The sequence below is a fragment of the Primulina eburnea genome, chromosome 7 (assembly GCF_022965805.1).
Source record: "Primulina eburnea isolate SZY01 chromosome 7, ASM2296580v1, whole genome shotgun sequence".
NCBI classification, from domain to species: Eukaryota; Viridiplantae; Streptophyta; class Magnoliopsida; order Lamiales; family Gesneriaceae; genus Primulina; species Primulina eburnea.
This window is the reverse complement of record NC_133107.1, coordinates 7580004-7712946: the sequence shown is the minus strand read 5'-3', so window position 1 is coordinate 7712946 and position 132943 is coordinate 7580004. Positions and strand designations below refer to the sequence as shown.

At 32.0% G+C, this 132943-nt stretch overlaps 14 protein-coding genes and 1 pseudogene across 18 annotated transcripts; 10 read left to right on the top strand and 5 right to left on the bottom strand.

Annotated features, from left to right (window-relative positions):
- Nucleotides 1-10169: 10169 nt before the first annotated feature.
- On the top strand, nucleotides 10170-11662 carry LOC140837086 (chlorophyll a-b binding protein, chloroplastic-like). The gene is made up of 5 exons (XM_073203093.1): nucleotides 10170-10408; nucleotides 10505-10693; nucleotides 10783-10820; nucleotides 10897-11411; nucleotides 11502-11662. The coding sequence occupies exons 1-5, from the start codon at nucleotides 10290-10292 to the stop codon at nucleotides 11517-11519; spliced, it is 879 nt and encodes a 292-aa protein (XP_073059194.1). The 5' UTR covers nucleotides 10170-10289; the 3' UTR covers nucleotides 11520-11662.
- A 1785-nt stretch (nucleotides 11663-13447) lies between these two features.
- LOC140836091 (uncharacterized) lies at nucleotides 13448-15307 on the top strand. Its single transcript, XM_073201503.1, has 3 exons — nucleotides 13448-13659; nucleotides 13863-14518; nucleotides 14913-15307. Exons 2-3 carry the CDS (start codon nucleotides 13919-13921, stop codon nucleotides 15114-15116), a joined length of 804 nt encoding a protein of 267 aa, XP_073057604.1. The 5' UTR covers nucleotides 13448-13659; nucleotides 13863-13918; the 3' UTR covers nucleotides 15117-15307.
- A 26315-nt stretch (nucleotides 15308-41622) lies between these two features.
- LOC140837085 (squamosa promoter-binding-like protein 16) lies at nucleotides 41623-43830 on the top strand. 4 transcript variants are annotated; one of them, XM_073203092.1, is made up of 3 exons: nucleotides 41623-41756; nucleotides 42579-42867; nucleotides 42994-43830. In XM_073203092.1, the coding sequence occupies exons 2-3, from the start codon at nucleotides 42653-42655 to the stop codon at nucleotides 43649-43651; spliced, it is 873 nt and encodes a 290-aa protein (XP_073059193.1). In that variant the 5' UTR covers nucleotides 41623-41756; nucleotides 42579-42652; the 3' UTR covers nucleotides 43652-43830. The 4 variants fall into 4 exon arrangements, with proteins under 4 accessions (XP_073059193.1, XP_073059190.1, XP_073059191.1 ...); XM_073203089.1 differs by having other exon boundaries at nucleotides 42576-42867; XM_073203090.1 differs by having other exon boundaries at nucleotides 41623-41759; nucleotides 42583-42867.
- A 7302-nt stretch (nucleotides 43831-51132) lies between these two features.
- On the bottom strand, nucleotides 51133-52306 carry LOC140837084 (non-specific lipid transfer protein GPI-anchored 1). Its single transcript, XM_073203088.1, has 2 exons — nucleotides 51771-52306; nucleotides 51133-51458 (listed from the first exon to the last, which is right to left on the bottom strand). Exons 1-2 carry the CDS (start codon nucleotides 52093-52095, stop codon nucleotides 51250-51252), a joined length of 534 nt encoding a protein of 177 aa, XP_073059189.1. The 5' UTR covers nucleotides 52096-52306; the 3' UTR covers nucleotides 51133-51249.
- An 11866-nt stretch (nucleotides 52307-64172) lies between these two features.
- On the top strand, nucleotides 64173-65430 carry LOC140837083 (transcription factor TCP20-like). 2 transcript variants are annotated; one of them, XM_073203087.1, is made up of 3 exons: nucleotides 64173-64989; nucleotides 65070-65119; nucleotides 65242-65430. In XM_073203087.1, the coding sequence occupies exon 1, from the start codon at nucleotides 64226-64228 to the stop codon at nucleotides 64985-64987; it is 762 nt and encodes a 253-aa protein (XP_073059188.1). In that variant the 5' UTR covers nucleotides 64173-64225; the 3' UTR covers nucleotides 64988-64989; nucleotides 65070-65119; nucleotides 65242-65430. The 2 variants fall into 2 exon arrangements, with proteins under 2 accessions (XP_073059188.1, XP_073059187.1); XM_073203086.1 differs by having other exon boundaries at nucleotides 64174-65119.
- Nucleotides 65431-65665: 235 nt separating this feature from the next.
- Nucleotides 65666-69162, bottom strand: LOC140837082 (peptidyl-prolyl cis-trans isomerase FKBP19, chloroplastic-like). The gene is made up of 9 exons (XM_073203084.1): nucleotides 68942-69162; nucleotides 68695-68832; nucleotides 67856-67941; nucleotides 67717-67767; nucleotides 66856-66936; nucleotides 66720-66764; nucleotides 66561-66616; nucleotides 66053-66128; nucleotides 65666-65976 (listed from the first exon to the last, which is right to left on the bottom strand). The coding sequence occupies exons 1-9, from the start codon at nucleotides 69093-69095 to the stop codon at nucleotides 65881-65883; spliced, it is 783 nt and encodes a 260-aa protein (XP_073059185.1). The 5' UTR covers nucleotides 69096-69162; the 3' UTR covers nucleotides 65666-65880.
- A 3165-nt stretch (nucleotides 69163-72327) lies between these two features.
- LOC140837081 (uncharacterized) lies at nucleotides 72328-75323 on the top strand. Its single transcript, XM_073203083.1, has 6 exons — nucleotides 72328-72788; nucleotides 73254-73506; nucleotides 73607-73643; nucleotides 73902-74007; nucleotides 74431-74541; nucleotides 75155-75323. Exons 1-6 carry the CDS (start codon nucleotides 72621-72623, stop codon nucleotides 75269-75271), a joined length of 792 nt encoding a protein of 263 aa, XP_073059184.1. The 5' UTR covers nucleotides 72328-72620; the 3' UTR covers nucleotides 75272-75323.
- A 1460-nt stretch (nucleotides 75324-76783) lies between these two features.
- Nucleotides 76784-77333, top strand: LOC140836090 (copper transporter 6-like). The gene has a single exon (XM_073201502.1). The coding sequence runs from the start codon at nucleotides 76877-76879 to the stop codon at nucleotides 77327-77329; it is 453 nt and encodes a 150-aa protein (XP_073057603.1). The 5' UTR covers nucleotides 76784-76876; the 3' UTR covers nucleotides 77330-77333.
- A 3790-nt stretch (nucleotides 77334-81123) lies between these two features.
- On the top strand, nucleotides 81124-81772 carry LOC140836089 (copper transporter 6-like). The gene has a single exon (XM_073201501.1). It carries the CDS (start codon nucleotides 81186-81188, stop codon nucleotides 81669-81671), a length of 486 nt encoding a protein of 161 aa, XP_073057602.1. The 5' UTR covers nucleotides 81124-81185; the 3' UTR covers nucleotides 81672-81772.
- A 746-nt stretch (nucleotides 81773-82518) lies between these two features.
- LOC140837080 (RNA polymerase II C-terminal domain phosphatase-like 3) lies at nucleotides 82519-89542 on the bottom strand. The gene is made up of 12 exons (XM_073203082.1): nucleotides 88421-89542; nucleotides 88179-88311; nucleotides 87990-88045; nucleotides 87828-87888; nucleotides 86180-87751; nucleotides 85092-85691; nucleotides 84839-84991; nucleotides 84481-84749; nucleotides 84258-84369; nucleotides 83863-84120; nucleotides 83722-83768; nucleotides 82519-83611 (listed from the first exon to the last, which is right to left on the bottom strand). The coding sequence occupies exons 1-12, from the start codon at nucleotides 89080-89082 to the stop codon at nucleotides 83545-83547; spliced, it is 3990 nt and encodes a 1329-aa protein (XP_073059183.1). The 5' UTR covers nucleotides 89083-89542; the 3' UTR covers nucleotides 82519-83544.
- An 11956-nt stretch (nucleotides 89543-101498) lies between these two features.
- On the top strand, nucleotides 101499-102152 carry LOC140836088 (glutaredoxin-C1-like). The gene has a single exon (XM_073201500.1). The coding sequence runs from the start codon at nucleotides 101583-101585 to the stop codon at nucleotides 101991-101993; it is 411 nt and encodes a 136-aa protein (XP_073057601.1). The 5' UTR covers nucleotides 101499-101582; the 3' UTR covers nucleotides 101994-102152.
- Nucleotides 102153-104157: 2005 nt separating this feature from the next.
- Nucleotides 104158-105288, top strand: LOC140836087 (major pollen allergen Lig v 1-like). The gene is made up of 2 exons (XM_073201499.1): nucleotides 104158-104394; nucleotides 104869-105288. Exons 1-2 carry the CDS (start codon nucleotides 104232-104234, stop codon nucleotides 105198-105200), a joined length of 495 nt encoding a protein of 164 aa, XP_073057600.1. The 5' UTR covers nucleotides 104158-104231; the 3' UTR covers nucleotides 105201-105288.
- A 9175-nt stretch (nucleotides 105289-114463) lies between these two features.
- Nucleotides 114464-120690, top strand: LOC140837078 (uncharacterized; annotated as a pseudogene).
- On the bottom strand, nucleotides 116670-118059 carry LOC140836190 (uncharacterized). The gene has a single exon (XM_073201582.1). It carries the CDS (start codon nucleotides 118029-118031, stop codon nucleotides 116670-116672), a length of 1362 nt encoding a protein of 453 aa, XP_073057683.1. The 5' UTR covers nucleotides 118032-118059.
- LOC140837077 (ABC transporter G family member 11-like) lies at nucleotides 120209-125125 on the bottom strand. The gene is made up of 10 exons (XM_073203081.1): nucleotides 124426-125125; nucleotides 123855-124144; nucleotides 123588-123759; nucleotides 123310-123432; nucleotides 121908-122036; nucleotides 121616-121810; nucleotides 121406-121492; nucleotides 121050-121322; nucleotides 120844-120951; nucleotides 120209-120771 (listed from the first exon to the last, which is right to left on the bottom strand). Exons 1-10 carry the CDS (start codon nucleotides 124822-124824, stop codon nucleotides 120418-120420), a joined length of 2130 nt encoding a protein of 709 aa, XP_073059182.1. The 5' UTR covers nucleotides 124825-125125; the 3' UTR covers nucleotides 120209-120417.
- Nucleotides 125126-132943: the final 7818 nt, after the last annotated feature.

Sequence of the window (132943 nt, the reverse complement as noted above, 5' to 3'; positions counted from 1 at the left end):
GACGGTCTCACGGATCGTATTTTATGAGACGCATCTCTTATCAGAGTAATACATGAAAAAGTATTACTTTTTATTCTAAGAGTATTATTTTTTATTGTGGATATCGGTAAGGTTGACCCGTCTCACAGATAAATATTCGTGAGACCGTCTCACAAGAGACTTACTCATATATTTAATAACATGTCAATTGAATTTTAAAATTAATTTAATTTGATTTTATCATATTTAATAATATGATCCGTGAGACCGTCTCACACAAATTTTAGTCGGAGTTAAATAGCGTTGCCTAACACACCTAGACGGTGAGAGTGGGGGGTAAATTACAGAATTTGGTAGCAAACTCTTAAATGACCCGACCAAGAAAGGTCGCGCGAAGACGTACTAAGGTTTAGGTTACTCATGTTTTTGCGTGGTTTGCTTCCCACAACTCACAAGACTCCAACAAAATTTAGGGGAAAATTAGATTTTTGAGTTTAAAAAATTACGAAATTTCTCCTTTCCAAAAAGTAAATTTCAAGAGAAGATTGTTTGAACAAAATCCATGTAATTGTAGGCATGTTAGGTGCAAGTAATTATTTTGTCATGTAAAAAAGAATTTGTATTGGGAGAGGAGATTGTTAATTTGCTACGATTAAATCTTGAATTTGATATTTCGTAACAAAATTAAAATCTTAATGTGTCAGATAAACTACAAGTCATCGATTATTGTGAAAAAAATAGGGATATACTGTTGATTGTGAGTTAATTATTAACTTTAATATATAATAACCGAACATGACATACTCGATGTATGTGATTCATAGAAAAAATAAAAAGAGAAGTTTCGTTTAGAAAGTTTAAAATGAAATTTATCAGTTTTTATATAAAAAAAATCTATCAGTTTTTGGAAAAAGTAGGATTAAAGAAGATGTACAATTTGGAGTAGAAGTTAAAAAGTTTCACCAATATACCAATTATAATATGGATTTAACTTAGTATATATAATATTTAGTGATATAATTGTACAATTATTTTCATTATAAAATCTATGATACATTCGAATGCCAGTTTTTACCTTATCTGATAGATTTTTCTTATTTACTACCAATTTTAAGTTACCACGACAAAATAGACACAATTTGTGTGAGATGTTCTCATGGGTCGTATTTTGTGAGACATATCTATTATTTGGGTAATCCATGAAAACGTATTATTTTTTATGCTAAGAGTATTATTTTTTATTATGAATATCGGTAGGGTTGATCCGTCTCACAGATAAATATTCGTGAGATCGTCTAACAAGAGGCTTACTCGACAAAATATGTCAATTAAGGATTTGAGCAGCACTCATTTCTGAGATTTTTTAAGGTGTGATATCTGCTCAAGTAACACATTTTGATATTTCCTGTAAAAAATATATATTAAAAAGTTATTAATTTAATTTTTTGAGTAGTTATGTGTTTTAATATGTTTTATTGTCTGATAGAAAGATAAAACTTTCGTAATTTGATGAGTGTATTTTTATAACAATAATAATATCTCAAATTGGTATATAAATTATTATAAATAACTTAGTTGGTACATAATTCAACTAAAAAATCAATTTTATCCTTAAAATAAATTGATATTAGTCCAATTACTCTTACAAAATTCAATTATATCCACAATATTTTATAAATACTCAGGTCCCTAAATTTAATTAAAATAAAAAATTAGTCCTTATTGTAAAATTAGTAGCTAATTATGTACTTTTTTTAAGTTTTAGGACAAAAATATTAGTTTGAAATATTTAAAGTTAAAAAATATTTTGATTTTAAATTATAAGAATTAAAAGAGTACTATTTCTTCCTTTCATATTATATATATAATAATGTTATTTGTATTTTTTAAAAAAAATGATTTTACCTTCGTACATCGCAATTGATAAATAAGAATTTTTAAAATAAAAAAATATATGAAAATAAATAAATAATTGAATTTTATCTTATTGTTATTTTTATTTATTTTTTTGAAAAAAAAAAACAAATAATTCCACCGATAGATATGGCGCGTGTATGTATGAGTTGGTAGAATGAATAGGCGTTGAGTGACACGCGTAGGCTGTGAGAATGGCTAAAAAACAAAAGTTGGTAGCGAACTCTTAAAACAATCAAAGCTCAAACAAACAGGCGTACTCAGTTTTAGGTGCGTACTTTGCTTCCCACTAAGCTACAAATTCTTCCAACTATAAATTGGGTGAAACTTTACTTTTTAACTAATACTAGTATCTCAAATAATATTAAAATTTATGAGAATAAAAATGTTTAAATAATTAAAATTATTAATATAATAAATATATTTAATTATTATATATATTTTATGTTATATGATATCTTGTTCAAATAAAGATAACAATTTTGCAGTTAAATTGAATTATTTATCTATGTATTAGATATATTGACTGAGTTGAATTGTAACTAATGAAAAAAATAGAGAAATATTTTAAAAATCTTATATTATCTGTCTATCAAAATTTTAATAAATATTTAAAAAATAAAAAAATTTATTAGATGAATTTTTGATTAAAAATTTTAGTTGGTTATTGAACAGTTTAAAAATTATTTATAATGAAGTTCAAATTAAATAATAATAATTATAATATTGACATTTGATGTATGGACAATTAATATTTCAAAAACTCACGATTATATCATTCATTAAAAAGTCGAAAAGATTAATATTATATAAATTTTTTATAGTGTATTTAATATTTTAGAGAATATTGATAACTAAATATATCAAAGTAACACAAAATTCAAAATCTAATTAAAATTAAATGAAATGATATGATCAATGTAAATATTTAAGGATGTTGTTTACATTCCAATTTTTTAAAATGTATTTCATATTTCTTTCTTTACTCTTAAATATCTAATGTGTCCTCAAATGATTTTCAAAAGATCAATATAAAAATACACTGTCTTTTACGTATATTTTATAAATTAAATATAAAAAAATATTAAAATCAATTCACAAAAATTCTTATGAGACAATATCGTGAGTCTATTTGTGAGATTGATCTTCTACCCTACTTAATCAAAAAAAAATTTGTTTTACGTTAAAATTATTATTTTTCACTCAAGAGATTTATCGGACTCGTTTAATGAATTTAGATATGTGAGACTATCACACACAATATTTACCCAAAATAATTTAGATAAATTTATTTTTTTATCTTGAGCACTTTTTCGTAAATATATTGAAAAACAATTTAATTAGATTGTTGATTTCTAATATTTTCTAAGCATGGTGACACATTATTCTAAAATAATAATGTTGTTAATAATTGTTTTATTCAAAAATATATTATAGCGAATTTTAAGATATTTTAATTTCTTTCAAATATTTTTTTTATGTTTAACATTTATTTATTTATTTTAAAGAATTACAAAAAAAATTGTAAATGCTTATATAGTTCGTAATTATTATGTTTGTTATTTTAGATTTAAGTTTCTTGAACAAATTTATCTTTAATTTAATTAGTACTTTATCTTTTAATGTAAATTTATTATTTTATTTTAATTTAATATATATATATATATATATGTTTATTTATTACTCGTACACTTTAAATTATAAACAAAAATTAAATATTCTCTCGCGAAACCTAATTTTACACGTACTTGGCTTAAACTATGTGTGGACATAAATTTTTCTTACGTTATTAGACTAACGACATCACGTAATCCCGGTCCTGCCCACTGGCCCGCACTTCAATTAAATAATAAAAACATTTTACAGGTGTAGCCAATTTTGTGTCATCATTTTTCAAAGGTGTGCTACTAACCTTTTTTTTTAAAAAAAAATTATTATAATTGAATCTCGAATTTAATATTTCGATCCGAAATTAATATCAAACATGCTATAAATCATGGCGCAACATCTAAAATTTTGAGATATTTTGCTAAAGGAATGAGTAGTATTGTGAAATTTTGCTAATTTGATGTATATGGGGCAAAAGATCCCAACACCAGCTTTTTTGGAATATCGAATTTGTGATGCTAAAATATACTCATGTATTCTAGACAAAAGGACACTGGTTTAACTATTTTTTTACACTAAAAATTGAATGACAGTGTACCAATTGAGAATGCATGTTACAAATCAAACAATAAAATTATAATCGGAATCAAATTATCGACTCAAAAGTTTGGAAATCGATCAGTTTTCAATATTGAGGGTCAAGATTTCTAGTCTAAGGTTTGGGTTAAACTCGTTAACATTCGACGAAGCATCGAATCGAAAATCTTGGGATTTTATAGGACTGATAAATTTTATCAGTTATGATAAAATATACATCCATCCCATCAAATTGGGCATAATCTCATGAAAAATCCTATGATTTATTGTGAGTATGATCCGTCTCATAGATAAAGATTCGTGATACCATCTCACAAAATACCTACTCAAATTTTCAATGAGTCTGACGATAAAATTTGCCAAAATTAGAACCTACTATTTCAAAATTTCCCCATAAAAGGGGATAAACCAAATTGCGACATTCCACTAAATATTATTTAATCCATTTTGGATAATGTTTGACCTCATTTATTTTTTCAACGTAATCGTACAATTTAGGCATTCTAGTTTTGGGAAGTGTATGGTTAATTCCTTTGCTTGAAAGAATTCTTTGCCAGTCAAAAACGATTGGCATTTTTATAATAAAATTTTATATCTCGATTCACTTCACGGCTGTTTTGTCTCCACGAATAATATATAAATCATATACATAATATATTCTTTTATATTTTCTAATTCATAAAAATAATAAAATAATGTCTCCTCCAACAAAACTTAAAACAATTTGTCGCTGAATTTTGTAACTTAGTTCTCATACCATATAATGAGAGTAATAATTTCTTGTTTATGAATATATATATATATATATATATATATATATATATTTATATAATTTTAGTCATTTTTTCGATGCATGTTATTGTGTTAGACGTGGAGTTGACATAATTTTGACGTGCACGATGTCACGTCAGTGTTACAATGGGAAAAAAATATAATTTTTATAAATTATAAGTTACCTAATTAATAATGAAAATTATAAAGTTATACTAAAATTGTAATGATTCATTGTTTTCTTTTATGTATTTATAAATATACATGTAGTGATTAATTGGTATGCGTAAGTAGTAAGTAGAAAATGGACCCCGCGTATGTCATGCAGGAAGATAGGAAACAAGCAACTCTGTATACGTTGCAAATGAACGTGGAATTTGCATGCTTGCACCACGTCAAATTTTTAAAAAATAAATCGATTATACGTACGGATCTTTATTTATGAAAATGAATTAAAGATGAAAAATTTTCAAGGTATCATGAGGAAAACCCGAAACGAGGACGGAGATCCCTGATTTTTTCGGGTTTAGGTTCAGGTTTGAGGATTTAATATAGTCCGAGACGGGTAGTAATACTTTTTCACGAGTGATATGAATAGAGGATTAGTCTCACAAAATTAACTAATGAGACTGTTTCACAATTTTTTTTTTGTGATTTTAATATTAGATGAGAACAAGAACAATAATAACAATGAAATAAATTTCAGTCAAATGATATTTTAGTTAAATGAAATTAAATATTTTTGTTATAATTTTATCGGATATTGTTTTTCATATAAAAAATTACAACACGACCCCAAAATAAAAAATGAATATAGATCAATTGGGTTAGGGGCCTCTCATAAAAGGCAAAAACTTGTGTGAGAGGGTCTCACGGGTTGTATTTGTGAGATGAATCTTTTATTTGGGTCACCCATGAAAAAATATTCTTTTTTATGCTAAAAGTATTACTTTTTATTGTGAATATATATATGGTCGACCCGTCTCACAGATTATGATGCGTGAGATGGTTTCACATGAGATTCACTCTTCATAAAATTCTTTTTGTAATCTATCTCCCTCTATGATCATGTCTGCTCAAAAAAGTACACAAAAATTTTTGTGAGACAACCTCACAAGTCAAATTTCGTGAGACAAAATATCATATTTGAGTAACCCATGAAAAATATTACTTTTTATATCAAAATTATTATTTATTACTATTGTAAATATGAGTAAAATTGATTCGTCTCACAGATAAATATACGTTATACTGATTCACTATATCACAAAGTGAACAGAATGATTTATTAGAACCCATACCCAAAACCCAAATTTTATGCACAAAGGATGTTGCTTAACGCTTTTTGTAACTTTAATTCCTCGTAAACTGAGTCAATTCGGATGTACATAGGGCATGACTCGCATAAGCATTTCTTGAGTGTTGTCCAAGCAAATATATAGAAAAATAATATTTATACTGATTTTAATCCAACATTTAGTGATAAATAACTGAAGTGCGTTAAACAAAAGTCACCAAAAATAATTATATATTTTGCTAAACAATTTACGACGAAATCAACTCGAATTATTATGTTAATAATAAATTGAATGTTATATTTAGCTCCGATTTTTAAAAAAATCGATTCAAACGTCGAACGAAACAAATATATCGAGTCATATTTTCGCACCAAACTGGTCAATTGTAGCCTATTTCTATTAGGAAAAAAATGTAATAGTCAATTTCTTGTATGCCACATAAACCATTGAAACAGTCCCAAGTGTGAGTTTGCTTTTATATATTAAGTGAAATAGACAGTTGTTTTCGTCATCTGGGACAAATGTTAACTTGCCTTTACGTACATAGTAAGTGACCATAAATTAGCCTTTCTTTTGAATTTATTCAAATACACTATCCAAACATATATATATATACAGTTTTGATATCCTGCACACCTACCATGCACACCTATGTGAGCACTGATGAGGTGCACACACCCATTGAATGTGATGAAATATAGAAAAATTGCGAATCTAATGGGTGAATGACACTTCATCGGTGCTCACATAAGTATACACGGTAGGTGTGCAGAATATCAAAACGTATCAGAAGATGAACGGATTCGATCGGAAAACATCTACGAATCACTACTCCACTCGTACTACTACTATCATATAAAAGTTTAATGCCATTAACAAATCATTATCAAATAATTGTCATTTTAATTATGTTATTCATCTTTCGTCATTTCATCGCTCGAGTTTTGGGGTATGCGTGCATGTATACACACAGATGGGGATAAGGTTTCAGATAAGGAGTAGTTGGAATGCATCTCTCTCCCAGAAAAAAAAAATTTTTATGATTGAATTTGAAGTCTGGAAATATTTTAAAATCCATAGATCTATATATCAGGTAATTAAGGAATGTTCGAGCCTACTAATCTGTAAAAAGTTGGTGGTCTAATATGGAAAAATAATAGTTAGTTGTAGAATGGAGGGGTGATGTGTTACAATTTATAGGTTACCAAGTCCTTGGAGTCATCATTCGATCACGAAGTTTTGTCATTATTAAACAGCCCCAAGCATAGTCATTCACATACATAAATACATACATTTTAAAAAAATACTCAGTCAAAATTTGATCATAATACAATGATTATATATCTTATAAGACGGTCTCACGAATCTTTATCTGTAAGACGAGTAAACCCTACTGATATTCACAATAAAAAATAATATTTTTTGATGGATGACTCAAATAAGAGATTCGTCTCACAAAATACGATCCGTGAGTAAGCAATGGTTGCATGTGGGATCTTCATTAAAGTTTGGGTTGCATGAAAAGAAAGCAAAGTTTTACTTACTGGATGAGGCAAACGAGAACTCAAGTGTAGTTTTCAAACCTTACACGAGTCAAAAATATTTGTATTCTTTATGCAACGAATTCATTAGGATAAGATTAGCAACTTTTTTCTCCTCTTTATCCATCCGACACACACACTCAAATTGTCATATCATAGGCCTACAAATCCGTATTAGTTTGAGAATTTTGGTTTCAAAGCTCTGTTGAGATAGATTTATGTCACTATAACGGAAAATATATATGTTTCTTTCACGATTTTTTTTTTTTACAAAGTTAGAAATCATTAATAGAAAGTTTCAGGGTCATATTTGGTTGAAAATGTATAAAATAATACTTAGTCGAATCTTTTATTTGGGTTATCCATGAAAAAATATTACTTTGTATGCTAATAATATTACTTTTTATTGACAATATCGGTAGGGTTGACCCGTCTCATAGATAAAAATTCGTGAGACTGTTTTACAAAAGACGTAACTTTTTGGGGAGAACGAGTACGAATTTATTATATCTTTCGGAGATGCAAATATTTATCGAAAAAATAAATTTTTTGTTGTTGAGAAATTTTGAATTTTATTCATACAATCACACGTGAAAATATATGAAACGGGCTTTCGAAATTCAAGAATTAAGCCCAAGTCCTCTAAGACTGTGTTCGGTCTTTGTTTTTATAAGGCAGATTGCAAATTCGGGCCTTTGATATTTAAAGGCCAGTGGCACCTCATTTGGATAGATATGGACTATTTCGATTTCTAATTATTTTAGTATCATTTTAAATTTACTTATGTCGTCGTTTTCGTTTTCGTTGTCGTTGTCGTTGTCGTTGTGAAATAATTTCAAATTTTAAAATTGAAATGAATAGATTTTTATTTTTAAATTTTTTTCTTCTCGGAAACAATTCACAAAGGACTCAAAAAATCTCAAGAGTACAACAATATGGTGTTTACATCACATATACTAGTCTAAAGTTTAAGCGATCTTTATCAAATATTCCTTGTTGAATAAATAATCCTATGAGTAGAGGATATAAATGAACGAGTAACCAGAAATTCAATGCATGGGGCAATCCGCACATTGTGCGCGAAAAAACCCAAAATTATTTGATCCATGCCGAAGACGTAGATCCCACATGTCCAAATAATTTAGGACCCTTGGATAGCATTAGAGTACTATACTATTGCTAATGTTGGAGTTAGTGACTCGGAGCATGTTCAATTGTACGAGTATATTCATGGTTATGCGATAATGAGATGATGTTGAAATATTAATTTTTTTACTTTGAAATATTTTTTTATTGAGTATTTAAAAACAAAATAAAATTACATATAACAGGAAAAAAAATCAAAATTACGCAACTTTTTTTATTAGTAATTTTAATAATTTAAAATTAGATTTAAAAAAACAAATTAAAAAAGATTTGCCGGCGGGCTTCACCGCGGGGAAAGAATCATCTCGGGTCCTGCCTGCATTATGGCACGAGGCATTCAAGGGGCGAGAAATTAAAGGGCGTGGAAGCGGAAAGTAGAATTTTTCCGTATGTTCTTATAGACATAGCTAGACACATAGCCAAATCATGTAGACGTGGTTCACGAGTTTATTCGAGTTTTTATCGAATCTAAACAAATTTAATAAATATTAATTATAAATTTAAATAGTCATTAAAAACTAAATTATATATGTAGAAAAACATAATATCTATACTATCTATACTTCTATACTATTATATTAAGTGTGAGGGCCTTAGAATAACTACCTTTAAGTACACCAAAATATTTAATTCCATAATTACTCTTCTTACCATATTTAAAACCTTTTCAAGTCACTCCATATTTTAAATAGAAAAAAATCAAAATAAAACTTCCCTTTTAGATCGAACAACTTTTCTAAATAGAAAATAATTTTGTGTTAATTATTTAATATTATTTAATCAAATTAAAAATAATAATAGCACATACAATGCATGTGCATCTTTTACTAGTTCTCATTAAATTTTGTAATTTTATTTTAATAAATGTTTCTATATATGTCATAAGCAAAAGTATAAAATTTACAGATCAAATATCAAAAATATCATTTTTTTTTATTTGAGAGCTAACTCAAGTGTCTAAGAAAGAACCTCCACAAACTAAAATGACAAAAACTTCTGTGAGACGGTCTCACATATCATATTTTGTGATACATATATCTTATTTAAGTCATCTATTGAAAAATATTAATTTTTATGCTAAGAATATTATTTTTTATTGTGAATATTGGTAGAGTTGACATATCTCATAGATAAAGAAGATACGTGAGACTGTTTCACAAGAAATACTTGAGCTATATTCGTTAGTTCGTCTATTTTAACGTGTTTCATTGAACTAGCTAATGAACGATTTGATTTATTCATGTTACTGCGGACAATGACAACTTACAAAAAACACGTCGACTAAGCATGTGAGCCACAACATTTTCAAGATTCTTGGGTGCTATGGTGAGATAAAAAACTGGCTAAATATCAGATTGTGGCGGCCACATGGCAACCCAACCAGCCAATCAAATCCACTCCCCTATCCTTAAAAAGATAAGCAATAACACTCGGCATGCCTCACATCCTTTATTATTCTTGCATTTGTCTTTCAAGGACAAGAAAGGAACCAGTGGAAATGGCCTCTGCTTTTGCATCATCAGCCATTGCGGCTGTTGCTTTCTCTTCTCCAAGGCTAGTTTTTCTTGCGGGCATTGGTGACTGTGAAGTACTTACCTTTTCTTGCCTCTGTTTTGATATAATCTCACACAAATGAAAGTGTATTTGCAGTTCCCAGAAGAATGGATCGGTTGTGGGAGCAACAAAAGCTGCTTTCTTAGGAGGAAGAAGATTGAGAGTAAGCAAGGTGGGTACTGCTTCATCTGAAGCAAGATCAGTCAATGTCTCGTGTGTGGCCGCTGATCCAAACAGACCACTGTGGTTCCCTGGAAGCACCCCTCCCCCATGGCTTGATGGCAGGTCCAGCTACACTCCAATACTGACATGTTTATATAGTTCTTGTTGTTTGTATCGTTTTCAATATCTGATCTCTGAATCTTGGCTTGCAGCCTTCCCGGAGACTTCGGCTTCGATCCCCTCGGCCTAGGTAACTCGACTGCGCCTAATTTAAGCCTCAATTCTCGGTTTCTTTCATTATGTTACGGGTTTATACTTTGCTGCAGCATCGGACCCGGAGACCTTGAAATGGTTCGTGCAATCGGAGATCGTGCACTGTAGATGGGCCATGCTGGGCGCGGCGGGCATCTTCATCCCCGAGTTCCTAACCAAGTTGGGCATCTTGAACACCCCATCATGGTACTCCGCCGGTGAACTAGACTACTTCACCGACACCACGACACTCTTCATAATCGAGTTGATCCTTATCGGGTGGGCCGAGGGACGGAGATGGGCGGATATACTGAAGCCCGGATGCGTGAACACGGACCCCATCTTCCCCAACAACAAGCTCACGGGAACAGACGTGGGTTACCCGGGTGGGCTGTGGTTTGACCCGCTGGGATGGGGCAGTGGATCCCCTGCAAAGGTGAAGGAATTGAGAACAAAGGAGATCAAGAATGGCAGGTTGGCTATGTTGGCTGTAATGGGAGCCTGGTTCCAGCATATCTACACTGGAACCGGACCAATCGATAACCTCTTCGCTCACCTTGCCGACCCCGGCCACAACACCATTTTTGCTGTAAGTGAAGACGGATCAGAATTCATGAATCATTGCTTTGATTGGAACTTGTACACGAAATTTACGTGTATTTTGTTTGTTGTGTTGCAGGCTTTCACCCCGAAGTAAGAGTTGCCGCCAGGAGAATTGGAGTTGAAGGCGAATTGGCAGTGTGGTTTTCTTTATTGAAATTGTATCGTTAGAGTTGTATTTGGTAAATGTTTCAATGCTGTAAAAAGGAGCTTATGCAGTGTACAAATTATTCGAAGAAATCTCCACTTCCATGTCCATGCAAATATCTATTCTTTCCAAACAACAGCTCAAACAAGACACGAAAATCGAAATGGCCGTCGAGGTCTCTGCGAAGAAACTAGAAAAAAGGATCTAGAAGCGAAAAGATAAAATTGTAAAAACATTATTAATTATTATAGAGATCTAATTCGAGTTAAGAAATGAGAAAGCTACGAAATTCATAGATGAGAGACCAAACTTCTGCAACCGTGAGTAAATAGTCTTTGAATTTGCTTGGGAGTATTCTTTCCGCTCCTGCCTTCCTTCTCTTCAGCATTTTCCACTACTGCAGATTCTTCCATCACTTGTGCCACCCTTTTGCTCATGCCAAATTAAGATATGTTGAAAGCTTGAAGTTGAAACAACAAAAGATCATAAAGAAATGCCTCCGACACGATTTGAAGGATGAATTCAGGAGTGATTCACTCTCATCAAAACAAAATTTGGTGTTTGAAAAGGAACTCAAAAGTATACATACAATATGGTCACTCGACGCCAGAAATTCGAATCCCACTACTATATATCTAAACCGAACATATGATAGATTCCATGACTACAAAAGACGCTATGGCATCAAAATGGCTAAGAAGTTTGCCTTTGTGTTTATTGCGTATGAAATTTGGAAGGATGGCAACAAGATGATTTTTTTATTCAGAAGTCCCATCGGTGAAGGCCTCGTTCTGCAAGATCAAGATTTGTGTGCTTAAATGTCTTTATCTTCACTTCCAGCGACACCGACCAGTTTTCTCGGTGTTATATTTATTCTATTTTATTTATTAAACTCGAGGATACGATACTAGGCAAAAACTTGTGTGAGACGGTCTCACGGGTCGTATTTGTGAGACGGATCTCTTATTTGGGTCACCCATGAAAAAGTATTACTTTTTATGCTGAGGGTATTACTTTTTATTGTTAATATGGGTAGGGTTGACCCGTCTCACGGATTACGACCCGTGAGACGGTCTGAGACTCACTCACGATACTAATCATGCGAGAAGGATATCAATTTTTTATTCCAACTTTATCTTTCTATGATACTAATATTATATTTTTGTTTGATTTTTTTTTTCAACCATTCAAATATCAATTTAGTCTCTCCATAATTTGTCAAATTTCTCTTTAATTTATCGATAATGATAAAAAAAAATATACACACGTATCATATGTGCAAAATAACTAATGTTTTAGAATGACTTGGATATGTACGACGTTTTATTGTTTTCAATTGTCACTTTAGTTTTACGTTGATTTGTTTAGGAATGTTTGGAGTACTTGTATTATAACATTTTTAAACTATTATTCGATAAAAATATTTTTAATAAAAAAACCATATTCAAGTTTATTATATTTGACTCTTTTTGAATTTGAGCTTCTGTATCATCGACATTGATTTTAGTCTTGTATTTTTTTTTTCGGTTTTTTATAATTTATCGTGTAATTATAATTTTTTCACATGGAAGTATTGACAAGTTAAAATTAGAAATGTTTATATGTGTAAGTTGACTGAAAATTTAGTAATACTTCTAAAGTTAAATTCCATATACATTGATTTGATTGATAATAATAATAATAATAATAATAACAACTTAGTATTTAATAAGGATTATTCGTTCAATCAAACGAAATAAAGGGAGCCCACGGGTCATGAAAAATCTGTGAACAACCTTTACAGGTGCGAGCTCTCCATAGTTTCGCACGAATTTAAAATTGAATCATGGATATTATAATATGTATAATCGAGGAGAAGGGCCGAGAAAGCCGACAGTATCTTTACATTAGTCCAAATTCGAGATGATCCACGTCTCCATCGCTACACATGGTCTTTTCACTGTGCTCCACGTGCAGCGTTTCTCTCCGGTGCTTTGCTCTTTATTTGGATCTCCTCCAGCCTTTGGGACTGATCTGCTTTCCATCTTGTATCGCGGTCCGCTTCATTTTCTTGGAATTCGATTTTCTCCTGCTACGTAGTACCATCTGTGTGAGATTTGTGTTCTTCAAATCTTGTTTGTTTTCATCGATGTTTCACAATGTGTTCTGTTTTGGTTATAGAGTTTACAAGATTGTATCTTGAGAGTTTTGATTCTCTTGGCTTCTTTTTTTTTTCTTTCTCTTTCAGTTTGCTTCATTTTTTGCTAGTTTGTAGAATCTGATTCTGATTTACATTTTGTTTCTTGCATATAGGTTAACTACCCGGATTTTTGTTGGAAGAATTCAAAACTACACTTAGGTGGTTGAAAATGTCAGGCGTGTCAATGGGCGTACCGCCGCAATCTGATCACCTTGATCAGACTGCGGACTCGACGAAACCTGCTCAACACCAGCCGCACCCGCCGGCGCTGGGACACGTGATGGGATCTCTTCGAGTAATCGAATTGCAATTAGTAGCTTTCATCATGGTCTTTTCCATTAGTGGGCTAGTGCCGCTCACTGACCTTGTTTTCCCCGCATTGATCTCGGTATACATCCTCGTGATTTCGCGGCTGGCGTTTCCCACGCTCGGCAGTTCCACGAAATCCCCCGAGCTGTTTCGAGAGAGTAAGCTCTTTAGATTGTATGTGATTCTTGGCACCACTGTTGGGCTGTTCTTGCCTTTGGCGTATGTTTTGGGCGGATTCGCGAGAGGGGACGATCACGCCGTGCGGTCCGCGACTCCGCATCTATTCTTGCTGTCGTTTCAGATACTTACCGAGAATGTAATAAGTGGACTGTCCCTGTTTTCGGCCCCCGTGAGAGCCCTGGTGCCGTTGCTTTACACGGCCAGGAGGGTTGTCGTGATAATCGATTGGGTGAATGATGTGTGGATCAACAAAACCTTGCCGGCGAATGCCGAATTTCAGGTGATTGGTTGAAGCTTGACTAGCTCTCACCCACTAATTTGATTTTCGAATCGTTTCTCAAGTCATATTTTAATTAATTTCTCGTAAATTGAAGCACCCGTCACGTTTGTTGATAGGATGATGAACTATAGGTCAAGTCGATCGAACTCAGGATGAACGTGTATTAAAAACATATCTACTTGGAAGTATATATTTACAGGATCTTTGCCAATTCTAACATCAACCTGTGTTTAGGAGTCAATTGAACCTCTGGAATGAATCAAATATTCAGTTCCCAACCGAATGTCCTTAGAAAGAATGGAACGAGGTCATGATTGACCATGATCAAATAGTTAAACCAATTCGACTCTGTAATTGGCTAATGCATTTTCGCCTTGTTTACGTTTGTCTTCAGGATGTTGCTTGGTTTTGGTTTGGGAGGGTGTTGGCAGTGGTTAACTTGGGGTATTTTTCAATGAACTTGCTGTGCTTCCTGATTCCGGTGTTCCTTCCGAGGGCGTTCGACAAGTATTTCAAGGAGAGGGACGAATTACACGCGAAGATGGCCGAAGACAAGCGTTATCCTCAGCAATCAGATAGCAGCAAGAAGGCCGAGTAGAAACAATTCCTTTTGAAGCTTGCACTATGGACTCCTCTTGGTTGGTGTAAATAAAGAGTAATGAATTGTAATTTTCAAATTTTTGATTGACATCTCTTCGCTTATCACTAGTTCTATGTACGTTACTGCGTATAAATTAGCCTTTTCCTTTTTGAGTAATTTTTGAAAAATTTATCCCTGAAAATTCTAATTTTCGATGCTGTTTGTTTTAGATTTTAGATTTTAGATTTTTATACGAGTAATAATTCAAAAAATGTTACTAAAAAATAGAAGAAAACAACAAAAAAAAAAAATGGAGAAGTATACCTGATTTTTTTTTTTTTAAATGGATGTGATTATTTTTCAAAAAAATTAAAATCAACTTTTAGATAGGAAAAAAAAGGAGAAATTTTGGTTACTCAAACGGGCTTGGGTCAGGATCGTTGAAATGACTACCGAACCTGAAAACCCCAAACCCAAACCCAAACCCAAACCGTCTGGTCCAACGATCATCTTTATGTGCAGATTTAAAAAACTTTTTAGGACTTCTTTCGCTTACACACTTGTGAAATATATATATAAATGTATATGTTGATTAATATATATTTATAAAATAAAAAAATTAATGGTCTTATTAATATTTAAAATTAATCGATTTATTAAATTTTATAAAATAATGCATAAAAAAAAATCATGCATTTCTACAATGTAACGTGTAAATTTTTTTTTATTATTATCAAGGTTTTAAAAAATGCAAAAAAGCGCTACATTTCTCTAAGAAGCATCAAGCTTTTCAAACTTTGTTTTTTTTTTATCACTCCATTAATGTTCAAAAATTCATCAATGCCGAAGTCTTGTGATGAACTTAAATGAAAATACGAAAAGACAGCTTCTTTTTTTTTTTTGCACTCCATTGAACATTTGAAGTAGAAATTCCTTCAAGCAAAAGATTTATCGAATTAACCGAGCATGATGTTCAAAAAATATTGGATTTTTCTAATGCTAACAGATTCACGACAATCATGTTGTTTGAGGCATTGTCGGTCACAATTTGTACCACATTTTGAGCTCCAACCGGATCAATACATACAGTAACATATTCAAATATGTATCATATTTTGGTTGTGGGAGCTTCATTTGAAGCTTCTCTTGATGAAATAAATGCAATTCCTAGCTTACAATTCACATAAAAATTGATGTTACTTCTTTTTCCATCACTCATAATAGAGCCACCATTATTTTCCCATTCTTCTTCCTGCTTCTTCAGAGTTTTTTTTGTTTTCTCTACCACTCTTTTTAAAAGTGTTCTTTAAGTCGGTATTGTTAAGGAGAGATATAACCAGAACCATATTGTTATAAAGCCTCAACAAATTTTTTGGAACTATAATTGTCAATTGCATGAAAAAGCATTTCGGCTTCATACACATCTTCCCAAACATTGATGAACTTGGAGCAATCTTTTTTTTTAACAATTGCATCAGTAATATTTTGTTGTCTCATTTTCTTATCTGCACTCATAGAAGCATCATGAACATTAATTGGCTTTGCAAATTGATCAATAGGTCCTAGGCAAAAACTTATGTGAGACGATTTCACGGGTCATATTTTGTGAGACAAATATCTTATTTGGGTCATCAATGAAAAATATTACTTTTTATGTTAAGAGTATTACTTTTTATTGTAAATATCGATAGAGACATAGGGTTGACCCGTCTCATAGATAAAAATTTCGTGAGACCATCTCAAAAGAGATTTATTTTAAGTCATATATCAGTCGATCTTTTTTTTTACGCCCTCACTCAATGATAGAAATTTCATCATCTTCATCTTCACATATTTTCAAAGACATAACCACATCATTTCTTAACTTAGATTCATTCAATAACTTTTCCTGCTTCATACTTATTATCCTTAAGCGTTGAACGACACTTTGATTTTCGCTCTCCAGTTTCCCTCGTACATGCTTTTACAACTTTTCCTAGAATATCTTAAATGTGGATTTCGTTCCTATAAATTACGTCGGTCGTAAATTTACCACACAAGATACACTTGATAGTTTTATGATTTTGAAGATCTACGAACACATTGGTATCTAATCCAATATTCTCGAAGTCCTTTTCAATTCACTATCTATAGAATGAGCATTTGATGCCATTGAAGAATCATTTCGTTCCATTGATCCTTACAAAATTCAAGCTAATAAAATTTTTATTGGAGAAACTACATTTTCTTAAAGACGATTCACTGTTCATTCTGTTTTATAAAAATCGTGGCAATATACCTCATTCATGCTCAAACAAAATTTCACAATAAGAAAATTGAATCCACATATTTATCATTATTTTTTTGTTAAAAATAAATACTCAAAAAAATAACTATACTTATGGTTAAAAAATTGAATCCACATATTTATCATTATTTTTTTGTTAAAAAAATTGAAATAACAAAAATAAAAATATTAGTTTAAGTTGATTATTGGTTACTCTTGATGTCCCTGAAACTCCAAAATATATATGGTTATTCTATTGTTTTTAGGGAATTATTGTTATTGATGATGCTTGATAAACTGCAAGAAACTTCAAATTAGATAAATGACAAGAAGACATATTATTTTACTTATTATTTTTTAGTAATATTTCTATAATAATTTTAGATCAATAATATTATGATTATAATTAATACCGATTATTAGTGTTAAAATCATCATCGTCTTCATTCCTTTGGTTGTATAAATGACTGAATTTGCTTGGACACACGTGATAGAGATTAGAAAACTCGTGAGTTTTGTTTGTCCATCTGTTTCTATTCAAAAAAGCACTATTTATATTTAAATCCGAAAGTTTTTTCAATTCAAATTCGATGTTTTTTTTAAGGTTGAAATGATTTTTTTAAAAAATATCTCAAATGAGAGGAAGTGGCGATCAATCAATCTGAGTGGTCAATTTCACTCTTTCAACTACAAAGAATAATTATATTTTTATTTTTAGTAATTCCTATACAACATATAAATGATTTTTGTTCTATTGAAAATATATTAATTTTTTTGTGTTAACAAACAAAATCGAGTTGTTTCAAGGTTCAACTGTTATCTCTTATGTTTATAATTTTTCAAGCTGAAAATCATGAAATCAAGCTGGACAACGTAATCTTTAAGATATTGCTGGACTGCATAAACAGATAACTATGCTAAAAGTCAGCCAGCATTTCTATCAAGATCAAGCTGCTTCCAAGACTTAGATTGGACTGGGTAAGACCTCAAATCGTAAATTAATCTTTAGCTGGTATGCTTGTACACCAAGTCTGTTTTCGTACATACTAGCCCGAAATTTCAAAAGATCATTTAATTAATCAATACACATTATTCGAAAATTCTAGTTGTCAAATAATGTCTCATAATAAAACAAAGAAACGACAAATTTTTCTTTTTTATATATCAATTTTTTTAGAAGTCGTTCATTGTTATATTTGGATATATCCAATGTGTATTAATTGTGGCATACTACGAATAAAAATGAAACAAAAGACAACTTGTTTTATGTCAGCGATCAGTACAAGTATTAATTTGTTTAAGATATGATAGTTGAAGGAGATCATCTGTATAAAAGCATGACTCTAGATACATTCACAATATGCCTTTATCAAGTATTTCAAACACCATTTACTGATCTATTTTCAAGATGCTCTATATACATGTATATGTTCATATCAAATCATTAAGGATCAACTTGTTATGCTTTATCAACTCTAGTTGTTTAAGTCACCTAGTGAAGAGTTGTATTTGTATATGTCTGAACATATGGTTCAATAGACAATTAGAGTTTTTTTATTGTGTAGAAGATAATAAATTTTCAGTTTAGACTCTGGATAAATTTTCACCGAAATACAATTGTACGTGAAGTATGAATAAAAGACTTTTAGTGGATTTTTTTCTTAAGTAGAATAAGAAGATACAAAGAAGGACGTTGCCTTCGAATTTTTATATATTTTGTATTCTTAATTTTCAGTCACTTACCTTATGTCTATTATATGTATGTGTGTTGTATCCATGTTAAAAAATTGTTTAATGGAATATATATCACATCACTAGTCTAGCAAGACTTTTTTGCATTTGAAAAATCATTTTTAGTTGTCTAGCTGCTCTAGAAACAGGCATTAACAGCTAATAACCGCTAAATTCAGCTCAAGTTAAAAAAAATTTAAAGAATTTATTCACCTTCTAAACTTTATTTTGATTCTAACATATTTAATAAATTTTAAAATGACATGATACCTATTTAAAAAAAAAGTGTCTTTTTTTTTCTTTCTATATATGTAGATACATACATGGCAAAAACTTGTGTGAGACGGTCTCACGGGTCGTATTTGTGAGACGGATCTCTTATTTGGGTTATCCATGAAAAAATATTACTTTTTATGCTAAGAATATTACTTTATATTATGAATATGGGTAGGGTTGACCCATCTCACAGATTAAAATCCGTGAGACGGTCTCACATGAGAGTCACTCTACATACATAGGAGGTTTTCTGTTGGAGTGAGCATCCGTTACCAACCGAACCGAATTAACTTAAACATATTTAATCGAATTTTTTAATGCTAACCAAACAGAATTAATCAATTTAAAAAAAAACATTATACACACAATTTTTTTAAAAAATACGTACAATATTAAATATAAAAATATTAAACAAATATTATAAAGTATATGTAAGGCATAATTACAAAAATCAAATGTAATTATTTAATAATTTGGTTAATGGAATTTTTTTCCTTACGAAAATCATCCCGATAACCGATTTGATCATATTTTTAAAATTAAAACCAATTTTCAAACTAACCTAACCACGAACGATTAATTTATTTTAATTGATAACCGTTTTGATCATATTTTTAAAATTAAAACCAATTTCCAAACTAACCGAACCACGAACGATTAATTTAGTTTAATCGATAGAATGCTCACCCCTAATTTTCTGTACTTGCACCAAGCCTTCAAGAAAGTTGAACTGGAATATATTTAATTAACTAAGTCTGCGATATTCATTTAATTATTTATATTAAAAAAATATATATGTCTATACTTTTTAATGAAAATGACCATTTTGTAACTTCTAATTATAGTAATTGTCGTCGGCACGCTTTTCCCCAATAAATTTAATGTTCGAATATCTGAAAACTGCAGCAATAGTTTTATTTATTTGGTTTTACCCAAATAATTTTTCAGTTACCTTACTTGGAAAACCTACACTTTTATGTGAAAATTTACTGAAGAAAGCCAATTGCCAAATCTAGGGGCCAATTTGAGTACATTTTATTGGGGCGAATTTAATTTTCATTTAATACAATAAATTCTAATAATACCCATCTCGTGTATATTTAAAATCATTATTATTAGTAATAGTACGTCTATTATGAGATTATCTCACGAATCTTTATATGTGAAACAGGTCAATTATAACGATATTCACAATAAAAAAGGAATATTTTTCCATGGATGACCCAAATAAGATATATGTTTCATAAAATACGATACATGAGATCGTCTCACACAAGTTTTTGCTTGTTATCACTTGAATTGATGAATTAAATTTATTTGGCCATGTATAATGAATTCAAACCCATATGCTATAATGATGTAGTATTTATTCGACCATTTCTTGAAATAATATTCAAAGCGATGATGTAACAAAGGAGTCGCGTACATATTTTTTTTTACGTTAGAATAATGTATCGCATCACATAAAAAAAATATCGAGAAATTAAAGGATAATATCCAAAGTTGGGTCGAACTAACTAACCAATGCTGCAATTAGACACCCCTGTCCGTTTTTAGCCACACATTTAGTAATATTTTGTTAAGTTGCTTTCTGAGGTGAATTCAAACATAAATGTGTGTTTCCTGTCCATTTGTTAGCCACATATTTAGTAATATTTTGCTAACTTGCTTTTGAAGAATGGTAAATTCAAACATAATGTGTGTTCATTTTTTGTTAAAAAAAAAATTTCTCTCTACTCTCCCCGAGCCATATCTTTTAATTGATAATAATTAATATAAAATATTAAAAATATGATATTAATATATGATATTTGAGTACCAAATGTTTTATATCAATGCATAATATAAGATTTTGAATATAAAAATAGAATAACTATATTTATATCAAGTTCTCAAAATTCATATATGAATGCCAAATATGTAGTATTTGTTACTCAAATATCATGTATTAGTATTACGTTTTTAATATTTTGTATCGGTTTCTATTCGAAAAATACACTAGTAATTGATATCAATAAGTGATATACATGTGTGGTACTCAAAATCATATATCAATATTAGATCTGAAATATTTGGTACAAAAATATTATATAAGTTATTAATTTTTATTAAAAAAATTAAATCAAGAGATTAGAGAATGCAAATATATATAATATTTCGATGAACATTTGACAACAAATAAAAGTACCTTTTTTTATTAAATAAAATAATGTCTTGATGATGAAGTTTGTTTTTATAATAATTTAAACTTGACTATGCCTCGATGTGGCAGAGTTTTCATAATCTACGGGCCATAAAAGGAAGGCGAGTAAAGTACTATACGTGGTATTTCACTTTGATTCTTCCCCTTTGACTGTCCCATTGTCATATTTTAAGAATTAAATTAAATATAAAAAAGTACGAGATATATAATATAAAGATAAATTAAAGATAAATACGAGAGTAAAATAATATAATGAATGTTTGTTATGATTTTAACAAGAATGATTAAATTTATATGTTGGATTATAATGACAGAATTAACTTTATCATAAAAAATTTATTTTTCGTTGTTATCGAGATCATGCACTTACATATCTCTATCCTTAAATTATGATATATATGCATGTGTGTATATGTTTCATTGTCATAAAAACAATTATAAATAAAGTATTTATCAAATAATCTTATATAATTTAAATTTTTAATTTGATTTGTGCAATACCTTAGTTCGTTTTTCGTTTTTCTTTATATTTATTTTATTTATGTTTTACGTTTTAATATTTTTTATTGTTTCATGAGTTTATAATTTGATTATGGGTATTTGAAAATAAATTATTGGCAAAGGATATCAGACGAAGGTTTATGCGCAAAAGATATCAGACGAAGATTGAAGAAACCGATGGTTTCTGACTTCTCTCATGTGTCTAGATCGGCTAATAGAGTATTTCATAATATTGCTAGTTTTGTTGTTTCTTCTCCCACACCGTTTGTTTGGTTGAATGGGAAATTCTCTTCTTGGTTGGTTCGACTTGTAGTAGACGATTTTCATCAATAAAGTTGCAGGTTTTCCAGTCAAAAATAAATTATTGGCGAAATTTTGAAATATCTCAAGTTTAATACTAACTATTTAGTTTTAAATTTTAATAAGAAAAAATTATTTTTAAAATTTAATAAATTATGTATGTCCTAACACAATATCAATAGCAATTTTTTTTCAAATGAATATCTTTAACTAATTTAAATCCCAATGCTTGAGAAATTGGGGCAATAATGTCATTTCACAGAATTTATTATTTATCATAGAGATATCTCTATATATTAGAGGGATGTCTACTACATAGTGGACCAGGATAATCACGGGCTTATCCAATTTTTATGGGCTATCAAAAAATGAACCAAACATATAATGAATAATAATAACTTATTAATCACTTAGTTATCAAGTGTATCAAACTATGCATAAGCATCCGGACTTTCTTAATTCTCATTCTCGGTCTGTAATAGCCGAGTCCGGTATACGGTACGGTTTAAGTTTTCGTTATTATAGATTTATTGATTTAGTCTAAGTTTAGTTGTGTGATTAGAGTTGTTTTTATGGGCCATAGTTGTGGGGACCCGGACGCTAATCAAGTTCTTAATCATTATTGGGACTAATTAATCAATTATAAAACATGGTCTAATTTTTTTTTTTAAAAAATACAAAGCGGAAACGTAATGTAATTTACTCAAATTACATATTAAACATGAACATACAAATCTTGTGTTATCTACAAGAACTCAACTAGGTTCAACTACATATCAGTGCTGAATCCTATGTTGCTCCGAAGCCCGGATCTCCACGCTATCTAATCTTCTCTCATCCTCTTCTTGACCCTGATCCAGCCCCACCTGTTGTCATGCACACATACAAAACAAGACAACAGCCGGATAACTCCGGTGAGATATAAATATCCCAGTATAAACAATGTACACATGCAATCATATAAAAGCATATACGAAAGCATATATAATTTACTCATAACATGTCTCAAATCAGAAACATAAATCAATATCAAGCATTCAATAATCATGAATGATATAAACAATGTAAATCAACATGTCGTATCAGACTCAACTCAACCGACGCGTCGTCTCAGACTCGACTCAACTGACGCGTCGTCTCAGACTCGACTCAACTTTAACCTAGGGATCCCGATGTCTGGATATAGGTAATTATATCGAATCTCAGTCGATAGGAATGAATCAATCCCTAAACGGTTTCGATATAATTCATATATCAGTGTCTGGGCGAATCAGCCGCAGAATTGACGAATCAGTCAAGAATTTGGCGAATCAGCCAATAACCAGACGAATCAGCCTGTAATTAAGCGAATCAGCTTAAGTTTAGACGAATCAGTCAATAACCAGACGAATCAGCCTGTAATTAAGCGAATCAGCTTAAGTTTTGACGAATCAGTCAATAACCAGACGAATCAGCCTGTGACTAGGCGAATCAGTCTATGACTAAATGACTCAGTGATCAATACATGCATTCCATATCTAAGCAAATCAATCGATGACTAGCGAATCAGCAGTCATTATATGCAGTGGCTATAAATCAATAGACTACAATCATAAGTCTCATCAATTGCAAATATCAATGCAATAAATGAAAGTATGTGATTTAGGGAGACTCGAGTCAAACCTCACTCGAGTTGTGCAATCCCAACTCAACATTAATTTATACCTTTCTTTCTGATACTCTGGCTCTGTCGAAGTCTCGAACCCCAAGCCTGTCAATACTCAGTGTCCAGTTGTAGCCTACGTCGATAGGAACTCAATACCGAAGTCGGATTCAAAATCAGACGGACGGATTTCTCGCAAAAGGCGTAAGGATTTTTCTTTCTTTCTCGGAAGCCTTCTTCTCGATTTCCTCCTCGTTCTGATTCTGATTTCGAGCAATTCTTACATATATATATCAAAATCGCATGCAAGAAACGTGTCTCATTTTCCATGCTACACGTCACACCGTGGGTGCGCTCTATCTTGCACCACGGGTGCGCTCATGCTTCGGCATTCTTATCCATTCTGAAATTACATGACCGCGGGTGCGGTACATGTCAAGACCGCGGGTGCGGTCACCCTTCGATAAAACTGACCAAGTTTCTGTCCATGCACCGCGGGTGCGGTACATGCAAGGGCGCGGGTGCAGTGTTGCTTCGGCAACACATTCTGAAATTCAAAATAAATGGCCACACATTATCTTAAATCGTGTCTCAGTTGGCCCTTTCGTAATCACGTTAAATTATAAGTCAATATTCCTTGATTAACAGTGATTAATTCTCAGACATTACAATAGTATTGTTGGTTATTATTGTCTTGAGGTGTAGTTGTTGTTGGTTGTTCGTTTCAGCGTTTTGGATCGATTGTAGTTGCTTTGGTGTGTTTCTTGGCCGAAGCCATACCGCACCCGCACTCAGTGTAAGGACCGCACCCGCGGTCGTAATTGTTGGAATTTGTGGGTTTTACCGTGGGTTCACCGCACCCGCGGTGTAGACCGCACCCGCGGTAATTGCAGGACCGCACCCGCGGTGCTTGTTGGCAGCGCACCCGCGGTGATGAAAAGTAGAGGTATGGTCGAGATATTTAGTACCTTTTTTGATGGTTGACTTCACTTTTTACCTTTCCCTTTCCTCTCAATCTCGTTTTTCTCTCTTAGAACAAGGGTTTTCTCCATTTTCTTTCATTTCCTACCTTTGATTCTTGGATTTAGTTGGAGTTTCGAGTTGAGATCGAAGTTCTTGGTTGCTCTAGGAAGCTTAGGTAAGCTTTTGGTGTAAATAAAGAGTAATGAATTGTAATTTTCAGATTTTTGATTGACATCTCTTCACTTATCACTAGTTTTATGTACGTTACTGCGTATAAATTAGCCTTTTCCTTTTTGAGTAATTTTTGAAAAATTTATCCCTGAAAATTCTAATTTTCGATGCTGTTTGTTTTAGGTTTTAGATTTTAGATTTTTATACGAGTAATAATTCAAAAAATGTTACTAAAAAATAGAAGAAAACAACAACAACAAAAATGGAGAAGTATACCTGATTTTTTTTTTTTTAATGGATGTGATTATTTTTCAAAAAAATTAAAATCGTCTGGTCCAACGATCATCTTTATGTGCAGATTTAAAAAACTTTTTAGGACTTCTTTCGGTTACACATTTGTGAAATATATATAAATGTATATGTTGATTAATATATATTTATAAAATAAAAAAATTAATGGTCTTATTAATATTTAAAACTAATCAATTTATTAAATTTTATAAAATAATGCATTTAAAAAAAAAAAATCATGCATTTCTACAATGTAACGTGTAAATTTTTTTTATTATTATCAAGGTTTTGAAAAATGCAAAAAAGCGCTACATTTCTCTAAGAAGCATCAAGCTTTTCAAACTTTGTTTTTTTTTTATCACTCCATTAATGTTCAAAAATTCATCAATGCCGAAGTCTTGTGATGAACTTAAATGAAAATACAAAAAGACTTAGCTTTTTTTTTTTTTTTTGCACTCCATTGAACATTTGAAGTAGAAATTCCTTCAAGCAAAAGATTTATCGAATTAACCGAGCATGATGTTCAAAAAGTATTGGATTTTTCTAATGCTAACAGATTCACGATAATCATGTTGTTTGAGACATTGTCGGTCACAATTTGTACCACATTTTGAGCTCCAACCGGATCAATACATACATTAACATATTCAAATATGTATCATATTTTGGTTGTGGGAGCTTCATTTGAAGCTTCTCTTGATGAAATAAATGCAATTCCTAGCTTACAATTCACATAAAAATTGATGTTACTTCTTTTTCCATCACTCATAATGGAGCCACCATTATTTTCCCAACCTTCTTCTTGCTTCTTCAGAGTTTCTTTTGTTTTCTCTACTACTCTTTTTAAAAGTGTTCTTTAAGTCGGTATAGTTAAGGAGAGATATAACCAGAACCATATTGTTATAAAGCCTCAACAAATTTTTTGGAACTATAATTGTCAATTGCATGAAAAAGAATTTCGGCTTCATACACATCTTCCCAAACATTGATGAACTTGGAGCAATCTTTTTTTTTTTTTAGCAATTGCATCAGTAATATTTTGTTGTCTCATTTTCTTATCTGCACTCAATTGGCTTTGCAAATTGATCAATAAGTCCTAGGCAAAAACTTATGTGAGACGATTTCACGAGTCATATTTTGTGAGACAAATATCTTATTTGGGTCATCAATGAAAAATATTATTTTTTATGTTAAGAGTATTATTTTTTATTGTAAATATCGATAGAGACATAGGGTTGACCCGTCTCATAGATAAAAATTTCGTGAGACCATCTCACAAGAGACTTATTTTAAGTCATATATCAGTCGATCTTTTTTTTTACGCCCTCACTCAATGATAGAAATTTCATCATCTTCATCTTCACATATTTTCAAAGACATAACCACATCATTTCTTAACTTAGATTCATTCAATAACTTTTCCTGCTTCATACTTATTATCCTTAAGCGTTGAACGACACTTTGATTTTCGCTCTCCAGTTTCCCTCGTACATGCTTTTACAACTTTTCCTAGAATATCTTAAATGTGGATTTCGTTCCTATAAATTACGTCGCTCGTAACTTTACCACACAAGATACACTTGATAGTTTTATGATTTTGAAGATCTACTAACACATTGGTATCTAATCCAATATTCTCCAAGTCCTTTTCAATTCACTATCTATATAATGAGCATTTGATGCCATTGAAGAATCATTTCGTTCCATTGATCCTTACAAAATTCAAGCTAATAAAATTTTTATTGGAGAAACTACATTTTCTTAAAGACGATTCACTGTTCATTCTGTTTTATAAAAATCGTGGCAATATACCTCATTCATTCTCAAACAAAATTTCACAATAAGAAAATTGAATCCACACATATTTATCATTATTTTTTTGTTAAAAATAAATATTCAAAAAAAAACTATTTAGTAATATTTCTATAATAATTTTAGATCAATAATATTATGATTATAATTAATACCGATTATTAGTGTTAAAATCATCATCGTCTTCATTCCTTTGGTTGTATAAATGACTGAATTTGCTTGGACACACGTGATAGAGATTAGAAAACTCGTGAGTTTTGTTTGTCCATCTGTTTCTATTCAAAAAAGCACTATTTATATTTAAATCCGAAAGTTTTTTCAATTCAAATTCGATGTTTTTTTTAAGGTTGAAATGATTTTTTTAAAAAAAATATCTCAAATGAGAGGAAGTGTTGATCAATCAATCTGAGTGGTCAATTCCGAACAATCAATGAATCATGGAAATAACTCAGCTTCGATTAATTTATGATTCTGCGTAGCCAATTTCACTCTTTCAACTACAAAGAATAACTATATTTTTATTTTTAGTAATTCCTATACAACATACACTACAAAAAAAATTTACAAATAACGACGGAATTTTCTGTCGCTATTCTGTCCCTGAAAGTATTTAGCGACATAATAGCGACGGAATATCGATCGTCAAAGAATTTCGCGTCGCAGACTTGTATAACGACGGAAAGTGAAATTTTGTCGTTATTTACGACGGAATATTTATGTTTGTCGTTAAATAATAACGACGGAAATTTAAATTTGGTCGCAATATTTTAGTGACCGAAAAATATTTCGTCGCTAAATTTGCGACAGAAATTATATATCTGTCACTAAATCAGCGACCGAAATTGTAAAGGCGTCGGTAAAGTTAGCGACAGAGTTAAGTTTCTGTCGTTGATATTTGCTCGATTGAAAATATATTGCCACGATTGAAAATATAAATGATTTTTTTCGATTGAAAATATATTAATTTCGATTGAAAATATATTTATACTGATATATAAATGATTTTGTTCGATTGAAAATATATTAATTTTTTTGTGTTAACAAACAAAATCGAGTTGTTTCAAGGTTCAACTGTTATCTTCGTATGTTTATAATTTTTCAAGCTGAAAATCATGAAATCAAGCTGGACAACGTAATCTTTAAGATATTGCTGGACTGCATAAACAGATAACAATGCTAAAAGTCAGCCAGCATTTCTATCAAGATCAAGCTGCTTCCAAGACTTAAATTGGACTGGGTAAGACCTCAAATCGTAAATTAATCTTTAGCTGGTATGCTTGTACACCAAGTCTGTTTTTGTACATACTAGCCCGAAATTTCAAAAGATCATTTAATTAATCAATACACATTATTCGAAAATTCTAGTTGTCAAATAATGTCTCATAATAAAACAAAGAAACGACAAATTTTTCTTTTTTATATATCAATTTTTTTAGAAGTCGTTCATTGTTATATTTGGATATATCCAATGTGTATTAATTGTGGCATACTACGAATAAAAATGAAACAAAAGACAACTTGTTTTATGTCAGCAATCAGTACAAGTATTAATTTGTTTAAGATATGATCGTTGAAGGAGATCATCTGTATAAAAGCATAGACTCTGGATAAATTTTCACCGAAGTACAATTGTACGTGAAGTTGTATGAATAAAAGACTTTTAGTGGATTTTTTTCTTAAGTAGAATAAGAAGATACAAAGAAGGATGTTGCCTTCGAATTTTTATATATTTTGTATTCTTAATTTTCAGTCACTTACCTTATGTCTATTATATGTATGTGTGTTGTATCCATGTTAAAAAATTGTTTAATGGAATATATATCACATCACTAGTCTAGCAAGACTTTTTTGCATTTGAAAAATCATTTTTAGTTGTCTAGCTGCTCTAGAAACAGGTATTAACAGCTAATAACCGCTAAATTCAGCTCAAGTTAAAAAAAAATTTAAAGAGTTTATTCACCTTCTAAACTTTATTTTTATTCTAACATATTTAATAAATTTTAAAATGACATGATACCTATTTAAAAAAAATTGTCTTTTTTTTTCTTTCTATATATGTAGATACATACATGGCAAAAACTTGTGTGAGACGGTCTCACGGGTCGTATTTGTGAGACGGATCTCTTATTTGGGTTATCCATGAAAAAATATTACTTTTTATGCTAAGAATATTACTTTATATTATGAATATGGGTAGGGTTGACCCGTCTCACAGATTAAAATCCGTGAGACGGTCTCACATGAGAGTCACTCTACATACATAGGAGGTTTTCTGTTGGAGTGAGCATCCGTTACCAACCGAACCGAATTAACTTAAACATATTTAATCGAATTTTTTAATGCTAACCAAACAGAATTAATCAATTTAAAAAAAAACATTATACACACAATTTTTTTAAAAAATACGTACAATATTAAATATAAAAATATTAAACAAATATTATAAAGTATATGTAAGGCATAATTACAAAAATCAAATGTAATTATTTAATAATTTGGTTAATTGAATTTTTTTCCTTACGAAAATCATCCCGATAACCGATTTGATCATATTTTTAAAATTAAAACCAATTTTCAAACTAACCTAACCACGAACGATTAATTTATTTTAATTGATAACCGTTTTGATCATATTTTTAAAATTAAAACCAATTTCCAAACTAACCGGACCACGAACGATTAATTTAGTTTAATCGATAGAATGCTCACCCCTAATTTTCTGTACTTGCACCAAGCCTTCAAGAAAGTTGAACTGGAATATATTTAATTAACTAAGTCTGCGATATTCATTTAATTATTTATATTAAAAAAATATATATGTCTATACTTTTTAATGAAAATGACCATTTTGTAACTTCTAATTATAGTAATTGTCGTCGGTACGCTTTTCCCCAATAAATTTAATGTTCGAATATCTGATAACTGCAGCAATAGTTTTATTTATTTGGTTTTACCCAAATAATTTTTCAGTTACCTTACTTGGAAAACCTACACTTTTATGTGAAAATTTACTGAAGAAAGCCAATTGCCAAATCTAGGGGCCAATTTGAGTACATTTTATTGGGGCGAATTTAATTTTCATTTAATACAATAAATTCTAATAATACCCATCTCGTGTATATTTAAATCATTATTATTACTAATAGTACGTCTATTATGAGATTATCTCACGAATCTTTATCTGTGAAACGTGTCAATTATAACGATATTCACAATAAAAAGGAATATTTTTCCATGGATGACCCAAATAAGATATATGTTTCATAAAATACGATACATGAGATCGTCTCACACAAGTTTTTGCTTGTTATCACTTGAATTGATGAATTAAATTTATTTGTCCATGTATAATGAATTCAAACCCATATGCTATAATGATGTAGTATTTATTCGACCATTTCTTGAAATAATATTCAAAGCGATGATGTAACAAAGGAGTCGCGTACATATTTTTTTTTACGTTAGAATAATGTATTGCATCACATAAAAAAAATATCGAGAAATTAAAGGATAATATCCAAAGTTGGGTCGAACTAACTAACCAATGCTGCAATTAGACACCCCTGTCCGTTTTTAGCCACACATTTAGTAATATTTTGTTAAGTTGCTTTCTGAGGTGAATTCAAACATAAATGTGTGTTTCCTGTCCATTTGTTAGCCACATATTTAGTAATATTTTGCTAACTTGCTTTTGAAGAATGGTAAATTCAAACATAATGCGTGTTCATTTTTTGTTAAAAAAAAAATTTCTCTCTATTCTCCCCGAGCCATATCTTTTAATTGATAATAATTAATATAAAATATTAAAAATATGGTATCTATATATATATATATATATATATATATATATATATATATATATATATATAAAATTAGAGTTTTTTCAAAATAAGAAAGTTCCCGCCAAAATTACTTACTAAAAAAGAAAATAAAACATTTAATGAATATTGACATATGTTTATTGCAATAAATGATCACTTCAATTATTGTTTGCATTGATTATATCAATTTATTTAATTCAATTTTGAATTTAATTAATTTTTATATTAACTCAACAACTCTGTTTAAAACGTAAACTATTTTAAAGTTTTTGCATTGATTATATCAATCAATTTAATTAAAAATTGTATAATTAAATTTAAAATACAAATGATTGTAATATTCAGTATCGCTCATTAGGTAAAGGCAAAAACTTATGTGAGACGGTCTCACGGGTCAAATTTTGTGAGACGGATCTTTATTTGAGTAATCCATGACAAAGTATTGTTTTTTATGCTAAGAGTATTACTTTTAATGGTGAATATGGGTAGGGTAGACCCGTCTCACAGATTGAGATTCGTGAGACGGTCTCACATAAGACCTACTCTTAGATAAATCATTCAAAAATACATTTTGCTATTTTAAGTAATTTCCTGCCCAAATTACTTATTGAAAAGAAATACAATATTTAATTAGTTTATTTATTTTTTCTAAAAATGAAATTTATTGAGTGCTAAAAATTATCACTACAAAAGGTTTTTCGATATATATCTATATCTATATACATATAAAAACAGAGTTGTTGCTAAATTTAGTAAGTTCCCGCCTAAATAAAAAAGAAATAAACGAAAAATATGGTAATATATATTATAATAAATATTTAAATATATTTAATTAATTATTAAAACTGCATATTAATGTATGTGTATAACTGCTTGAAAATTGAATATCTACTAGGAATTAAAAACCAAATTAAATTACATTTCAAATTTCAAATCCAGAAATTAAATTTAATTCTGGGGATTATAAACCAAATTCAAATTGTTATTCAAAATTTAAATATGAATTTTGAAATATATATATATATATATATATATATATATATATATATATATATATATATATATATATATATATATATATATATATATATATATATATATATATAAAATTAGAGTTTTTGCCAAAATAAGAAAGTTCCCGCCAAAATTACTTACTAAAAAAAAAGAAATAAAACATTTAATGAATATTGACATATGTTTATTGTAATAAATGATCACTTCAATTATTGTTTGAATTGATTATATCAATTCATTTAATTCAATTTGAATTTAATTAATTTTTATATGAACTCAAATGTAATTTATGTATTATATATTTTTTAATTTTTTTTACTCAAATTGAAACTAAACTCTGTTTAAAACGTAAACTATTTTAAAGTTTTTGCATTGATTATATCAATCAATTTAATTAAAAATTGTATAATTAAATTTAAAATATAAATTATTGTAATATTCAGTATCGCTCATTAGGTAAATCATTCAAAAATACATTTTGCTATTTTAAGTAATTTCCTGCCCAAATTACTTATTGAAAAGAAATAAAATATTTAATTAGTTTATTTATTTTTTTTCTAAAAATGAAATTTTTTAAGAGCTAAAATTGTCACTACAAAAGGTTTTTCGATATATATCTATATCTATATACACATAAAAACAGAGTTGTTGCTAAATTTAGTAAGTTCCTGCCTAAATAAAAAGGAAATAAACGAACAATATGGTAATATATATTATAATAAATGTTTAAATATATTTAATTCATTATTAAAACTGCATATTAATGTATGTGTATAACTGCTTGAAAATTGAATATCTCCTAGGAGTTACAAACCAAATTAAATTAAATTTCAAATCCAGAAATTAAATTTAATTCTGGGAATTATAAACCAAATTCAAATTGTTATTCAAAATTTAAATATGAATTCTGAAAATTCGAAACATGTTTCAAAAATTGCGCTCAATTGAAATCAATTTATTAATTTAAAATTAATGACACATATATATAAATGTAAGGTTATTATAATTAAAAAAAATCATCTATATTTTAGATGAACTAATTTTTAATTTGATCTTATTTTTTAGATCTAATATGTTTATTTCAATGATAACATAAAAGCATTTTTCTCTTCAATATATTAACTTTAATCTTGGACCAACAATTCTCGAATTATTATAGATGATTAAAAAATAATCGTATCAATTTAATATAAATTGTCATTTTTATTATTTTTTTATTCATACAAAATAATATAAACAAGGAAAAAATTTTAATTAACATATTTAGAATTAAGTCAAAAGACAAATTTTGTTAGATAAATTACTTCAAAGCCAAAATTGATTATGGAGTTATATAGTAGGCTATTGTTAATAATCACTGTTAAATAAATTTATATTAAATACCCATTATTATTATTTTTTATACTTGAATACATTTATCTTGTGAGTTCTCATTATAAATGTTTCTTTTAGAATTAGTTATATTTATTTTAATTATTTTTTTGTTGTAAATATTTAAACAAAAAATATGGATTTGAGAGCCAGACTATCTCAACAATCTAGTTTTCATGTTTCAGTCAAAATGCTGATTGCAACATCAATATATACGTTAAGTGATATTACAAATATAATGATTTCTTTTAATTAAATAAAGTACTTTATCTCCAACATAGATCATTCTCTTAGATTATACAATGACACTAGATTGATCGTGACAAGGCTCGAAAACCATGTTTTGAAAGGAAAAATTCTTACTGGAAATAATGCAGGTCATAAAGTGCTTATTCCAAGAATGTCATTGATGCCTTCTGATCTAAGACTTCCTTTTAAATTTCAACGAAGACAGTTTAATATTTTTTGATTGTATCATATGCAATTATAATTAACAAAAGTCAGGGGCAATCATTGTCACATGTAGGACTTTTTTTTAAGAACCCTGTTTTTAGTCATGATCAGTTGTATGTTGCTGTATTCAGAGTTACGAATCCTAAGAGTATAAAAATTTTGATATGTCATAGTGATAACAACCCAAAAAATTCAACGACAAATGTTGTATTTAAGGAAGTTTTTCAAAATTTGTAATTTGTTTTTGTTTTCTAATTGTATGATCTATAATTCATTTAGTGTATTTGTATTTTAATTTAAATTATTTATTAAATTAAAACCGAATTAAAAGTTTGTATCATGTTTATCATTTCATTTTGTTATAAATATTGTTTTCTATATAGTACATAAATTTATATGTGCATACAATATAATTGATAAACACATTATGTTATTCATTATCTAATACAAGGGTGATATTAATTTTCAGCCGAAATACAAAAATGACTCTTTTATTCAGTGTTTCATTGTTAAGATCTATATACATATGAAAACAAGAAACATTTCATTTTGATAAAAAGTCACATTATAGAAAAAATAAACAAAATAATTATCCGTGCATCGCACGGGTGAAAAACTAGTTAATATATGATATTTGAGTACCAAATGTTTTATATCAATGCATAATATAAGATTCTGAATATAAAAATAGAATAACTATATTTATATCAAGTACTCAAAATTCATATATGAATGCCAAATATGTAGTATTTGTTACTCAAATATCATGTATTAGTATTACATTTTTAATATTTTGTATCGGTTTTTATTCGAAAAATACACCAGTAATTGATATCAATAAGTGATATACATGTGTGGTACTCAAAATCATATATCAGTATTAGATCTGAAATATTTGGTACAAAAATATTATATAAGTTATTAATTTTTATTAAAAAAATTAAATCAAGAGATTAGAGAATGCAAATATATATAATATTTCGATGAACATTTGACAACAAATAAAAGTACCTTTTTTTATTAAATAAAATAATGTCTTGATGATGAAGTTTGTTTTTATAATAATTTAAACTTGACTATGCCTCGATGTGGCAGAGTTTTCATAATCTACGGGCCATAAAAGGAAGGCGAGTAAAGTACTATATGTGGTATTTCACTTTGATTCTTCCCCTTTGACTGTCCCATTGTCATATTTTAAGAATTAAATTAAATATAAAAAAGTACGAGATATATAATATAATGATAAATTAAAGATAAATACGAGGGTAAAATAATATATTGAATGTTTGTTATGATTTTAACAAGAGTGATTAAATTTATATGTTGGATTATAATGACAGAATTAACTTTATCATAAAAAATTTATTTTTCATTGTTATCGAGATCATGCACTTGCATATCTCAATTCTTAAATTATGATATATATGCATGTGTGTATATATTTCATTGTCATAAAAACAATTATAAATAAAGTATTTATCAAATAATCTTATATAATTTAAATTTTTAATTTGATTTGTGCAATACCTTAGTTCGTTTTTCGCTTTTTTTATATTTATTTTATTTATGTTTTACGTTTTAATATTTTTTATTGTTTCATGAGTTTATAATTTGATTATGGGTATTTTAAAATAAATTATTGGCAAAGGATATCAGACGAAGGTTTATGCGCAAAGGATATCAGACGAAGATTGAAGAAACCGATGGTTTCTGACTTCTCTCATGTGTCTAGATCGGCTAATAGAGTATTTCATAATATTGCTAGTTTTGCTGTTTCTTCTCCCACACCGTTTGTTTGGTTGAATGGGGAATTCTCTTCTTGGTTGGTTCGACTTGTAATAGACGATTTTCATCAATAAAGTTGCAGGTTTTCCAGTCAAAAATAAATTATTGGCGAAATTTTGAAATATCACAAGTTTAATACTAACTATTTAGTTTTAAATTTTAATAAGAAAAAATTATTTTTAAAATTTAATAAATTATGTATGTCCTAACACAATATCAATAGCAATTTTTTTTCAAATGAATATCTTTAACTAATTTAAATCCCAATGCTTGAGAAATTGGGGCAATAATGTCATTTCACAGAATTTATTATTTATCATAGAGATATCTCTATATATTAGAGGGATGTCTACTCCATAGTGGACCAGGATAATCACGGGCTTATCCAATTTTTATGGGCTATCAAAAAATGAACCAAACATATAATGAATAATAATAACTTATTAATCACTTAGTTATCAAGTGTATCAAACTATGCCTAAGCATCCGGACTTTCTTAATTCTCATTCTCGGTCTGTAATAGCCGAGTCCGGTATACGGTACGGTTTAAGTTTTCGTTATTATAGATTTATTGATTTAGTCTAAGTTTAGTTGTGTGATTAGAGTTGTTTTTATGGGCCATAGTTATGGGGACCCGGACGCTAATCAAGTTCTTAATCATTATTGGGACTAATTAATCAATTATAAAACAGGGTCTAATTTTTTTTTTTTTTAAAATACAAAGCGGAAACGTAATGTAATTTACTCAAATTACATATTAAACATGAACATACAAATCTTGTGTTATCTACAAGAATTCAACTAGGTTCAACTACATATCAGTGCTGAATCCTATGTTGCTCCGAAGCCCGGATCTCCACGCTATCTAATCTTCTCTCATCCTCTTCTTGACCCTGATCCAGCCCCACCTGTTGTCATGCACACATACAAAACAAGACAACAGCCGGATAACTCCGGTGAAATATAAATATCCCAGTATAAACAATGTACACATGCAATCATATAAAAGCATATACGAAAGCATATATAATTTACTCATAACATGTCTCAAATCAGAAACATAAATCAATATCAAGCATTCAATAATCATGAATGATATAAACAATGTAAATCAACATGTCGTATCAGACTCAACTCAACCGACGCGTCGTCTCAGACTCGACTCAACTGACGCGTCGTCTCAGACTCGACTCAACTCTAACATAGGGATCCTGATGTCTGGATATAGGTAATTATATCGAATCTCAGTCGATAGGAATGAATCAATCCCTAAACGGTTTCGATATAATTCATATATCAGTGTCTGGGCGAATCAGCCGCAGAATTGACGAATCAGTCAAGAATTTGGCGAATCAGCCAATAACCAGACGAATCAGCCTGTAATTAAGCGAATCAGCTTAAGTTTAGACGAATCAGTCAATAACCAGACGAATCAGCCTGTAATTAAGCGAATCAGCTTAAGTTTAGACGAATCAGTCAATAACCAGACGAATCAGCCTGTGACTAGGCGAATCAGTCTATGACTAAACGACTCAGTGATCAATACATGCATTCCATATATAAGCAAATCAATCGATGACTAGCGAATCAGCAGTCATTACATGCAGTGGCTATAAATCAATAGACTACAATCATAAGTCTCATCAATTGCAAATATCAATGCAATAAATGAAAGTATGTGATTTAGGGAGACTCGAGTCAAACCTCACTCGAGTTGTGCAATCCCAACTCAACATTAATTTATACCTTTCTTTCTGATACTCTGGCTCTGTCGAAGTCTCGAACCTCAAGCCTGTCAATACTCAGTGTCCAGCTGTAGCCTACGTCGATAGGAACTCAATACCGAAGTCGGATTCAAAATCAGACGGACGGATTTCTCGCAAAAGGCGTAAGGATTTTTCTTTCTTTCTCGGAAGCCTTCTTCTCGATTTCCTCCTCGTTCTGATTCTGATTTCGAGCAATTCTTACATATATATATCAAAATCGCATGCAAGAAACGTGTCTCATTTTCCATGCTGCACGTCACACCGCGGGTGCGCTCTATCTTGCACCGCGGGTGCGCTCATGCTTCGGCATTCTTATCCATTCTGAAATTACATGACCGCGGGTGCGGTACATGTCAAGACCGCGGGTGCGGTCACCCTTCGATAAAACTGACCAAGTTTCTGTCCATGCACCGCGGGTGCGGTACATGCAAGGCGCGGGTGCAGTGTTGCTTCGGCAACACATTCTGAAATTCAAAATAAATGGCCACACATTATCTTAAATCGTGTCTCAGTTGGCCTTTTCGTAATCACGTTAAATTATAAGTCAATAATCCTTGATTAACAGTGATTAATTCTCAGACATTACAATAGTATTGTTGGTTATTATTGTCTTGAGGTGTAGTTGTTGTTGGTTGTTCGTTTCAGCGTTTCGGATCGATTGTAGTTGCTTTGGTGTGTTTCTTGGCCGAAGCCATACCGCACCCGCACTCAGTGTAAAGACCGCACCCACGGTCGTAATTGTTGGAATTTGTGGGTTTTACCGTGGGTTCACCGCACATGTTAGTACCGCACCCGCGGTGTAGACCGCACCCGCTGTCATCGAGTTTGGATTTTTGGTGGATTGCCGAGAGCTTAGCGCACCCGCGGTGCTTGTTGGCAGCGCACCCGCGGTGATGAACAGTAGAGGTATGGTCGAGATATTTAGTACCTTTTTGGATGGTTGACTTCACTTTTTACCTTTCACTTTCCTCTCAATCTCGTTTTTCTCTCTTAGAACAAGGGTTTTCTCCATTTTCTTTCATTTCCTACCTTTGATTCTTGGATTTAGTTGGAGTTTCGAGTTGAGATCGAAGTTCTTGGTTGCTCTAGGAAGCTTAGGTAAGCTTTTGGTGGATTTATTTCTTGGTTTTGAAGAAGAGATATTGTAGGTTTGTTGTGTTTATGGATTATTTGGCATAAGTTCTTGGATATTGAGTTGATGTTGGTGTTATTTATGGATTATTGTTGTAGGTGGTGTATCAAGAGCATAGATTGAGGTGTTCTTGTGGTTTGTAAGTGGAATTTCATCTCTTGTGCTCACATGATAGTATATGTATTGTGTTTCAAAGATTTTAATGTGTTATTCCCTTCATTGGCTTCATAACTATGTATTGATTCAATTGTATATATATTGGAGACATTGTATGTCTCAATTGTATTTAAAAAGGGAATACAAAGAGTATAGACTTCAAAGTGATTGATTAAATGCCAAGAGAGAGTTTCAAATGTTTTATTGGATTGATAGATACATAGTCAGAGATTGCATGCAATTAGTTGATCAACGACCATAGGCTTATATCCCTCAGAGTTATCGGTTTATATCGATTGAGATACGAGCACCACAGACAGAGTTACTATTGATATCAATCCAACCAGAGTAAAGAGAAATATCATCTTATTGTTATGCTATTGCTATGATATTTATTTCAGAGTTGGTGGTATTTATGTTTTAAAGCAATGTTTTACAGAGTATGCTATGTTCATTGCTATGTAAGAGTTCCACTTGCTGAGTTTTATACTCATTTCAGTTATTTTCATGTGATGCAGATAAGAGTGACCGGCCAGGACGTTGACTGTGGATGTGAGTCATATGCATACGAAGATTGGAAGGAAGTAGTTTGTTTTGCAAGTAATATTTTTGGACATGATCATTAAAATGATGTTTTGTATTTTGATGTATCATTTAGTTGATCATGTTAATACTTTTGATGATATATGGAAATGTATTTTGAAACTCCTTCCATTTGCAAGAAAATTTTAAATTCCGCTGTATTTTTAATTGTCAACGGGTCAGGGTGTCACACGGTCACTTTTAAATTTTTTTGACATTGTCTTAGATTTAGAAAATCATGAAAATACCAAATATTCGAAAATAAATTCTGTGATATATATATATATATATATATATATATATATATATATATATATATATATATATATATATATATATATATATACTGACGTAAAAAATTCAATACATAATATTAACATTTAAAAATAATGGAAAAACCTAAAAAAAACACACAAAATCTTATTCTAAAATTAATTAATTATATTCGAAAACATCATATTTTAAAAAATCAGACATAAAACCCTCATATATATATATATATATATATATATATATATATATATATATATATATATATATATATATATACACTGACGTAAAAAATTCAATACATAATATTAACATTTAAAAATAATGGAAAAACCTAAAAAAAACACACAAAATCTTATTCTAAAATTAATTAATTATATTCGAAAACATCATATTTTAAAAAATCAGACATAAAACCCTCACGAAAGGCACAAATTGCTGCCTCATTTTAAGAAACACTTGGTTTCCCAAAAAAATTGTTTATTCATTGGAGTGATAAATGCAATTTGCCCTCTTGCACGCAACACACGATCCCAAAGTTAGCATTTACTAAAGGTAGGACCTATCGAGTTACTATTCTTTGTCTCCAAACATCCAAACAAATTTGATCGGAAATAAAGATTCCTATACATATAATTAGATATATGAAAAAATCTAGTATACATATAGAAACTGTCTCAAGCTACACATTATTAATCTATAATATGTCTTCTGTAAGACGGTCTCACGAACGGGTTAATCATACCGATATTCACAATAAAAAGTAATATTTTTTCATGGATGACTCAAATAAGACATCTGTCTCACAAAATACGACATGTAAAACTGTCCCACACAAGTTTTTATCATTAATCTATTGATAATTTATCTTATTCCATTTTATGATTACTTGGTCATATTATTTATTTGAAATCAATCAACTTGTTAATCTTGTATCTTAAATCAATTAAAGTTAAATTACAATCCTATCTTTAATAAATAATATCATAACTTTTTTTATTAATTATTAAAAACACTAAATGATAATTTATATTCTTATCTCATATTTAATCGATCAAATCAAACAAACTATGGTTTATCAACAACATGAAATATTATATTAACTATAATTTCTTTTCTTATTATTTTATTAATATCTACATTATTATCTTATATTTAAATTAATATACATATATATATATATATATATATATGTATATATTTGTATGTATAGTATTATTGTGATGCACATGGGTCCTGTTCATGAACACACACATTTATGCTAGACTAAATGTATATGGTGGGGACGAGGATGGAGACCGAAGCGACTATTCTCCAAATCAATAATGGGGGAGGCCCATGTCTCCTCCCGAATCGATTCGATTTATATTTTTTTATTTTTGAATTCCAAATAATTTATTATATTTAGTTTTGAATCCGATATCTTATTTTAAAATTAGAATTTTTAGTGTTTGGTTAGTTATAAGCCATAAAAAAAATTCATTAATATTATGTTTGTTATTTTTATATAATGTTTTACAAATTTATATTATTGTTTTAATATTGTCATCATAGCATTATAGTAATAGTTAGTATATTATTATAACCCTCGTAACTAATTTAGATTGCATTATATATTTAGATTTTTGATTAAAATTAAACCCTAATTAATTTTGACATGTTAGAGAAGCTCTTTTTTTTTTTATAATTATTAAAATAATTATAAATTATTTAAAAATTTAAAATATGGAAAAAATAAGTTAAAATTTAAAAATATAGAAAAATCAGAGTATAATTATATTTTTATATAAGACTTTATCAAATCTTATTGCATGACTTCATTCTTAGTTAAATAGTAATATATACTCCAAAAATTTGTGTGAGCCAGTTTCACATGTCGTGTTTTGTAAGACAAATCTATTATTTGAGCCATCAATAAAAAATTATTAGTTTTTATGTTAAGAGTATTACTTTTTATTGTGAATATCGGTAAGGTTGACCCATTTCATAGATAAATATTCATGATATTCTCAGCTCGGACCTTCCCCTCCCATAGAGTCAGCTACTCTACTCCGATACACTGATATTCTACCTTCCAATTTTGATGTGCATTCTGGCATTTTCGGGCTCGTCTCGCACAAGTTGTCGCATCATCTAGTTCAGTATTTCTGAGGTAGTACAGCTTTTCTCTTCAGTTTTCCCAATGGGTTTTTGTTTTTAATCGCCGTATGCAGCTGTCACCGAGAAAAGAATGATTTCGGACTATCAACCTCTGCACTTTGGGTTTTTTTTTATATATAGTTGTAGAAAATTAAGGTTCGAGTTTTGATCTTGCTTTTTACTGCTGAACAACTTGATTTTTTTCCAAAATGGGAGTTACTGTTTTCCACTGTTACGGTATCCCACATCTGTTGATTCTTTGTTCATATCATGTTTCTGTTTGTTCTTTGATTTTCTTTGTTTAATAAATGGTGGTCTGATAACTTTGTGTGAGATGGGCTGACGATTCTTTTTGGGTGATTTGATACAAGAAAAAAATTATCTTGTTTCTTGGATTATGTTGAATCATGCATATTGTCAGATAATTTTGGCATACATAAAGCAATGTCTTGGTTTATGTAATCTGATCTTTTTACTTAGTCGTTGTATCTCCTGTCGGTGGGTGGGACTTGGGATTTTGGGGGGTTGGGGATGGATGGATAACTTAAACTATTGTGCAGTTAAATGCTGGCCTAACCTACAATTTGAAAACCAAAAGGGAAATAGAAAAAGGGCAATTGGAGTCTAGTAGTGAGATTCATTTTAAAACTTATTCTTGCTTTTGCCGGCTCCGAAATGATTCCTTAAATAAAGAAAAGCCTTCTTCTTTGAGGGAAAAGAGCAAGATTTGAGTCTGGATTGCTTATTGAAAGTTTCGTGTGGTAATTTTTATTTATTTGCAGCTTTCTTACGCGATGTTGTGTTTTTTATTTCGGTGTATTTTGATTTTTAGAAGGAAGATATTGGAGGTCTACGGATTAAAGAAACTAGTCGAACTTTTGACGGACTTGTAGCCTGCCTGAACTCTAGATGGAATCATCAGCCTTGTTCTCGGGGGCGTGGAAAAGGGCAAAGGCTGATAGAAATATTGGTCAGGTCGCTTCTTGCTTGGTCGATGGGTGTGACGCAGATTTAAGGCTATGCAGAGACTATCACCGACGACATAAAGTGTGCGAGATTCACTCAAAGACCCCCAAAGTTACCATAGGGGGTCGAGACCAGCGGTTCTGTCAACAGTGCAGCAGGTCAAGACTGAAGATACTTTCTTGATCAGTTTCTTGTCGCATTTGTTATATTCTTTTCTAATAATTTTATGCAACCCAACTGATTTTTTCAAATGTTTTTGGTTTTGAATTGCTTCGAGTATGCAGGTTCCATTCGCTAGTAGAGTTCGACGAAGGAAAACGAAGTTGCAGGAAGCGTCTTGATGGTCATAACCGCAGGCGAAGGAAGCCTCCGCCTGGCTCCGTCTCAAGAAATTCTGGATTCATATCCTCAAGCCAACAAGGTACAAGATTTTACTCATTAGGTAGCCCACAAGTTCTGGCAAATGCTGCTGTTTTTAAACCAGAGAGTAGTGCAGTGACATATAAGAATCAGCAGCCCAGCTATAAAGCAGTGAATCAACTTCAGTTCATTCAAGGCAGTGACCCTGCTGCTATTGTCCAAGAAACTTCCATCTGCCAACCGTTTCTTGATCCGAAATCTGCGTCTGAGAGTAGTAAAAGCTTTTCTAATCAGGCTCGCTCTCTTCTGTCATCGCCACCCACTGTAACTCGGGAGTTTGGTTTGAACCAAGCGTTTCAAACCGAACCAATACTCCCCCAGACACAGTCTGTCGTTCAGAATTGGCTTTACATTAATGATTTAAGCCCGTTCACGCTCGCCGAAGATGTCAAGCCAGTGGTTTCTGCTACCGTTTCCCATGGTGGTGGCAATGTCTCCAGTACGTTAAACTTCCCGGAAATGTTTCAGCACAGATCACCAACAAACGCATCGAACCAAACTCTCGCATTCTTGTGGGAGTAGATTCAACAGTTTTTGTACTGTTATTACCTTTATTTTGTGTGCCAATGAATAAAAACGACGGTCTTTGAAAATTTCCCAATGCCTGCCTATCCTATTTTAATCGAACCAAACTCTCGCATTCTTGCTTATTCAATCGCTTGATATTTGGCCCAGTAACTTAGGAATAGATGTTTTAATTAGAGTTGTTCATTATGAAAATCAAAACTTAAAATTAGTCATTCAAACTTAATGGTTTGATTCAGTTTGAAATTTTATAACTCCGATAAAATACGATTAAATTTGAGTTTTGAACCGAAATCGACCAAGCCGTAGTTGCGCACCCCTATTTTTACCGCATCATCAATTCCCGATACAGAACCCTCTTTCGGCTAGCCGGTTCCGGTTGACCTGAGCCAGGTCGACTCAAGTTTCTTGGCCAGAGACGGCACGGAATTATGTTGAATAATTAAAGCTTTTAAATTATTAAACTTTAAATTAATATAGTTGAGAGATTAAGGGTATCATTATTCTTGTTTTAAAATAAAAGTGTATCATTAATTGAGAAATAAATAAGTTGCATGTGGAAGTAAATAGCCAATTTAAATAATTTATATAATAATATAGCATTAAATTTTTTTTTTATATAGGGACAGAACTAATAACTGCTCAAGGAACACTTGCCAAATCATGTTCTTATGTAGTATGAAATCAAAAACTCTTTTAAATGTTTGGAGTACCAAACAATAAATTTTTTATTTATGTATGATATAATCGATTGTAGGATAATCGTTGAGCTAATTTAGTTCGATTCTTGAAATATTAAATGTCGATGAATTCAATCGAGTTTGATTTTTAAATCAAACATAATACATTTAAAATAATCCTCTGTAGAAACTTAATAAACATTTTGATAAAACATTTAAAAGATATGCGAGTTAAATGAGTAAAAATATTTTTGACTGAAATATTTTATCAAACATTTTGTATACAATATTAGGTATTTAAAATACACACAAAATGTTTCAACAATACATTTTAAAACAGTAGCAATAATAAGTAAATGTGATAAATATTAGATACACATTTATTTATGGATGTTCGGAGATTACTTATTCTCTTTTGGAAAAAATCCACCAAGAAGACTTTGATTTATACAATTTTTTGTACAAACTCATTTCAACTTAGAACTTATTTCTTGCTTAATTGAAACTCATAGCACATCCTCGATTGTGAGCCTCGCATAACTATCCACATAATATTTATCGTCTTTTATGTCAAGATTACAAACAAAATCTGTAATGTTTTGTGTAAATACTCACTAATCTAAACTTTGAAATTCGACTCATTTATATCTGCAAGTGATCGTGAGTGAGGATTTTTACAGTGTATGTATATATCAAATGTATGCTCACAGTTGGACTTGCTCTCATTTTGCTAAATTTTTTATTAGGTTTCTCATTATTTGAATCAACTTCAAAGGTGTCATTTGATCTTCAAGATGCCTTGAAATAATACTTGTCCCAAATCGAATTTTTTGTTTAGTTGAGATGGATAATGAGTATTTTGTATAAACATGTTACTTTATCATGCACCTTTGATTTCCGATTATATAATTTACAAACCCATTAGCTTTACTCTCTTTAGTATAGATCGAAACATAAAATTCTTTTTTAATAATTTGACTCGGCCAAAAATTGTAGCATGAGAAACTGAAAATTATTTTCTCATAAAATATTATTCCCTATTTATGTCTCTCCGACAATTCATAAATTATGAACAGAGCAGGATTAAACAAAGACCTAAATGAAGTGATAAGACATAAAAATTGCCTTGTGAAAATAAATAATCCTAAAAATTAAATTCTCTTCAAGAATTAGAAACAGTATCCAATCAATGGATAGTCCTCGTCGAAAGCTTTCCGAATATGTATTTACATTAATTTTTAGACAAGCGGAACGACCACAATCGATTAATGAAGCTTCAAAATTGAAGAAGAAAGAAAATGCAGCTTTCAGACGATGAAGTTGGAGAGAGATTCACGAATCTTCCTTTTTTTTTAAACTTAATTACTAAATGGGCTGGGCTTGGAGTGTAACATGGGCTAGGCTTTAGGGAAAATGAGTTGGAGTCTCACAAATATATATATATATATATATATATATATATATATATATATATATATATATATATATAAGCAGAGTTTTTGTCAAAAATAGTAATTTTCCGCCAAAATATCATTTCTATAAAAGGAAAGATTTATCATCAATATTGAAATATGTGCACTGCAATAAATGATCACTTCAATTATTGTTTACATTGATTATATCATTTCATTTAATTCAATTTTGAATTTAATTAATTTTTATATTAATTCAAATGTAATTTATGTATTAAATATTTTTTATTTTTTTACTCAAATTAAAACTACACTATATTGAAAAAATAAACTATATTAAAAGTTTTTCCATTAATTATATCAATCAGTTTAAGTAAAAACTATATAAATAAATTTAAAATAAAAATGGTTGCAATGTTCAGTATCACTCATGAAATAAATCATCCAAAATAAATTTTTCTACTTTAAATAATTTATTTCTCAAAATACTTACTAAAAAAGAAATATTATATTTAATTAGTTTATTTAAATTTTCTAAAAATAAAATTGGTTGAGTGTTAAAAATTATCATTACAACAAAGTATTCCAATGGACATTAATGTATTATTTAATAATCATAAATTTTTTTTATCCCAAATACATATTATTTCGAAATTACCTTAATTTTAAAGAATTATTGCATTGTAGTTTTCTTCCAAAATCATATGTATATTGTATATCTTGATTTGTCTTCTTAAAAATTCAAATAAGATAGCATAAGAAAATTAAAAGAGATAGATTCAAAAGAATTTCAAATAGACATTAAATAACTTTCGATATTATCCTCAATAATCAGAAATGTTTGACACTCAATACATGCAATTCGGGATTTCCATAATTTGAAAGAGTTAATGTATGTTGTAATTCTGTCAAAAGCATCCAATGTATATTTTTTGTCCCTTGAGATGTCTTATTTGAATTTTAAATTATAAATAATGTAATATCGCATATTATATTAGAAACCAATTTTATTAAAATTTATCTTATTAAATTTATTTATTCCAAAATTAAATTCTGAAATGGCTCTTCTTTTCATCATCATATATGAGTTGAATCCTTTCAAGATGTAATGTTCGTTTAAATTTAGATTTGTTCGTTGTTAAGAAATACATACATATGAAAACAACGAGACATTAAGTTTGAAATCTATCTTTCATGATCAAGAAATAAAAAATAATATTCTTCTATTTATACAAAATTTTAATTATTATTTGTTATTAATGTGTTTTTTTTTTATATTACAAAGTTTATGGATACATGATAGTATAATGTCCCGTAATGGAAATGATTAGACCAATTCTAAAGAAAGCACACATATTATTAGAAGACACCTTTTAAAATTTGTTGACATTATTTTGAAATACACATAGTAAATGTTAATAAAATAAATTTTCTGATTTATACATAATCTACTTATGATCAAACGTTTCATTTTTCTTTCGGAGTAATAGGTTGTTGTGTATATTAAGAAAAGATTTTGTAAATTAAATCACAACCCATTTGGATAAAGATATTGAAGAAATTTTTTTTGTTATCATTCAAATGTGTCAAACACGTATCATGTCACAAAATTGTTTGTGAATGTGGATTTAGACGAAATTACTGAATTTTTTAAAAAGTATTTTTTTTATTAATTTTATTGAATGTGATTTAAAAATATTTTCTCATCACATATTAAAAAATAATAATATATAACTTCTCGAAAAGTAAATAATTAAATATATATTAAGGTTGATGGACGACATCAATACACTAAACGCGATAAACATCATGTTATTGTCTTAGGCTAACACGATCTAAAATTTTGATATATGATAGTGATTATTATCCAAAAAAATTAATCGACATGCATTGTATATAAGAAACCTTTTAAAATTAGTGAAAAAATAGTTTTATTTTTATTTTTTATAATTGTATTATTTTTTAAAATTTAAATATCTATTCATTTTTCACTAATTTTTAATAATATCATCTCGTGCATCGCACGGGTTAAATACTAGTCATTAAAATATTTGAGTTGCAATAAGAAATCAAAACGTAATATTTGAGTTATACAATTTAAAATATTTGAATTACATAGTTACCACCAACTATAGTTTTTGGTAAAACGACAAACGATTAAACTTACGATTGGTATCAAATCAATATCAGAGGTTCGATTCTAATTATTATTTTGTGACGTCGATTTTCATTGAGTGCAAAAAATGTAATTATTGTGAGAGAGATTGTTTTCTTATAAATTCAAACGAGGACACAACATACCAATATGTTTTTATAATATTCTCATCTTTGATAAAATAGTAAAAGATTATAAGACATTTTTCTAACATAACCAACACATTTCAAATTAGTTATTAAAATCTTTTCTAATTCAAACTTTCAATCCAATGACATGAGGGATGATCATGATGTAATTTGGACAGGTTTTTAATTTATAAAACATGAACTAAAGTTTGAAATGTTTCGGGCATGGCAATTTTTCGATTTATAGCAACAAGTGAGAACAATATATTAGAAGCCAAAGAAAAATTACTAATTTTCTATAAATTATATTTAAATAGAATAATAACCAATGAGTTTCTTTAAAATAAAAAATTCCTAATTATACTTAAGAATGATATTGGATAAAATAATAATCAATATTTAAGATCGAATAAAAAAATACTACTGATTGAGTATGATATAATTTATTTATTTAAATCTGCAAATTAAATTACGCTTAGTTTATATGTAATTAATTATGAAGCCAAGTCCATCACGCACTTGAAAATCCTATAAATAGGTAAAGATTTTCACATTAAACGTAAGTTCTCATTTTATTTTTAAACAATCTTGTTTTCTCAAGAAAACTTAGTTGAGTGGTGCTAACTTTAGCATTGAAGAGTTTTGATCATGCAATTCTCGATACCTATGACGTTTCTTCGTAATTTCGATGAAAAACCATGAAACTTACTTTTCGGAATTGTTAATGATGCCAATGTTCTGAAAAGAGTGAAAAAACGCGGTTTAAGTTTGAAGTATGAGAAAAAAAATTGCTATATTTTTTTAATGTTTTTTTTTAAACAAACTTTAACTTTTAAAATTTAGTCAAAAACTTGTGAGAGAAGGTCTTACGGGTTGTATTTTGTGAGACAAATCTCTTATTTGGGACATCCATGAAAAAATATTACTTTGTATACTAAGAGTATTACTTTTATTCTGAATATCGGTAGGATTGTCCTGTCTCACAGATAAAGATTCGTAAGACCGTCTCACAAGAGACTTACTCTAGAATTTATTTAACACAATAAATATTTAATAATATAAATTTGTTTATTAAAAATTTCTAAAGACATCGAAATAAAATTGATCTCGAATAATTTCTTTCTTTGAGACTAAGAAACGACCTTGACCTAGCAATGATCGACCAAATTTTTACTATACACAATTTGTGATTTTGAAACTTAAATATTTGATAAATTAAAAATTTATGCATTTATTTTAAATTTTTGGATATTCTATGTCATTTAATATATTAATCAAATTAACACGATAAAAATTATAACAAAACTGAAAAATAAATTTCGTACTACCCGCTTAATTTTGTAAAGCTTAAAGCTTAATCGTGACATTTCGTCACACTTCATACTTTTTATAACCTTGATAATAACTGACTACTCGAATTTATCACCCGAATTAAATATCACCCTGATTCTCTCATTTAAGAAAACAAATGAGCCACTTTCAAAATAATCATTTGTTATTTGAATGTTCGAGTTGATGGAATAAATAAATATTAAACAATGATCTAGATCGAGTTCGATTTCTCATATCATACTTTTTTGGACAAATTTGTCACAGAACTTATTCAATGTGATTCATCCAATTAACGTGATTTATATAGACTATCAAGTTAGTTCACCTAATACGCACAAAAAAATAACAACTGCGGATTCCCACTTCATAAAAAAAAAAAATCAATTGTTTCTGCATACGAATCTGTTCAATCTTATTCTGATTTCTAAAACATAAATCAATAAACATTAATAAATTAACTCACACAAAGAAATCATAAACTTAGAATAAATTAACATAAAAAATATAATTTTTACACTTCATATATCGAATGGTTCAAGAACCTACTTTGTCATGCAAAATATAAACAATAGAATCCCCATGGCTATGCAAAATATCAATAGTGCAACAAAGATACAGAATATATGTTTTGTTCACTAGTCTAGATTTGAAAGAGAAAGAATAATAATTATTCGCATTCGCATATAAACAAACAAAATATTTGAACTTTAATTCTCAATTATGCTGTGCAACATGTGAGATTTTGTCGTCCATGATTTACGATCGAATTATTTCTGTTACATCTGAAATATTTTCTTCTTGTGATATGAACTTTTTGAACATCAAGTTTTATGAAAATAAAATAAAATAAAATTATTTAATGATATTAAATAAATAAAAAACATTCACGATTCAAAACAGAGTCGTTTTACGCTCGGGTCGACCACCCTTAATAATAAAAATTAAACAAAAAGATATTGTAACAGAGTCCCACTTGTCTGTGTGTTATTTTATATATAAAAAAACTTATCTAAAACGAGTTAGACCATCTTCAACCCACTGTACTACATTCTGCACTATATTCTACCCTACAATAGTGTAACACTAAATTCATCTCCAACCTATCTACACAACATTCTACACTAAAAAAGAATATTCTCAGAATATTCTTATAATATTAATTTTAATTCAATAATAGCTATTTATAATTTCATTACACAATTATACATAATAAATATAATTATGTTATTTCATTATTTATTAAAAAATCGATTAAAAAAATAGAATTATACCATCTATTTAATTTTTAAAAAAAATTTTAAAAAAATTTAAATTATTATTTATGTTTCGAGAATAAATTATTTTAAAAATTTAAAAATAAAAATATTAATTATATAATTAATATATAATAGAATATTAAATATTTATAATTATTAAAAAACCAAAAAAAATTAAAAAAAAATAAAAATAGATGCATGTAGAGTTGCTTTTAGAGCAACTCTAGTCCAGCACCATTTTTGGTGCTGGATTGGAGTGAAAATCCTTGCTCCACAATGGAGCAACTCCATTGTGGAGCAAGGATTGGAGTTGCTCATAAAAAATTGTATTCCCTTTAAAGCACATTTCTAATCTTGTTAAAATGATGATTTATTTCACAAATTTGAAACACCACATTAAATTAATGAGTTTAAAACCTGGAAATAAATCAACCAACCTGCGGTATCTACGCATTCTTAGAACATGCACAGATACAAAACTAGCTAGAGTTACGTATTAAATTTTGACAAAAAGATCAGCAATCTAGAAATGGAACCAAATCGATATTTTAAGAGTGCGTACGACATTTGACTTACAACAGATCTCGTGAGCAAGAAAAAACAGATGGATAAAATATTGATGGAGCTCAAAATCAAGCATGGAAAAAGAGAATGGAGAAGATAGGCAGAATGGAAACCAGCAGCTGCACCAGAACCGGCTGAGGCTTGCGCCAAATTCCACTAGAATTCCCACCACCTGTCGTGGGCGCCGAAGGAGTCGCCGTGCTTGGGGTCGTCGTTGCGATGGAAGAGTTGGTGAAGATAGCAGCGTCAGGGGATTTCGGATCCAAGTTCAGAAGCTCTGCATGTCCACGCAGGAATTACATAATAAAGTGAAACCCGAGTTTCTTCGGGAAAGATTACCAAAAATCTTGTTCACATTTAAGCTTTTTGCTTCTAGACTCGGGAGATGCATGTTTTTTTTGTCATGCCCCTAGTGAACGTACACTCGGAAAATTATATATATAATGATAATAAAAAAAATGAATATATTGAAATATGAACAACGTTTACCTATTAAAAGAACCAAGATTCAAAATAAATGAACTTAAACGATAAATTTGGCTATTTCCCCAGTTTGTTTGTGTATGTAAGAAAAAAAATGAAAGCTTACTGGGGCATTCGCTGATACTCGCATTGGTGAGCTTACAGGAAGACGACAACAGAAGCAAGCGAGCCTCCTGGATTCCCATGCTCTTCAAGGCGGAGTTGGACCCGTTATGAATCTGCTCAATCAAGAAACACAGGCAAGCGGGGTCGCGGTCCTTGATCTCCGTCACGGAGTCGCAGCAGACCTTGCTCGGCGTGTCCGCCTTGGCCGTGACGAAAGGCAAGCAGTCGGTAACCTTCTGAAACTCCGACGCGCACTTCGTGGCGAGCGTGTTGTCGGCGGCGTAAGCAGAACCCACAACTATAGCCAGCAGCAGCACCGCAAGCATCTTCAATGTTCCAGCTCTGGCAGACAACTCCGTCGTACTTTTTTCTGAAAGTCTCTTCGTTTTTCGATGACGTAGAACTCGAGAAGGAGATCGATACGAATAAATGTAAGACAAAGTCCTTTACTGCGTGGATAGAAAGATACAGAGTGGTGGTTGTGGCGAGCGAGTTAAGGCATTTAATGGAGAGGGCGGTGGCTGCAAGCGGGGCTGGCTGGTTGTTTATTTATTACGGATGTGATATTAAAAGGCTCTGGGTTTGACCACGCGTCTCCCAAGTTTGGCCACGTGGCACTGTCTTAATATTAGGTATACTCGCATTTCCAATACCAAAATACATAGGTTTGTTTTTTCAGGTGGAATAAGATTATGATTGAAAGAAATAAATTTTATAAAAACAATTCTTGTAAAGAAATATGATTAAATGCTGAAACATGTCAATCTATAATGTCATGAATAACATATTTTAACTATTTATATCATTAAAATAAAAATAATATATATAAACTTACAAGATGACTTTGATGATTCTTTCTAAATGGGAGAATGAATTATGATTGATTATAATTTTAAATTTTTTTAAATTCTGATTCTATTGTAGCTTAAAACAAAAGCTTATCACTTTAATTTTTCTAATTATAGTTTAAACCAAAGTTTGTCTCTTTAGTTTTTGCTTTATCAAATTAATGAAATTTACTATTCAATCACATATTATTAGGAATACTTTATCTTTTATTAAAATGGAAAAAAGTTGGAATTTACTTTAATTAATGATACTAGTACTATTCTTGCTGTGCAATGCATCTATTTTATTAAATTTTATATTAAATATAATTTTTATTTTTATACAATAAATTATATATAATGATATCAGAGTAGTGTTTCCATGTTTATATATGTGGAGCATTTTTTTTAAATTGCAACATATTTGTAAAAAAAATTGATATCGTGGAGAAATGTATTCTGGGGAAAAATATAGTATTTTTTTGACGAAAAATTAACTTGTTTTGAAGACAAAAAGCAAATATAATACTTAATATTATAATATTTAATCATCTCACATAATGATTAAAAGTTCGAAGATAATATCTTTGTATCTTTCTTTCATTCAAGAAATGAATTTATTAAAGAACTTTAGATGTTATAACAACTTGAAAAAAATCACTTCAGTTAGAACTCGTTCGCTATCTACGTTGAAACTCCTAATATATTCTACAACACTAGCACACACAAAAACATTGTCGATCTTGGTAGCTTAATTAAGTACTTAATCTTACAAAGAATTAGCAATGTATAAGCAAGTAATCCATTTCGAATAGTGTTGGGAATCCGTTCCCTTGGCTGATATGTTTTGGGAATAAAATATTACCTAACACCCGATCAAGATATATATATTTTCTCACGTTAAAATTCGTCATAATTATTATTTATAATATAATATTCATTATAAATAATTTTTTATACCAAAATCCCAATTTTGGAAATTTATAATAATTTTATATACAATGCTCTTACTCGTTTCATTAATAAATTATAATTGAAAACGAATAAAATTGTGATAAAATTGATATTCAGTAAGATAACTAATGAATAAAATTATTACCACTTGGAATCAAATGATTAAATCTAGTCATCCTTCTAAAAAAATATTAAATATTAAATAAAATGTTTTTTAAATTATTTAATGTGTGAATTTTGAAAAGATTATATCTTAAATTAATTTATTTGACCTTTCAAATTTCGTTCCCCATCGACCTAATTAATTGTCTTCTGTGTTTCCATGCTGCTACCGACTTTGATTTGTGTGCAGTTGTTCACATGCCCTCGATTAATGTACACGAGTCCTGCCCAACTTTCAGGCAGGCAGGCTTTCTTGTTTAATTTGCTATGATTTAATTAATAAAAATAAAAAAACAAATCTAAAAATAAACGTGTACATGCAGCAGCCAAAATATTTCTCCTTTTTTCCCCACGATATCAGTTTGAGATTTCCATAAAATTTAGATTAGAAGTTCCGAAAATTCGTTCACATTAATTTCTAAATTTTTTATCTGGATCAAGATTTTTTTTCAAATTGACTCTAGAATTTCGAACAAGGTTAAAGGAGGACGGTAGGCGAGACGTTGCAGAAACTTTTTGTTTGGTACCTTGTGTCTTTCTCGAAATTCTGAAACGACAACGATTCTTTTAGTCGAGGCAAGGATAAATCCTTTATCCGCAAGACAATATTGCCCGTATACAAGTGCTTTACGTTAACGGCAATCGTCCCTAAGATACAACGACTAGTATCAAAAGAGGTAGCACAACGATCTCTTGATTATCAACGAACAACTTGTGCAGAATGCTTTCAAGTGATTGAAACGAAAATTTGCAGCAATATGCAATGCCAAAGTCGAAAAGATATGCGCAAGAGAATGCAGGTAAGGGATATTTATAGAGCACCAAGGCTTGTCTCGAATGGACACGACCTTTCGTACAAAGGTGCAACCTTGGTAAACTAGATGTGTTGTTTCGGTGAAAGAATGCAACCACTGGAGTAGGGACACACTCTATGGATGAATGAATACCCACTCATGTATGCAACGTTTTGAATTTGGACGTGTATGGTGTTTCGCGCATCCAGAATCAGAGGCGCGCGCGCACCCGCGCGACATTACGTGCGGCCGCGTGCATGGTTCTGTTCTGCGTACACTGAAGGCCAGTGTGGCGCGCGCGTACGCGCGACTTCATGCGCAGTCATGCGATGGCTTCTGTCCGTGCACTCGAATGCGCGCATCGGCGCAAGAACACGCGCTGGGGCGCGCCAACTACTGCACTCGGACGAAAATTCGAACACCATTACCAACCAATTTTATTGTTTCAAATAATTTTGGTCCAAAAAAAAATTAAGATTGGTCAAAGCCGAGCGGGCGCGCGCGTGTGTTTTTAATTCACCGAGACCTAGCTTAGTAGCGTCTCACCCCTTCTAAAAGCTTTGGTACCCCTTGGGGCCCAAACCCTTAGTCCACACTAGAACTTACAAGGAGGAAAACCTTTCTCTAAGCTACCAATGTGGGACAACCACATTTCCATTCACATTTCCATTTTATTCACATTTTCTCTAACAAAACTTTCTCAGGAGGAGACCATAAATTCGAACAAAAGGAAGAATATTTTTGAGCAAGAAGAAGAATATTTTCGAGCAACACCCCTTTGCCCTACACGTTATTAAGAAAAAATTATACGTGAGTTTATTGTTTTCGACATAAGTATATGTTTTAAGTCGATTGAATATGCCTTCTTTGTGAATTTACAAAAGTATAGTTTCAGGTATTGTCATGATTCGGAATATTATTTTGATAGGAATTCCGAAATTTATGATATGATATGACCTCTAAGCAGTTGGATTATAACCATTTTATGGTCTTGTCTCTTATTAGATTAAAAATTAAGTACTAATAGGCGATCAAACACGCAGGTGTCGAACACTCTATGCGGAGTCCAAGATTTATATCGTGGATCCTCTATATATATATATATATATATATTTGTGAAATTATTATGTTAGATGTCATTTCTCCTCGTAATACAATATCACCAAGGATTTCTTGACGTATCGATATCTTTTTTTCCAAAAAAATAGATAAAAAGTAGGAATGATGTGACTAATATCCTTCGATGAGCCAACATACTATGGGTCTTGTAAAGAAGTTAGTTTGGTTGTCATTTGATTAATGTTAGAAACGTATGGGGGGAAACTAAAATGACGTACTTTTAAAGGCCAAAAGTTCCAATCAATATTTTAAACTAAATATAGATAAAAAATATATTTGAACATAATAGATAAAAATACAACAAGATCCCTTTATATCGTAATTGTCCAAATTTCAACAAAACTCCTAAAAGAATAAGGAACATACCAAGAACTTGTAACACTTTGTATTCGCAATGTTTTGATTATATTGAACAACATGAATCGGTTGAAAATGTAGGTGTATTTTCGAGTGTCTGATAGTGTAACCTTATTCCACTATGAGGTAAGAGTCTATTTATATATTTTCAAAAGTCGTAAGGGTTTTTTTTTTTTTTGCTATTAATTGTGTATCTTGGATGTGAATGAATCTGATTCGTTGGATCTAAATCTCATGGTGTAGATTACATCTCATTTGGTGAGTCACAACCATTGGATCACATCTTTTTTTATCATAATCAACCTAATATGTCAATTTGAATTGGACGTTCTAGATCGTATCTTTTCAAGATGATTACAACCTTTGGACGTCTGCTTAGATCTAGTGGATCTCAACCATGAGTCTTAATCTAATGGTCCAAAATTAATCTCCTTGATCAAGATCAATTCAGCCCATCTGAGCATCATCCGATGGTTCTGGTCGCACCAATTCTTGAATCATCTCACCCTTCCATCCTTACCCTTCAGTTCATGACCCATCAGCTCGTAACTACTGCTGTGTCACTCGCACAATCACTCGCAACATCACACAATCACTTCCATGTATACTTTGACTATATCACAACCATGTCATCAAACTACCATTTTCGAGTCGTATAAGGAAATACTTTTCACCACCAATGCATCCTTTGCGTTCGCGCAGACTCAGGTCCGGACTGCACCTCCATCGCCGTCTGTTGACATTGGCATGACTTGACTTAAACATAAGTAAACAATTACATTACATAATCGTATACGAAGAAGGTTTCATTCGATTGGTTTTCCAAGATAAGACAAGTTTCTTCTCCTCTCATACACAACATTAATGGACTTTTAATTACTAATTTCAATAATTAATTTCTCATTTACTCGAAATTGGTTTTTGATCATATTTTAAAATATTTTCTCTAAATACTGATTTCAATTTTCAAAGTAAATATCAATTTTTTAACAGTCGATTAAATTTCGAAATTTAATGGGCCTCAAAACCAGTATCAAGCAATTATTTTTAGGATATCACAATAATTTATATTTCACATATAAAATGCCAATTATTATTATATAAATAACATTAAAACACCAGCCTATTTTAAGCCTAGTGGACTAGTGACAAATTTGTCCTTCCAATACTTACATTAGTAGGCAAAATAAAAATGTCATTTTTTTTTCAAGAAAAAAGTATTCAACCCAAATAAAGCTGGACTGGGCCTCAACTATGAGTTAAGTAGTCTTCAAAGCTGCGGATTGCACTTATTTTATCAGAATAAATTATGATTTAAGTCGAAAATTTCAACTGAATTAATCAAATTTTGTAGAAGACTATTATTTTGCTTCTAAATAAAACTATCACTTTCTGATATGATCACCTCGACGTTGACGCATTGATAAATTACATTTGACAAAAACTTGTGTTAGACAGTCTTCCAGGTCGTATTTTGTTAGACAGATCTCTTATTTGGGCCATCCATAAAAAAATATTATTTTTTATGCTAAGAGTATTACTTTTTATTGTGAATATCGGTGGATAGACCCGTCTCACAGATAAAGATTCGTGAGACCGTCTCCCAAGAGACCTACTCATTACATATTCACCATTGATTATGAAATTTTCCAAAAAATGATTTTGGGAGATGAAAATGTGTATTTGATATTAATTTTTGAGAAGTAAGTTTCCCCTTTTTATAGCAAATCATGTAAAATTACTATCTTCCAAAAATATTTCCGTCCTCTAATATTGTTTCCTAAAAATATATCTGTATCTCAACTTTTTTTTCACTATTCTACAGAAATAATCTATTATTATTTTTTAGTTTAATATAATAATTTCAAATCTTTTAGGGATGTATTAATTTGAATATTTTTAAATTATACATGATGATTTAATATATTTTTTTAAATTTTAATTAAATTAAAATTTTGAAAATTGTTCATTCAAATGACGTAATTAATCGCTTTGATTATTGCCAACTGAATCATACTCGCAAGTCAAACATATGTGTATGGGGTAGGCTTGTTTTGTCTCGAGTCTATAGAGAATTTAGTTAGACTCGTTTAGCTCAAATTTAATGGGAAAACAAGACTTAGTTGCCGCTGATTTTCCAAGTGTTGGACTAGATATGAGGTTGATTTTACATTCTTTTTTCACCATACACTGCACACTCTTAATCAAATACTACGCTATTTCCACGTACTCATATAATTTAATTATTTTAAAAGTTCATTATTATAAATGATATTTATCATGTTCTTAAGATGATTTTTAATATTTATCAAGTTCGTATTATACAAAATATAGCAAAAAAACTATTAAAAAATACATTAAATAATATTTACATTTTCAATGTCTAGCCCGTCCTATTTTAAAATCTTGGCTACGCCCCTGATGGTACAGAAATTAATGTATTCGATTTTCATTTATTGCAAGAAGTACAATTATTAGGAGAGAAATTTTTGGGATGCAATAATTGTTCTTGTTTGTTAGATCAATCGAAAATAATGTTTGGCCTGTGGAACAGTTTAAAAGATTTGAAATGCATAATCACCGATAACTATTACCATTAAGCGACAAGCTTTCGTTTCTACAATATAACTGAGATAAAAAAAAAAAAAAAAAGTGTGGACAACGATAATGATTTATGAGGGTTTAGTGTTTTGAGTTCAAATTTGCACCACATCATCGATAAGATAGACAAGTGTGATAACTCGAAGTCGAGCTCAAGCTTAACCCAGAAGTTTTGTTTGTTTTTCGAGCTCTGAGACCCGAAAAAAATTCTCCACATATTCTAAAAATCTATTCTTTTATTTTATTATTTATTGAACTCTCTTTAAACAGTTTGAAAACTACATATAAGTTTAGCTTGAATTGAAAGTTGTATATTTCATTGGTTTTACTTTTCCAAATAATTTCATTTTTAAAAAAATTAAATATGAACACAATGTTGTCGTTACCTAAATTCTTGGAGGCAGAAAGGAAAAGTCAATAAATATAGGTTGGTTGCATGCGGAATTTTCAAATTGATTTTGAGTTTCATGCCTTTTTGGAATATTCTATTTTTTTTTAAAAAATATACATGTATTATATAATAAATAAATAAAATAAAATAATTTTTTTTATTGAATATAAAATAAATAACTTTGAATTAAAGTGATTATTACAATGGTATCATATGTCAACAGCTTTGATTAAAAAGGGGTGTCCCATATGTCTCGAAGCTGGCCAACATAATACACAACGCACCAAAATTCGATCATCAGTCCCACCTACTATTTCTTTATCATTTTTAATTCTAAATATTATAATTTATATCAGAATAAAAGAATATAATTTTTTATGTATTATTAAATGAAATTAATTTTTTTAAATTTTTATTAAAAAAAGTACTTGCAATTAAAACATAGATTGCCACTTCTACTCAAACACCAATGGTTATCATATTAACATTAGTAGTAAATTGGAATTGACTCGTGGCGTGCTACTTTCAAATTTGTGGACGTAAAAGAACCGATCGAACTGAATAATATTTATATTTTTACATTTAGAGTCATATTTTGAAATTTTTCGAGTGCATCAATTAAAATTTGAATTTGAATTCAATTTTTTAGGTTCGAGTTTAGCTACGGAGCTCTTTAAATAAGTATTTGAATACAGTTCGTGACATTGATTGATTTAAATATATAATTTTTGGCAAAAATTTGTGTGAGACGGTCTCAATGGTCGTATTTTGTGAGACAGATCTCTTATTTGAATCATCCATGAAAAATATTACTTTTTATGCTAATTTTTTTTTTTGAATATCGGTAGGATTGATTTGTCTGACAGATAAAAATTCGTCAGACCGTCTGATAAGAGACATACTCATATTTAAAATGTCGACATGGATATATATTTTAAAGTCCCAAATGACTCTCAAATTATAAGAAAAAAAGTTTAGCTCGTGTCTAATTCGAAATATATACATTCAAGCGAATATCGAAATCGATTCGGAAAGTTAAACAAAGGCATGATTCATTTGTATAGGGAAAAATGCCAGAATTCAAGTGGTCGATGTATTACGTGAAAGAATGTTTTAAGTCATATCCTCCTCTATATTGGATTCGATTTTCAAAGATTGATAATTACTATTTTTCAAATAAATTGAAAAGCTAGAAGCCAAAAAGCTACTACTTTCAAAATTTAAAGTTATGTTTTAATATTTTTTCCTCACATTTGTATCGTTTGGTTTTTGAGCTGAGAGAAATTTGTTAGAATTGAATATCAAATTCGAAATTTCATCATAAACTTGAAGTCATGATAGCATCTGAGTTATAAGTCATCAAACATATTTACATTTAAATACATAATTAGATTTTTTTTCAAAGAAAAAAGTTATTTCAAAAAGCTCTTATTGAAAAAAATATCATTTTTTTCACCATGATTGTTTCTACATTTAAATTGGACAAAAACTAGTTTGTAACAAAATGATGTGTCTCGGTGAACCATCAAACTTAAATTACTATTCTCAAAACAAAATGAGTGCAATAGTGAGCATGATAGAATCCAAAAGAATAGAAGATTTATTTCATTCTAAGAGAAACAATTAAAAAAAGAGAGATTTTTGGATAAGAACTAAATAAAATACTAAGACTAAAATTGGCGAACAAGATGAAATAATAAATATAAACTAAAATTAAACAGCCAAGGTGAGTGACCGAAGAATTCGGTTGGGATTAATTCTAGCAAGCGGACTAGGTCAAGTTATAGTAAATGAACTAACAGTCCAAGTATCGATCCCACAGAGACTATTATTTAATTACTAAGATTCAATTATTTTATTTAATCTAGGTAAACAATAACGAGCGATTTGATTATTATTTCAACTAAATAAATTTTAAACTAATTTATGCGAATTTAATGACTAAATCAAATATCAGAGAAGCTTGGAACTTGGGGATTTTCAAATTTAAATAAAATGACCGGAAACACACGACGGTGACAAACCTTGATTAATATCATGCACGTGAATTATTTAACTATAGATTATTTCAATGTCACGATGCAATTCTCTGATTTAATTATAAATCTATTTCTAGAGTTTATAATTCTATTTTCATTTAACAGCTCAATTATTTCTAATTGAATTTAATTAAACAAAAACGCATTTATCAACAATGGAATTACAGTTGTCGCCTAAAATCGCACACTGAAACCGAATACTATTTCTAGTCGGTTTAACCGTGTGTTGATTAATATTTTTGAAGCTAATTTCAATCTATTCTCTTTCGAGTCAAGATCGAACGACAAACATGCAAATAATTGGCCAGATCAAAAGCATGAAATTCACGCAAACATTAATCAATAACATAAAACAAATTTATAAATCAAACAATCCAATAAATAAACAAAAATCAGTCGTTTGTCCCTATCGTGGTCCCGATCACAGAAGAAACTACTCCATAAATTCAAAACTAAAGTCAAATTTAATGTTTGAATTTATGTCTAAAAATACGAAAATAAAAGAGAAGAAAAAGCTCAATGACGGTGCACGGATCTTGCGTGTAAAGTGCGATGTTTTTCCTCTCGTTTCTCCCAGTCGTCGTCGTCTTTTAGAGTCTCAAAGCTTGCGCCTCTTTTTCTCTCCAAGCCGGCCGTCTTCTTTAGAAATTCAACAACCTATTCTTTGGTCTTTCTTCCCTTTTATTCTTCAGCCCAAATCACGAGCAAATCTTTGCCAAATTCTCGATCTGATAACATGTACACGGACCCCGTGCCTGCATCCGGAGAGGGGTCCGTGTAGACTCGGTCAAACTTTCATTCCAGGCTGTTGGACACGGACCCCGTGTAGAGGTCCGTCTAGGGTTCCGTGTAGACTCTGGATTTTGTCTTCTTTTTGCTCCTGAGGCACGGACCCTTACACGGGGTCCGTGTATGGGTCCGGGTAGTCTCGAATTTTCTCTTCTTTGGGGGTTGATGTACACGGACCCAAAGACGGGGTCCGTCTCTGGGTCTGTGTGTGGCCTTCGTGTCTTTTTCCTATTTTTCCGGGTGTTTCTGACGTGGCATTGTGAAGTTTGACTTTTCCTTCATTTCTTTGGCTTTCACCCTCTTTTGGTCAAACCTGCAAATAGCCATAATGAGACAAAATAAACGCGAAACTCGGAATAAAAATGCCAGATAAGCACGAATACGACAAAATAAGATCCCTAAAATGCTATATAATTCGTGCTTATCAATGAGCATAATAAAAAGAGGAATTCAATATTAATTTATGATTCAAAGTAGTTACACTATTCAATTATATCAATTTTCATCGACTAAAAATCATTTATTTATGTAGTTCCAAGTAATTAACCTTATAATTACAAAATATCCAATAATTGTGTTTCTCTAATGTAATTGACTACACTCATCATCAAGTCAACTTTATCAGTAACCAACATTGCACAATAGCGTTTCATATATATTAAAATAGTTTTTTCGATTTGTGAAAACAATTAATCCTGAAATATAACAACCGAGATAATGCAATTGATAAATCCAGTTTCATCGATTTATTTATATTAAATATGCTATGATATCACAACGCGTCTAATCTATCGCTACTCATGTATCAATGGTTCACGACAAATACAGATCATTGAATTCATAGATAGCAATAGAAAATTATACATCAAATTAAATTGTCAGATTATTCGACATACTTTCATAGAATTAAATCACAAATCAACAAATACTTGAATAAATAAAAATATTAAATTAAAACACAAAAACTTCACGACGATAAATTGAAATAGATATATATCCATTGAATCTGAAAATTAGCCAAGCATAACTTGGTTTACAATCTCATATAAAACAAAGAAAAGATGAATACTAGAATTTTTGAGAAATTGAGAGAAAATTCATGCACCTCATGCTTTTTGTATACTTGAAGATTGTGTAATTCCAATGATATTGTAGTCTTTCATGGGTGGGACAAGAGAGAATATAGAATAAAAAAATAAAATACAAAAATAAATACAATCATTTACCATGATAGGATGAAATCTATTTTTATCATCAACTTCGAGCTCTATATACAGTCACAAATATACGACCACGCTTTGTTCTAGGTTTTCTTTTGTTATCGTCATTTTTCAAAATTCCATCTTGTCAATTTCAAATATTATTAAAATAACATTTTTAGCTCAAATTTATTCAAAGATCAAAAACTTTTTCATACAACAAAAAAACACAAAAATATATCAATTAAATATGTCGAAAATTAAAATAATGAAAAAGATAACAAAAAAAAAATACAAAGTACCTATCACAAAATAAATTATTCTATGAAATAATTATGATTCCTTAGTTTGAGTGATGATGAATCCTTGTTCCTTAAAGCTGAAGCTTAAGCCTCTCTTCTTGTTAACTAATTTGACACTCGACCTGCCCGCAGCAAGACAACCAATTAGCAAAATTTTCAAATTTGGTACCATTAGTATTACACAAGATTCGTTTTAAAACAACTTCTTTTATATTTCATCCGGATAATTCTTCATGTATAAAAAAAACTCATTGGATTGAGATGGATCCCAACAAAATCGGTGGTTTCTATCACAATCTAATGACCGTCGATACGTCGAGACAAGTTCTTTGACTTTCTCTATACAAAAAAAAACAACTGAATTGAGACAGTTTCTATCAAGATAAATGATGTTCATCACTATCTAATAATAACAATATATCGAGAAAAATTCTCTCGATATAATATAGAATAACAGTGTATTTTCTTTTTTTTTTTAGTATAGAATTTACCTATTAAAATGCAGTAAAAATCTAAAAATCTCGATCGATGACAACGCAGCTGAACTGATCATAGGAGTCTGACAAAGTGGCCCTTTTGCTCCACAGAAGATACTGCCATCAGGCAATATAATTTTGTCGTCGATTCTAATCCCTCATTTTTCCGTGTTAGAAACACCACAAGATTTCAATAATTGTAATGGGATTTCGGATTAAGACAAATAAACCTTAAAAAATAGCATGCCGCGTAGAAAAAAATCATTGAAAAACTCTGTTCATGGTAAAGATGATATTCCAAGAATTCTGCCACGGTAAATTTCTTTTTGGTTCTTTTTTTAATGGAAGTATAGCTCAAGACTTTCTTTTTTTTTTTTTCCTTTTTTTTTTTACTTACTTACGCGTCCCCTTCATCAATCAAGAGGACCCATTTCTACATTATAGAGATGGAGCACAAATCCTCAAAGGATCAGCTACCTAGTACCTCGAAAGAAAAGCCAGAGGATGATGCAAGAAAGAAGCAACTGGCCCCGAAGAGGACTTCAAACAAAGACAGGCACAAGAAAGTCGAGGGAAGAGGGAGAAGAATAAGGATTCCGGCGCTTTCGGCGGCGAGGATATTTCAGTTAACTCGGGAATTAGGCCATAAAACTGATGGGGAAACTATTCAGTGGCTGTTGCAGCAAGCGGAGCCATCGATTTTTGCGGCGACTGGGACAGGAACTGTTCCGGCTTCTGCTATTGGAGGTGCAGGGTGCTCTGTTTCTGAACAGGGGACCTCTGTTTCCTCTGCTTTGTATTCTAGATTGAGTGAAACCGTGGCAGGGATTGGAATAAGGGGGAATTTGTCTTTGAGTGAAGATTTTTTGGGAAAATCTCTTGGTGTTTGGCCTTATTTAAGTAGTTTTGGATCTGGGATTTTTCAGAATCCGAATGTTTTGAGCTCGAATTCGGGGAATCCAAGTGCTAATTGTGTGAGCAAAGTTGGGTTTCAGGGATTTGAGTTTCCAGGTTCGATCAATTCGATTCATCAGTCTCCAGGGCTAGAGCTAGGCCTCTCTCAGGAGGGGAATATGGGGGGTTTAAATCTTCAAGGGTTTAGTCAGTTTTACCAACAGATGGCTCAGAATGGAGACTACAACCGTTCCAATAATCATCAAGAACGAGATCATTCAAAGGATAATTCCCAGGGATCAACTGAATTATAGTAGTAAGGATATATTTGAAGACATTTATGGTTTGTTATCTCATGTATGTATGATTTTGGTGAGTAATGTAGTTGATCAACAGTTGTTGCAAGCTTAAAAGATCAGACTTAATGGAGCCAAAGATCAAAACAGGTAACAGAGATTTCCCTTATTTTTTCCCTAATTGTTTTAATTCCTATTTCCCTTGATTGCTGTGGTTTTTGAACTTTTTTTCCAAAGATATTGAATCTTATTTCTTTTCTTTTCAATTGTAGTTGGGATAACTTATAGTAAGAGTGCCATGAAGATTGTTTGTGATATTTCTGTGGTGTCCAATTTTGAGGTGTAATATTTATTTTTTGAAGATGTATTAGCTTCTATATAATACACAAAATTAGTAGGTCTTGTTGCTTGGTTGTTTGTTTGTTTGGCCTTTTAAATATATATACAAAACTTGGATGATATCTGAAATAGAAGAGTCACATTTCGATTCGAGTAAAATATGCAATTGTTGCGAATCTAGCTCCTGCGTTTATGTATGTATCACGAGCGAATCCGTCAAAGATTTGTTTGGATGAGTGAGCTCGTTTGAGTATTTATGATTGCAGTACTAAAAGAAAGGGTGGAGGGTTGAAGCTAGTTAAGTGACCATCTTAGGCACTCATTTCACATAGGACACGGCCACTGGGAAGACACTGATATGCAGTCTCTGGACACTGCTTGCTTGTCCATTTTACGAGTTTTACATAAAAACATGATTACACATATATCCATAGAAGCATTGAGTGAGCTATCCATCCATCCAAAAATTATACAATATGTCTTTAGTTTACTTGATTCTGTAACACTTGGTATGCTCAAAGAAGAAAAAGAACAAATTCAAAACCTCTCAAAATCTTTAGCTGATCCAAGGTTCAATTTGATACAATTTTTATGAGCTCGATATCAAACAAGAGAGTCTTATCTATCAATCCTTGATTCCTCAACACAAAATCCAGTGCTCTTTGACCCTATCATGAAAAAGACCAACTTCATGTGAAGGGTAGAAAGAAAATTAAGTATTAACAGTAAAAGGGTATAGAGTACCGAAAACGTTGTTGGCCGGGGACCTTGCTTGTTGAAGTCGTTATCAGGATATCCTAGTTCTGGGGGAACTATGATCCTGCAAAAATGTGGATATATTATAGAAAGAATAAATGTTACTGCATGGCTTCTCTACCTTACACTATAGAAATTACAGTTTACGACTCTCACGCACCGGCCATTGTGAGTCCCATTAATTTTAATAATGTGCATCTAAGATTCTGTGGATTTCCAATTAATCTCCAACGAATCAAACTAAGCATACCATTGGATAATATTGCAGAAGCATAATTTGGATTTTGTTTTTAATTTGAGCTATTGAGGGGTGTCATATCCCTGGCTCGCAGGTCTTTGCAAGCAAGAGTTTACAAATTTGCAAGCAACTACTTCCCATCCATTCTCTCTTAATTGAAATGATTAATTCTAATTCAGAAAAGTCTATGCCATTATTTACACGTCCCCGTTATCTAACTTGGATGGGGTAATATGGGAAAACCGGCAGACATATTACCTTCTGATACCACCAAGAGCCATGCTCGATACAGCTTCCTCAAATGCAGGTATGACCTAGAGATGACAACAAAACAATAGTGACCTAACAGACTCTAAAGAGAGATGCACATCAATGCTAGTGCAAAGCTAACGCGACTACATTAATAGAGTTCCCCACCTCTCGAGTTCCTAATCTGAATTTGTAGAAATCTTTATCATCGCCCTGCATACAAAAACATGGAAAGAAAAGAAAAGCAAAAGATCAATAAGGTGTAGAAGGTACAGTATATAGGTTAAAGAGAAACAAGCATTACCACAAAGGAGCCACCCTTTGTCTTGTTGCGAGCCTCAAATATCCGGCCATAATATCCAATAGTGTAACCGTCCCAATCGACCTGCAGTGCACTTATATAATCAGGTCTCTCACATTTTCTATGTTAAACAAAGTGTGGATTAGAATGTGAACATCAAAGTCTAACAATTAAAAATATCAAGAGAAACAGGGCATGGATTCAAGGAACCAGAAAACTTTGTTTGTAGGGGAACTTGCATTGTATCAAGCAATTACGTGGTTTACTCGAATGTAATAGCATGAATAATGATACTATTTCACAAAATTGAAGCATATTAAAGCAATCACAAGTTACGATAATTGTAGCCTTAACTTTATGTACCGAAGCACATATTGTTTTCTCATTCCATTATATATGCTTTCTACATTAGCACCTAAACAATTCTTCAGTAGGTCATTCCGACATGTCTTCAGTGCCAACTTCTTTACTATAATTACCACACAGGATACCTTCCACACTTTTGTTGTGGTAACGAGCAAGATCAAAACTCACCACAGTAAATACACTAGCTAGCACCATGATATTTTTTTATAAAAAAACTTCTTGATAGCCAACCATTCCACGAAATTTAGAGTTAAAACACAAATCAATCAACTTGATTTTGGATTGAAGACATTTTTCGCTTGTTAAAGAAGGTGTCTATCTAAAAATGTATTTCTCCAGAAAATTATTAGTTCATTTAGAGTTAGTCTCAGAAGATTAACTCACAAAGGTCCGTAGAAACAACTGCATTAGACCAAACTTCTAAGACTTCCATATCTGCTCTGAAACAACTACGCTCAACAAATTATTCGACCCAATGGAGAAGAGTAACTGGTTTACCACTACTATTTCGCCTGACTTTGGACTGAGCCCACTTCCTAATCGCAAGTCCTGCAATTTTTGCATGTTTATATCAAGATCCAAAAAATATGAAATTCTAAAGTGGAGATGTACAAAAATAGGCTATCGGACTTGTGACCTTATACTGAAGACCTGAATTTGTTTCGGTGTAATCTGCATACCGCATCTTTGTCTTGCCATAATCCTTTCCCCGCAATGCTGGCACTGTATGCTCAAACAGCGAGCCTAACAATTAGTCTTTAAAGCTACTAGGCTGCAAATAATTATGAGATAATTATTCGAAGAACCAATACTCTATTCTGTGTTACATGGGAATAAGATATACATCATAATCTCGAACAACATCCTGAAGATGAACCAAGATTATACCATATACAGATCATCCAGCGTATTCTCCACTTTAATTTTAAAATTGATAATACTTTGTGCATTACAGACCAAATCAATAGATATTAAACCAGATTCCCAAGTTGACTTTTGTGGTTTGATTAAAAAGAAAGCACAAGACATGCTAATCTCGATGAGCATATGCTCTCTTTTAGTCTCCCACTATACTCTCACTCGAATTCTCCATTCATCCCACACAATGATCACTTGAATATATAACACAAACAGATGCATCATGCAATGTTTCCCAAGGGGAAAAACAGAGTAAAGAAAAATAGATGCAAACTAAAAGTGAAATGAGGCGAACTCACTGAACAGCATTCTACATATGCATCATGTTAAAATGACTAGTATCCATAGCATAAGTTAAAAAAAGCAGATGAGCCAAAGTAATTTTTCAAAGTAACAAACCAAACTGACCTTGTGAAAAATAATATCAAGCTATTTATTTCTACATGGATTATCATTCACTTTGACACTAGAGATGGTTAATATAATACTTTCCTGCCTCAAGTAATTATAACAGTGCTATTAATAGGAGAAAGAAAAAGGGGTGATATCGGAGATTACTGTCAGCAAATTCAGATGCAAAGGCAGCATCATCAATCCTATGATATCGGCAAACAGACGCCAACAAGAATCCTATCGATGACATCACAACCCGTCTCCGATCTATTACAGTCCAGTGTTCCGAGTTTACATCTCCCTCTTCATTTAATCAAGTACGAATGTTAATAAAAATACCCATCACCACCGGAAATCAAATAATAACCAACCAGATGAACTACAGAAAAGGAGGAGGGCATGAATGCCTGACCTGAAGAGCTTAATGGCTTCGCTGAGCTTCGACAAACGATGGGCACGCGTGAAGATGAAGGAAGTGTTTCCGGAGGCAGTGGCAGCGAGATCACGGCGGAGAATTTCGCCGGAAGATAGTTGGAAAGTGATCCTACGGCGGAAGTCGATGCCATATCGAGAGCGGTGATTAATGAAGCAATAGTCCTCGCGGGAAGATTTGGGCCATATATTTTGTTAACCGCCAATTATAGGTTTTTTTTTTTTAAAATATAAATAATACAAATAAAATATTAAAAAATTTAATTACATTATTTTCTTAAACGTAATTATACAGAACTTGTAATAATATCAACGGACGATGCTAATATCTGAAATAAATGATAAGTATTATAAAAAAAATTTACACAAAAAATTACTTCTTAATATATAATTATAATATTATCAACGAAATTAAACATTACATATTCGTATATCTTTAAATGAAATGGACGATAAAATCAACAAATAATATTAATATATGATCGAAGTAGAAAAGATGGATTTTGCACGTATAAATCATATGAAAAAATATGTTGTGAGAATGAATATGAAGAACAATTATTTTCGAACGATGATAGAAAGAATATCCGCATTTCTAGGAAGAAAACACACAATGACACGGTCTTAGAATCCGTGACAGTGATTCACGGATTTACTTTAACAACGGTGTTTGGTGAAACCGTTGTCAATAGCGACGGTTGTTTTATACCGTCGCAAATAGCGACGAGTTTTACAAACCGGCGCCGATCTCTCTTTTATTTTTTTAAAAATCCGAGCCTCAACTTTCTTTTCCTTTCTTTTTTTAAAAAAAAAAATGAATCCGGGACAGTAAGTCCCCGATGGTACTAGTTTTACAAATTTTACAATTTGCTACATTTTTAAAATGATTTTATTAATTTATAATATTTAAAAAAAACCCCAATTATACCCTTTCAGCTTCGAGGAAGATTTGGGATCAATTATATTAATACAAAATCTAAGTACATAATAACAAATATAATTATTATAAATATCGATTTTTAATATTATTCATTGATAACTTAAAAAAAATTATTTTATTTTTATTTGTGATTTTTTGTGATTTTATTTTTTATGTAAGAATTTCAATATTAGTTACCATCTTTATTTTTTTTATATAATTTTAATCATATCGGAAATCTTTTCTAAAGTACGGTTAAAAGTGGGAAAAAAAATTTCCTCTTTAGTATTCATAAAATGAAGTGGATATTTAATTTATAAAAATCAATTATAAATGCATTTAATATGAAAAAAAATGAATTCCTAGAGTTTTTTAGTAGAAAGAATTTCGAAAAAAATGGTCTAATTCATCTTTAAAATTGGCTTAGGTCTTTGAAAGAGTCAAAATTTTGTTTTTATCGTAGAAGTGTTTTTTCTTTTAATCTTATGTGATACCCAACATTGTCCACATAAAATTAACTATATTCATTCTTTCATAGATGATCCAAATAAGAGACTCGTCTCATAAAAAAGACCCATGGGATCGTTTCACACAAGTTTTTGTCATTGTTTTGAGTGGAATTTTATGGATTTTGATATTCACTTGAGGTTTTTCTTTATGAATTTGAGTATTTTGCTATGTGTGTTGGGGCAATCTGGAAAGAAATTTGTAGATGGAAGCATGATCAGTCCAAGCTTCGGCAACCGATTATGTTTATCGGGTTGGTCTTTATTTTGAAGAATTCCAAAAAGCTAGACTTACTAGCTTGAATCAGTCACAAGATACTCAATTTTTTCTTGACAAAAAATGGGTCAAGCCTCCACCTGGACATGTTAGGCTAGATGTTGATGCGGAGTTTGATGAGGTGAATGATCACTTTAGTATATGCATAATGATTTAGGATAATTCTGGATATCTGATAGTGGAGTAGACTAGGACATAGTTTGGTACATGGGATAAGGGAGGGATTGATAAATAATCCTCATTATCCCATGTTTGGTACATTTTTAAAAAGCTCATGATATTGATAAATAATTTTTTAGAATGATAAAATATCCCTTCTATTAGGTGTGATAATTTTAGTCAAATGATAAAATACACTACAAATGACCTAATTACCCTCAATTTATAAATTATTTTTATAAATCTATGCTAGTAGGTATAAATTAAAATCAAATAAATATTTTATTTATTTTTATATATTATATAATATGATAATTATATAAATGAATTCGAGATAGTTATATAAATAATTTTTATAAATATCTATAAAATTATTAGTATCACTCGATTAACATTAAAAATTGATATTTGACTTGACTCACAAAATCAAGGGCTCAATTATCATATTATATAATATATAAAATTAGGTAAAAATAAATAAATCATGCAAGTACTATCGACACTTGAACAGATAAAAAATATGAACTCAAACAACAACTTTGAAATTATAAAATTTATTATGATAAGGTTAATTTTGTCATTACAATCTAATATATAAATTTAATCACTCTTATTAAAATCATACCAAACATTAAATATAATATCATATCTCTTAACTTATCCTTAACTTATCATTATATTATATATCACATGTTTATCCTATCATGTGTACCAAATTATGCCTAGAGGTATTCTCCATCCAAGTTCTATATTTACTGCCGAACTCAATCCTATTTATCATGACATTCTTTTGACGATCTATGCAAGGTTTGATAAAGTTTTAGTTTTCTCGGATTCCTCCTTTTTCGTCACAGCAGTGAACTCTGCAACGGAGAATCGTGGGCATGATGATATTATTATCGACGAGATATTTCATTTCATCATTACATGTTAGCCGTAGTGCAAATTCGGTGGCTCATTGTATCGCGCATCGTGCAATGTTAATGTTATATCTGGTTTTAAAAAAATAGTATCAAAATCAACAGGGGGCATGTACATAATATGAGAGGACATGGTTGAGACACATGCCCAATTAAGCATCAACCATTTCCAAAATTTGGGCATTAACAATATTTTTAAAAATGGTTATGATTTTGGGGCTAATTTTTCCTTTATTATTATTATTATTATTATTATATAATTTTCTTATGAGAAATTTACATTTTGATGTTATATATTTATCTTTTGTAATTTCGATATATCGTCAAATTTAAGCTTTCGTCTTTTATTTTATTTTTTGATAATTTAAACATTTTTTTATTGAAATTACTAATATTATATTACGCTCATAAAATATCAAATTTGATCAAATTAGTCACATCAGTTCAACACAGCATTAAAAACATATTTCAAAAAGATAAATACATATAACAGAAATATGTGCGATTGACATTGATTTATACGCAATATGTTGATTATTCCACAGTTGAATTAATGGATTTCATAGTGAATTAAATATTCATATAGAGATAAAATTGGAGAATCCTCGGTAAGTATATAGTGAAGCTTGAGCAATCTTCAAACAATGGAGTACGTGATAATGGTCCAACTTCCAACCAACGAAAATGAACGTAATCAAAACTGAGAATCAAACATAACCTACCAAAAACTCGTACGACGCCGCTTCAATAGTTCACCATCTAGGCCCTAAAGCCTACTGTTATCATTCCAAAAAGTAGAAATAGTTAGGTGAAGAGTTTTTCAAGATTTGTTATCTCTAGACTAGATTGGCCTCCATTGGAAGAAAACTTGGGTAAGGATGGCTTCATATCTGCGTCAGAAATGGCAGTCCATTCAGATTACTTCATCCAGTGCTCAGGAACAAGAAGCAGAAGAAGAGCAGGATTGCCGCAGCTCCGAGCAGGATGAGCCCACCAAGATTCGGATCATGCGAACCCTTGTCGAAGCGCAGGATCCCACTGCAAAGGTTCTATCTTTTTTCTCACTTTCAGTCACCGATTTTGTCTTTATTTGATATTTTCTGTCATTTCTACGCTTATTGGAAAGTATCTATATGGGTTGTGAATTTAGTGCTCTTTTGTCCATCTGATCTTGTTGATCTTGGCAATGTTGTGTAAGTTGACCTCCTAGTTGATATGCCGGCCAAGATTTGCACCAGGGGTGAGACCTGAGCGAAGGGGCCAAAGAGAAATCAAATTTTGATGTACATCTGTGTTTGTAATCTCGTTTCCACTTGTCTCCTCTCAGACAAAATTGCTGGATCTAACCCTTTTTATCAACCGGCTAATCTACTCTACTGTTGTGTAGTAAATTTGATGATTGTAGAAATTGTGATTTGAGGTCAACAGCATGTAATCTCGGTGTAAAAAGACTGCTGTTTCAGTGAAGAAGAGGGCTTGTACATCACTAGCTGCTAACTGTTTGATTGCAGGATATCGATGACCTGATGCTCCGAAGATTTCTCCGAGCTCGAGATCTTGATGTTGAAAAGGCGACAGCCATGTTCATCAAGTATCTTAAATGGAAGAAGGATATTGTTCCAAATGGTTGCATATCTCCATCCGAAATTGCAGAAAATCTTGACCATAATAAGCTATTCATGCAAGGATATGATAAGACCGGACGCCCAATCGTGGTCGTCTTTGCTGCTCGACATAAACCCACGAGCGTCGATGAGTTTAAGCGTATGTAACATCACAGGCATTCTTAGTATAGCTATTGTGCTGAAGTAGTAGTGCTATAATGTTTCAGTTTCTCTATGTGCTTGTTGCTTCTGTTTTGCAGGTTTCGTCACCTACACTCTTGATAAAATCTGCTCTAGGTAATTTGATTCAAGTCCTCCTTGTTTTATGCCTCAAAAGATTGTATTTGGCTTTGGACCCTGTATCTTGGATCAGAGGGTTATGTTTGGGAAGGTTGAAACTAATATTTTTAGAAAACTTCCAACGTGTCCAATGTGTTTTGCCCTCACAGGACGGTTCGCCCTTGGTTCTGTTCCCGTCAGGCCTTATAAGTTCTATGTGTCAAAAATTGAACTTGTTGCTTATGCAGCCATTGATTCTTGAATCCTTTTTCTCAGAATGCCGAGTGGGCATGAAAAGTTCACTGCCATTGCAGACTTGGAAGGATGGGGCTATGTTAACAGCGATATTCGAGGATATCTTGCAGCTCTAACGATCTTACAGGTTCGTCTTCTTAGGAAGAGGTTGAAGGTTTCGTGTGTATGTCTCTACTAAGTGGAAATTATTTGATCCCACGTAGCTCGAAATTAAAGAAGAACACTTTGGCCTAAACAAAATTGACCAATTCCATTCGATCCTACTTATTTATGGCTAAAGAAAGCTTCTTTTTCCCTTGCTCTGCTTCATGGTTATCTGAATCCCTCAACTTGTTTCCTTTCTTTATCAAAATTTTGGTGATCTCCTTATAAAAGACTAGAAGAGGGAAGAGAGAAAATGCCAAATAATACAACTTTGTGGATAACATGGTTATTTTTTATTACTATAGTACTCGAGCTAGACGTTGAATGAAACAAATATACCTGGTTTTATCCTTCGCACCAAATGATTAATGTATGTTACATATTTATAGCTTTGATTTGGTGACAGGATTGCTATCCGGAGAGGCTAGGCAAGTTGTTTATAGTTCATGTGCCCTACATCTTCATGACAGCATGGAAGATGGTTTACCCATTTATTGACAAAAACACCAAGAAAAAGGTCACATTTCTCTTCTCTCCCATTTTTTCGAGCTTTGTTTAAGAGCGAATTTTGCATCAAAATAATGCAATTTCTGAACCAAATACAGAACATATATCCAACCCAGAAAGTTCAAATTTATTTCTATAAATGAACATTGAAAGAATATTTTCTTTGCGATTTTATTTACGATGAAATTTTTTATTAATCAAATATCAAATTATAAATTAATATATCATATAATGTTTTTTTTATTTAATCAGTTAAACAATTGATATTGTAGATTTGATTATTTTTTTAGTTTTGTTTAAATAAATTCAAAGGTCGGCACTTCAAAACAATCAGGAACAATGCAATAAAACTACAAGTCAAACCAACTCGGCAATCAAAATCTAGGCCCACAATCAATTATTTTTACTAATATAATTTTATATTTAGAAATACATTTATTTAAATACCTCGTCAACACAAAACAAAAATAATTATTTTATGAAAACAATATTAGAAAATCTTGCTTTGTAAAGGAATAATTATTGATCATACTAGTCTTATACATAAATTTTTTTATTAAAATTAATTAAATTCTGGATCTACGAGCATATGCATTTCTGATTATGTTTGCATGATTTTTCAGATTATATTCGTGGAGGACAAAAATCTACAATCAACCTTACTCCAAGATATCGATGAGACTCAACTTCCAGATGTATTCGGAGGAAATCTCGAACTAATTCCCATACAAGAATGCTGATATATATATATATATATATATATATATATATATATATATATATATATATATATATATATATATATATATATTTTGTTCATCGTCTGGATCAACTTTTTTGTCACCAATAAAGTGACACTCACTCGGTAGATATACAATTTTAATACATATATATTTATATATTTTGTTATCGTCTGTATCAACTTTTTTGTCACCAATGAAGTGATATTCACTCGGTAGATATATAATTTTAATACATTTAATCACATTTAATAGATGAGTATAATCTCATTGATTAGTACAGAGTTGACTCGGTTGGTAGAAACCATAGCAAAATTATATATATATATATATATATATATAATATATATATATATATATATATATATATATATATATATATATATATATATATATATATATATATTTTTTTTTTCCTAACAATGATGTGTGAAAATGAAGTATGAAAGTTGACACTTGACACGAGAACATTTTGATTAATGCCAAAATGCACCCTTTAAAATACGTCGTACGCCATATGCTTATTCAATTGACTTGAAAGAGATGGTTTTATTAATGATATTTAAAGTCGCATTTGTCACAGTATATGATATTTTTTTTTTTTAATTTTGTGATCATTTTTTTATCTGTTAGTTATTCCAATTTTATCAACGTTGCTTATGAAAATAACTTTGTTTAGCAGTTTCCGTAAATTTAACCAAACTAAATCAAGCTGTGGAGCAAATCAAACCTCTACCGATACCATTTATGTAATCACGGTTTGGATTGGTTCTAATATCGAACAAACCGTAAAAATTGGTTTGGTTTAATTTTTGAATAAAAATAAATCAAATCGATTAAATTAATTGAAAAATTATGTAATATATATTGTTATTTTAGTGTTAATTTTTTTAGATATATTTTATTTGATTTTTAGCTGGTATTATGTTTTTATTAAGCTTTGTAACAATCAAAATACATCGATAATTTAATTATCGAATATTTTATTACAAATAAATATATTCACAACTCTAAAAGTTTACTCAAGTTGCAAAATTTTAATTTTTCAACTTGTTTAGTATTTTAATATGTGAATTTTATTTATAATAATTCTAATTCACAGTTATTTAAAATATTTACTCAATTTATATCAAGTGCCAATTACTATTTTTTCTAAATTATAATAATTAAAATGCTATTTTTTATGAAACTTAAAACTTAAAATTAATCATTTAAATTAAAACAAATCGAAATTCATAATTTGACTATAAAAATTTCATGAATTCGAACCTGAACTTTCCGTTAAGATTTCCTCGATCGAGGGGAACACATCCTTTGCCCTGGCAATTTGGGCTCTAACACAAATAGTACATCTGTAAATACGCAATTTGTGCGTATTTTTTTACTTTTTTTTTTTTTTGAGGAGATATTTTTTAATTTTAAGATTGTTAGAATTTTGTATAATGTACTTCAGTACTTCCCGAATCCCAAGAATTTACTGCAATGTACGATCACGCCAATTTAATGATCCCAATTCCCAACAAACTCACAGGCCACCTCCGACCATTTCTCCTGATCTACCATAAAATATAAACCAGCACAACGGAGATTAACGGAGGCGGAAATATGCAAGGGATGCCTGCGCCTTCCAACAGCACGATGCCGATGATGGGTCACCGTCACATGATGATGCACATGACCTTCTTCTGGGGAAGAAACGCCGAGATTCTATTCGACGGGTGGCCGGGCTACGACCGTCTTGGTATGTACATCCTTGCACTTGCTGTGGTCTTCTTGCTGGCCATTTTTGTGGAGTGGCTGTCCCATTGCAACATTATCCGCGAATCCTCTCGCCACAGCGCCGTGGCGGGGATGCTGCAGACTCTCGTGTATTGTGTGAGGATTGGCCTGGCTTATCTTGTTATGCTCGCCGTCATGTCGTTCAACGGCGGCGTTTTTATCGTGGCTATCGCTGGACATGCTTTAGGGTTTTTCTTCTTCGGGAGCATGGCTTTCAAGAAACCGGTGACGGCGAGTAGCGGAAAGGCCACCGATCTTCCTCCGATGAGCTGCTGTTAATCGTCTGATGTTATGTATTAGTTTTTCTAATTATAATGATTCCATTTGCGAAATAATTTTTGAAGATTTATATTTTTAATAATCACAACAAAATGTTCGTAAAATCGTTTTAACATCTCAATTTTATAATCGATATATTTTATTTATGTATAAAAAAATATCCTTTTTTTTTTATCAAAATCATTAATTTACTTTTTAGGCAAAAACTTGTGTGAGACGATCTCACGGATCTTATTTGTGAGACGGATCTCTTATTTGGGTCACCCATGAAAAAGTATCACTTTTTATGCTAAGAGTATTACTTTTTGTTGTGAATATGAGTAGGGTTGACCCGTCTCACAGATTATGATCCGTGAGACGGTCTCACATGAGACTCACTCTACTTTTTAAATATAGATTGGGTCGCGCAAAAGAATTTATATCGGTAATATTTTCATTCATTTGTCACATGATATGTGTGTTAAGTGATGAATCATGGTCACTTATTCATATATCATTTTTGAATGACTGATCATGATTTATCTACCCAACACACATATCATATTCAGAATGTATAAAGACAATATACATCTAGATAGCATGAACAAAACTGGATGTTAGGAAGATTAATAACAAAAAATATTTTCTTCAAAAATATATAGGAACTTTCGATATCATATTTTTTTATTACAACATATGGGGAGAGGGATCAAACCCGAGAAACCGACTAATTCGACAGGTGATAAGATTATTGGGCTACAAGCTGGCTGGGTCTCCTTTCAATATCATATTCAAACATAAATATTTCGTTTTATGTGACTGAATTATAAAGTATGGATGCATGATTTAGTATATTGATACTAACGATTTAAATTAACTTTAAGTTTCATTAAAACACAAAATAGTTATTTAATTATTTGTTTGACATTTTAAGATTTTGTAGGATACATTACAAGCTGGGTTTCTCAGCCGTCGATTTTTTTTTGTATTCAGTCCCTGGGTATTTTTTTAGCACCACATTTTCACATGAAGTGTACCACATTTTGTATGACATACTACTACAGTTTTGTGGATAAGGAGTGAACCCAAAGAAATGTTTTAATTGGAGATTTTTCACCAACTTCCCCTTTAAATATTTTAAAATTTTAAATAAATATATATGACGTGCCAAATAAAATCGGTATCTTAATTAGGAAAATTCAGGCGAACGCCGGACAATGGATCAAGATTCACACCTGTCGTTCCGACGAGCCTACCCGATAGTTAAAAACGTAGGGGATGACCCGACTAAAACTTTTTGATAATAATTAGAACTAATTAATAAAATAATATTTACCATTATTATTCAATGAAAATTACCATTATCATTTTTATTAATTTATTTAATTAGTTATTATATTATTATTATTTAATTTTAAAAAAAAATTACTGAAGACAGCAAAGAATTAATCCGAGAACTTTTGTTGAGGCCGTAGATTCACATTTTGCAAAATGGGAATGATATTTACTTTTTTAAAACAGAACACCCTACAAGTATATACTAATAACTAATTCATACTAAAAATTATGATTTTATTAAAGTTTTTATTTTAAAATATAATAAATTAATATAAAAAAATTAAAAGAAAATTCAATTATTAAACAAGTGAAACAAAAAAAAATATTTAAAAATATATGTAATATTTGGAACTAAAATTATTTACGGACTAGTTTTAAAAACTAACTCGAGGCTAAATTTTCATTTTACATATTTGTAGAATATTTTTTTAAAAAAGATCTCAACTTTTTAACGATTAGTCAACGCTACCCGAGATAAAGCAAACCTAATCAGCACTTAGCTAAAAAATTAAAATGTTTCTCCTATTTTTAATTTTTTTTCTTAGCATGATACTTGGGTTTTTTTTTATTTATTAATGTAGTAGGTTTTTTTTTAAGACAGTTTTATGAATTTTATCTATGAGATGAGACAATCATGCTCATATTTACAATAATTAAGCAATACTTTTGGCATAGAAAGTAATGATTTTTCATGGGTGATCCAAACAGGATATCCGTATCACAAAATTGACTCATAAGACCGTCTCACAAAATTTTTCGTATTTTAAATGTGCTATAAATAAGAGAGATATTTCTATTTTTTAAGGTAATTGAAGTTTGTTTGTTTTCTTACTAAATCATTGTGATTTTAGAAATATATGTTATTTAAAAACTAAATTTTATATTCTATATATATTGAAGAAATGGTTGAATGAAGTGGTGAAGCCTATTAATTGTGTACATATCAATGAAATTGCAACGAACTGGTGAAGAAGTGTGATTTTTAATTGCAGCTTTAATGGCTGATATATATATATATATATATATATATATATATATTATAAATCTTTCAAAAAATCTACCATCATATACAAACATTAGAAATAAAATTTTAAAAAAACATTTAAAAAAAAAATAAAGTGCTACGTAGGCCAACTCTGTCCTGACCTACAACCCAAACGGGTGATTGTTTGACCCGCTTTCGGGCTCCTATTAATACAACTCGCTTATTTTCGAGTTTTATGTAATATGTTAGAGTTAAAATATATAGGACGAATACTAAGGAGGGTGTATTGGTTATAAATTTTTAATGATTTTTATGGAGTTTAAAAGTCTAGAGGTATTCAAACTAGACTTTTATATACTCCATAAAAGTTTAGTGGTATTCAATGTAAACTTTTGTAGAATTTTAAAAAATCATGTGATATTCAAACTTGACTTTTAAAAACTCAAAAAAATCTATAGGTATTCAAAATGTCAATGGTGCGTTTGTACAATTGTATTGGGAAAATTGTTTTTTACTGCCCTTTTGTTTGGATATTTGTGATTTCCATCCTCAATGTTTAGAATATTCAAAATGGATTAGATTTGTCTCGTTACACGAAATAAGTTGGTGGAGTTGACAATATCTCGATCCGCGAAATTCAACACAAATTATGATGATTTGATAGTGTTAACTATGTTATGATGATTTAGTATTAGTTCAATGTCTTTTATATTTTCGGCAATTTTGACAAATTATTTTGCAATTTAAGTCATTTTTTCATATAATTACTTAATCACGAGTGCCATGTAGACAAAAAAGACTAAAATTGAACAAAAAATAGTGAAATTTGATAATAAAGCAGATCAAAATCAGTAAAAGTCAAACATAAATAAACAAATTTGCAATATTTCCAAGTTATATTACCCAAGTTACGGCCTGATTATTCATAATTATTAATGCAAGAGTCGCGTGGGGCGCCAAACAAATATACTTGAAACTGCATGAAGTTTGCGGTTTCAGCCACATCGTATTAGTAATCGTAATCTCATTGCTTAAATTATTTCTTGTTTGATTTGATTGGTGGAATAATATTGCGTAATTATTTCTTGTGTGATTTGATTGGTGGAATAATATATGGTATAATTATTTGAATGAGTCTTAGATATTATCGAAATGCCTAATACATTTTCGAAAAACAAAACTGTAAATAAAAAATAAGTTCACATAAAAACTATCGGTAGTCTTCTTGGGCGTTGATTACATGAAATAGATCGATTTGATTTATATTTACAGTGAAAAATAATATTTTTAACATTAAAAATAAAAATAGTGACTCAAATAAAATATTTGTCTAACAAAATAGATCGATAAAATCGTCTTTACAAAAATTTTTGTGAATATTTAATTAGCTTAGAAAGGTTTAAGATTAAATTATGAAAATAATTTCTTCATTGTATTATCCCGAAATTTATTGGACTAACCGCAAAAAACAAAACAAAATATCTGTCTATATAAGAAATATGAGCCTCGCAAAATAAAGACCAAAATCTCACACTTTCAAGTCACACGGCCGACATGGACGACGGGGACCATATGCACGGCATGTCTCCGCCGAGCGGCGGCGGCGCTTCCAACGACAACATGACGATGATGAATCCCGGTCACATGTTGATGCACATGACCTTCTTCTGGGGAAAGAACGCCGAGATCCTGTTCTCCGGTTGGCCCGGCTACGATCGTCTTGGCATGTACATTCTCACCCTGGTAGTTGTCTTTCTGCTGGCCCTTTTCGTGGAGTGGCTGTCTCATTGCAGCATCCTCCGAGAAACTTCGGGCCACGGCGGGGCTGCGTCGGGGATGGTGCAGACGGTCGTGCACGCGTTGAGGGTTGGTTTGGCTTATCTTGTTATGCTGGCCGTCATGTCTTTCAACGCCGGTGTTTTTATAGTCGCTGTTGCCGGGCACACCCTGGGGTTCTTCTTGTTCGGGAGCACAATGTTTAGGAAACCGCCGCCGGAGAATGGAGCAAAGTTGGCAGCGGACCGTCCTCCCATGTGTTAATTCTCGACGGTGGCCTTTGTACTTTGTATACTTTGTAAGGGGATTTGCTCATACGTTCAAAATTGCACCAAAGCAAATGAATAAAGTGTTTAGTTTATTAATTTACAAGCCTTTCCATGTTTCTCTTGTAAAGATCGAACCTTTTTTGAAATGATTTTTTTTGTTGCTAAATTTGGACCATTAAAATATTATAGAGAGAATCAGTCACATGTATAATTTGTTTTGCTTAGGGATATTGGAGTTGGACTTTCCTCATTTTGCAACTATATTAAGACCATAGGGGAATTACAAGATCACGTATGTTTTTCACATAACACAATGCATTGTATTACATAAAAAATATTCGTGAGATTGGATCAACCATTGAGTAATAGTCCAAGGGTGGCGTCGAACTAGCCGTAGAAATATAGTTCAATCATTATTTCCATATATATGATTCCTGTCGACAGGTTGGAAGCAAAAATTTGTTGGAATAGATGGCTTGAGCCGTGCAAATTATTACCTTCAATCCATGGATTGTTGGGTAGGCGGCTGTAAAAACAATGAACCGGCGGCTCAACATTTGTTTGGATGAACTAAGTTCTTCTCCTGGTCGGCAATATTAAAAATTTTATTTAAAAAAATAAAAATGTTTTCATATTCTGTAATCCATGAAGTGACTGATTCTAATTGACTTATTAAGTAATTTTCTAAATTTAAGATCACTTGAACCAGGATTTTGAACAACTAGCACTTCACAATTCACTTTCAATTACTACTACCCCACAAAAATAATTAAAACCTTTGTTTTTCAGTGGTTGTTTTATACACTTGAATCTATTAATTTCATTTTTGTGTCATTGAAACCTCAACAGCTCCTTTCTCACATTCTTTAATATTTCCCGCTAAAATTGTTGATTATTCAAAATTGCATGATAACTTATTAGTGGAGATTGAAAAAAAAAAATTAATTAAAAATAAAATGATGGATGGATTATTTTAAAATTAGATTTCAAAAGAGGGCAATTTGTTCAAGCTTCACATGTAACAAGAGAGATAAAAAGATCCCCACAAAACCTGCAGCCAAGATGAGGTGGTCCATTAGATCATGATTCCTTGAAGAAAAAATTTAAAAACCTTTTCCCACTAGATACTCGGGAGTTCTTTTATTTATTATTTATTTTAATAATTTTCAATTACAACATAGTATTTTTCACTTTATTCTTGTAAGAACATAGATGGAATGGTCCATTAGGTTCATGATTCGTTAAAGTCAGCAAGTTAGCATATTGGCCATGAAATTTAAGGTCTTTTCTTGTGCTAAAGGAGGAAAAAGAGAACCATCACCTTATCAAACAACAGACTCGGGAAAAAAACAAAAACCGATCACCCTTTTTGGGGATTATTGCACAATTTCAGAGACCAAGGCTTTACAGTTAGAGCAATTTTAACAAGTCCCTCACCCACCCAATTTTTATCCACTTTGTTGGTCAGGATCTCAACATTAATAAGTTACTCCTTCAATTTTCACCATTGATTTTTAGTAAATTTACAAGTTCTGAAGTTAAATTTGGGGTTTCATCTCAATTACCCTTTTCAACGTTGCTTGTGAAAGGTTGATTTGGTTTAACTCCGATCCGCGACCATTTCTCCCCAAGGGGTTGGTTGATGGGAGTGCTGGCCACTCACCCCCTCCCTCCTTCTATTCTGTTTCCAGCAATGGTGGTTCTTAAAAGGTTTTTTGACGTTTCCTGGTGACCCAATGGATCACCAGTCCCCAGTAGTTGGCTGCTAAATATATCCCAGAATAAATAACAGGCAAAACCAAGATTTTAATCCTTGCGTTTGGAGTTGGTTTGTTAATTTGGCCAGATGGAAAAATGTGTGGGGTGGTTTATTTTTGTTTAATGGAAAAGTCTTGTTCATTCGCTCTTCGGTAAAGCAATGCCGAGGCTTCCACCCTGCAAGTGTGTCATCAAGTTGAAGGCCAATTCGATTGACAGTAACTCAATTCATAGTAATGCTAAGACAAAAAGAAAATGCATCAAGGTGAACACATGCAATGTCTTACCAGCCAGGATGCACAACAAATCTTCCTTTAGAAAGAGCCCAGTTCACCTATTAAGAAAAATGTAAGATAGGCTACACTTTTTTTCCAAGTCTTTGGAGCACCGAGGGATGATTGAAAAATAGATTATACTGAAGAAAATACCTTGTCGGTCCCAAGGGAATTCGCCACTACATGGGTGACCTGATCATCAATCTGATTGATGCATACAGCACCAAATTGTTCAGCTGTTTGCCACAGAGGATGCATTTGAGGATTCGCTTCACCAACCGGGAATATCCGGCTAAATACAACTCGGCAACCAGCAAGAATTTTCTGTTGTTCAGAAGCTAAGATGATTCTAACATCAGCTTCATCCAATGACTGGTGTGCAAAAAAGGTGTGATGTATTCTCTCAATAACCTGTTTTTATTAAAAAAACAAAAAACAAATTAAGCAATCAACATATCCTATCTATTAAAGTAATAATAATCAAGAATTTTATTTTCACATTCAGCAACACATCGTGTACAAAGTTGTCTGGTCCGCTGAAACAGTACCGCTAAAGAAGAAGCCAAAGTCCCAAATTCTGGCCTTTCATCATGGTCGATCTCAAGAAGGGAAGGACCCGATAGTCCAAATTGCCGTCTACTACAGGGAAAATAGATATACCTGATGGGGATAAACAAAAAGGAAGAGATCAATCAAAGAATTGAGGAGGGTAAGCTAAAAGGTTTATGGATTGAGCAATATATCAAGAACAAGGAAGAGATCAATCATTACCGCTCTACAACTATTAAATTTAGTTTGTTACGAGGCCACACTCGGACAGAATCATCTATAATCACTACAGATGATTCCATTCCCAACACTCCCTCCAAGTCTTTGGTCTTGGGAACCCTGTCTTCACCATCGAAAGGATCCCCATCATCACCCCTCGAGATAACTCGCCCAGAAAATAATTCTCCTTTTGGATCAAGCAATTTTGCCATCTCAGTGGCATAATACTTGTTCCCCATGGTATATAGATGCAGCTCGAAGAGTTTACTAGCCTAAAATGGTATATAAAGAAACATCACAAAAAAAAAGGCTCAGTTATGATCTGATAAAACAAAGACTAACAGAAAGAAGAGAGGGCAACCTTCTCCAAGAAATTCCATATCCCAGGCCGCAATTTAGTCCACATTCCCATATGAGGAAACCGAAATAGATGCCTCTGTCTCTGAGGCTTTTCACGATCCTCCTCCTCTTTCTTTCTCAACATTTCATCATGGTGCAGATCAACTTCAACAAACTGGAAGTAAAACAGCAGGCAAAAAAAACTTATTCTTAATTTCTTTCATATGTTTCAACAGTTTGTGATAAATTTAACTGCTAGTCAAAATATTCCATGCCTTGGCTGAATTAAGAAGAGTGTGATCGAGATCCAAGACAAGACACAACTTGTGAGCAGTAAACATTTTCTTCTGTTCCTCCATCCTCCTATTCCTCTCTCTTTGGATAGCAAACTTTTGTTGGTCATTAAATCCATCAAACAAATGCTCCATATCACTCCATGAAATCGTTGGTCGAGGGGGGACAACAGTTGGTTCTTCAGAAGCCAAGCTAGCCTCATTTTTTAGGTTGCCAGACTCAAAGTTCTGTCTCTTATTTTCAATCCCAACTTTACGAGTTGGTAATGACTGAGATGATGGAACCTCAGGTGGTATTGATGGAGAAACAGATGATTTAGATGATGAGAATTTATCAGCAATATTTCTCAGATTATTAGTGAATTGCCTAGTAATATCATGTTGTATCACAGCACTAGAAGCCACTGATTTCTTCTCCAATTGTTCCTCTTGCCTTAGAGTCCCCAAGTTGCTGGTCATTGCCGAACCAGTTGAAATATTTAATTTGAGTTGATCAGACCCAGAAGAACCACCCTTCTGATGTGCGATATAATAAACACGCCGTGGATCACGGGGTTTCATGCGAATCTTTCCAGAATCCTCCTGCATATTATATAATTGCTTACTAATATATTTACTACTAAAAATTTGATAAAATATAGAAATACATTTTCATCCAGTGTTATTAAGTTGAAGAGACAACCAGAGACAACAATGTTAAACATATAGAAAGTACATTTTCATCCAGTATAGGCAGAGATATACCCAAGTTAAACATCCACTTTCCATGTTCAAAGTTATCAAATGACATTCCCAACACAAATGCTCTGGGTTTCATTTGTATATGTATTTTTTATCAAGAGTAAATGTAGGAATTATCTTCCAAAACTCTATCAGAAAGAATCAGTTGCATGTCTAGGTTCAGTCGGGGAAAGAAAATAGGTGAAACGTTGCAGAGAGTGTCAAACAAACAAAAACAAACAAGACTTGGAAGCAGCAAACAAGCAAGAGTAGCTGGAAAGGCATAAAGCAAGAGTACTGTTGAGCTAGAAAAAATGGAAACTGAATACAGAGCATTTAAAGGTTCCCACCACAGCAATCCCCTGGGAAGGTGTCTGATTTCCAGCTGATGGCTGCCCCAGAACGGCGATATTAGGCATCACTACATTTGTTGACATTGTGGATCCAGGCAAAGAATCAGATATTGGCCCATGTGTCGTACTTTTGTTATAATCAAAAGACCTCTGGTGTTCCGATTTAAGTATGTTCATAAATATAGATGGATTCACTGCAAGATCTCTTAAGAGAGACTCAAGGGAAGCAGTCGCAGTGGGATCTGTCACTTGCAATTTTGTCATTTGATTTGTTAATGGTAAATTCAAAGGCCTGGTTAGAGGCAGAGAAGAGGTTGGACTAGTCATAAGACTTGTCGAATATGCACCAAGTGTTGGCAAATTTGTGGTTGAACTTGGTAAAGATAAGATGGCATTCTGACCCACGATTTGGAATTTCTCATTTCCTTTGATTGATAAATTAGATGCAATCAAACTGGTAGAAACACCAGTCATGGCATTTTCCAAATTTGCTGAATTGCCAACAATTCCCAGGATATGGTTTCCTTGTGTACCCTGCATTCCAACTGTTCCTCTGTCCTCCAACCAACCACCAGTTTTGATCACTCCTTGCACATCATGTGTGATTCCAGAAACTGTTGACTCATTTCGTTGTCGTTTCAACATGGGACTAGTCAAAACAAAGTCTTCAACTATCTTCTGCTTCCGCGAACTCACAAGTCCAAGAAGAGGCTCCACTCTAGGCTCATCATTCGTGGAAACAGCATTGGAATTGACCCTCCGAAGCCTTGGGTCCCTAATTTTGGCAGAGGAGGATTTTATCACATGATTTGAGGTGGTATTTGCAAGACCGGTAGTCATAGCATTGCTCATTCCTTGACCAGTTACTCCCAGGGAGGCAGAAGAAGAAACAAATGGGTGACCCAAAAATGAGGATTTCACAGAACCACTCATTTGTTGCCCTAACATTGAGGTGTTTACATGACTAACATTATGTACAATAGAACTTGAAACATCCCCACTCGTTTCACCATTTCCAGTATCACCTTCCTCGGAAGGAGTTGGGCTTGGAAGTTCGTCATTCCTGAAAAAGGAACTGTGACTAAACTTCTGCTGATAAGTGGAAACAGCTTTGACAGCATCAGTCTCATAAGGATGCATTTTAGCATTCTCATTCCTGAGAAATTGTCGGGGGACTGGCCACTCGGGTTTTGCTGATCCATGTCCCAACAACAATCCTTTCTCAAAAGGCAAAGATGAAGTCATAACTCGTGTAGGTGATGGAAGATTTTCTGCATCATAATCTATATGAAGATCAAGGAGTGGACGAACTGGTCCTTTATGCTTAGGATTATCTGAGCCTGATTTTGAATCATCCGACAAGAAGCTGCTATGAGTTTGATCTAAGGATCCAGTAGGCCTGAATAACATTTCATCCTTGTTCAGGCTAGTTAAGCCATTATTAGCCTTCTGAAACAACATATCAGCATTAGTCTTACAAAACCCTAAATCCACTTGTTTCTTCATATTATCAATGCCATCGTTGGGTGGAAAAGCCAATGAATTCACCGATGCTATCATAACCTCCATCTGTGGCAGCATGCAACAAAGTGAGATGACTTAACTCTTAAAATCCCACTGTGGGACAAACTAAGAAAAATCTCACCTCTTTCAACTGCTGAGGAGAGAAAAGAGGCGTCTTTAAGCTTGTCACATGGATCAGCAACCTATAGGCATGTTTAAAAGAAAAAATTGGTAATTTGGTAACTACATCGTTTATGATCAAATACAAAATAAAAATACACCAAAAGAACATGCAAGACAGAACCTTGACAGGGTGTCCCTATTCTGTTCTTTGAGTCTTGGATTCATCGAAAAGAACACCTGTAAACACCAATTCTAAGCAACTTTCCAGAAGTGCACAAATGAGATGTTTCCCAACAATCCATGAGAAACAAACAAAACTATTATTGAGAAAATGAGAGGCAGGTATTTTTAGAAAAGTTCCATGTCATACTGAATTGAGACTCTCGATGGCATTGTATACATGTTTAGCAAGATAATCTTTCTCAGAAGAAGAACTCTCCAAAACCAATTTTTGGAAGCTGTCAGCTGACTTCTGCAAACTTGAGCACAATATAACAAATGACCTACACAAAGAAACCAAAAACTATATCAATTACTTACTATCAACTCAACGCTTTCATCATTAACAAAAGATGAAGGACTCCAAAGTCAAAGCATTCCTATCTAACGTACTTATCAGCATCAGCCATAATCAGACTCTGGAGCTCTTTTTTTATCAAATATATCTGCTGCTTCTTCTCAAGATGATCACCCTCGTCCAGATTAACTTCCACCGCCTCTTCAAGTTCCATCCCTGAGCCCTCTTTTTCGACAACCGACTCAGAATCCAAATCTATCTCCCCCTCCTCCAACTCCCCTTCCTCCTTCTCACCGTCATCCTCCACATCATTGACAACCTTATTAGCAGATAAAAAAGTATCTGACTTGGCATCATCATTATTGTTACCATCATTATTAGTGTTAGCACTTGCACCATCCATCGTCACAAAAACCTTGTCCAAAGGCTTGCTGTTTACAGCCTGAGCCCAAGCCAAATTGTACAAACCAGAGTTGTAAGGCCTGGAAGCAATCGGATACTTACATACTTCCCTCATCGTCCAACCCCTATTCCCACTCCCAGTTCCACCGCCACTATTTTGACTCGGGTTATTGCTGATTGCATTAATTTTCTTCGAATTATCAGTAATTTTGAGAGGCGAAGGAGACGACGACCCTTGTTTCGTATTAAAATACTCTTCGGTACTTTGTTCAACCGACGCGGAATCTGAGATCTCCCCTTCCTCTACATCATGAACCTCAACTTGAACAAGTAGCTCCTCACAACCACCTTGCATTTTCCAAAATCTAATTCAAAAACTTCAAACCTCCCACCAACCCACAACACAAAACAATATCTTCCCAATCACCCACCAGCCAAAAATCAAAATTCACGCAATAAAAAATAAACCAACAAAAAATCGGGAAGTCAAAACGATCCGTTCAATTGCTCACACATACGAAGAAAGAAAATCGCCCACAAATCAAAGGTTTCCGGGGGGAAAAAGAACAAGGAATTGATTGCAAAACAATTTTGAATATGATATACACAGAGATCCCACCAGAAGTTAAAGAGGTACTTCAAATTACAGTGGTTTTAATCGTCGATTTCGTATGCACTACTCGATTAAGTAACAGATCCGCGTGGTTATTCTTCAAATTTATAGATTAATTTCTGCCCTAATTCCTATTAGGAATCGAAATCGTAATCGTACGGCTCGGAAGAAAGAGATGGAGGGGTAAAGTGAAAAGGACGAATAAAATATGAAGTGGGTTAGATCCCTCAATATCTAGAGATCGATCTGTACACGCCTACTTTTGAAGTGAAACTCTCTTTTTTAGGGCAAAAACTTGTGAGACGGTCTCACGGGTCATATTCGTGAGACGGATCTCTTATTTGGGTCACCCATGAAAAAATATTACTTTTTATGCTAAGAGTATTACTTTTTATTGTGAATATGGGTATGGTTGACCCGTCTCACGGATTATGACCCGTGAGACGGTCTTACATAAGACTCACTCCTTTTTTAGACCAATAGAAAAATAGAAAAATTGTGTTCAAAAAATAAATAAAAAATATAAAAAAATTCCAAAAAAGTAAACAACAACATTTTTAAAAATAATGTTGATTTTGTAATTTTTAGATTTCTGTATCCTTTGTTTCAAAAAAAAAAAAAAGATTTCTGTATCCTTTACATATGTGTTTAATGGATTCGACACTTATTTTCTTTATATTGATCGCAAAAATAAGAACATGTGAAGTCATGGGTCAAATATATTAAATACATGCGGGGGTGAAGAAAGTTTTGGGTTTAATTAATTATAAGGTCTCCTGTGAGAGAGTCTGACGAATCTTTATCTGTGTGACGGGTCAATCTTACCGATATTCACAATAAAAAGTAATACTCTTAGTATAAAAAGTAATATTTTTTCATGGATGACCCAAATAAGAAATTTGTCTCACAAAATACGACTTTTAAGATCGTCTCACATAAGTTTTTGCGTTAATTAATTTACGAAATATGGACGTGGAGCAATTAATTAAACATGAGAGGGTGACAAAAGACATTTTTAGTATCTCGGTCAAGCTATGAGAAATTGTATCCAAAGTTACTCTTACTATAATACTGCGTTTAACAAGATCACAAATTTAGATAACATCTTAGTTTCGAGACTAAATATAATGTTATCCTCAACTCAAAAAAATTTATAACAAAGTTTACGACATAATCATTAATTCAAATAATTTACTAAGATAATGTAAATTATCGTATATAGTTCTGGAAAATATTATCTAAAATATACTTGGATAAGGGTAATTGGGTACGATATACCGAAATTTTCGAAAAAGATAAGGGTGATTGGGTACGATATACCGAAATTTTCGAAAAAGATAAGGGTGATTGGGTACGATATGCTGAAATTTTCAAAAAAAAACCATATATAATATGAAGATACCGTACCGAAGTTCATACCCAAAAATATTGATATACCGAAATTTATGTATATTATTTATATAATATCTCTATATCAGTATCAAATAATTTTTTTTTTATAAACTATATTTCACATTTTCATCTATTTGTATATTAATTACTTAAAAGCATTATAATTTTATAATTTATAAGAACTTTATTTGGTATTTTGGTACCAAAAATTTTCAAATCTCATAACAACGTTGATATAAAAAATTGGAGTAGGTCTCTTGTGGGACGGTCTCACGAATCTTTATCTGTGAGATGGGTTACCGATATTCACAATAAAAAGTAATACTCTTACCATAGAAAATAATATTTTTCATTGATGACCCAAATAAGAGATTTGTCTCACAAAATACGATCCGTGAGACCGTTTCACACAAGTTTTTGCCAAAAATTTTGTTACAGTATAGTAATGCACCAAATTTTTTTTGTATACAGTTAATATCGACATATTCGATATTTGTCGATATGATAAATGTGGTGTATTAAAATTTTCGATATTTTTCTCACCCATACAATTGTCTAAGCATGTAACAGCTAATATTAATTTGTGTTATAATTGTATCAAATCACATTAAATTTTATTTTTTAAATGTTCTCTCTTTTGTGTGTGTGTTTTGTTTTATCCGTAAAATTGGAAAATTTTTGAAAATAAAACCTAGTATATTTGGACCATTTGAAAATGATGGTGTGTCACTATATATAGATATAATAGAGAGATAATTTTATTTACATTTATAATAATATATAAAAATAATTTAATGTTCTGTTGAACATTGATGGATAGGCAATTGAAATCTAACTAAATACATTAAATAATATACTAAATTATGTAAATATTGAACCAACTACTTCCTTTCATCACTGTTTTGGTTAGGTCAATTAAAAAAAATTATTGACTTATGATAAACTTGGATGGATTGAGTATTTTGCAAGATGACTGATCAAATGTTTTGGTAAGAACTCGAATTGAATAAAATTTATTTAAGTATTCTAGAATGTTCTTTTAGACGGAATTCGCTCTTTCTACTCTAATTAATCATCGCTCCATAAACATTTTTCTTGGTGACCAATAAATTTCATTATATGTTTTAGTATCTTTGTTGTGAAGATTATCCAAGGGACGTGTTTTATTTGTATTCATGTCTTTTCTAAAGTGCCGTTGAGTCAATGTAAATAATCTCATTACGAATGTTGTCTTAAATCTTTACATAGCAAACTAAATCAAAAAATTAATAATTAAAAACGAAGTTAATCAAATCTAGATTTCTTGTTTAATTCGGATGCAAAGTTACAACGACTTGTATCTATACTTGACTATGTTATTTGATGTAGGACGGTTTTTTTTTTAAAATAATGTAAAAAAAAATTTTGTTTTCAAAATTAATGTAAAAAAAAAACCGTCTTACTTTTTAGCGACGGGTTTCAAAATCCGTCGCTAGTAGCGACGGTTTATAAAGTCCGTCGCCGATTCAATTTTGCGACGGTTGGAACAAAACCGTCGCTATATAACAAAACGTCTCTATATTTACCATAAATAATAATATTGACGGCGTGCGATTTATGTACGCCGTTAATGTCCAGACATGATGTTTTTAAAAATATTTTAGTATTAACAGCGCACATAAATATGCACGTCGTTTATAATACTATAAACGGCGTGTCTTTATTTTACGCTACGAAAATTGCATATGTTATTAACAGCACATATAAATATATGCTTCAGATATTACTATCCGCAGCGTGCTTTTAATGCACAGCACACGAAAATTGCATATGTTATTAACAGCACACATAAATAGCGACAGTTTAACAACCGTCGGAAATAACAAGGGTTTAAAAATATTTTACAATTAACAGCGCACATAAACATGCACGTCATTAATAATACACCGTCGCTATATAAGGTTTTTAAAAATATTTTACAATTAACAGTGCACATAATTTAAATTAATATATTTATTAAATCGGTTAATAGCACGCTGCGGATAGTAATATCTGCAGCATATATTTATGTGTGTTGTTAATAACATATGCAATTTTCGTAGCGTAAAATAAAGACACGCCGTTTATAGTATTATTAACGACATGCATGTTTATGTGCGCTGTTAATATTAAAATATTTTTAAAAACATCATGTCTGGACAATAACGGCGTGCATAAATCGCATGCAGTCGATATTATTATTTATGGCAAATATAGAGATAGCGACGGTTTTAACAAAACCGTCGCAAACTTTTAATCGGCGACGGCCGTGAAAAACCGTCGCTAAATCCGTTGCTAATAGCAACGGATTGTGAAACCGTCCAATCCGTGCTTACAAAGCACAGACGCTGCTCCACATAAGCAGCATCCGTTCTTCGTAAGCACGGTTTGCCATATTTCTGCAAACAATTTTTTTTTTACATTAATTTTGAAAAAAAAAAATTTTTTTACATTATTTTTAAAAAAAACCCGATGTAGGACCGAGTACTTACCGTTTTACCAAAATCTATAGCTGGTTGTAATGGTGCAACTCAAATCGTTTAAACCGCACAGCAGTTCGAGTACCTTGGTTCGATCGTTACATCAATCATGGACAATTATTACACCCAACATTTGAAATACAATTAAATCATCTAGAAATTAATAACGTTGATGATATTTTATTAATTTAGAGATGTATTAATTAATTGATAAGTTAATAATTTATTATTTTAAAGAGTGTTTCGATACAACAAATATAAATTTAATTATATGAAAAAATCATTATGGTTCACTAATACATATGTATATTGAAAAATAATAATTGATTCATCGTTTTTGATAATTAAATAATATTCATTATGTTGATTAATCAAATAAAGCAATAGTAAAATCATATTATACTAAATAGTCCTTGTTATATATGTAACTTTAGACAATTATTAATTTATATTGATGAGGGGACTATAGGTTTATATCAGAGTTTTCGAAAATATCTTATTAATTTATTTACATTATTAATTTAGTACATTGGACCAAGTTGGGACTTGGGACTGGAATTTTTTGTTTTTGAAAATTATTAATTTATCGAATATTAATTTATTGTATTTTTATTGTAGTGTCCATTTTCAATATATCATCACACAAAAATGCTATAAGTATTGCATAAATGTACACAACTTTCAAGGCAATCCGAAGATTACTTTTCAATCCCATGTCGTTATGTATTTATATAGAGTTTTGATTGATGTACATGTATTGTGTACATTTACGTGAGCATCGATGAAGTGTGATTCACTTATTGAATGCACAATTTTTCTATGTTTATCACATCCAATAGGTGAGTGATACCTCAACAATGCTCACATAAATATATACGATAAGGCATAGTTTGGTACATGGGATAAGAGATGGATTGATAAATAATCCTCATTATCCCATGTTTGGTATATTTTTAAAAAGCTCATGATAATATCATGGGCCCTTGATAAATAATTTTTTAGAAGGATAAAATATCCCTAATAGATGGTGTAATAATTTTAATTTAATGATAAAATATACTACAAATGACTTAATTACCCTCAATTTATAAATGATTTTTTTATAAATCTATGCTAGTAGGTAGAATTAATTGTGGTGCAACCAATTACATCTAACATTTATATTGCTACAGAGAGAGTCTTTGTGAGATAAATAAAGAAAGGGTTTAGCTAAGGCATATCATCTCCACTAATCATGCTGTTATCTTCATTGATTATGGTATTTTCCTTCTCATCGCTGATTCTCTTGGTTATGGTATTTTACTCCAACTGTGGATCTGAATTAATTGTGCTAATAGGTAGAAATTAAAATCAAATAAATATTTTATTTATTTTTATATATTATATAATATGATAATTATATAAATGAATTCGAGATAATTATATAAATAATTTTTATAAATCTCAATAAAAATTATTATTATCACTCGATTAACCTTAAAAATTGATATTTGACTTGACTCAAAAAATCAAGGGCACAATTATCATATTATATAATATATAAAATTAGGTAAAAATAAATAAATCATGCAAGTACTATCGACACATGAACAGATAAAGAATATGAACTCAAGCAACAACTTTAAAATTATAAAATTTATTATGATAAGGTTAATTTTGTCATTACAATCTAACATATAAATTTAATCACTCTTATTAAAATCATACCAAACATTAAATATAATATCATACATCTTATTTATCCTTAACTTATCCTTATATTATATATCACATGTTTATCCTATCATGTATATCAAACTATGCCTAAGTGTACAATATATCAAATCGATATATAATGTAAAAGAGACATGTAAATTGTAGAAAATGGGAAGAATCGTCACATTGTCTCTTGCTTAAAAGCCTATAATTTCTCACATCATTGTACCTCAACCTATTTTATTTTGTCTTCCTACCCCAATAATGAATGTATGTCTCGATACTACGAAAGAGGAGAAAGGGTCCACATCTTCCAGGTAAATCTCGGAGTTGGAAATTTGGAACTCTCCTTTGGGATTTCTCAAGTAAATATTGGAGGGGTAAAAATAATTTAATTATGTCACAGAGTACAGAGACATCATAAAAATTAGACCAAAACAATTGACTTGAAAAGAAGATTTTGCTCCATATATAGAATTATATTTTCCAATGACAATCATAAGCTAACTAAATCTTGACCTTTCATAACTTGAATATGAACATGTAATCACATTGCATACAATTATATTGATAAATAGGTAGTATTACAGAATGTTGAGTGTAATAATTGATTTGAGTTGCACCATTACCACCAACTATAGTTTTTGGTAAAACGGCAAGCGCTTGGTCCTACAATTGGTATCAGATCCAATATCACGAGTTCGATTCTCATTGATTGCAAGAAGAGTAATTATTGGGAGGGAGATTGTTGGATGTAATAATTGTCTTTGCTTGGTAGAACGATTGAAGCATGTTATTTGAGCTGTTGTGCGGTTTAAAAGATTTGAGTTGCATCATTACCACCAGCTATAGCTTTTGATAAAGCGGTAACGCTCGGTCCTACACAGAACCTCCTGACTATGGACATACAAATCATCTGCATTCCTGATATTCATTTTAAAGCTTGGCAAATTGAGGTTTTCTCGTGTGTTCATGAGCTGCGATTGCTTCTCCTAAATCTTCAGCGGCAGCGTTCCATGTAACAACATAGTCCAGAGCTTGATCTACTGTCAAATCCCTGCTCTGTAGCAACGCTCTCTTCGTCTCAACCACAGCAAGAGGAGACTTTGCAGCCATTTCTATCGTTACGAAAAGTCACACGTATAACAATGTTGTACAGCTTCACAAAATTCTTGAGCCAAAACTATTTTTCAAACCAAAATTCAAATAACTGGATCGATCCTTAAAATAAATCATCCTAAGTGAGACAAACAAGATGGGGGTAAAAACCAATCTATAAGCAAAATCAGCTAAAACTTTCCCTTTGCACAATTTGAGTGCCATTAAAGTTATACTTGTATCAAGAAATCTTGCTATGCCAAAAGCATCCGCACGAGTTTCTCTAGATTAGTTTTTTTTTTATCAGGGATCAGGTCTATGAAGAAATAGAGAGTCATCGAAAAACACAAGCTGTAGTACTGTCAACTCAATAAAGAGTACAAAAACTTATGTTTATATAGTTAGGATAAATACAAAAAGAGTAAAATGACTAATCTACTCTTGAGAGCTAACAATAATATATTTTAACAGTCTCTGCTCGAAAGAGTAGGTAATTATTTCCTCCAACATAATACACTAACATATGACAATCAAGATTGTACTAACATCTTAGTGGTGCCTGATGACTATTCACAGCTACAGTGGAGCAACAGATCTTGCAAAGGAAAAAGCATCGATTTCAGGGTAAATTAATAGTATATGAATCTTCAAGGATACTCAGTTAACTCAATGAGTTTAAAGGTAAGATATCAAGTTACCACACAACTTGAAGTTTGACATAATCAGTTTACAAATTTTCACATTTTACAGAAATATAGGAAGCAAAGAGCAGGGTGATGAACCCCCTTTATCTAAAGGCTAGCAACACCGATACAACCAACCAAACATGACAACAGTCTAGAAAAAAATTAAATACAACCATATTTGATATATTCAAATATGAAACTGGCAAAAACTTGTGTGAAACGGTCTCACGGTCGTATTTGTGAGACAGATCTCTTATTTGTGTCAACCATGAAAAAATATTACTTTTTACGCTAAGAGTATTACGTTTTATTGTGAATATGGGTAGGGGTGACATGTCTCACAAATTATGATCCGTGAGACGGTCTCACATGATACTCACTCTATGGATTTTTGTTTTTCTAGACTAATTAAATTTTCTATTTGATATTTTTCTTGTTTAATAATATTGTGGTATTATTAATGATAAGATCTCCAGATATTATATTAATATTCAAAATAGTTTTTTTTTTAAATGAAATTCTTTTTTCCTATTTATGAAGGACTATATACAAGGAGTAAAATCTAGGACAAAAGGAGGATGTAAATAAGAGATCATGACATCAACTCGTGGGTATCACTTTTGTCGATGATGGTCGAGAATTGTAGGAAGAGAAAAATATTTATAAGTGAAGATTTCGCGTGACGTACTCACGCTGTTTGCTGTGTTACCGTGGGGTATTGAAGACACTCGAAGATAACACTCGTGTAAAATGTTGATTGAAGAGTTATTTGTGACTTCGGGTTTTGGCAATACAATTGTTGCATCAGTGGTTTTGTTTGTTTATTTGTTATGCAATTTACTTCCTTGACTTGTTGGAAGATAGTTTTATTTACAATTTTCTAGTGAATATTTTGTTCCGAAACACCACATAATTTTTATACTTGTGCATGATGAATTCTGTTTTTTTTAGTCATTAACTGGCTGAATAAATGTTGATTTAATTTGTTCCATCGGTTAACCTATCAAGTATAATCACAGACAAAAACATGTTAAAATTAAAGTTGGAATCAATTTAAATTAAAAATAACAAAAAATAACTATTGTTTTTTTAAATAATCAAAATTGATCATCGTGACACATAAGTAGTCTAGCATCAAATAACAAAATTTGAAATGATGTATCGAATTCGAGATTAAGCACATCACTCCCATCACCAAGCTAAAAATAATATTATATAATAAAATCGTTCAGTCAAGATTTGTTATATTTATTTATTTCTCACGACTACCTGGTCTGATCCAATAATTCAATAATAAAGTAAGAAATTAGAATCTTATATTTTAATATTCAATTTTACGTATTTTTATTAATTTTGAACACTCGAAAACAAATAAAAACCTCCTAGATTTGTACTATTTTATTCTTTAACGCTGCATTTGGTTGCTGTGATAAAGTGGGTTTATTAATTTTAACACATCTTATATCTCGTTTGGTATACGTGATTATTTAATCAAGTCAATATCTCCTATGAATGATTAGGTTATATTAGGTGGATTAAAATAATACCTCCTCACCCCCTGGGATTATTTATCCAACTCTTAATCTTTCCTATTTTACCCTTCTCCTATATCCAAACTCATCACTACTTCCCGCCACGACCGCCGCCACCGACCACCAACCGCCGCCGCCACCACCGTCGGACGACCGCCGCCGCCGGCCGATCACCGCCGGTAGCCACCGAGAACCAGCCGACGCCGGACCACCGACCGTCGCGGCCGGGCAGCCACCGACCGATAACTTCCGGCCGACCGGAATTCGTCGACGCCGGTGACTGCCGGCCGCACCGACGTTGCCGGAACATCGTCGTCACCGTCGTCGGACCACCGCCGCCGTCGGAGTGGAAGAAGAAAGGGCAATTTTGTCCTTTAATAAAAAATTCAAAATTATCCTACACTTAAAAATCTTACCAAACATAAAACCATATATTATATTTCTACGACGATCATTTTCTTTATCATTTACTTATTAATCATTAGTTTATTTTATCATCCAAACCAAACACAGCCTAAATAGAACACTAAATACCACATAGTAACTGGCACGATAGATTTGATTTATCATGAAGGATCATTAACCCTCAGCTTAGATTGATTTCGACTGAGATGATGAATGAATATGTCATTCTTTACTTGACTAGAGTGATTTATAGATTATTGCATTAATGTGAAAATTTATCCAATGTACGTAGAAAAACCGGATTACGAATTTTCACGACCTAAAAAAGAAAAAATTAGCAGGAGTATCTATTTTTCATTTGAATATACCCCTGACTAGTAGTAATTATAAACAGTAATCGTACACATAAAAAAATATCAACATGAAGTACTCTCACTAGTTGGGCGCAAATTAAAATAGAAGCACGCTTATGGCACGGCACGATGCGTAAAATCAATTAGCCCCAACTCCGTACAATCTCGGCCGCTGGCTCAATCGCACGCCACCGCTGACTGGTGGCACGCCGGACTAGGATCTGCCACCTTTGTCCGTTGTTTGGGGTAGACTTTATGCTTTTCTTCATGTTTCTTTTTATACTTCACTTTATGCAATATTCTTACACATCACACGTCGTGGAATTTATTTTTTTTTTGGACTATTTTGAGATTTCTATAGTAAATAACTATGGTGGTGGCATTTTCAATTTTTTAAAATACGAAAAATGGCATTGTAAAATTATAAAATTAATCTTTTTTCATTTAATAAGAAATATTATAAAAATATATTTTAATAAAAGTTCCTTTAATTTGTATGTCACGTCCATGTTTTTAAAAGATAGGTGATGTAATTTATACATTTATTGGAGTTTTTTAGATGGTCTCAAGGATTATATTCGTGAGATGTGTTGATTTTGACCATATCTAAGGTGAAAAGTAATACTTTTAAAATTACATGTAATATTTTTTTATGAATCGGATAGAATATTTATAAAATTGAAACATAACTCGAAACATGACATAGTATTGATCAAAAAAGTTGAGTGTGTCTCATGTGAGACCGTCTCACATATCATAATCTGTGAGACGGGTCAACCATACTCATATTCATAATAAAAAGTAATACTCTTAGCATAAAAAGTAATACTTTTTTATGGATGCCCAAATAAGAGATCCGTCTCACAAATACGACCCATTAGACCATCTCACACAAGTTTTTGCCTTAAAAGTGTGTAAACTTTTTTTTTTTTGGAATCATGTTCATTTACGTAAGATTCCATCAAAGGAATATTAAAGATTTTGTTTCGAAAATATATTTTTTTGTTTGTTTAAAAAAGTAAAAAAGGCGTTATGATTGATTTTCACTTATTCTTACAATATCGTAAATATCCCTTTTATTTGGTGTTCTTGGTTTTGAGAGAAGATACAATTTATTTGGTAATTCATTTGACCAATTCAGTTCAATGGAAATCGTGCACAATCGACGCATATTAGGTATTGTTTTTCTTTAAATAAAAAAAATAGCAGGTTTTCCAATAAAACCAACGTAATCTTAGTGAAAAATGAAACGTTTATTTTAAGGAACCCTTCAAAAATTCTGAAGGGAACACCTGAGGCCTCTGAGTTTTCAAAAATTTCTTTCATTTTTTTAAATTATTGGAGGAAATTTTTTTAAATTACGTGAAAAATTGCAACCGCTACTTTTTTTTGTGCGTATTAATAAACCCCAAGCTAATATTGCAATAGATTACAAACTATGCTAGCCAAATAAAGTATATTGAGAAATATGTGTGCAACGAGTTTGTCCAAAAAGATATTGGTAAGAAGAATTTAACCTATGATTATTGATCAATGATATTGGTAAGCATTACTTTTGCACATGCCACATTAGAGAAATGATCGAAATTACAAGAAAAACAAAGATAACAAAATAAAATTGAAATTTAAAAACATAAATATCCGAAATCGTAGTTAAACAAATATTGCGATTTCCCCCGATAAAAATCCTAAACAGCCCCCGATTTCGTTGTCTTTCCATTTCTACATTACTACTGATATATTTACCAATTCCTACGCAGATTTATCCCTCTGGAAAAATAGCAGAAGAACAGACACGCATGCTGGCTATCTAACTAGCCAGCGGCGTTTAAGCTTCAGAGTTTGCTGGGTACTGTCCCACACACACACACACACACACACACACATATATATATATATATGTATGTATGTATGTATATACTTCATAAATGAAGTGGTTAACCCATATTTTTGCAACCCTTTTAATGCAAAAATTAATTAAACCATGCATCCTACAAGAATATTAATTAGCACGCCTACAGACAAAAGTAAAAGCCGATTATACTATTTAATTCCCTAACTTTCCGTACGGAATGTCAAAAGAATATTGCTGTTTCACCCCATGCTCAAGATCGTTTTAACCCATTCTTTATCATGGTTGTTTCGAACACTACTTTTGATTTCCAGTCTATGTTATCCAAATATCTGTCCGAAGAATTGCAAAATTGGTTTCGTAAGTTGGTGGTATAATTCTGATTTTGGTCTTGTAGTTAGTTACATTTCAATCATAGTCGTCGAAACTCGAACGAACGAAATTAATATCTAATTAATGTAAACTGACTCTGATAATGGCTATTTATCAGATTTCTGTTTTTTTCCCCCACTAAGTACATCTTTTAACGAGTGTAACAATGCCAGACAATTAACTCGAAATGAGAGCCAAAATCCAAAGTCAAAAACCCATCTTTTTGAACGTGAAAAATCCATCAAATTTACTACTCGTAGTGGAGCCTCGATCTTTGCTTTTCCCCATGCAAATGGTCTCTATTTATACCGTAACCTTTGTCCTAATTCCACTCATCAACTAAAGAATACAGACAAATCATGCACCAAAACATGCGGCATTACCAGAAGTCGTCACACGCCAGCTGCTACCACCTCTCCACATTACATCATCCAGCCGCGGCGGCGGGGGAGGACCCATTGCAGAGGGTGGTGCGGCTGGCCTCCGGCAGCGCCATCGTGATATTCAGCGTGAGCACTTGCTGCATGTGCCATGCACTGAAGAGGCTGTTCTGCGGGATGGGAGTCAACCCAACCGTCTTCGAGCTCGACCAAGATCCCGGAGGCAAAGAGATTGAGAGAGCCCTGATGCTACTGCTCGGCGGCGGCTCCTCAGTGCCTGTCGTCTTCATCGGCGGGAAACTCGTCGGCGCCATGGACAGAGTCATGGCGTCGCATATTAATGGCACTTTGGTTCCACTCCTCAAGGAAGCTGGGGCCCTCTGGCTTTGAACTAATTATTAATTAGTAGTAATTAATATAACTAAATTGTTGGCTAAGCATAGTTAATTAACGCTTAAGCTTAGAGCTATCCCTCTTTTATTGGGATTTGGTTTGTTAATTATAAAGGAAAATAGCTTGTTGATTTAGTGGCATGCAAGGAGGATTATGTTGGTGCTGTTCTAATTTTTTTTTTTTTTGATCTGTTTTTGATTTTATAATCAGGTTCCTCCATATATATTATGAATGAATTTATGGGATGCCACCATTAACAAATTCGTACAACAATGTTAAACAGTGTTACGGATATTTATTTGTGAGGTGATTCAACCTGCATATATTTACCATAAAAAATTAATAGAATATTTATTTATGGGTGAGCCAAATAAAAAAACTCGTCTCACAAAATTGACTCATAAGAACGTTTCATAATAGTTTTTGTGTTTGTTGATTTATTAGAAAAATGAGTCTAATATTAAAACTCAAACTTTGTTGGCTTGGTCTTTGCTAATTTGAATGAGGTTTAAATAATGATACCACGTATCTCATTTTTTTGGTAAATTTTTTGTAGTCTTGCTTCCTAAAATAAATTAACAAGAACTTTAGTTATTAAAAAAAATATAATTAAATTTATAAATTTCTTATGTTTTCTATATTTCATCCCAAGTTTTAAAAAAAATTGGGATATGATGCACAAAATTTTGTTAAATATGAGATAACATACGAAACTTGAGATTAAAGATGAAATTTTTCAGTTACTTATATGATCATTTTACAAAATATCTATTATATACATTATACACTAATATTTAACTTCATCATTTTTGTTATGTTTCATTTTATATACATATACAATAAAAATTAAAACTTTTCTATGTCCATTTTTTACGAAAATTTGTTTACAATAAATTAGATCAATAGAAATTTCATTTTAAAATAACAAATTTTTCGATAAATATACAGTTATTATCATTAATAAAAAAAAGTAAGTTTTTTTTTACTTACGAAAAAAAGTAAGAACATTAGAGAATATAAACAAACAAAAGAATAAATAATTACTTGATTAAAAAAATTAGAAAGAAATTAAAATAAAATAAAATTAATGTTTATTTTAATGAATAATATTTTAAATTTTTATCTAACGCATTTTACTTTCTTTTTTTTACCTTGACAAATTTCAATATAGTCTTTTAAGTAATAAAGTTCTGATTCTAAAAGTTTACAGTATCAATGAATTTATAATAAAAAGAACAACCAATAAAAGAGTAACATTGTTCAATTACACTATGAAAAAAATAAACGTAAATTTAATAAATAGTGGAGTAAAAATATCACTCCCCCTCAAATATTAAATAAATCACTATTTTTAGACAGGCTTTGATAGGAATTATATAATTGCTCATTATTTGCCTAGTTTCACAAAAGCAATTAATGTATGAACTATTTGATAATATGCCAATGTTGGTATCCAATACATCGAACGTTGATATGATATTAAAAAATGTTGATGCGATATTGTCGACATAACGTGAAATTTTTTTGATGCTGGCATCGGAAAATGCTGAAGTGTCCGATTTTTGTCAACAACTTGATTAAAATAACCACAAATTTAAATTTAGTACATCAATATCAGAGTTTGACAAGTTAATGAGTACTAAAACCCAAAATAAGACAAATAATAACATTATTACTAAAAATTATTTTCCCTTATTAATAAAACACACCATAAGTTTTGTAAAAAAAATCTTATAAAGAATAATCTATATAATATTTAATTTATTATAATCTTTAATTTTTTTTTATATAAAAGAATTTTATTTTATATGCATGCATGGATTACCGGGGTATATATATCAGACAGAAGATAATCCAGACTTCATTTGATTATTGAACTTGCAATACAGTATATTCTGTGTCCAAACTAATAAAAACAAGCCGAGGAAACCTCTACATACCCGTGAATGTAATTAATTTATATTCTTCATGCTGAATCCACCCACCGCTTCAAACAATAAATAAGGCGAAAGGGTTTTTTCACTTGAAATTTGTTCGTTAGTGTATTCATTTTATTACAATTAGATACCCCCGACTGATTCAATTCTGCCCCATACAGTTGCCTCCAGCACAAACTCCTCGTGGTTAGCTAGCTAGCTATACATACATACACACACACACACACATATATATATATATCTGTGTGTGTATGTATTTCTATATGCTTTGAATCCTCCAATTCTATGGTTTTTATCCATGAAGAATTATGAAGTGCAAGTGTGCTGTCTCTTTTATTTGGTTTTGTCGCAGTTGATACTGACGGAGCAGCAGCCCACCTCAAATTTTGCTATTGTAGGTTTCATATATTGTGATGTATGCCATGAAAACACTTTCACCAAGAACAGCTACGTCTTGCCAGGTAATGGGAGTACAACAATTAAACTCCGAAGAGATTATAATTTTAGTCGTGTAATTTGTCGATTTTTCATTTTTAGTTAGTCTTGTATGTTTTCAAGTCACATTTTTACTTCATGAAGTACTATATATGTCATTGCCTTCACTTTTAGTCTTTTTTTACCGGAGTTTTGACGTGATATCAGACACGTCATTATTCTGGTGAGGAAAACTAAAATTATAGAATGACCAATTGAAAACTAATGACATTACAAAGTAAAAATGGCGCAAGTTATTGGCCTGAAATTGCAATTCTTCCGAAAAAAGTCAAGTGGCTTAGAAGCAGACAAAATGTGTATACACATAGATTATATTTGGCAAATTATGCATCTTACGTATGCGATATCAGTTTGTCTTGTGATCAGTATTGGGAAAATAAACAATTTCATTTAATTAATTGTTTGCTACTTTGTTCTTTTGTTGGTTTTTACTCTTGTAGGTGCAGATGTTCACGTAGAGTGCAGAATGAGGGCAAGTTATCCAAGCACAACCGAAGAGCTTTCGTTTTCTGTCAACAGAACAACAGACTCAAATGGAATGTACAAGTTGGAGTTAGCATCCTTTGATTGTGCAGTAGAGTTCCAGTACTCATTCTGTGTGGCGAACTTGATCGGAATGATCAGTTCGGATTCGGACTGCAGTGTTCCTGCCCAGAAGACAATTTCCGCTACCGATATAGCCCATAACAATGTCTGCGCTTACACCTTAGGGGCTTTGAGTTATCAACCTGAAACAAGAAACGTCACCTTGTGTGGTGGAGCAAAGAATTGAAGCCTTGATGCATTATACATACACATTATGCAATAATTAACTATCGATAAGCTTTTGTAAAATTAATCATATACCAAACCTTGTATTTTTAAAACTTACGATCCTTAGAAATAAAATATAATGTGTTTGGATTATATAAAAATATAAGGATTAAATGCTTTTTAAAAAGAAGAAACTTAAAACCCCATTAATTATAATTTGTGTGAGACGGTCTCACGGGTCGTATTTTGTGAGACCGATCTCTTATTTGGGTCATCCATTAAAAAATATTACTTTTTATGTTAAAAATATTAATTTTTATTGTGAATATCGGTAGGATTGACCCGTCTCACAGATAAAGATTCATGAGACCGTCTCATAAGAGACCTACTTATATACAATATAGGATTGTAGTCATTTTTACCCAATTATATTTGTTTTGTTTTCTGATCGTGTGTGTGTCTATATATATATATATATATATATATATATATATATATATATATATATATATATATATATATATATATATATTTCATTTTCTACATTTAAGTTTTTTACCACTATTAAATAAGATTAAAAAAACGTGTAATACTTTATCATTCAACCTGAGAGTCATAAAGCAATTAATGTAGTGTCATGATATTTTTTTGATATTCCCAAAATATCATTTTTTTTTCAAATTACAAAAATTCCATTTTATTTAATAAAAAAACATAAAAACCTATTTTTTAATAAATGTGTATATCATGTATGTATATATATTTATATATATATATATATATATATCATATCTTAATAAAATATAATTTTTAATCTTTATCTATACTTTTAAATTTTAAATAATCATATTATCCATAACATAAAAAATTATAATACAAAATCATTTTTATAGTTTTAATTTTAATATAATATCTAAAATTTTCACATAAAATTTATTTAATATACTTGTGCGTACGCGTGAAAGGAACATTCGAATCAAACTATTTTCTAAATGTGCTAAAAATAAGCCAGCCCATGTGTTTGGCTGTATATATCCAACATGACGGAGGACGACTCTTACATATCTACTCTATTATATATGCGGAATTGAGCTCATTCACACTGGTGTAAGTGTTATTTGTTTGTTGTTGTTATCTGTGTTGGGATACCAGGGAAATAAACGAGGTAACATCGCAGCGGAATATCATAAGTGATATCAACAATGAATAAGATGGACACCAATATTTATAGTGGTTCACCCCAAGATTGGGCTACGTCCACTCTAAACCTCTCAAGGAGATCACTTCTTTATTAATAACAAAGAAGACAAGAGAATTGAGAATACAAAGTATTTCACTCAGCACACTCTGATTTTAACACTTACTTTCTCTCCACTAATCCTATTCCTTCCAAGGATAAACACTCCTTAAGAAATCTCACACTAAATCATTTATCTCATTTCTACACTTATGATTGTAGATGAGATGATTTTGTGTTTTGGTGTGATTTTGAAATGAAGAATGGATGTGTATTTATAGGTGAAGTTTAGGGAAAAAACAAAAAATAAAACCTCATTGCTTACCTAATCAAACCAACTATTTTTGACTAATCTCAAACCATGTGTTAATTGTGTTGTTGAATTCAAATATGGCTTGCTTGAATATTAGCAATTCTCCCCCTCAAGCATATTTTGTGAATTCGATCAAACCTGCAACAACTCTACAGTATTCCAACTTCCATTTCGGCAATGTCTTGGTCATCATATCAGATCCATTTTCATCCGTGTGAATCTTATCAAGCTTCAACAACTTCTTCTCCAATACATCTCGTATCCAATGATAACGAACATCAATATGCTTTTATCTTGAATGCATTGAAGGATTCTTTCCAAGATGAATTGCACTCTGACTGTCACAGAACAATTTGTATTGATCTTGCACAAAACTTAATTCCTCCAAAAACCCTTTCATCCATAACATTTCCTTGCATGCCTCAGTTGCTGCAATGAACTCCGCTTCAGTGGTTGACAATGCTACACATTTTTGCAACTTTGACTGCCATGACACAGCTCCCCCTGCAAATGTAATCAGGTATCCTGATGTGGATTTTCGGGAATCAACATCTCCTGCCATATCTGCATCTGTGCAGCCTACAAGCTCAAGTCTGGATCCTCCAAAACTCAATCTATGTTTAGAGGTTCCCCGTAGATATCTGAATATCCATTTTACTGCAGCCCAATGTTCCTTTCCTGGTTTTGAAAGGAATCTACTCACTACACCTACTGAATGAGCTAAATCCGGCCGAGTACATACCATGGCATACATCAGACTTCCAACAGCTGAAGCATATGGAACACTTTTCATTTCTTCTACCTCATCCTTTGTAATAGGACTCTGCTTTGAGTTCAACTTGAAGTGGTTGGCAAGAGGACATCCAACTGCTTTGGCATGGTCCATGTTGAACCTCTGAAGTACCTTCTTAATATACTTCTCCTGTGATAACCAGGTCTTCTTGGCATACCTGTCTCGATGGATTTCTATGCCAATAATTCTTTTTGCTGGCCCCAAGTCTTTCATAGAAAAAATCTTGCTTAGTTGCTTCTTTAGGCCTTTGATTTCAGAAACATCTTTGCCAACAATCAACATATCGTCTACATAGAGTAGAAGCACCATCAAATCATCATCAGAGGTATCTTTGGCAAACACACAATGGTCTGCAGTGGTTTTCTTGAATCCCTGTTGAGTTATCACCAATTCAAACTTATTGTACCACTGTCTTGGTGCTTTCTTGAGACCGTACAAACTCTTCTTTAATCTGCACATGAGGTCCTCTTTCCCCTTCTCTTCAAACCCCTCTGGTTGCTCAATGTAGATTTCTTCCTCCAAATCCCCATGAAGGAATGCGGTCTTGACATCCATTTGTTCCACCTCCAGATCAAACTCAGCTGCTAACCCTAGCACAATCCGGATGGATGTCATCTTCACCACAGGTGAAAATATTTCGTCAAAGTCGACCCCTTGTTTCTGTCCGAAACCTTTGACGACAATCCTAGCTTTGAATCTTGGTTGACTACTGTGTTCTTCGTGCTTCAATCTGAACACCCACTTATTCTTCAAAGCTTTCTTGCCTTTCGGCAGTTTCACCAGCTCAAATGTCTCATTATCATGCAATGATTGCATTTCTTCTTGCATAGCCTCCATCCACTTATCCTTGTGTTCACTGGTAATAGCTTCCTCGAAGCTCTCTGGTTCTCCCCATCAATTAGCAGGATATATTCATTTGAGGAATATCTGGTTGAGGGTCGCACTTCTCTTCCAGAACGTGTGGTCATTGTACCACGAGAACTTTCTGCTGGTGGTTCACTGTGAACACGGATCTCATCTTCATCTTCATGATCGTTCTGCAATTCTTCATCTTCAACCGGTTGTGGATTTACCGTTGAAGGCCACCATTCCAGATCTTGTTCAGATCCAGAATTCTCCTTTTCCGCAGTCTCCAAGAATTCATTCTCCTCAAATATGGCATCACGACTTCTTATAGGCTTTTTGAGAGCTGTATTATAAAACTTGTAACCAAGTTGATACTCGCCATAGCCTATAAATATGCACTTTCTTGTTTTGACATCCAACTTCCGTCTTTCATCCTTTGGTAGATGAACATAAGCAACACAGCCAAATACCCGCAAATGATTATAGGAAACTTCTTTGCCTTGCCACACCTGCTCCGGGACATCATAATTGAGAGGAACAAAAGGTGAGCGATTCAATATATATGCAGCAGCAACCACGGCCTCACCCCAAAATTCCTTAGTCAGCTTTGCATGTGAGAGCATGCTTCTGACTCTTTCTGCCAAAGTTCTATTCATCCTCTCAGCTAATCCGTTGAGTTGTGGTGTCTTTGGTGGTGTTGTTTGATGTCTGATTCCGTTCCTTTTGCATATCTCATCAAATGTTCCAATGTATTCTCCTCCATTATCCGTTCGAATACATTTGAGTTTAATGGATGTTTGCCGTTCAACCAAGTTTAGAAAATTGTTGAATGTTTCCGCAACTTGGTCCTTGGTTTTGAGTGTCCACACCCAAATTTTCCGAGAATGATCGTCGATAAAAGTTACCCAGTACCTCGCTCCTCCGAGCGACAATGGCATCGGACCACATAGATCTGAGTGCACCAGATCTAGAATTTTATCGGCTCTGCTAGGAGGTGAACTTTTGAATGATATTCTGTTTTGTTTTCCGGCTAAGCAGTTTGTGCATTGTTTCATATGAACCTGCTTTATACCGGGCAGAACTTGCATGCTCACAAGGCGTGTAAGATTCTTTTCACTTATGTGACCAAGACGTCGGTGCCACAACTCTGTTGAGTTTTCTTCCCCTGCGTAGTTCACTCCTTCAGAATGATTTTCCTGAACTACATATAGCTTTGACATCTTTAATCCTTTTGCCACCACAAGTGATCCTCTTGAAATCTTACATACCCTATTTCGGAAGGTTGTACAGAAACCTTCTTCATCGAGTCTTTCGACTGATATCAGACTCAGGCGCATATCTGGCACATGCCTGATGTCTTTCAGGATCAGTGTAGAGCCATCCACGGTAGTCAAGCGAAACATCTCCTTTTCCCACGACTCTGGATAAGTCGTTATTCACCATTCTCACCACACCAAAGTCTCCTTGTGTGTAGGATGTAAAGCATTCTCTTCGAGATGTGACGTGGACTGTTGCTCCACTATCGATCACCCAACTAGTTACTTGAGTTGCCAAATTTACGGACTCTTGCTCTAGCTCGTGAACAACATTGAACTCGTCAATGGCGTTTGTTTGCTCATCGTCGGTTTCATGCTTGTTTCTCGATTGCCGACAATATTTTTTAATATGTTCAGTTTTCTCCACAGCGATAACATTTTATGTTGGCATATCTCCCTGAGGACTTGCTTTTTCTTGGCTTCTGATTTGTGTTTTTCTTGATCTTGCTTCTCCCCCTTGACTCAGCAGCCAAAACATCTGACTGTGAGGTAGAGGATCCTTGAGATCTCCGCCTCATCTCTTCATTCAAGATGCCACTCTTGATGAAGTCCATACTCACGGCTCCTCCCGGTGCTGTGTTCGTGAGTGATACCTTCAGAGTCTCCCAAGACTCTGGCAATGAAGCTAGCACAATCAGAGCTATCACCTCGTCATCAAGTTTTATGCTCATACTTGATAACTGCTCCACGAATCCTTGAATCTCGTTCAGATGATCTGCGACCAAAGTTCCTTCTTTGTATCGAACCTGGACAAGCTTGCTTAAATAGAACAATTTGTTGTTGCCACTTTTGGAGGCATATAGTGTCTCCAACTTTGTCCAAAGCGTACGAGCATGTGTCTCGTTAGAGATGTGATTATAGACGTTGTCATCGACAAATTGTCGGATGTACCCACAGACTTGCTCGTGCTCGAAGTTCCATTCGGCATCTGATTTATCATCTGGTTTAGACTCGCTGAACACCGGTAGGTGCATCTTGGTGACGAATAGAAGATCTTTCATCTTACTTTTCCAAAGTTGATAATTAGAGCCATTAAGGCTAATCATCTTACTTGTGCGTACCTCCATCTTTTGTGAATGTTACCAATGAATAATCGTCAAAGCCTGAACACAAAAGAACCACTTCCCTAATACTGTCTAGAAAGCCTTTTCTGATGTGGAAGTTCAGACTAAGCTGCAACCACAGAGCATACGAGAACTTTCTATAGTATTTGAGAATCTAGCTCTGATACCAGTTGTTGGGATACCAGGGAAATAAACGAGGTAACATCGCAGCGGAACATCATAAGTGATATCAACAATGAATAAGATGGACACCAATATTTATAGTGGTTCACCCCAAGATTGGGCTACGTCCACTCTAAACCTCTCAAGGAGATCACTTCTTTATTAATAACAAAGAAGACAAGAGAATTTAGAATACAAAGTATTTCACTTAGAAGACTCTGATTTTAACACTCACTTTCTCTCCACTAATCCTATTCCTTCCAAGGATAAACACTCCTTAAGAAATCTCACACTAAATCCTTTATCTCACTTCTACACTTATGATTGTAGATGAGAGGATTTTGTGTTTTGGTGTGATTTTGAAATGAAGAATGGATGGGTATTTATAGGTGAAGTTTAGGGGAAAAACAAAAAATAAAACCTCATTGCTTACCTAATCAAACCAACCATTTTTGACTAATCTCAAACCATGTGTTAATTGTGTTGTTGAATTCAAATATGACTTGCTTGAATATTAGCAATCTGATTGTTTTGGAAACAAATTTTTCTAATGCTCGAGTTCATAACAATATAGAGTTTTTAAGTGTGTAAGTCGAAGATCGAGTGATATATATATGTGTCCAGAATTGGTATTCATCATGTTACATTGGTTGTAGGTAACAGAGGCCCACACATTATTTTCTAAGTTCAAGTTAATGAAATATATATGATTTTGCGTAGTAATAGTTTTTAACTTGTGATACTGTCTCTGATACTATTTTAGAAATTATTTTCCCAAAAATTTCGAGCTAGGATGTAGAGAACCAACATTGGTTTTTATGCTTCAATAGTTTGCAGGATTGTTTGTTCACCAAGTGCAGGTTTCTTTTGTGGTATTAATCTATGATGCCAAGTTTTGTGGGTACTTGGTATTGCTTTGTCCCTGCTGGAAATGCGTGTGATAGGGTATGTGCTTTGCTGAAGCTGGGGAGCAGCACGTATCTGGAATGGCTAGGCCTGCGTGCATGTCTGGCACAATCAGCTGAGTTAGATTACATATGACAATTAGTGCTGCTATACTCTACAAATTATACGCTCCCATCATCTTGAAAGCCGATCTAATCAATCTCTCGATACTTTATCTCTGAGGGTATCTTTGTGAGTTTGGGTTCTTGAAGTTTTGGTGTTTCATTAATACAAACTGTTAAGGTTTTTAATCTATTGGTGTGTATATCTAATCCTGTGTTGTATTGGTTTGGGATAAGGCAAATTATGAACTCAACAGATAGCATACTTAATGAAACAAGAGATGCTCCCTAGGAACTCAAAACCTGAATCCATATGCTCACATCTTCAGCTTATTTCACGTTTTCAGGTTCAAATTGTAACGCCACATATTCGACGACTGTATCCACAGTACCAAGACGAGTTTTTTCGACGTACTCATGTCCTCACTCACACGTACCCTAAGAATCTTCCCAGGAAGGTGACCCATCCCAGAATTATCCCGAGTTAAACATGCTTAATTTTGGAGTTATTATGTCATGAGCTATCGAAAAGAAATTGCATCATATAAGAACTCTAAAGTGAAGCGTGCTTGACTTGGGCAATTTTGGGATGAGTGACCCCCCTGAGAAGCATCCTAGGCTGCGTGTGTGTGAGGATATAAGCACAATAAAAAGACTCTTCTTGGTACAGTGGAGACAATCGTCTAATTTGAGCGTTACAGTTAGTATCAGAGACGACCTCTTTTAGTACGGTGTGGTTCGGGGACGACCCAAGCGGAAGCTGGTGGGCATGTGACGCCCGAGGCTGAAGAGGGCGATGAGGTTACACGGAGAATGAGCGGCTACTGACATGATTTTAGGTGAAGGGAACATGAATGAACCAATTTTACACTGGAATGAGAGGGATTCCAAACTGTTCAGGTATTAGACTGTGCAGTTGAAGAGTGTTAAATGATTCGATATATATTATTCATATCAAAAAGGTGTATATTCTTTTCGGGAGCATATCACATAAGAACTTCAATGTTAAGCGTGCTTGACTTGAGAAAATTTTGGGATAAGTGACCCTTTTGAGTAGTTTCTTAGGTATAGTTTGGTACATGAGATAAGATAGGGATTGATAAATAGTCATCTATTATCCCATGTTTGGTACATTTTTAGAAAGCTCGTGATATTATCATGAGCCCGTGATAAATAATTTTATATAGGGATAAAGTATCTCTTTTATGAGATGTGATAATTTTAATCTAATGATAAAAACATCACAAATGACTTAATTGGCAATTGCCCTCAATATATAAAAATCCTAAACCCTATTGTTCTCTCATTTTACTTGTAGGTAGAAATTAAAATTAAATAAATATTTTTATTTATTTTTATATATTATATGATATGATAAATATATAAATGAACTCGAGATAATTATATAAATGATTTGTATGAATCTCAATAAAATTATTAATATCACTCGATTAACCTTAAAAATTTATATTTGACTTGGCGCACAAAATTAAGGGCTCAATTATCATATTATATAATATATAAAATTAGGTAAAATAAAAATAAATCATGCAAACACTGTCGACACATTAACAAATAAGAAATATGAACTCAAGCAACAAATTTGATAAATAATCCTCCTTATCCCATGTTTGGTACATTTTTAAAAAGCTCATGATAATATCATGGGCCCTTGATAAATAATTTTTTAGAAGGATAAAATATCCCTTCTATTAGGTGTGATAATTTTTATTTAAGGATAAAATACACTACAAATGACTAAATTACTCTAAATTTATAAATGATTTTTATAAATCTATGCTAGTAGGTAGAAATTAAAATCAAATAAATATTTTTATTTATTTTTGTATATTATATAATATGATAATTATATAAATGAATTCGAGATAATTATATAAATAATTTTTATAAATCTTAATAAAATTATTAGTATCACCCGATTAACATTAAAAATTGATATTTGACTTGACTCACAAAATCAAGGGCTCAATTATCATATTATATAATATATAAAATTAGGTAAAAATAAATAAATCATGCAAACACTATCGGCGTATGAAGAAATAAAAAATATGAACTCAAGCAACAACTTTGAAATTATAAAATTTATTATGATAAAGTTAATTTTATCATGGCAAAAACTTGTGTGAGACGGTCTCACGGGTCATATTTGTGATACGGATCTCTTATTTGGGTCACCCATGAAAAAGTATTACTTTTTATGCTATGAGTATTACTTTTTATTGTGAATATGGGTAGGGTCAACCCGTCTCACAGATTATGATCCGTGAGACGGTCTCACATGAGACTCACTCTTTTATCATTATAATCTAATATATAAATTTAATCACTCTTATTAAAATCATATCAAACATTAAATATAATATCATATATCTTATTTATCCTTAATTTATCCTTATATTATATATCACATGCTTATCCTATAATATGTATCAAACTATGCCTAAAATTCTAAGTCCTTGTTCTGGTCTGAATTTCTACTATACAACTTGAAATCTTCAAATCTTTTACTTCAAATTTACTATGCCTTTTTTTCAGGTTGATTTACTTTCAAAAGCTGGCGTTAAAGTATCTCACTGTCCTGCTGCTGCTATGCGTATGCTTGGATTTGCATCAATTAAAGAAATGCTCGCTGCAGGTGTCTGTTTCTCCTTGGGAACAGATGGTGCACCATCCAATAAAGAAAAACTTCCCTTGTTTCTGTATTGCTACATATTTGTTGAATTTTTTTATCCGGTGTTTAATTTTTTGCAAAGAGTTATTCCATTTTTCTCCTGGTGAACTCTTGTATATGTGTTTTTATGCAATCCCTTGTCATAGTGGAACATTTTTAAAACTCAGTAAGTTATTTCACACCAAACTTCATTTGATACAACAGCAGCTGGCTAAAATTTATGAAAATGATGTTCTTTTCAACAAATATTTGTTTGGATTTACCAACTTAGCGGTCTGAATTTTGAAGGTTTAGCTCTTGTGTTCAACAGTATTATTGTTAGGATATCAATTGGGATTTTGTTGTCCGAAATAATTGAAAACAAATCTTTTAAATATCTCTTTTGTCGGGTAAATTCTCGGTTTAGTCCCAAATCATTAGTGTGTTTCTCGGTTTAGTCCCAAATCATTTTTTAGACCTAATTTAGTCCCAAAACTTCACATTGCTTTACCCCATTGGTGTTTCCGTCAAATTGGGGTTGAATTTAACGGAAAGAAACCTACACTCTCATGTCGTTCGATCGCTGCAACAAATTTCTTCCCTCGTCAAATTGGGGTTGAAATTACCCTAAATCCTAATCGATCTTTTCTCTTCTAAGTTTCAAGCAAATCGGTCGCTGCAACAAATTTCTTCCTCCGCTGCTGCACGCTCCAAGTTCCAATCACCGCTGCACCCTCGAGGTAACCATTTTTTTCGGTTCTCAAACAGCTTGGTTTCAATTCGTAAAGGAAGTCATCCTGTTGTTGCATCCCTGAAAAAGTTCTGTGATGATGAAATGGCTCTGAAAAATGGTTGTGAAACCTGCTTAAAATTGGCCAAAAAGTATAAGCATGATGAATCCACAGGAATTCGGCAGTATAGTAAAGGACATAGCTTCCCCTTGTAGAAAATAGATTATGTTCGATGCATTGGGAAAAAACAATTTTCTACAAATAATGAATGTGGTCCATCGAAGGGGCTTGTTGGTGATAATGAAGTTTTACTTGGACTGCCAAATGATAAGGCTAATGAGGAACATGAACGGCATAGCATCAATGAAACTGAAGGTGAAAATAAAGGTATACTGGAGCTCAAAACTACTAATCAAGCCCTGTATACAGATGAGCAAACTAATAATATAAATGTCTCAGGGAAGTTTCTTCACATGAAGTTTCTGCAACAACAGGATGACTTCCTTGAGTAGGAAAGTTGCAAATCAGATGAAGTTTCTTCACATGTGCCATATGGATTTATATCAAATGCATTTATCTTGGTTTTATATCTCATATTTTCATAATATCATGTTTTTTTACCCTCATTTCAGGAGGTCATCGAAGAAAGCTAACAAAATGGTGGTGATCCCTTTAATTTCAAGTAATGTTTTATTGTAATCATACTTGTTTATAAAATAATGAAAATTGCTTTGTATTTTTGTGTATGGTAGGGGAAAACATATGTTGTCTTCGTTGGACGTAAACCTGGTGTATACGAGACATGGGAAGAAGCACATAGTCAAGTCAACAAATTTAGTGGGGCTTCTCATAAATCATTCTGGAGTAGGGATGAAGCATCAAAAGCTTTTCGTGCATACCTACAGAAACAAAATTCATCGGCTTCATTTATGCCTGACGAAGAAAGTTCGTGTGTAACTTTTAGCACCGCTCCAAACGAAAGTACTGAAGCTGAAAAATTATTAAAAGTGAAAGATTTGCTTTTAGATTTAGAAAATGAGAACCGCGATCATTTATTGAAGGTTTCAGGGATAGCGGAAGAGATTAAACAACTAGTACAATCTCTACAAATTAGTGGCGAAGATTAGATATCCTTGTGTATCTTTGTATCTTTAACTTGGATTTGTAGTGTTCGTTCGTTGTTTCAAGACTATGTATGATTTTCGTGTATTGGTATGAAAATGTGAACTTCTTTCACACGTCCTTTTTATTTTTATTTCTGTGTTTGTCTATTTTAAGAGGGTGACTGTTTGTTAATTTCTAATGTCTTCATCTAGGAGCTGAATATTTGCCAACACCAATGTCTTCATGAATATTTGCCAACACCAATGTCTTCATCTAGGAGCTGAAGAAACCATGTCCAACTATCTTTTGTTTCACGCTCAACCATTGCATAACATATTGGAAAAATGTTATTATTCGGATCTAGCCCCACGGCCGATAACAATTGCCCGCCATGTTCTATCTTTAAGAAGCATCCATCAACACCAACGAGACGCCGACAAGCATTCTTAAATCCTTGTTTGCAAGCTGAAAAACATACATACAATCTCTGAAACCTTGGACCTTTGTCATCCTCTGTCAACTTCAAAATTACAGTAGCCCCAGCGTCGGATCTTTTCAATTCAGCACAATACTTCCTTATTTGTCGAAACTGCTCGTCGACAGAACCTTGCACTAATTTCAGCGCTTTTCTCTTAGCCATGTAGGCGGTCTTCCTTGAAAAATCTGACTGAAGAATGGTAGAAATCTCTTCCCTAAACTCCAAGTGTCCCAATTTAGGATTTGTGCTGAATTTTTTGGCAAACGTCTTTCCCAACCACGTTGAATTGACACACTTGTTTTTAAAATCCCGAACACAATGACTGTGACATCCATTAAAATTTCTTACTTGCCAACAACTATCATTAGTCATCTTCGCAACATGGATCATCCAACAACACTTATCATCATTGCACTTAGCCCACAATCGGATGTTATCATTTTTTACAAACTTCACCGGTCTTCCTTCTCTAATGCAGTGACTTTCAATTGCGAATTTTGCTTCTTTTTTTGAGCTAAAGACTAAACCAAGCTTCAACTCTGGATTTTCAAAATCCTTTTTTGGGTCAAACAACACATAATTTTTAACTTCATCCTCATCAGAATCATGCAGACTGGTCAAACCGTCACTATCTACACAAATATCCACTTCACTGTCATACTCATGCATTTTCTGAAGAAGATCATCTGTATTTTCTCTTTCAGGGACAACCATTTTTCCTTTCGTACATTCTATATCATGGACGACAAATGCATCAACTAACTCATTATCTTCAACAAAATCATACTCATTGTTATCAAAATTATCAACATTTTCATCTCCAACTTCATCATTTTGACCATCTAAGTGTTCAACATATATTTCAACCTCATAATTTATTGGAATATACTTTCTAAGATTCAACACATCCGAATCATTTTCCAAATATCTGCCTTCACTAATTGTAGTTCCAACTTTGTGCCAAAATCTAAAAGAATTTTTGTCTTCAAATCCAAGCTCCTCCATGAATCCCCACATTTCAATCATTCCCAGCTTATCAACATCGACGGAATCAAAATATTCAAAACTCTCACCGATGTATTCATTGTGTTTGTCAAGAGATTTGAATCTTCCATTATAATACATTTTAATTGTGAAGAGATACGGTTCTCCAATTAATCCTACAAAACAAAAACAAAAATTACATTAAATTATCGAGAAAATGCATCAAAAAAATTTTAAGCGTCACAGTAACAAAATTAATGCATTAAAATAATTTGGAGTGCTCTTTCTTGAGGTATTACTCCGTCTAGCCATTAGGTATCCACTCAGTCACCTAAATCACATATGGAATAATAGTTAAGAATTTATCAATTGCAATATAATTAAAAATTGAATGCAAACTACACTAAGAATTGTCCAGAAATATGCAATATAATATATCGTGCGTGTGATAAGTGTTCTCTTGGCCACTTCCATTTCTAATTGAAGTATGCAATATAATTAAAAATTGAATGCAAACTACACTAAGAATTGTCCAGAAATATGCAATATAATTAAAAATTGAATGCAAACTACACTAAGAATGGTCCAGAAATATGTGCACTAAGCAGGAGAATTCGATAATAAGTGTTCAATGGGTGCATTTCTGTGCAAAAGGCCATTTTCATGAGGCAATGCAGGAGAAATCGATAAGACATTGGCAGGGATGCAACAAAAGGATGATTTCCTTTAAGAATTGAAACTTTTTGGCCAATTTTAAGCAGGTTTCACAACCATTTTTCAGAGCCATTTCATCATCACAGAACTTTTTCAGGGATGCAACAACAGGATGACTTCCTTTACGAATTGAAACCAAGCTGTTTGAGAACCGAAAAAAATGGTTACCTCGAGGGTGCAGCGGTGCTTGGAACTTGGAGCGTGCAGCAGCGGAGGAAGAAATTTGTTGCAGCGACCGAGTTGCTTGAAACTTAGAAGAGAAAAGATCGATTATGATTTAGGGCATTGAAGAACGGCATGAGAGTGTAGGTTTTCTTTCCGTTAAATTCAACCCCAATTTGACGGAAACACCAATGGGGTAAACCAATGTGAAGTTTTGGGACTAAATTAGGTCTAAAAAATGATCTGGGACTAAACCGAGAAACACACTAATGATTTGGGACTAAACCGAGAATTTACCCCTCTTTTGTCAATTCCAGTTCTCATAGCAAATTGCTTTGAGTAATTTTTATGTTCTATGCAGTTGATGAGATAGATGTACCTTGCTTCTCTATCAACAAAGGACAGGGAAGTTTTTTCTGAAGGAAACACAAACCCAACTGTTCTTCCTGCAGAAACCATTCTTGAAATAGGCAACAATAAATGGTGCAAAATCTGTACTCTGAAACAATGACATAGGATCACTCGAGGTTGGAAAAAAGGCACACTAAGCTCTGCGAAAGGTTAACTAAAGCTGTTTCTTAGGTCCAAGTACTAACGAGTGTCAAGCCTCAACGATCTATTCAAGAATTTATCTTGGTCGAAACATTTCAAACATATTAGCCTAAAACACTCCATCTTCAATGCATATATCTTCTTGCAATTTCACAATTTTGGATCGTTTTCTTTCGAAGTTTTTAATCGTCACAATTTGAATAGGCAGCCGGACATGATCGCAGTCAATCCGTCAAGCCGGTCGAAGATGCCTGTTCATGATTGGTACGACTCAGTTTCAGCAAAGGCTTTTTCACAATAGTGTTCCTTCACAAGATTTATAATTGCAAATGTGACATATCTTCAAATGTAACATTTCTTCTTGTTATGCAGCATTTCCTGCCTTGTTTACAGCATGAGAACGGAAAACATTACCTCTGTCATGTGCAACGGTGGCTGGATAATGGTGGTTAAGAAGATTACAACCTTAAACGAGGTATCATACATATGCCACAAAAGATTAGATTTTGGAACAATTTTTTGCTCATCCATGGAATCAGTGAGCAGAGGTAATATGAATCTCGAATTGGTTCGATTATATGCAAACTTTTTTCCCCTTCTTGAGAGGAAGCAGTTATGATATTGGCTAAGAATGCGTCGAAGGATCTTCTGAAGCCAGCGGGCATTCAGATTCCTAAAAAAATGAACATCTTTTAAATAAACTATTTTCTCTAACTTGGGTTGTTGTATAACTCATTACATAAGATTATAAAGTAATGCAATAATTAATATAATATAAGATGTTAAATATGGTACATTCTGACCATTTTGAGTGATACAAATAACTTGTTACAAAGGTTTAATCATGTAAATTGAATCAACCCAAAATGAAAATATACTTCAACTTGGTGTAGTCAACTGAAAGAACTTTGATTGCTTGAGCATTTTATCTTGGTTTACACAGTTAGTAATCTCTCTCACACACAAATTTCAACTCGAAAATCATAACATGCTCAGCTAATAAAATAAATTACCATGTTATGCGATATAGTAAGAAACTGCATCAAATAGACAGTGAAAGTTGCCTTTTGGATGTCGTGGTCCAAGCTTTATATATATTCTACCTCTTGCCAATGCCAGAAGCATGAGTTCGGGCGTAGCCCCTTAGAGAAGGTGACTGAGTGAGGCCAAAGGGGGTGACAGTGTTATTCTGGTTTGTAATTTTCTTTTGTATTCTATGTCGTGCAATGCACCCACGGATCCATGGGGTCACGTCCTCACTAAATTTGATCATTATGAAGAAGATGATGCGGTAGATGATGATCATGCTGAAGAGAACACTCAGGTCGATCCATTTCGATCGGTTCACATCAATCTGGAACACGTTTTCTAGAATATATTCTCCTGGAATCTTGGGAAGGTCTGGCGTCTGATTGTCGAAAATCAGGCCTTTCAGATCATTTTGATATTGGCCCTGTTAGTATTTTCAGGTGTCAGATTAGCCAAACTTAAAAGAGAGACGTTACATTTATGGTGTTTTGTTTACCTGCAGAGCCCAGAAGTGGAAACTTATGTAAGACATTGGGTAACGCCAGAAGGGCTTTGGGATATCATTCGGGAGTCGAAAGTAACCGGATACGAGCATAAATATTCCCTACACACACAATGCAGAACATATAACCAGTCAGTTCTGTTTTCGATGGAGATCAATAACCTTTAACTTTGCGATAGTAGTCTAGTATAAACACCAACCTGGATTCCTGCACCTATGATGATTCCCATGAGGAAATTAGGAACAACACTGGCAATGGCCATCATAAGGCTCTCAACAACGGTGACACTCGCGTAAAGGCACAAGACGAAGAATAGATAATGTGAAAATCCGGGGTGGAGGCGGACCATGAAGTAGCACACGGTGCCGGAAATAAAGGTGATCAGTATGAGAAATGGCATAGCAGATAAAGTATTGCTGATCACGAAAACACCCACACCATAATGCCCATTAAGCCTTTCCCTTTGGAAAACCTGAGCTAACAAGAAAGAACAAGTGATTTAATTTCATCCTCTTCTTTTTCTACATACAAGAATCAATTCGCCAATCTATATACCTTCATGTCTTCAACAAACGAAGGAAACCCGCCAATGGACATGAAAGTCACGAAACCAAAGACAAAAGATGCACATGCACCTCTAGCCTGTAAATTCAACAGGTAAATGTTGCAAGGTTTTTAATATCATCAGAACTTGGACTAACTTAAATTCAGAGGAGATAAGTAGTAGTTTAAGACTATTCAAAACGCATCACAGATAAAAGTTACCAGGATCGAATTGTATCCAGTTCCCACGTTCAAGTAAATGGTTCCAATGCAAATAGTGACCACGATGTAGATGACAAGCCTCAGCCAGTAATAGCCGAAATCCCTCGACATATTAACGAAAGAGCGTTTGGTTAACGTAAATGCCTGCATGAAAAAACTGGCCTGGCTCCCTCCAGAATCCAGCACTGTTCCAGTCTGCGATTATCATAAGCAAGTCATATTCAAATCATGTTATATAATCTGATGATTATGGATCAACTTAGACTCAAACAAGTGGAAAAATGACACTCACAACTTTGGACATCCCCTCAATCTTCTCTTTTGCCGTGTAACTGTAGAGCGAGGTGCGATAAGAGTCTATAAGTGCACGGATTGCTTCGTTTGTTGTCACTCTGTCCAGAGGATCGTCGTTTGACTCAAACTGATCGGACAAACATGAGAAATAGTAGTCAAGAAAGGATTAAATGACAAAATGCAAATGTAACAATCGGTTACGCTTTCTGTTGTCAGTGACGCCATGAACTAAAACTAACACATGAATTCTCGTGAATTCTTGAAAGTGTGAGAGCCAAATGTCCCAAGTTCTATACATCAAATAACAATGTTTCTTGAGTATCAAAATCTTGCTTCAGTATAGTTTATCAGTTCATGGCTTCAACTAAGAAATTCAAGTTTTTAGTTAGTATAGTTGACTGATAATTAAATTATCAAGGTACTGGAAAAGACGTTCCAAACATCAGATTACAACACTGATTATTTAACAATCATGCATCTATCATATGAACCAAACTCAGCCTAAGGACAAGGACGTACTTGGATAAGTCATTTCCAATCCATGTTTCGAATATATAATAGCTGTTTAAATAGTAATTATAAAGGATTGGATGTCTTCGAAATCCATTTTGTAAGTCATTCCTCAAATCAAGTATTTTGTGTGAGACGGTATGACGAGTCGTATTTTGTGAGACGAATATTTTATTTGGGTCATACGTGAAAAAGTATTATTTTTTATGCTAAAAGTATTACTTTTTATTGTGAATATCGGTAGAGTTCACCCGTCTCACATATAAAGATTCGAGAGACCGTCTCACAAGAGATCTACCCACCTAAGATTATACAATACTATCTATAGAGAGGGTTGAAGTGTTTGCAAGACTATCAAATATTTAGAAGATATTCAAGTATTGTTCAAGACGTTCTTCAAAGTCAATGACTGAAGGTAATATTTGATCTATCTTCTGAATTAAGTTATCTTGTATATATGATATTAAATTCTTGCCGTTGTTTTATATGCTGCGTGGGCTCTCAAAAATTCAACGATTACCTTTTTGTGCATATAATAATTCTCCGATCATACTAGTTGATGGGAAATTTTACAAAAAAACAAAAACCCCACACTAACATTTGAATTAACAAATTTTAGTTAAAATCATCCATCTCAATCATACCTATAATCAAAATCTAATTTCATATTTTACTGAATTGTCCCGAGTTAATTTAATAATGTATGTATTGGATTATAATTTATAACTTACTTTCATAGGAAGATTTTAGTTTGCATTCCTAGATTAAAAAGATAAAAATAGAAAGAAGTATATTAACAAACTCTATGATTTATAGTATAGCATTTAATCCACCTTCACCACGCCAACAGATGTATGTAAAGTAAAAGAGCAGTGGCAAGAATTGTATACCCGCAGTTTCATGGATCCTTTCAGAGTTGCTTTAACTTTATCAAAATCAGAATTGATGCAGCGGAGAAAATGGTCAGATGGGTTTCGGAGAGCCGGACATGGGAAGCCAGCTTGTGCAAAAAACTGCAAATTTAACACTCCGAACGTGAGATTTCTAGTTAGTTCGACCCTGTCTTGCGATCAATGGTTATAGGAGGGGCCGAATCAGTTTTTTATCTATGTATGGATGAATACGTGAGAAAATGTACTGTTTCGGGGAATTAATGAAGATTTCTTGCCTCATAAGCTTCCGAAGCTTGGCCGAAGTACACTGTTTTCCCACCAGAGAGCAAGTACAATCGATCAAACAGCTCAAAAACCTCACTGCTCGGCTGGTGAATGGAGGCGATAACAGTGCGCCCGTCTCTTGACAGCGCTCGTAGTGTTTGTGTTACAAAGAATGCCGATGCACTGCCACAAGAAAGATACAGATTTAATGAGATTCATCAAGAAAATATGGGATCAAGAAGAGATTTTGAGTGAGAAAGTTTGGGAACTTTGATCACCTGTCGAGTCCACTGGTTGGCTCGTCGAGGAAAAGCAATCTTGGCCTCATCAGGATCTCGATTGCGATGCTGACCCTTCTCCTCTCTCCGCCACTCACGCCTCGCAAGTGCCAGTTTCCGATGACAGTGTCCGCGCAGTCTTGAAGCCCCATCTCGACTATGGTGCTCTCCACTAGCGCCCTTTTGTCCGACCAAGGCATTCGATCCGGGAGGCGCAATCGGGCAGAATACGAAATCGTTTCTCGGACTGTCAAAGTGCCGATCAAGTTGTCATCTTGAGTAACATATGCCTACATTTGCAGCAGACGAGTTCATTCTTGTAACTATCTTTTTTTTTTGGAAGCAAAAACATCTCTCTTTTTATATGAAACTTTATAAACACAGTAGTGTAATAGCAAAATCCCCAGTCTTGACTGTAAGGGAAGTATAGTCTTTAAAACCTTGGATCAAAGAAATCAACTTCAAGTTACATAGCAAAGTAATCTCCTGGAACGTTGAACTCTATTTCGAGTTGTGTAACTGTATTATACTTGAGCAAGAAAGAACACAAATGGGTGTCGAAATTACTTACAGCAGTCCCGAATGACAAATTGGCCTTACGGCCATTGAGCAGAATGGTCCCGGACATGAACGCGTTGGCCGCAAGCCTGCCGGAAAGCGCATCAAGAAGAGTAGACTTGCCGGATCCAGACGGCCCCATGAGCGCGGTAAACGTCCCCGGCTCGGCATAACCCGAAAGCTTCTCCAGAACATTCTGCGTGTCTCCATTACTCAGAGTCACCACCACAGTCAAATCCTTCCATGTTAGCCTCGCCGAAACATCGCCCACGAACTCCGTATTCGCCTTCTCCTTCCACAGGCTCTCGCTCAAAGGGCTCAATCCCCCCACTATCATCCCGTTACCCTGCGGCTTACTCGACTCGATCTCCATCATCACATCCTCCGCCTCCGTGCTCCGTGTCGCCGCCATTGTCCGTCCCCCCTCTTCTATATATCCCAAGCTCCAGCAATAAGGTATATATATATATATATTCAAACAACGACGCAAAAAACTCGTGAATTTGACTGGGGAAGCAGGAGTTCGATCATGAACATGGACCGATAATGCCAAATCCCATTCCCACGCAAAAAGAGCCGATCAAGAAACGCAACTGTAACACCACAGACAGCTAATATAATTAACTTGTACTGATTTCCACCATAAAAACCACCATGTATTAGCCAAGAAGAGACCCCAACAACGTTGAATTAATTCTATCCCTTTCTCCATGGTTATGTGCACAGCCATTAATGGTTACAGGTGGGTGTTGGTGAGCGCATTGAATTCACACCGCCCCTTTTGAATTTAACCTTTGTAGTTGGTTAGCACATAAATTGTATTGCATGCCCCTGCGTTGCGTACATACGCATATGTCAAAATCTTTATTATGAGGCCCTTATCTCTAGCATAGGGTCCTGTCTAACTAATTGCTTACACCAATCCGATCACTAAAATTGTATTGCATGCCCCTACTTCTCTTGTGATATGGTGTCACACGTCTTTATTCGTGAGATGGCTCAACTCTACCGATATTTACAATAAAAAATAATATTCTTAGCATAAAAAATAATATTTTTTCATAGGATGACTCAAATAAGATATATGTCTCACAAAATACGACACGTGAGACCGTCTACACAAGTTTTTGCCTTTATGTTGATGCAACGAAATAATCGTTAAGTCGATCCTAACATAACATATATAATCGTATGCAGATCCAAAAACTCTAATTTATTAGGTTTTGTCTGAACGGAAATATTTGAAGTTATGAATTTCATATCAATAGTATTCATTGTATATTTGGATTATCTACAGCATTTGAGATATATTTATTGTGATTATTGCATATGTATGATATAAAATATATTTTCTACATACTCAATATTTATGTAAAATAAATATATTTTGACGTAGTTCTTTATTTAATTTTGTGTGAATTTTTCTCAAAGTCGGTTTTACACTTATATAAACATATATATTTTGGCATTAAGTTATCATTTCTTCTCCAACACGTTTTCTAGGACTTTTTTTTTTTTATTACAACTCACGCAGGGGAGGGGGATCGAACCCGGGAGGGAGGTCAACTAATCGACGGATGAGACCATGGGCTACAAGCCCGGTCTCTCTTTTCTAGGACTCTTTTGTTACGGTCTAATAGTTACTTTTTTATACATAAATTGAAGTTTTGTTATAATATTGGTGTCCCTATTTGGACATTGACACAATCCTACTTCATAATTATCGTAAACTAATTGTTTTGCAACAGTATCATTAATTGGACATTTGACACAAATCCCTATCTCTTAATTAATTATATTGTTGTTATCTGTTTGAAATTTGTTATTGTTACTTTATGCTGATCCAATGAAATACCTTCCTTGTATATTTTTGGATTATATTTATCCTTATATAAATAACCCATTTGGTATATCATTATTGTGATTCGTGTCTGCTTTTGTACTATCTTTTTATAATTAATTTTGAAGTAAAAATTTGTGTCAGACAGTCTCACGGGTCGTATTTTGTGAGATGAGTCTTTTATTTTGGTCATCAATGAAAAAGTATTACTTTTTATGCTAATGATATTACTTTTTATTGTGAATATCGGTATGATTGACCGTCTCACAGATAAAGATTCGTGAGATCATCTCACAAGAGACATATTACTTTTTTATGCTAAAGGTATTACTTTTTATTGTGAATATATGTATGATTGACCGTCTCACAGATAAAGATTCGTGAGACCGTCTAACAAGAGACATACTCTTAATTTGATTTATATTCAAATAATAATAATATAATCATTTTAAAAATTAATGAGATATCACACTGCAATTGAAAAAGTAAAAAAAAAAAAGCACATATCAGAACACGAAATTTGTCTCTATCATCCACGTTACTAGATTACTCGAGCACCTATTATATATGTTTGAAATATATTTAATAATTATGTAAAATTAAAATATTTTTAACTATTTATATTTAATATTTAATTTGATTGAATAATTTTTTTTATATTTTAATAAAAATTATATATTTTTTATTTTGTCGATTAGTATTTTTAATATTTGTCTTTTTATATTTCAAGTATCGTGATTTATCGTAGTTTGATTATTTGTTAAAAACAACATTGATTATGTCTTTAATAATCTAGAAACTAAATAGTATATTTATCTATTTTAAATTGATTGTGTTAAGAGTAAATGAGCAACAATGTGTATTCAGTCACTGTCTGAATATTATTTTTTCTGCTGTGTTTGACTAACCCTAAAAGTGTTTTTGCACTTTCTAGGCTCACATGTGTTTTTGAAATGAAATTTTGTACAACATATTTGAGAACAAATATATGATATTTCAGAACTAAATGTTATAGATTTAACATTAATATATGATTTTTTAGTACTCAAACATATAAAACAAATTTTGGTATTAATAAACGTCTTTTTAGGATGGAAATTTATTACAGAACTTTGGAAATATGATATTAATATATGATATTTGGGTACTGAATATTTCAGATCTCATACTAATATACTATTTTTGAGTACTCAAACATGCATAGCAAATTTTAATATTAATGAGATGTTTTTTGGATGAAAATTGGTATAAAACATTAAATATATGATATTTATTTATGATATTTCATTATAAATCCTTTCAGATTGAGTACTAACATATGATGTTTGAACACACAAACAAGTGTAGTAAGTATTGATATTAATATAGTTGTTCCAATTTTATGCTCAAAATTTTATATTTTTTATACCGAATCTAAAATAATTTGTTTTGCAATATCATACGTATATTCCAGATTTTCAATATTTTATCCGAAAAATAATGTGGAAAAAAATTTATTTGTGTACATTTAGAAGTACATAAGAAGTTTTAGTATTACTGAGGCTGAACACAAGTTTAACTATTGTCATATCTTTATCCACATCTTAAAAATAAAAGATTTAAAATGAGTTTATAATGGCTTAAAATAGACTTATATAGCAACTTGGGTTAATCATTTTCGTAAAGCAAGAACGAATACGAAGTAGTTGCTATAGGGGCCCATTGTGCGCTCACGCAGGCCCGGGCCCGGGGCGTGATAGAATGGTATCAGAGCCGGTCACCGGCATGGAACACCGGGAAATAAGTGCTATGCGGGGCAAAGTGCTATGTGCATGGGAGCCACCTCTTGAACTTGTAGGAGTCACCTCTAGATTCTCGGTGCTGGTGGATCGAGGGGCCAGGCCGCGACGAGGACGTCGCGTTCTGAAAGAGAGGTTGTGATACCCTTGTCCCACATCTTAAAAATGAAAGATTTAAAATGAGTTTATAATGGCTTACAATAGACTTCTGTAGCAACTTGGGTTAATCATTTTCGTAAAGCGTTTTCGTAAAGCGATGATGAATACTAAGTAGTTGCTATAGGGGCCTATTGTGCAGTCACGCAAGCACGGGCCGGAGCTCGAGGCGTGACAACTATGATATTGATAATTTAAAAGCAGCTCTCCTCGAACATATTTTAAGACACAAGCTATAATTTTCTACTCCAAGACGTCTCCGGTCTAATAGTTATTTTATAAAAAAATTAGTCGAAATTTTATTTTTATTATTATTATTGATACTCTATGAATGAACCCATCAAAATTAGCCCAAACTGGATTTTGGACCCCGGCCTATATCAGCCAAGGTAGAAGACCCACGACAGACCCATGCATTATCCTATAAATATCAGGTTTGAGTGTCTATTTGATTCATTCATTATATTTATTTTTAACATCACCTTTAGCTTGTTCTCTCATTCTGCTCGTAGTATCTGACTTGAACGTTGGAGAGACTATGTCGAGATACCCTCTCAGCCCCTTCTAACGGTCTCCTTCGTGATTTCAGACCTAGAGTAAATTCGAGGTATGCACTCATATTAGTATAATATGGTGTAATTGAACTCTAAATTTTCAGTGATTATAAATTATTATTATTATTATTGGTGGTGGTGTTTCGCTTCTTGCTTGTTTTGTGATCAAAGTGTCAGAGCCAGTCAATGCTTTTTTTATTTGCGTGATGAACTTGGAGTTTCTATTTTTAGTGATCCAAACATTAGAATACTTTACTGTTAGATTGCATGTTGGCAGATGAAACTGAAGAAAATTTCGTTTTCTTTGGCACAATGTATTTTAATGGTGTCCCAAAATAATTTCTATAATAATGTCTCATTTAATATGTACTATCATACTCCACAAACCAGATGATGCACGGGTGCGACTCCATCGAAAAGTACGTTCAAGCCCGATACGAAAATAAAGCTATGCAAAGTGCTTGATCTTGAAATTATTTTGAAGATTCACATAATTTAATTAATTTTACATAGACAAACTTTATAATAAATAATTCAATAAGATGATCTAATTAATTATGAGTTTTTAAATTATTAAATAAATTTTTATGATCCATCTTATTTTGTAGAAACACGGCATGATTAAGTCTTCTACGATGGGTCGAAGATTGTTAAGGCTATATAAAGTTGTGGTCCTTGAGACACATAAAATAACACATAATATATACGTGAAACATATTATAGATATCTCTCATTCTCCTATCTGATGTAAGAATAAGGTGATCGATTCTTTGTTGCTTTGGAAGATGCTAACTACAATGTCAGATCGACACGTTTACTATTATTTATATTTTTTGATAATTCGATATGAATTTTTGGCTTGTTCTTATATGGATTCAATCATGTGATTTACAGATTTAATTTTATTAAATATCCAACAAGTGGTATCAAAGTCATGTTTATGCTGAATTACGAGAACTTTGTTTATTGATTGATCGTATCAAAAAATTATATAATGATATGTTGTTTATTTGAATAAATAATATATTGTATGTTTGAACAAAAGAACCAAGACTTACTCTTCCTCTTATGCACTTTTTCAAAATTAAACATATTTACAATACACCCCAAGGTAGGATGCATGATTGTGCTAGGCAGAATCTATGTTATGAATTATCTCTTGCGACTGCGTAGCTAAGCTGTGAGGAACGTGTAGTAAAATCCGGTGGATACAACACGACCGTTCAAAAGATAAAATGTTTAATTTATTATACGGAAATATGATGAACTATACACACACATATAACCCTCATATTCATGGTATATAAACTGAAAATTTTGCGTAGCCCTATGTCTTTGGATATACTCGATAGGTATAAAAACGTCTATGTACAAAAAAAAGGAGCTCAAAGAAGATTTTGAAACTATAAAACAGATATTTTTAACTAATTTTTGATGGACAAAAAATAAAATCTAAATGGAAATGAGGTGAAACAATTTGCAATTTCTCCAAATGAATATATTTTAATATGGTGGTAAGAAGGAACGAATTACACGTAAGGTACCTACCAACTAATTAAATTTATTTACATTAATTACGGTGGGCAAGAAGTGTACTTCACAATGAATTTTTCAATAATTTGTTAAACAATAATCGAGCCGTGATTTTCCCTTCAAAACATTTTTAAAATAATATTATTGTTTAAAAAATAATAATATGTCGAAATGTAAAATTATTGTACTTTTGCCAACAAAAAAATATTATTTATTTTTAACTCATTTAATCAAAATTTCCAAATTTCTTCAATCTTTTTTATTATCTAAATAAATAAATATTGAATTTGACATATCTGCTTTAATAAATTTTAAATGAGAAAGAAAACAAATTTTATTTAAGAATTCATTTATTGAGGACATTAAAACGCATATTATAATGTTGCGGAGTCTTATAGATCATTGACGAACATGAAACACCTACCTAATGCGTCCAAATTCGAGATAAATACGTCGGTGAGAAATAGTGATATTTACACTTTTATTTTTTTTATTATTATGAGAGAGTAGGTCTCTTGTGAGACGATCTCACGAATTTTTAACTGTGAGACAGATCAATCATACTGATATTCACAATAAAAAATAATACTCTTAGCATAAAAAATAATATTTTTTCATGGATGACCCAAATAAGATATTTGTCTCACAAAATACGACCGGTGAGACCGTCTCACACAAATTTTTGTCATTATTATAAAAACCCTTTTTCATTTTTTTTAATATATCAGAGCTTATATAATAATATATCATTAATTTCCGAGCACATGCGTTCTATGTGTACAAAGAGAATGATTTTTTTTAAAAAAATCATGATATTTTTATTGATAAATAAAAATACTTTTATTATTAAATTACAAAAAAAATCATTTTAATGAAAACTCATAAAAAAAACTATTTTATTAAATGTGTATCTAATCTATATCTACAATATCTTAATAAAACATTTTTTTATATCTTTATCTGTAAGATATCTACAATATCTTAATACAAAGTTCGTGCCTAAGTTTTTGAGTTGATTGGATCGATAAGTTGAACTGACATGATTGCCCAACAAGTACTTGTATATTTTGTGAATTTTCGGTTTACAAATTAGGTTTGTAATAATATAGGCGAAGGATTTGGATCTAAATAATATAGGAATGCAAATGGTGGATCTATTTGTAAAATAACTGAGAATCCATATGTTTTTTTGGTGAATATTTGCATAATTTGACTAATAAGAGTCTCTCGTGTAGTCATGGTTATCAGATCGAGTTGATATGGATCGGAATTGGTCCTGAACCGATTAGACATAATCCGGTTCATTCTGCAACCGATTAATATGATTTAGGGGCGAACCAAATCCGATATTATAAGTGACTTGGATTGGTTTTTAAAAGCCTCGGAACCAATCTGGTCCTAATAACACAATCTTGTATGATACAATATGGTATATGCTCCAATACGGTCCGAAACCGTTTTTTTTAAAGATTTTTTGAGTATTTTGTTGATTAATAATTGTCACTTATAGTTCCACATCTAACAAATATTATATTTAATTTTAAAATATGTTTGCTTAATAAGTTACATATTTAGGTATACTTTGATTAAACATAAAAAAAGTGATTTCATTCTTGTCTTCAACCGGTCTTATGCCTTTCTCTGATTAAATATGGTGAAATCTATTTTGTTTTGACTTCAGTTTTGAATTGAATTATATACCAAATCAGGAACCGATTTAATATGTTATGCTATCAGATTGGTTTGTTTCTATGACTTTATAATCTGGAACCTATCTGATCTGATAACATGTCGTTCATGGTGATTTCTAACTAAATGTTTAACCTGTTAACTAGATGTAAATTTATTTGCAAGCGCTTTAGCCCATGATTTCCTTCATATTGCATGCTTGGTATAATAAAGTGTATGGTGTTTGGTATGTATTTAACATGATTGATGGAATTTGTGTATTTGAATGTAATATCCAAATTATCCATACGAATTATTTAATAAGTAGTTAACCAAGCATGAGTTGGGATTCCAGGCCTGGTTTATTTGTAAATGAACCAAGCATGAGATTTTGGCTGGTCTATTTATTCATATTGGGTCTACAGACACTTTGGATTCAAACTCTAAAATATGTTTCCCACAATGTAACAACAAGATCCATTTCAATCCCAATATTATGATAAGTTTCTTCGTAGCCCAATTCCCTTGGTGAAAAAGGCTACAAAAATCTGGTAGAACAATGCCATGCACTAATTCAACCCCCCAAAAAAAAAACCTTGAGAATTTAGAGTTTAAAGGAGCTGTCAATTTAGACGAATTCACATGTCTTTTATTCGTGAGACAGTGTCAATCTATCTAAATAGAATATCAACATCATAAAATTGACGAGTTTTTGTGTAAAAATTTGCATGTCGGTCTTAATTTATCGAACTAGTTTGGTTTATCATTTGTAAATGTATACATGATTTCATAATATTTTAAACTTGGTTAAATTTTTTGAGTGAAGTTCATGTGAGACCGTCTCACGGATTATAATATGTGAGACGAGTCAACCTACCCATATTCACAATAAAAAATAATACTCTTAGTATAAAAAGTAATATTTTTTCATGGATGACCCAAATAAGAGATCTGTCTCATAAATACGACCCGTGAGACCGTTTCACACAAGTTTTTGCCAAA

What these genes read in the sequence shown, in the direction of transcription:
- LOC140837086 (XM_073203093.1), top strand. Translation starts at nt 10,290, where the DNA reads ATGCCTCACATCCTTTATTATTCTTGCATTTGTCTTTCAAGGACAAGA. An exon ending in CCCCCATGGCTTGATGGCAG is followed by an intron (nt 10,694 to 10,782) that starts GTCCAGCTACAC and finishes CTTGGCTTGCAG; the next exon opens with CCTTCCCGGAGACTTCGGCT. An exon ending in CTTCGATCCCCTCGGCCTAG is followed by an intron (nt 10,821 to 10,896) that starts GTAACTCGACTG and finishes ACTTTGCTGCAG; the next exon opens with CATCGGACCCGGAGACCTTG.
- LOC140837084 (XM_073203088.1), bottom strand. Translation starts at nt 52,095, where the DNA reads ATGCTTGCGGTGCTGCTGCTGGCTATAGTTGTGGGTTCTGCTTACGCC. An exon ending in GAGTATCAGCGAATGCCCCA is followed by an intron (nt 51,459 to 51,770) that starts GTAAGCTTTCAT and finishes GTGGACATGCAG; the next exon opens with AGCTTCTGAACTTGGATCCG.
- LOC140836190 (XM_073201582.1), bottom strand. Translation starts at nt 118,031, where the DNA reads ATGTATTATAATGGAAGATTCAAATCTCTTGACAAACACAATGAATAC.
- LOC140836091 (XM_073201503.1), top strand. Translation starts at nt 13,919, where the DNA reads ATGTCAGGCGTGTCAATGGGCGTACCGCCGCAATCTGATCACCTTGAT. An exon ending in CGGCGAATGCCGAATTTCAG is followed by an intron (nt 14,519 to 14,912) that starts GTGATTGGTTGA and finishes GTTTGTCTTCAG; the next exon opens with GATGTTGCTTGGTTTTGGTT.
- LOC140836090 (XM_073201502.1), top strand. Translation starts at nt 76,877, where the DNA reads ATGCAAGGGATGCCTGCGCCTTCCAACAGCACGATGCCGATGATGGGT.
- LOC140837077 (XM_073203081.1), bottom strand. Translation starts at nt 124,824, where the DNA reads ATGGCGGCGACACGGAGCACGGAGGCGGAGGATGTGATGATGGAGATC. An exon ending in ATTTGTCATTCGGGACTGCT is followed by an intron (nt 124,145 to 124,425) that starts GTAAGTAATTTC and finishes CTGCAAATGTAG; the next exon opens with GCATATGTTACTCAAGATGA. An exon ending in AAGCTTCGGAAGCTTATGAG is followed by an intron (nt 123,433 to 123,587) that starts GCAAGAAATCTT and finishes TTAAATTTGCAG; the next exon opens with TTTTTTGCACAAGCTGGCTT.
- LOC140836087 (XM_073201499.1), top strand. Translation starts at nt 104,232, where the DNA reads ATGAAGAATTATGAAGTGCAAGTGTGCTGTCTCTTTTATTTGGTTTTG. An exon ending in GAACAGCTACGTCTTGCCAG is followed by an intron (nt 104,395 to 104,868) that starts GTAATGGGAGTA and finishes TTACTCTTGTAG; the next exon opens with GTGCAGATGTTCACGTAGAG.
- LOC140837081 (XM_073203083.1), top strand. Translation starts at nt 72,621, where the DNA reads ATGGCTTCATATCTGCGTCAGAAATGGCAGTCCATTCAGATTACTTCA. An exon ending in CGCAGGATCCCACTGCAAAG is followed by an intron (nt 72,789 to 73,253) that starts GTTCTATCTTTT and finishes GTTTGATTGCAG; the next exon opens with GATATCGATGACCTGATGCT. An exon ending in GAGCGTCGATGAGTTTAAGC is followed by an intron (nt 73,507 to 73,606) that starts GTATGTAACATC and finishes TCTGTTTTGCAG; the next exon opens with GTTTCGTCACCTACACTCTT.
- LOC140837080 (XM_073203082.1), bottom strand. Translation starts at nt 89,082, where the DNA reads ATGCAAGGTGGTTGTGAGGAGCTACTTGTTCAAGTTGAGGTTCATGAT. An exon ending in CCATCGAGAGTCTCAATTCA is followed by an intron (nt 88,046 to 88,178) that starts GTATGACATGGA and finishes TGGTGTTTACAG; the next exon opens with GTGTTCTTTTCGATGAATCC. An exon ending in ATTCCCTTGGGACCGACAAG is followed by an intron (nt 83,769 to 83,862) that starts GTATTTTCTTCA and finishes TTTTCTTAATAG; the next exon opens with GTGAACTGGGCTCTTTCTAA.
- LOC140837082 (XM_073203084.1), bottom strand. Translation starts at nt 69,095, where the DNA reads ATGGCATCGACTTCCGCCGTAGGATCACTTTCCAACTATCTTCCGGCG. An exon ending in ATTCAGGTCTTCAGTATAAG is followed by an intron (nt 67,768 to 67,855) that starts GTCACAAGTCCG and finishes CAAAAATTGCAG; the next exon opens with GACTTGCGATTAGGAAGTGG. An exon ending in GCTCTTGGTGGTATCAGAAG is followed by an intron (nt 66,129 to 66,560) that starts GTAATATGTCTG and finishes ACATTTTTGCAG; the next exon opens with GATCATAGTTCCCCCAGAAC.
- LOC140837083 (XM_073203087.1), top strand. Translation starts at nt 64,226, where the DNA reads ATGGAGCACAAATCCTCAAAGGATCAGCTACCTAGTACCTCGAAAGAA.
- LOC140836088 (XM_073201500.1), top strand. Translation starts at nt 101,583, where the DNA reads ATGCACCAAAACATGCGGCATTACCAGAAGTCGTCACACGCCAGCTGC.
- LOC140836089 (XM_073201501.1), top strand. Translation starts at nt 81,186, where the DNA reads ATGGACGACGGGGACCATATGCACGGCATGTCTCCGCCGAGCGGCGGC.
- LOC140837085 (XM_073203092.1), top strand. Translation starts at nt 42,653, where the DNA reads ATGGAATCATCAGCCTTGTTCTCGGGGGCGTGGAAAAGGGCAAAGGCT. An exon ending in TTCTGTCAACAGTGCAGCAG is followed by an intron (nt 42,868 to 42,993) that starts GTCAAGACTGAA and finishes TCGAGTATGCAG; the next exon opens with GTTCCATTCGCTAGTAGAGT.